Raw genomic sequence first — 132,925 nt, 5'->3', positions numbered from 1 at the left:
TTCAGTGTTGAAGCTGAGTATCACTCTATGGCCTCCGCCACCGCCGAATTGACTTGGATTTATACATTCTTAAGGACATTGGGGTCAATCTTGATCAACCCCCTACGTTATATTGTGACAATATTAGTGCTCTTTATATGTCCATTAATCTTGTTTTTCACAACAGGACTAAACATATACAAGTCGATTATCACTATGTCAAAGAGAAAGAAGTGGCGCAAGAAAACCTGACCACAAAATATGTTTCATCGAGGCATCATATAGCTGATATATTTACAAAGTGGTTGACCCGAGCACCTTTTCAAGGACTAAGAAGCAACCTTGGCCTTTGATCTTGGCTAAGTTTGACGGGTAGTAATAACAGATTACCTTATGACAAGGAAGGAGATAAGGTAACAGACCAAGATCATCGCATAAAGGAAAGTGCGATATTGGAGACTCCTTGCAAAGCAACAAAACAAATTTAGTTACCGTAAAATACTGATAGAGATTATGATAATCTTGGAAAGCTGGTTCAAAATGATAAGGAATGTAATCTTACGTTATACAAATTGAATGATGAGAGTGTTGAGTGCTCGTGTATAAGAAGTGGCGTTATTAGCCACCATGAATAATAGATGTATAGATCTCTTGATCCGTGGATGTAGGTTTTCATCAAAACCGAACCACCTAACACGCGAGCCATTATGGTAGCCTACGGTTCATCCGGTTGGGAGAGGATATTGATAAATCAGTCCAACCAGAATGCTCAGTTGAGCAACAAACATTGAGAATGTCAAAGGAATTTCATGACAGGATCAGGATCGAAATTGATAACCCAATAGAGAAGATGTGCTGATATGGACAGGCTTGAAGGAATATTCTCAATGAGGGCTGTGTGGGAGTGCACAAGAAACAAAGGGCAAGTAGACCCCATTTTCAAAAAAGTGTGGTCTAAAGGCAACTTTCCTAGGTCGGCCCTCACATTAAGGTTTGAAGTAGATGATAAGGTACTCACAAAAGACGGATCCAAGCCAATGAATACTATGTAAGAAGGAGGAGTAGGTTAGTAATCGTGGCCATGTTTCACGGAGACCTTTCACCCATTAAAGAGAGAGGAGGGCCCACTCTTCCTTTGACGGATGAAACTGTGTTATCCAGAATGATCCTCTCATTCTGAATAAGCTCCAGGTGAAACAGATATCAGTTGTTGGTATAAACAGTTACCTAAAGGGAGGTAAACTCCCAGCAACCCTTTTCTATATATAGGAGGTGAGATTACTCAACAGATATAGAAAAAGCGTTAGTAAAAACCCCCTTTGAAGCAGGCCGTTTACATAAACCGATCTCAATCTGTTGTTTTATCCTTCATAGCGATCCTTTAGTGGTATTAGAGCTAGCTTCAGTGGTGTGCCAGCTTCGGTGGTGTGCGCAAGACCGACTCTGAATCACCATCACCAGGACAATCAGATTGAAAAAAAAATCTATCATAGGTCAGTGCTATTTTTTTAAGATATTAGGCAAGTCGCCAGATTCTGTCGACCCATGTTAGCAAATCTCTTAAGGAGGTCTATGTTTGCGGCCTCTGTAACAAAGCAGGAGAGATCATATTTTTTCTTCTCTTCTGTAAAGCATAAAAAAAATAGATCCCATCTTGGATCTGCATTATTTTTTTTTTCAGAGGATCTCAGGCACAAAAAAACAACCAGAAGCTTCATCAAGAAGCTTATGCTATTTTCAAAAAAAGAAAAGAAAAGAAAGGGGTCTCCATTTTTTTTAACTAGGTCGACCTTCGAAAAAAAAAAAAAGGGGAGAACAAGTTTTTTGTTCAATTTTATCTTGGATTAAAAAATTTTAAGTAAGGTTTTGATTCCCCGGCCTCTGTATCAATGCAGAAGAGATCAGGGTCTCTATTTTTTGAAAGGTTGAAAAAAAAAACAAAAGAAAAACAATAACAAAGGGGGCAAAAGAATTTTTTTTCATCATAGGGTTGCCAGCGACCTCTATTTCATTTAAAAGGTCGCCGACATCAGGCAATGAAAAAAAAAATTTACCATTTTTTTTTCGGAGATCTATTGGTGGGTTTTCTCTCTGTCGAAGAAAAAACACAAAAAGGGGAAAAGGGTTACCATTTTTTGTTTTGTTTTTGGTGGTGACCCAACCTGATAACCACTCGGGCTCGAAACAAAAAAAAAAACTCGATCACCAGTTCCTTTTTCTCATCTCTGCCACACCGAGGACAACTCTTCGGTGATCTCTGGGTTGCTACGATGCCCCAGTATCATCATCATCTTCTTTTTTTCTTTTGTTTTCTGTAACCACACCGACTTCGACCGGTGGTTTCTCACCAACTGCAATAAATTTCAATATCGAGGACGGTCGGATGTTTTTGAAGAACAACCAGGATTTTCTTTTTCACCGACTGCCTGGATCCCTCTCTCATCGACTGAGAAATAATAACTCAAAACAACAAAATAAAAATGGGGATTACCATTATTTATCACCATTTTTTTTTGAGTTTTATGGCGACCAAATCCGATACCCACAGAGACAGTTTTTCCGAAGAAGTCCGTACAACATCTTGTCGGCTTTTTAGAAGCTTCATCGACATTTTTTTTTATGAACGAACCGCCAACAACGACATTTTTTTTCTTTCGACTGAAAAATCTCTGCATAAGCTTCATCGAGAAGCTTCTGAAATTTCGAGAAAGGTCTACTTTTTATTGCTTATCAGGCAAAAAACCAATTTTGCCCCCGATCTTTTCCAGAAAGTTCGGTCAAGTCCCTGACCGACTAAATTATATGTTTGACCTTGTATTTTAATTTAAAGATGGATATGGTCTCTTGCTATTGATTTACTTTACTGCCCCTGCTTTTAGTTTAATTTTATATTATATCCATCTGTGGTAAATTATTGTTAGACCCTTTACCTTTTCTGATTATTATCTTTGTGTCTCTCAATTATTTCAACCATCCTATTTTTTACTCGTAATTCTAGAAAAGGAGTCACCTTTGGAATTTTTTTTCTAAACAGAGTCAATTTTTCTATGTTTTTGCAGAAAACCCCCTGTTCCTTTTAATTCCTATTTTTGGGGGGATTATTCTTGCAAATTTTTCCTATAACTTTTTTGAGATTACATAAAAGTGGTCAGAGTGTGCAAATTAGCTCAATTTCAATTGAAATCAAAGAGCTTGATTACCATACACTTTTTTTTGCATGAAATAGTGATATTGATAATAAATTTTTTTTTTTATGAACATGTTCTTTTATGCATTCATGACTGATATTCTCTTATTATTTTGCTTGTTGATTGTTGAACTTAAACTTATCATGTTATGCCATATTCAAAAAACCAACAACAGAAAAATGTCAAGTAGAGTTTGTGCTATTGAATTAGCTAAAACTGATAAACTCAATTGCACAAATTTTCACATTTGGAAGAGGAGGATTCCTCTTATTTTGACTCTAGAGGGCATCGAAAATTCCCTTACTATTGAGATGAGTTACACTGGTCCTATTGCTTCTGACGAGGTTAAAACCTCATACACCAAATATAAAAGAAATAATATGTTGGCTAGAACCATCATGTTAACATATATGGATAATGATCTCATTAGGGTTTTTGAGGATTACCCTCCAGCAAAATCTATGTTTGATGCTATATCCAAGAAATATGACACAACCTTAGAAACACACATTCAACTTCTCTTGAAACAATATAATTTATGTCATATGCAAGAGAATGACAATGTTGTTGACCATGTCAACAAAATGATGGTTATGGCCAAAGACCTGACAATTATTGGGAATATGATTCCTGACCGGATGCAGATATCCACAATTCTGCATAGTTTACCATCCTCTTGGAAGATGGTACAAACTGCTCTTAAGTTGAATTCAAAAAACCTAACCCTGAAAGAACTTCCTGCTCAACTAAAAATTGAGTAACAACACATGCAACAAATTCGAAAGAGTGAATTACACTTTGCTAAAGTTGGACCTTCTTGGGGCTATAACCCTTTGAGACGCCCACAATTCAATAAAAAATACTTTAAAGGAAATGACAAATCTGATAAAAAATGGTCCAACATTCCGTAAGTCGCAGTCAGTTGCCTCACAGGTGAAGTGCTTCAAGTATGGAAAACCTGGACACTTCAAGAGGGATTGCAGGAGACAGACAAATAATCACACTGGTAGAAACAATGGAAGCAGTCAACAAAGAAAGAGGCAAGATATTATCTGTGTGATATCGTAATGCTCTTATGCGGACAAAGCTCTTTTCGGTTGGTGGGTGGACTCTAGGGCAACACAATATATTGCTATGACAAAGGAGGGGATGGTGGACATGATCGATTATAAACCTGGTGAACACTGAGTGTACATGGGAAACAACACCTACTCAGATGTTATGGGTGTTGGGACATATCAGATTGAAAACTCTAAAAATAATGTTTTATTGTCCAATGTCCTATTTGTATCATCTATGAGACGTAATCTAGTGTCTGTCTCAACCTTGGTTGCCAAGGGGTTTGAAGTTCATTTTTTACCAGAAAATGTCACTATAGGAAAACATGGTTGAGTCATGTTTGGTGGGGTCTTTGATTAGAACCAAGGATGTGACTCAAACATGAATAAAATTACTTTGACTTGTGCTTATATTGATATTCTCTTTAATGTGGAGCACCAAAGACTTGGTCATATTAACTTAAAAAAGATGAAAAAACTTACTGAATTATAATTAATACCTGGCTTTGATTAATCATCATTTCATAGATGTGAACCTTGTATTTATGAAAAAATGAAAAGAAAACCATTCTCGCAAAATGTCTCTAGAGCATCTGAATTATTAAAAATCATACACACAAACATATGTGGTCCCTTCAGGACTCCAACGTATAAAGGAATGCAGTACTTTATATCATTTATCGATGATTTTTCTATGTACAATTATGTTTATCTTATAACTTATAAATCTGAAGTATTAGATAAATTTAAAGAATATCATCAAGAAATCGAAAATCAACTTAGTAGAAATATTAGAGTTTTATGGTCTGATAAGAGCTGAGAATATACCTCAAATGAATTTGCTGAATATTGCAAAGTCAATAGAATCAGACCTCAAACTACTACTCCGGGCACACCTCAACAAAATGGTGTGGCTGAAAGATTTAATAGGACTCTTCTTGATATAGTTAGATGTATGTTATCTAACGCTTCATTACCTTAAGTATTTTGGGAAGAAGCTTTACATACAACAACATATATCCTAAATAGAGTTCCATGTAAAGCTATTGTCACAACCCCTTATGACTCATGGATAGGAAGAAAACCTAGTCTAAGTCACATTTGAAGATGGGATTTTGTAGCTCATATAAAAGTTATAGAACAATCAAGGGATAAACTGAATACCAGATCTATAAGGTATATTTTTATCAGATATCCCAAAGAATCTAAAGGCTATAGATTTTATCACCCAGATAAAGGTTTAATCGAAAGTAGAGATGTTATCTTCTTAGAAGATCAAAACATGAAAGAAGTTATTCCAAAAATAAATGAAGATGATCCTCTTGATCTGCAGTATGACTCTAATGACATACAAGAACCTATAAGTAACGGTGAACCTTCTGAAATCACTCATTATTATTCTTCTTCTCAACAGTCTTATGTTGGACACAAAAGGTCTAGAGCTCCTCTGTCTTACTTGGATGACTATTATATCTATCTATCGGAGGAACTGTGTTATGCTTTGACATGGATGACATGGAAAATAACCTATCATATGGTGAGGCAATAAACTCACGTGAGTCAACAGACTGGGTAAAAGCTATGGACAAAGAAATTGAGTTCATTGAGAAAAACCAGGTCTGGGAATTGGCTAATTTATCAGAGGAAAGAAAAGCCATTGGTTGTAAATGGGTATTAAAGAAAAATTTTAAATTTGATGACAGCATTGACAAATTTAAAGCAAGATTAATTGCTAAGGTTTTTTCTCAGAAAGAAGGATTAGATTATGTTGATATATATTTGTCGGTTGCAAAATTCATCTCGATAAGAATAATTCTTGCAATAGTAGCTTATTATGACTTAGATCTACATCAAATGAATGTTAAAACCGCTTTTCTTAATGGTGAGCTTAAGGAAACCATTTTTATGGAGCAACCTGAAGGCTATTCAATAAAAGACAAAGAAGATAAAGTATATAGGTTAAAAAATCCCTTATACGGACTCAAGCAATCACCACGTCAATGATACTTAAAGTTTCATAAGGTTATTACGTTATTAGGGTTTGTGGCAAATAAGTTTGACCACTGTGTTTATGTCTGAAAAAGTGAGAGTAAATTTGTTATTCTCTAACTATATATGGATGGCATTCTTCTGACTGAAAACGACAATGATATGATTGTCAAAACTCAGTCAATGTTAAATTCACAATTCAAAATGAAAGACATGGTAGAAGCATCCTATGTTCTTGGAATTAAAATCACTCGTGATAGAAATTCCAAACTTTTAAGCTTGAGTGAAGAAAGATATTTAAATCAGATACTCAAGAAATTTAAAATGAGTGATTGTAAGCCAGTTAGAACATCTGTGGTAAAAGGTGTTAAGTTGAATAAAAATGATAGTCCAGGTGATGGACAGAAAAGACTAAATGTCCCTTATGCTCAAGCTATCGGAAGCTTGATGTATGCTATGCTTTGCACCAGACCAGATATCAGCTTTGTTGTTGGCCTCGTTAATCGCTACTAGAGTAATGCTGGTTAGCTACACTGGCAAGCAGTAAAAAAATTATTTTGATATTTAATGGAGACAATAAACTTGAAATTATATTTTCAAGGTGATTTTTTAGAATTAACTGGTTATTCTGATGCTGACTTTGCAGGTAACAAGGATGATAGTAAATCCACCTCTGGATATATTTTTCTCATGGGAGGAAGAGCAGTTTTTTGCCTGATCTTGTAAAAAACAAAGTTGCATAGCTCAGCACACTCTTGAAGCTGAATATATTACATGCAATGCAACTGTCGTATTTGTCGTTTGGATAAGCCACCTCATTAATGATTTGAAGCAGAAAATAACCAACGAGCCAGTCCAGATTTATTGTGATAATCAAGTTGACATCTCTCTTATGAAGAGTGGAGCTGACAATTCAAAAAATAAACATATAATGGTAAAATATCATTACATTCATGATATGATTGAAAGAAATGAAATCAAAGTCAGCTACTTACTTACATCTGATATGATTGTTGATCCTTTAACAAAAGGTATATCAGAGGAAATGTTTTTAAAACCTGTATCCGCTATGTGATTAAGATATGTCTAATATAGACATATGTCTGGATGAGAAACTCAAATATATAATTCATTCCAGGATAGGCCAAATCCTGCATCTAGTTTTTTGTTTCACATGGTCAAGTGAGAGATGTTAGTAACCGTGGTCATATTTCATGGAGACCTTTCACTCGTTAAAGAGCAAGGAGGGCCCACTCTTTCTTTGACGGATGAAACTGCCTTATCCAAAATGATCCTCTCATTCTGAATAAGCTTCAGGTGAAACAAATATCAGTTGATGGGGTAAACGGCTACCCATAGAGAGGTAAACTCCCAGCAACCCTTCTCTATATATAGGAGGAGGGATTACTCCCCAGATATAGAAGAAGCGTGAGTAGAAACCCCCTTTGAAGCAGGTGGTTTACATAAACCGATCTCAATCTATTGTTCTCTCTTTCATAGCAATCCTTCAGAGGAGATTGCCTCACACTTATTCTTGAAGTGCCCAGTAGCCAGGCGATTATGGAGACGAGTGGCAGCTCTTTTTGATAGAAGATGGAGACCAGTTGAATCTGTAAAGTAGGCAATACTTCAGTGGAATCAAAACTAACAGGGGGATAAGACAGTGCGGGGGGGGGGGGGGGGTGTTGCATTTCAAACCACCATATAAAAAAATATGGGTAACAAGGAATGAATTAACCTTTGAAATATTAGATGATCCCTCTGAGCAAAATGAAAAAGTCATTCTCCAAGGGGTTAGGGAGCAGGTGGTGAAAGCGTTGATAGCGAGGAAGTGGAGATATCTTCACTCCTGGGCATAGTGACAAACATTTTTATCGACAATTTCTCATTTTTCAAAAACTCAGGAGAAATTGAAAAAAATCCATAAATCTCGTCTTTTTTGGCAATTTCTCGGCAATAAAAAAAGTAATTAAAAAATATAAAACTATTTTTTATAAGAAAATATTAATAAAAAATTTTTAAAAATAAAAAGTACATAATTTTTTTTGCGATAAATATCCGTTTAAAACGTAAATATCACGGTATTTATGTTGTTTTATAAATCTTGCGATATTTTGTAAATCCCTCAAGAAATTGCCGTCTTAAACTTTCAGGCAATTTCTCACGATATTATCGCGAGATTTTCATAAATGTCACGATATTTGTCACACTGCTCATGGGAGCCCCCACCTGTATGGTGGACCATGCAAAGTATTTTCCATAAGCGGTGGCACTTGGGTTATACGATCAGAAATGCATAGGGGAAGATCATGAGTGCGAGATGTTTCTCGTGGGAGGGCAACTCTATGTCAAAAGCAATCACTACTCGATGGGCAGCGTGGGGGTTGGCCCTCCAAGAGTTGAGCAAGGATTGCTTATGTTATGATCGCCAGATCAGATATTATCAGGGAGGGTGAAGAGACTGTTGGAAAGCAAGAACTAGGGCTGGAATATACACAATCATATTCAATATGTTTTTTTGTATAGTTTCTGTAGAATCCGGGTTATCAAAAATACCCAATCACATGAATATTTTGGCTGGTCACCAAGCGAAATTAGCTAGTCTGGAGGTGGTGAAGTCCTGGAAAGATCCCCTCCTGATTGGCATCCACAATTTAAATGTAGGCTGTTCTCCTGTCAAATCACTTTCTTAATGTGATTTGATGGATCACCTGATCTGCTCTCCACTAGGTGGGTCGGCTTAATATGTTAAAACAAAAAGGATGTAGCGAGTTCAATATATCTAGGTCAAAGTGATAGGCTCCCTGGTGGAGGGTTTTACATTGTTGGCCATGGTTAGACCAAATTATAAGTTTGCCTTCAACTGCACTGATCTCAGTTTGATGGGATCCGAGCTCCAGCAAGACTAGTTTTTAGTCTAATGCTGTCATTGGTTCCGGGCCAGTACCAGATTTGACTGATCAGGTGTTGGCTAAATAGATTCTATTTTGCTTTTTTCATGCAATTGGATTCAAATATTCATGGATATTAGTTGAGTTCAGTATAAAAAACCAAAACCATATCCGCATCTGATTATATATACTTGGATATGGTTTTGGTTTACTAATTCCAACTAAAGCGAGTTGAATATCAAACAGTTGGCATTGTTAATGGGATACTATTTTCTACACTCTCGTAGATAAGGAACCCTCGTGTTGAAACTCTTGGTATATTGTAAGCCCTTGATTTTTCAACCCTCATAAGGTCTCACGTATACTTAAGAAAAACATGATTCAAACACTAAAACCGGAAGCTAAAGCTCCTGTTTTCTTACCAAAAACGAAGAGCAAATTAATTAGTCAAAGGGACCTTGGCCTTGGACAGAAAAGTTTCCAAAGAAGCTTTGACGTACCTTGGATGCCCTACATCATAAAAAATTAACGCACCATAAAGAGCTTCTTGTTTTTTTAAACGATTCAATACCGTTAATCTCCAAAGTGAACGACATCCAAAAAAAAAATTTGTAGGACCCATATAGCTGGGGAGGCCATCTTTTTAATAACTTTTGAGTGCCGTTCATCTTGACGATGGACGGCATCTAAGGTCCCTTAGACCTGATCTGCCCTCCCAATAAAACAAGAAAGATAACAGTCAAACTTCGTGGAGCCCGCAGTTTCAATCAGGGAAAACAACCTTTCAGTCCGCATAGGTCAGCGGCCCGCTTTCTGTGAGCACTGCTGGGACAGCAGGTGACTCACCACGTTCTCGACCAAACGTGTCGAGTTGATGCGAGTCAAGTCTCATGCACTACATTGCTTCCTCGGTATCAACGCCAGAGATCAAACTTGATTGCCCACATGAAAAGGTCAGAAACATTATATTACGTGTATGCCATCAATCAAGCATTTTTTTTCTAGGCAAAATCTGGGTGGGTTTCCCTTGGGTTTTGAACTTGCAACGTTCCAACAACACATGGTGACGTGCAATAAAAGCTCATACCAAACAAGCGGAACCCTCGCAACAAGCGTCTTACAACATCGCGTTAAGATTTTAGCAAGTTTGGTCTGACGTTAATAGCAATCATTCCCACCCGAAAAGGATCAGTCAGAGTGTGCTCTGTACCGTTGATCTCAAGATGAACGGCAACCAAATCTTTATGAATGAAATGCCCTTCACCCTTTCTTTCCATACCATTTGTGTTTCGGATGGGAGGACAGCATGATTTAAAATGAACGGCTCACACTAAGCCTTATTCACCGTTTTATGGATGTCGTTCATTTTTAATATGTCTCTGACCTGATGTTTTTCTTTACGACGCCACACAGGCAAGTTTTTTTTTTTTTTTTTAACGTTTTCTTGCATAAACCCCCCTAAAGTTGTAAAAAAAACTTTGAGCGAGTCAGGTTGCCAAACACGGACTTTGGTTGATTTTAAACGTTCAGGAACGTGCAAATCACATCGGTTTGACTGAAAGTGGACTTTTATCCTCGTCTGTGTAATTTCGGGAAAGCTTGGGTCCGTGTGTTCTGATCGTTGCGAGGTTAGCGTTCCACGTGACGGCCTGCATGCTGTCACTTGGCGAGGTTTCGACCCACTTCTTCCTTTCTTCAACTTCAATATAGAATGCGAGTCATCGGGCATCGGCTATATAACCAGGAATCTCAGTGAGGAAAGAAGAGATCGCGTTTGGAGAACATCCGATTCGTGTCATCAGGTGATCGGATTCTTTAAACAACCCTTACCGTATTTCGGTTACATGCTGATTCGCGTTTTCGTGAATATCACATCTCCTCATTGCCTTCGCTCCGCACTCATTCCGATTTCGCCAGCAAAATGTGCGAAATTAGTGTGGGAATGAAAATGAAAAAAGAAAAAGAAAAAAGAATCTCATCTTCTTGTGAAGTTCTTCTCTTTCCCGCATAATCGATCCTCTGATAAACTTCTCACTGATTTCATTATTCTGTTAAATTTCTGATAAAGATCAAGGTCACTTTCGTCGTTTCCACTGAGCGATCGGGATATCGATCAAAGTAGCTTTTCCAAGGTGGACACGGCAAACGGGAGACAGCTTGGCGCCACAAGGGAAAATCATTCCCGGGTATCTCTCTCTCTCTCTCTCTCTCTCTCTCTCACACACACACACACACGTTTGGTGTGTCGAGAGGGGAACAGGCGGTGGCTAGGTTAAGCACAAGGAAACGCTACCCTTGGTTTGTGGCCGCTTCTCTCGCCCACGAAACCATTGATGGATCAACGGTATTTCACCAAACGGAGGCTTTGCCATTTATTTTTCTTGGGAGATTTTCCAAACGGCGCCTAACTTTTGGGCTCAATTAAAATTAGGAGATTTTTCAAAAAGTATGAATGCACTTTTTTTTTCCCTAGTTAATGAACAAAACTTCTTTACTGCTGTTACTGGTAAGCTATTTTAGGGGTAAGAATTAATTTAACCCTCTTGCCCTCCAACAATTAGGATATACTCTTTGGTGTTATATGTTAACAAGGTTTATGAATTAAGGGGTTTGATTTAATATATTCTTTCCTTAAATTTTTACTTTAATGTTTTTCAATTGTTCTTAAAATGTATTCATATTTAGTTTATTATCATCCCCATGCCACTACAAATTTGTTCAACTTAAAAGAAAGTTCGGAGGCTTCTTGTTAAATTCAATGGTCCCTCGATTTTTTTTATTAGTTATAACAAAGTTTAAGTGTATTGTTGCAAAATTTAAAAATGTGCGATTTTTTAAATACTTGAAAATTTAGGTGTTAGTTTTTAAATAGCTTTTTTTTTTCAGCTCTCTCTCTCTCTCATGAAAAAGTTGGGTGCCCAAGTTACCTCTCATTTTTTTCACAATCCCTTTTCTCTCTCTGTATTTTAACGTGCTGTCCTAAGATTCTTGATGATGGTATGCACGTAATATTTTTTTTGTCTTTTGAAGTTCAATATTTTTCGTATCTCGGGGAGGACCCGAAGTTTGGACTTCCAGTTCCAGATATGTCCCAACTCCCAAGATCCAGAAACTCTGACCAATATGACGAAATTAGCCTCACCTAAAAGCGCTCCTTACTGCATACACCCATGCAACAGACGTGCGTTATTTTCAAAGCTGTTTTGTTTTTCATAAACCACATTTTCCTGCAACAACCTTCCCAACCAATCCAGCGAAAAAAACGCTGTTTTTCAAAGAGGCGAAGTCCGAGCGAACCTCTCTGGATTTTGTCTCTTATACCCCGAACGACCTCAGCAGTTTCCAGTAAAGCCAGGCCCATTGGTCAAACTACAATCGGATCCACTATACACACACATTAAAAGAAAAAACGGTAGCTCTCATTGTGTTTATTGTTTAACCAAACTTGGTCCTCCGCTCCCTTCCTTTTCTTTCTTCTGCAGAAAAACAAATTAAAGTGAACGGTAAAGGAGGGGAGGCCATATCGACCATTGATCCTTTTGGTATCTTCTTGGGGATCTCCGATTGCCCTCCCCCCATACCCCAGCAATGGCGGTCACCATCCCTAACCCCGTCATTGTGAGCAAAGGCATGACAGACCATTGCAAGATGCGAAGATCCATCTCCGATCCTCAGATACACTCCTCGCTGGCTACCAACAACTGGGCATCATCGCCTTCGCCGAGCGAGACCCACTTGAAAAGCTCGTCCACCTCGCTGAGATCGCTAGGGTTCCTCCCGCTCCATATTGCCGGTTCGGTTCTCACCAACACGGTTCGGTTATTCGTGGAGAAGCCTGAGGAAGGGATCGCGGATGCGGAGGAGGTGCCGGAGGCGAGAAAGAGGCCGGAGAGGGTGAATTGGATCGAGAGGTTGCTGGAGCTGAGGAGGGATTGGAAGGGCCGGAAGGAGGAGGAGGTGGTGGAGGGGGAGACTAAGGATGGAAGGAAGGGGCGGTCTGCTGTTGAAGAAAATGTGGAGGCGCACGATGGAGGAGATTCCTGTCATGATGGATGCTGTTGCGTGGGTTCGGATGCGGAGTTGGAGGGCGGACCAGCAGATGACGAGCACGACGCGGAGTCGTTCTCGATGTTCCTCGTTCGAGCCACGTTGGAGGAAACAGAGTCTTTGGCTCAGTTGGCTTCTCTCTGTTACCAGGCTTATACCATCCTGGAAATCAAGGTAACAACTCTTCGCCTTAGTCAGCGGGTGGGAATTAAGGAGAAGAAGATGCTCTCGCAAGGGTTCTGTTACCAAAAATTTCAGTAGGTTGTCTAATTGGTTAAGATGATTATGAGTTTAATTCTCTCTGAAATCAAACGCGCGAGAAGCATGAAGATGCAATGAGGGACGCTGGGACTGGTTCAGTCTCTCAAGTTCTACCAATATAGAATGGGTCCGATTAAGGCTTGATCCTAATGGGTTTCTTGTCATGGAAAGAAGAAAAACGTAGAATGTTGCATCTCATTGATTTAGTTTGGTGTATTTCCGTAATAGAGGGCGTATTGTGATCTTTTTTTTTCTCTCTCTTTTGCAGAGAGAGGAACTGTGGAGGAGCCACAGGCTGAGCTACGTTACCTCTTCCCTGGAAAAGAAGGCCCATGCCAAAGCCAAAGCAAAGAAGGACGGAGACGCAGGAAACGGGGAGGCTCAGAACGAATCGGCGATACGCGCGCAGTGTGGGACGAAGAGGGCGACTCGGCCATCGGTGGCGTACCAGATCGCCGCGGCAGCTGCTTCGTACGTTCGGGCGAGGACGATGAGCTTGGTTCCCTTCGGGTCCGGGGCCCACCGGGACGTGGGCCAGGCTTGTGGTTGTCAAGGGGGGTTTCCGAACCCTGGGCCCTCCAACTCCAAGTCGGAGATGGCCGCTTACGTGGCAGCATCGACGGTGACGGCGGTGGTGGCAGCAGAGGAGGAGGCGAAGAAGAAGGCGGCCAAGGATCTGCGGTCTCTGCACTCGTCGCCGTGCGAGTGGTTCATCTGCGACGACCCCGCCACGCTCACTCGCTGTTTCGTCATTCAGGTGAAGCCCCCATCTTTCCAGTTACCATTGATCCAAATGGTAAATGCATCTCTAAGATCCAACCTGATCTTTTCACGATTGAACCGGAGGTGAACTGGTCCCAAGTTCCAACCCTGACGATGGCTGCAATGCTGGCTGGAGGCGAAGGAGTCGGCCTGAATCAGCCGATTCGAAGCGATGCGGTTTTTCACCATTCTTTTTTTTTTTTTTGGAAAATCAGTTGAATGGAAGGAATCAGCCCAAAATCGGCCGATTAAGATCGAATGGGGTTCTCGCCGAATTCTGCTGAATCAAATTTTTATCATAATTATAATATTTGTTGGCTATTTGATGGATTAGGCATTAAATGCATATTTTAGAATTTGATTCGAACCAAGTCATCACTTTATTTTTGTGTTTTCATAAAGTTTCTCTGGTTTTATTTTTTTTATTTTAAGTTTTTTAAAATAAACATTTTGAAAAGGCCTATTTACTTATTTAGGACGATTTGATTCGATTCGATTCGATTCTGAGATGGCTGATTCTTTGAATCATTTTTTGAAAAACGAATTCTGATATCTGACGACATTGGGTACGTGACAGGGATCGGACTCATTGTTGTCGTGGCAGGCCAACCTCCTCTTCGAGCCTACAACATTCGAGGTATGTTACTGCTGACTCAGGACTCAGGACCGAAAAACTCTGACTTGGTCCAAATAAAATCGAATCATTTTAAATCCATCTATTCGAACAAATTGATTCTTTTTAAATTGAAAAAAAACACATATAGGTAGTTCAGACCCGATTCGGTCCGTATTGGGACGATTCAACCTGCATGCAGCTGAATCGGCTCATCCAGTAGGGGGCTGAATCATCTCTGAAATCGAACAACGACAGATTCGATTCCATTTTGATAACACTATTGAGTATTGACGCTTTAGCTAGCAAGTGACTCTTTTATTAACTCCGTGTCCATGAAAAAATGAAAAGGGAATGGACGTTTTGGTTCATCGAGGGATCTATGAAGCTGCAAAGGGAATATACGACCAATTTCTGCCGGAAGTAATGGAGTACCAAAGACAGCACGGCAACAAAGCAAGATTCCGATTCACAGGCCACTCCTTGGGGGGAAGCCTCTCTTTGCTGGTCAGCCTCATGCTGCTCGAGAGGGAAGTAGTTGCCCCGTCGTCTCTGCTGCCTGTCGTCACCTTTGGCGCTCCCTTCGTCTTCTGTGGTGGGAACCGAGTGCTGCACAAGCTGGGCTTGACCGATTCTTACGTGCATTCGGTCATGATGCACAGGGACATCGTCCCGCGAGCCTTCTCTTGCCGATACCCTGACCGTGTGGCGGTACTTCTCAGACGTCTCAGCGCCAGTTTCCGGCACCACCCTTGTCTCAGTGCGAACGTAAGTAAAATCCCATCATATTATTATTATTATTATTAGTTTTTTTTTTTGACAAGGAAAACCATCCCCAAGAACCGGGTCACTTAATGGGCCCGCGCCTCTGTGAGGTAAAACTCTGGATCGAGGACACGACCACCCAGCTTTAAGCGCCCAACCAGGGATGGCAGTTGACTGAGGGGGGTGGGAAACGGGCCCCGCTTGCCCCATTTGAACCGTGGATGAAGAAGGGCATGAAACGGGGATGGACTTAGGCTTTCCCCCGCCCCATCTAAGGGATGACAATAGATCAAAGGGAAATGGGGCCCCGCCTCACCCTCATTTGGACCGGTGATGGAGGCGGTGGTGGAGGTTAAAATCCATCCCTGTACCGATGAGGCGGGGATGGAGGTTCTGATTTTGAGATGGGGTGGGGGTGGAGACCTTGTCCCCCGCCCCGGTCCACTGCCATCCCTAGCCTCAAATGTGATAAAGCCGGGCAGCCACCATGCTCCAGCGTGATTCGTTCCTGGCTCCATGATCAGGTGCCATCACATGGCACACTTTGAGTATGCCTTTGCACCTGGCTACCCTCAATCTTTGGATGACAGTCTGTACGAAAAGCAGATGGAGGACAGCCAGGTTCAGAGAGGCACATTGTGCCATGTAATGCCACCTGGCTCCCTTTATTGATAGCTTTCTTCGACTGTTATTTGTTTAACAATCTCATATCTTAATGCTGGTTGGTATAGCTTTGATTGAATGGCTTTTGTGGGGCCTTATGTATTTCTATTTGTGGGTGTGATATAATTTATCTGTGAGTAGATATGATCACACATTCACATGAACACGTGCAGTTTCGTTGAAAATCTTTCTAAATCTCTTCTCTTTTGTTCCTGTGGGTTGTGTACTGTCTTGTTAGGATCACTCATCACCTAACTTTCAATCTCCAGCAATTAATTCTTTCTACCTTTCAATATAGAAAGAATTTGGTGGTGGTGATCGGTAGTTTTTAATTTCTTAAAATAAAAGGATTCTTTCTAGCATCAATAAAGTTTTATTATTCCTCTTTTCAAAAAAATAAAGTTTTATTATTCCTCTTTTCAAAAAAATAAAGCTTTATTATTCCTCTTTTCAAAAAAATAAAGTTTTATTGTTCTGCACAAGAAAGAAAATTTTCTAAATTTATTCAATTTAACATTATGTAAGTTTTCTTTTAATTTGCTTTGTGGATTTTTTATGTGGCTTAATCCAAGATAAGTCAGTTTATCTTGATTTAGTCCATACATTATGTTTAAACTTTAATCTAACCAAGTCAGGAAAGGTATAAGTCGGACTAATGTAGGTCTACTCGACATTCTTATGGGGAATGTTCATTCGATTTGTTGTTGCTTTTCTTGTGAGACATTTACATGTGTTTGCGACTGTTTTTATGAGACATTTACATGTGTTTTGAAGATTATGAAAAGCAAGAGGATGGACTAATTGATGACACTTTTTCCTTTTTCCTCTACATGAGGTTCATGCATAGTTTGAGAGGGGCATGGTTGCATAAACTAGAGATCGATTTAAGCTGCTTCCTGTATCTTGGGGATAGGTCGCCAAGACCCCATTTGCACCACGACAAGTTGGGGACTAAATCCATCATTCCAAGTGAACTCTAATTTTCCTGACAACATATGGGCGTGATGACTATTGGATAGCTCATGTGCAAAAAACTTGAGTGGGCAAACACCCCTTAGGTAGCTTTGAGTGATTTATTATCAATCCATTCTATTGACGGTCCATTGTTTTACATGATCTAAATATGGTTTGATCCAAATCAGCATCAAATGGTCTGATTTTTTCTCTGTGGTCATTATGTTACTGACAATACCAACCATCTTGCACAAATTAGACACTGGCCATGTTCTCTGGCGACCCTATTATGCTGCTCAAATAAAGAGAATTTTCCTCTTTCTATCACTTTTATATCATTAATAATATATGACTAGCACTCATATTTTTTTCTGTGTTCATTTTTTTGGACTGCAGAAATTGTTATATACTCCAATAGGCGACTTGCTCATCCTTCAGCCAGATGAAACTCTCTCTCCACCTCACCCCTTGCTTCCATATGGAAGCGCCCTTTATAAGCTTCGGGCAGCTCTTGGGCGTAGGCAGTTTGCAAGTGCCTTGCGTGCTTTCCTCAATTCACCACACCCCCTGGAGATTCTTAGTGACCCCAAGGCTTATGGATCAGAAGGATCCATACTCAGGGATCATGAGTCTGCTAATTACTTGAAAGCAGTCAATGACATTGTACAGCAGCAGAAGCAAACGCGTAGGTTGTTGTTGAGGGAGCAAGAGAAGCATGATTTGTGGCCTCTCCTAAGACCTTGCTCGCTTAGTCTGCCATTGTCTTTGCCACAGTCCAGTGAGGTTGCCGTTGGAGTGGAGGCTCTGTAGTTATCGGGCACCTTATCGGTGCCATTCCTTTCTTACTTTCATTTGTTCATAAGGAAGGCATGATCGCTCAAAGTAACATGTTTTGGCATTAATGTAATAGGACATGTTTGATCAAGTCGATTAACATGTATGTTAAGATGCCATGTCCTTATATCACACAAAGCTGTACCTAGTTGAGAATGGATTACTGATTTGTCATTCATTGTGGATCATATGCGACTCAAGGGCTCTTAAACTGAGGCTTTTCGTCTTCCCCATAATGTCGCCTTGGGATCGCATATCTTTGGGGCACAAACATTGTTTTTTGCTAGTCCAAGGGAAGACCACTCCCCGCACATTGGCTGGCTTTCGGTTGGTAAAGCCCTTGAGATCCTTCTTGCCCATGGAGGACTGCACTCAGCTTCGACCTTGCCGCAAAGGATGCACGTTAGTGCACGTCACCGTGTGTTGGGACGTTGCAAGTTCGAACCCCAAATGGTATGGTTGTATGACTGGTAGGGGTCTGCCTAACCCCAGTTTTCTCTGTCAAAAAAAGAGGCACCATGTGGGTTTCAAACGCATGACGTCCTCTCAAGTTTCCCCTATCACGAGTGGAGTCCTTGTGGGTGATTTTTAGTGAGATCTAAAAATCAAGCTATATGTAAAACCAACCAAGGAGATCGTCATGTGGGGGCAGGTGAAAAAAAAGGGGATAAGGGAAGACGGTGAAACCGCCTTCCCTATAATCATAGGGGGGTGAGGATAAACCTCACCCCCCACGATCGATGGGTGAGGGTGAGGGTGAGGGTGAGGTTTATCCTTACCCACCATGAGGGCCCTATAAAGAGCCCTCACGGTGAGCCCTCCACTCATCGACAAACAAAGAGCGAGAGAAGGTGAGAGGAAAATCGAGAAAGTTGCAAAAAGGGGGGAGGATTATCGGAACCACTGCCTACAATAGCAGGTATGCCATTCTTTTTTTTTAGCGATTAGAGGGCCAGTAGCCATGGTTGTGGGCGAGTTGCAGGAAAAAGAAAAAGAAAAAAAAATCAATTTGTGCCACCGAGAGAGAGGGGGGCAGCCCCAGCTACTGACCCCTCTACAATAGAGAGGGAGAGGGTCAACTTTGATTACCAGCCCCTCTGCAACAGAGAGGGAGGGTGAGGGCCAATTGTGGTTGTCCCCCCCCCCTCTTTTTACCTATTATTTAAGACTGGCTTTGTCTCTGTATGACCCAAACTGAACCAGGTAAAAAGTAATAATTATTATTATTTTGGATCGAACTGGTCCGAACAGAATCAGATCGACTCAGTCAGACCAAACCCATCTGAGTGTAAATCAGACTAAGTCGGGTTTGACTGGGTCTCGATTCTCTATTTGGATCAAGTCTGATCTGGACCAGAACGAATCTGGGTTCAGTTTGATCCAGTCAGTCTGGATTGAACCAAATTGAACTAGATCAAGACAAAAATGGGTCTAGATCTAGTTTGACGGTTCTGAATTCGGATAAGAGAGGGATTCAGATCCAACTAATGGTTGGATGGATCAGTTATGGATCTAGATCGGAATTGGGTCTGGATCTAGTCTAACAGTTTAAGATCCAGATTAAAAATATATCTGGATCCAGTTTGTGATTAATTACGAATTTTGAGAATCCAATTATGTTTTTGAACTAAATCCAGATGGGTTATGACTAGATTCAATAGACTTAGCACTGTAAGCTCAAACCAAACCAATTTTGAGTTAGGTCAAATCATAAGAGTTGAAATAACCAAATTATCCTTGTGTATACCCAAGATTCAATTAAGTAAATGGGCATAACTTTGTACTCTAAACTCGAAATTGAGTGAGGTTTACTGCATCGAACTCGTATTGAAGAGGCAAATCTTTTTGTCTTCTGTCTATGGTTAAATTAGGGCCACAAAAATTGAGGTCTAACAAGTCAACTCTGGAGGAATATTTTGACAATTTTGTCAAAATATAAAAAAGTTATGTGTATTAATATGAATATGCTTATGTGATGATCAAATCCTATTATTAGAGTCTCTTGAGACTCGATTGTGACCATAACACATCATTCGTATTCGAGGTAAGGGATATTATAAGTAATCTTAGTTATGAATAAATGATTTTGTGTTGTATGTTATTATTGATGTTGTGTATTAGCATGATTAGAAACATAGCTCTTGAGTGTGAGCATGATATGCATAAAATGACCATGCATTGCAATGAGATGATTATACACACACATTGGTCATGATATATTATGCATATTAGAAAGAGATTGTTTTTGTGATAGTATATTTATGTTATAATTTGTAAATAACATGCATTGTGATGAGATTGTGATTAGACTTGAGTCTCTTTATTCTAGTCATGTCATATGAATTTTACATTAAGATTAGCATGCATAACCCCTTAAATCTCAAAAGTAGTGACTTATAGAAAGGGCTACTTGGTCCGCGGTAAGAGTACAACCACCATAGAGAGTGGGTCATCGGTGACTTAATGATGTAGAGAGTTGACATTGTTGCATGCTTAGTATGATATAAGTGTGAACCCTAATGTCATTCTGAGATTGATAGTGAAATCTATCGTGATCATTTCACGATATCACTCGTGAGAGAACGAGTGAAATATGAACTTGAGAATATGGTTCAATGTAATGAACTTAAAATATTACTTAAGGTTACATACACACAATATTTAGGACTTTAGACAATCATTATTGGTTGATAGTCATTATGGCTAGGATGTAGCATGAACCATGTCGAGATTGAGTTTGAGCTTGACCTTTCGACTAGCTACCGGTGGGGTCCTCTTGTTGTTTCACTGTAGTGCATGGTGGTCCGAGGATCACTAAGAGTGTATGGTGGTCCAGGGATCACTGTAGTGTATGGTAGTCCAGGGATCACTTTATGAAAGAAATTGAGTTATTAGAAAAAGAATGAAAAAAAATTAGCCATGTTTTTTCTATGTAAACTCTGTATGTTTTTTCTCTGGGAAGTAATACCAACCGAACTTGAACTCTCGAGGTCCAAAATCAGGGTATTACAAAATAGTATCAAAGCTAGGTTCACACGAAAAAGGTTCATCACGTTAGTGATTAGTTTGTTTTGTAATTAGAAATGGCTAGTGAGCACGATAATTACAGAGACCCTAGGGAGCAAGAACCTTCTGAGTTGTCGGTTGTAGGGAGAGAAGAGTTCATCACTACAATGGTGATGGTTACTAGAGTCATACCAAGCATGACTCAAATAGTGAGAGAGTTGACACTACGACTCCCACTGATTTATATTATAGTTGGAAAAATAGATTCATGTCGATAGGATGACCTTGACACTACTTAGAAGCGATGACCACAGTGTTATGAGCGACAGCCACAGCCCTACGGGTGAGGGACTCACCAGTCCTACTGTAAGAGAGCTTGGTCAGTGCATGGGCAGACGATAAGGGACTAGATGACGGCTCGAGGAAGAGTCACAAGGAGAGCATTCTCTAGCGTGAACTCTGCATCTCGGGGAGGGTCTAGAATGATTAGGGTATGACATATGTCTTGAACCAGCTATGTGGCTGCCATGAGCACAACCAATCTAAGAGTTTTAAAGAGTTTCTTGCTGAAAAAACTAGGTGAGTGGTAATTCAAACCTCAGGGGCAGCATGGCACGCTGCACAAGTGAATGGAAGCGACCCAAGACTAGCACAAGGATGAGCAACATCAGAAAGTTTGGGGGAAGGAGGCGAGGATAAAGATCTCACTCTTATGCCTGCCTCACCTACCTACACTCCCGCTTTACCCCCATACAATATGTATATTGTTCATATGCCTGAAGATCCTACTGTTGATCCCGCATCACCTATTTATACTTCTGCTTCGCCCCCATACAACATGAATGCTCTTCCTATGCCTCACTCATAGCAGACACAAAGGAGTTGATGGAGAGAAGCGAGTTTCAGATGGATTAAGGAGTGATATGATATCGCATTTAGGAATGCTTAGTTTTATTTGGTCTAGTTTGGTTATATATTATTTTACTTTATTTTTTCTTTATGTATACTGGGATGATTAATGAAATGAAATGATTTTAACTAAATGAGTATCATAATTGCATGCATATGATAGAATTTGTGTGTGAATACTTATTCAAATAATGATAAATCAATTATATGATAATTTCAATGCAACATATATGGCTACTCAAAGGAGAACGTCCTATCTATCTAAGAACATTGTAGCCGCCAAACAGGAGATAGGGCAACTTGATGCAGTGACTAGTGATAGAGAGCACCTTGGCGGACCATTCCGGAGGGTGCCTTCATCATCTCGCACCTCGGGAGGTATACCAGTTCAGAGAACGCCCTCATCTTTTTGTACTTCTGAGAGACATACTCCACACAGTGGTGAAGAAGAGAGTATAGAGATCTCACAAGAATCGTTGATGGGTAGTTTAGAAAGAAAAGGCACGTGGATACCTCCTAAGTATACTACAAATCGTATCTTGTACAAGCTCTTACAAACCACCCGAGCTCAACAAGGTCAACCTCAAATGATCATTTCAGGCATCACCTTTTAGGCTGAAAGGTTCAAGAATATGTAGCTTTCACTTTTCAATGGCACTCATGATGGCATCACAACAGAGAATTTGCTCATGCAAGTGAAAAAAACTTTAAATGTCATTCAGTGTTTGGAGGATCAGAGAGTATGGATTGTAGTGTCAAACTTAACGAGCGATACAAAACACTGGTGGAGGACCATCCGAGACATTTTAGAGCAGGATACCTATTTGTTATGTTCTTCCTTTATGAGAAGGTTTTACCGACAATTCTTTTTGAAGTGTTAGAGGATGGAGGAGGAGAAAAAATTCAGGAAGCTGAAGCAAGAAGATATGACTGTAGCCCAGTATACGACCCGATTTAACTCTCTTTCCTATTTTGTCAAGTCCTTAGTGGCGAATGAGAAAGAGAAGTGCAGATGCTTTGAGAGATGCTTGAGACCCAAAATTTTGAGATTGGTAGGGCTACAACAAATAAATAAATACAGTCGGCTTGTGCACTATGCTTCAAGGTATGAATTTTGAGAGTTGAGGATGAAGAAGAAGACCCAAGAAAAGGAAAAGCCCAAGACTGAAGAAAAGGCCAAACATAATGGCAGTGATGTGGCTAAGTCCTCTCGAAGGAAGTTTCAGTATAAAGAAAAGTTTCAGCGAGAGCACAAGAGGCACTAAGGAGGTCAGACCAGTGGTCAGATCCAAGGTAAGCAAGTCAAGAATGCAGGAGGCCAACAAGCTAAGAGAAATAAAACTTAGAAGTTGGCCCACTCGGACAGTTCATGCAGGACTTGTGGTCTTCAAAAGCACAAAGGCAGGTGCGACCTAAGGAATGTCAAGTGCTTCAACTGGCAGAAGATGGGTCACTATGCCAATGATTACTCACAGCTTGATCGGAGAAATAGTGTAACCCTAAAGAAGAAGTCTGCAGTACCAGGTCAAGCTTTTACAGCCGCTCTTCAAGAAGCCCTTGTCAGACCTGAGGTGGTTGAAGGTACACTCTTTATTTCTAATATTTTAGTGCATGTGTTGTTTGACTCTAGAGCTACACGTAGTTTTAACACCTCAACTTTTGAAAAATGGTTATCATTTATACCTTCACGATTGATTGCTTCTTACTTGATAGAAACACCCATAGGTGAGTCCACCATAATGGACACTGTGTACAATAATTATGTTGTAAAAATAGAGAATCGTAAGTTGCCTATGAACTTGTTGCAACTCGATTTCAAGGATATAGACGTTGTCCTAGTTATGGACTGGTTGTCGGGCTACCATGCCATAATTGATTATAGAAAGAAGTGTGTTAGTTTTTAAAACTCCCATACTCCAACTTTCATATATCAGAGTGTTAGGAAACTATCCAGGCCAATGATCATATAATGTTTGAAGGCCAATAAATACATTCAAGAATAATGCATTGGATTTCTAGCTTACATGAAGATCGACGGGAGAAAGAACCTCACCATTTCAGATATGAACATAGTTAAAAAATATGTGAATATTTTCGGAGAAACTACTAGGTCTCTCTCTTGATTAAGAAATTAAGTTTCAGATCGATCTCAAGGAGCAACTGCAAGAATTATCGAAAAAAGATTTTATACGACCATCGATATCTCCTTGGGGTGCTCTAATTCTGTTCATAAAAAAAAAGGATGGATCATTATGAATGTGTATAGATTATCGACGATTGAATGCAGTAACCATCAAGAATAAATATTCATTACCATAGATTGATGACTTATTCGATCAACTTCAAGGAGCTACATGCTTCTCAAAGTTGGATCTGTGATCGGGTTATCATCAATTAAAAATTAAGGAAGAAGATGTGGTTAAGACAACTTTTTGGTCAAGATACAACCATTACGAGCTTTTAGTCATGCCTTTTGGTTTGACTAATGCACAAGCAACTTTCATGGACATGATGAACCGAGTTTTTAGACCATATTTGGATAAGTTCATGGTAATATTTGTTGATAACATTCTTATTTATTCGACCACGAGGAAGCAACACGAGGAGCACCTGAGGATAGTTCTGCAGACACTCAGAGAACATTGGCTCTATGCCAAAATTTTAAAGTGTGCATTTTGGTTGGATGAAGTATCATTCTTTGGTCATATTGTATCTAAAGAGAAAATTATGGTAGACCCTACAAAGATTGAAGCAGTCACCAATTGGCCTAGACCCAAGAATCCTATAGAGATTCACAGTTTCTTGGGATTGGCTGAGAACTATCGGTGATTTATGAAATGATTTTCTATGTTGGCAGCTCTAATGACAAAACTCACTAAAAAAACATAAAGTTCAAGTGGAATGACAAGTGTGAGCGGAGTTTCAGGATATAAAGAAGTGTTTGACCACTGCTTCAGTTGTGGTCTTACCTTATGGATTTGGAGGCTTCATTATTTACAGTAATGCTTTTCATAAGGGATTGAGTTGCGTTCTGATGCAGTATGGTAAGGTGATTGCTTATGCATCTCGCCCACTGAAAACACATGAAGTTAACTATCTAACGCATGACTTGGAGCTAACAACGGTTATATTCGCCCTTAAGATATGGAGACACTACCTGCATGATAAACAATTTAAAATTTTTACTAACTATCAAAGCCTCAAATATTCATTTTCACAGATAAACTTGAACTTGAGACAAAGAAGATGACTTGAACTTTTAAAAGATTATGACTTCGAGCTGAAATATCACTCGAAAAAGGAAAATGTAGTCGCTAACGCTCTTAGTAGAAAGTCAGGAACATTAGCCAGACTCATAAATTGGGATTTGTTTTCTTTAATCATATATCAGAAAGCAGAAGCTCGATGCTTACCAGGTCGATTATTGTTTGTGCAAACCATGTTGAGGTCAGAATTGCGGGAGCAAATTAAAGAAAAGCAACCCTTAGATCTGGAGTTAGCCCAAGTTAGAAAGATAATTTTTTAAACTGATGAGTCAGACTTTAAGGTTGATGATCAGAGTCTCCTCATATTTCGCCATAGAGTGTGCATTCCTAAGGACGATCAACTCAGAAATCAGTTTTTGGGTGAGGAACACCACTCTAGATATGTTATTCACCCTAATAGTACCAAAATGTATAGAGACCTGAAAGATATATTTTGGTGGAGCGAAATGAAGAGAGACATTATTGAGTTTATATAAGCAAATGTCTGGTGTACCAACAAGTGAAGATTAAGCACCAACGACTCGAAGGACTACTATAACTACTTCTCATACCTGAATGAAAATGGGCAGATGCTACTTTGGACTTTGTCTCAGGACTTTCAAAGACCAAGAATGGAATGAATTCAATATGGGTGATTATAGGTAGGCTAACTAAGTCAGCTCACTTATTAGCTTGTAAGACAGACTCATACTTATGACCAGTTGACCCAACCTTTTATCAAAAAGATAGTCAGACTTAATGAAATACCCGATTCAATTGTTTCAGATAGAGACTTCAAGTTTACGTCATGATTCTGGTCAAATTTTTAAGAATTAATGGGGACACAATTAAAAATGAGCACGACCCTCAGACAGATGGAGAGTCAAAGTGAACCATTTAGACCCTGAAAGACATGCTGCAAGCATGTACTTTAGAGTAAATTGACTTATGGAATGACATCATACCTCTGATGGAGTTTGCCTAAAACAATAGCTTTCAGGCAAACATAGGCATGGCTCTATTTGAGGCATTGTACGGTCGACGGTGTCGAACACCCTTGTGTTGGGATGAGGTCAGAGAAAGAAGATTGATAGACCCTGAATTGGTGCAGTGTATGATAGATCAAGTCAAATTTATTTGAGAGCATCTTTTGGCAGTGCAAAGTCGACAAAAAAGTTATGTGAACCAAAGACATCATTAGAATTTGAGCAAGGTGATCATGTGTATTCTAAGATATATCCCTTTAAGAAAGTGATGTGCTTTGGTCGGAAGAGAAAATTGAGTACAAGATATATTGGGCCATTTGAAATACTCGTGAGAGTTGGTCAGACAGCATACTGATTGGCCTTGCAACTTTCTTTATCCATAATTCACAACGTATTTCATTTCTCTATTTTGTGGAAGTATATTTCTCATCCCTTCTATATATTGGATGCAATCGAGTCAGTATTAGAAATCCAGAATGACCTAAGCATGAGTGAAAAACCCATAGAAATCTTAGATGCGAAAGTGAAAAATATATATCACTGGTATTAGTCAGATGGAGTCATCACAACAAAATTAAGGCCACATGAAAGTGTGAATCAGGTATCCGTGCATAATTTTTATAATTATTTTCAGGTAAGATTCGAGACGAATCTTCTTTTAAGGGAATTAGAATTGTAAAACCACCCGACGAGATTGTCGTGTGGAGGCAAGCAAAAAAAAAAGGGGATAAGAGAAGATGGTTCCCCCCATTTACGGGAACCGCCTTCCCTATAATCGCAGAGGGGTGAGGATAAACCTCACCCCCCATGATCGATGGGTGGGGGTGAGGTTTATCCTCACCTACCATGAGGGAGGGCCCTATAAAGAGCCCTCATGGTGAGCCCTCCACTCATCGACAAACAAAGAGCAAGAGAAGGTGAGAGGAAAATCGAGAAAGTTGCAGAGAGAGGGGGAGGCTTATCGGAACTGCCACCGGCTATACCAGGTATACCATTCTTGCTTCTTCTTCTTGTTTTTGGGTGATTAGAGGGCCGACGGCCATGGCTGCCGGAGAATTATAGGAAAAAAGAAAAAAAATCCAACCATGCTAGAGAGAGAGAGAGAGACGACTCCGACTATCTGCCCCTCTACAACAGAGAGGGAGAGATAGAGGGTCAGCTCTAGTTGTCGACCCTTTTGTAGCAGAGAGGGAGGGTGATGGACGAACCCTCCTTTTCACCTATTATTTAAGACTAGGTTGGTGTGGGTGCAATCCAGACCGAACCAGGCAGTCTGGGTCGCACCCAGACCAAGCCAGGTAAAATAATAATTATTATTATTATTTCAAACCAAAGCGGTTCAGACTGAATCGGTCTGACTCGGTCATGCCGAATTGAATCAACTCAATCAGACCGAATTGGTCTGGGTGTGAACCAAACCGAGTCGGGTCTTACTGGGTCTCGATTCTTTGTTTGGATCCGATATGATATGGACTAGACTGAATTTGGGTCTAGTTCAATCCAATCAGTCTGGACCGAACCAAATTGAACTGGATCCAGATAAAACTAGGTCTGGATCCAGTCTAACAGTTCTAAATTCGGATCATAGCAGGATTCAGATCCAACCGATGGCTGGATGGATCCGTTTTGGATCTAAATCAAAACTGGGCTGGATTCAGTCTGACTGTTTTAGATCCAGATCAGAAATAGATTTGGATTCAGATTGTGATTAATTACGAATTTTGAGAATCCAATTGAGTTTTTGAACCAAACCCAGATGGGTTATGACTAGATTCAGTAAACCTAATACTCTAATCTCAGACCAAACCGATTTTGAGCTAGGATGAGTCAGGTCAAATCATACGAGTTGAAATGACTAAATTACCCTTGTGTGTACCCAAGATCCGATTAAGTAAAATGGGCATAACTTTGTACTCTGAACTTAGAATTGAGTGAGGTTTGGTGCGTTGGACTCTTATCATAAATGTGAATTTCTTTGTCCTCTATTTATGGTTGAATCAGAGGCACAAAAGTTGAGATCTAACGAGTCAATTTTGGAGGGGTATTTTGATAATTTTGTTAAAATATAAAGAAGTTATGTATATTATTGCAGATATGCATGTGTGATGATCAGATCCTATTATTAGAGCCTCTTAAGACTAGATTGTGACCAAAGCACATCATTCATATTCGAGGTAAGTGATATTATAGGTAATCTTAGTTGTGAATAAACCATGTTATATTGCATGTTATTATTGATATTGTGTATTAGCATGATTAGAAAGATAGCTCTTGAGTGTGAGCATGATATGTATAAAATGACCATGTATTGCAATGAGATGATTATATACACACATTAGTTATGATATGTCATGCATATTAGAAAAAGATCATTTTTCTAATAGTATATTTATATTATAATATGCAAATAACATGCATAGTGATGAGATTGTGATTAGACCTGAGTCTCTTTATTCTAGTCATGTCATGTAAATTTTATATTAAGATTAGCATACATAACTCATTAAATCTCAAAGGTGGCGATCTGTGGAAATGGCTACTTGGTTCGCAGCTAGAGTGCAACCACCATGGAGAGTGCACCGCCAGTGATTTAATGATGTAGAGACTCTACATCATTTCATGTTTAGTATGATACAAGTGCGAACCCTAATGTCATTCTAAGATTGAGAGTGAGATCGATTGTGATTATTTTACGATATCACTTGTGAGAGAACAAGTGAAACATAAACTTAAGAATAAGATTCAATATAATGAACTTAAAATATGACTTAGGGTTATATACACACAGTATTTGGTACTTTAGACAACCATTGTTATTTGAAAGTCATCATGGTTATGATGTAACATGAACCATGCCGAGATTGAATTTGAGTCTGACCTCCCGACTTGCTACTTGTGGGGTCCCCTTGTTTCACTGTAGTTTCTAGTTGTACGAAGATCACTGTGAGTTTATGGTAGAATTGGGGTATTCTACGTGGGTTGCTATGCTCATAGATGACTATGATCGGTATAGCAGACTTAGTGTTATAGTTTGGTGTGAATGAGTGTTTGATTGAGAGAGTTAAAGGGAGAAAATTAAAACATACAAACCTTGTGTGGTGTGTCAAAAACTAAACTCAGACAAGGGGCTTAATGCCCACTACTATTGTAAGTTAAAGTTATTAATTACTTATAAATATTCTTTATTGAGTTGTAGACTTAAACCTTGTATAATTACAACTATTGGTTTCAGGCATAGTAACGCAGGCAAGACGTGATTGACTACTTCGACTTGTAGCAGAGTACTTGGTAGTTTTTATTTTCTTATCATTGAACACTCATGTACTTGTTATTTTCTTATATTATGAATAATAAACTTTGTGAAAGAAATTGAGCTATTAGAAAAAGAATGAAAAAAAATTACCCATGTTTTCTTTGTGTGAACTCTGCATGCATTCCCTCTGGGAAGTAATACCAACCAGATTTAGACTCTCAAGGTCCCAGATCGGGGTGTTACACTACAGATGCATAAAGGTAGTTTATCCATATGATCATTTATTTTTATTCATATGTGTCCAAAATTGCATATCATAACATTCCCATTAGGCTCCGTTTGGAAAGTGACACTTGGAAAGAAACAAGAGGACCCAGAGATGGTTTTTGGAAATCATGGTTTCTGCCAGATCCAATTTGAGAATAAAAAGTTACTAAAAATGTGGAAACTGGATGATATTCTATCTCAGTCAAATCCTCTGCTTCCTAATCTTTGTTTCTTTCTTGAGAAAGAGTTGTTTGCTATTTCCTTCCTGGATTTGGAAAAAAACTTCTGATCATTAGTAAATAATGGTTAGAAGTCATTTCCACATCCATCTCCAATGACATACCAACATGCCCTCTTCAACTTCTTTATCTCACAAATGTCCTTGGGTCATTCCTATCCTTTTTCCTTTTTCCTTTTTTCCCACCTTTGAACCAACAGTTGGTTGAAGGTGTCTTCTTGTCGTTGGTTGCTGTTCATTTTTTTAAATAAGCATATATTTTATAAACTTACAGTTATAGTTAATAAAAAAACAATTAAGGTTGTAGTCATGCAAATGTTTGGGTATGTCACAAAGAGGGGCTCCGCTTGTCTGGTAGAAGCATCTAGTGCACGTCACAAGACATTGCAAGTTCAAAACCCAATGGTATAGTTATATAACTAGTAGGGTCTGCCTAAACCCAACTTGCCTTTCAAAAAACAAAATTGTTTGGGTATGTCATTACGTGCAAACAACTCCTTTATGGAGCAACTAGTTTGTGCTTCTAGGTAGGGTTGCAACAATTCAGATATGGTCAAATATCCAATCTCAGTCTAACATTCTATTTCCAGATATGATCTGAATGTACATTCGGGTCGGATTTGGATTTGTTCAATCATATTCAGATCAACATTTTATGTCAGATCTATTCAAAATCCATTTCAATTGCATTTTTTTACATATAAATAACTTGTTTTGGATCAAACCATCCTACATCCACTTTTGTCTCTTTCGGTTTTCAGCAAAGGTATCGTGCTTCTATTTTTCGGTCATTCCTCTGTAAGCACGAACACCACATTTGCAATTGTAAAGAAGGTGAAGATTTTGTATTGCCATCGTTTAATATTTGTGTCAACGAACTAGGAAAACTTGAGCAGCTCTTGTTTTTCAAACTTTATAATTGCCATTTGCAAAACTATCACTTTAAAATTATTGAAAAATACTTAACCGAGTGGGTAAGGCAACTGAGCTTCAACTAGGTGTGCTCGAAGGCAAGTGCTATATGTGTTAACTTTAAAGTGATAGTTGTCCCACTTAAAATTATGTCCTTGGTGCAATAAGTGTTCGTGAAAGTTCGTTCCCAATATACAACTGAGCTTTCATCTTCTTGCAAAGATCGGACCACGTCATGCACTGGTGAGATTGAGTATCTTGACACAAACCACCTTAACTAGTCTTTTGACTAGGTAGTTTAACCTAGGCTAGACCATGGGCTCAACTTGAATAGGGACCTTAGGTTGAGCTTAGAAAGAGACCCTAGATTTAGCTTAGGAAGAGCCTTGACTAAGTTGAGGTTATAAGCAAGAAAGAGAGAGAGCTTTGTTGAGTGATGGTGAGAGTGGTAAAGGGTAGGTGTTTATATAGGCCCCAGCTCAACAACTAGCAATAAAAATCTTTCAATGGGCTCAAACGGCTAGCCATAATAGGTCTGAGCTGACCAAACAACTAACCAAGGAAGGACGCCAAAACATTATAAAAGCTATGTTATAAGTAACTGCCAATCCATTCATACATGCAATCATGGTATAAAAAAGTATGTTATTTATAAAATATTTCATGTTTTCTTATGAATTAAAGTAAACAATGTATCTCAAAATGTTTAACATTTCTTTAAGAGTTGTTTCATCATAAGCCCTCAGCTCCACCTAATTAGCTATCAAAGTCACAATCATGGTTGCCTCTACTTTATTTTTGGCATTTACTTGCATTGTCATCTTCTTCTCCAGTTCTTTGTATCTGACTAACAACATTCTTACATAATTTTTGTCGTCCTAAAAAGGTTATTTGCAAACAACTAATTAGCTTATATTCAAAACACCCAACAAAATTATACATGACAGTGTACCTGCGTGAATTTGGGTTGTATCCTCCTGCCTAAGTACTTAATGTATATTAGCATAAATATACTACAGTCATACATGTAACAATTGCATTATAAAAAATATATACATATACGTATTGAGTTAACAATTATATAAAAAATTAATTACTCATTATTTTATTGAGGAATCCCTTGCACGAGATAGACTTGTCATTCAAGATAAACGTCATAGCCAAACTGTTATGCAAAATAATATACTTGAAACCCAATATTAATCCTACATAATATGATGTCAAACTAAAGACATTATTAAATAAGTTAACAATTACTACTAGATTCACAATGTCCTTGTTTGAATTCGTTGTGGTCTTAGTAGAATTGTATAGCTTGAACTCTCTTGCATTCATGTCCATCTTCTAAGAACCTAGTGTTGATTGTCTAGTTGATGAGAATTAAGATCTGAAATATAAATTGAGTTGATCACTTAAGCATGCATCGTATGTAATATAAATGAATATATAAGTATACACTATAACATATACTCAATACACTATGACATATACATTGACACTTTTTGTAAAAAGTTACCACAAGTTATAGCTCTTAAAAAAAGAATGACCCTCAAATCGCCTATAAGGTTCGCTAATCATTTATTGTGAATAATAATGTTAAGCACTTAGTTTATGTTAATGTGCAAACATTAGGACTATCGTTTTCGAGACTCACTGAGAACCATGTGCTATGGTAAATGGTCTTTGGTAATTCCTTTCTTGCTGACCAATCCCATATATGGATGCATTCAATTTTGGTTATAAATTTTTTTAGATGCTACATAATTAACATTTGTGATACATTAATATTTTATTTTAATCAATCTATATATACAAACATAAAACATTCAAACCTAACACTTATATCATTAGTCAATAATGTCTCTATAACAAAATCATACATGTGTTGCTCTTGTTATGATTGTTGATCTAGTTGGTTCTCATCCACCTATTTTTATGGTCAATTGCAAATGAATATAAACACCATATGTATTACACTTCTTCCGCTATATTTTTTTTAGATATTTTATCAATATAGTGAATGACGTAAGATATACATAAAAGACATATGAACAATAAATTCATTAGCTCTCAATAAATATGTGAAAACAGTTTATTAAAAAACTATCGATAAATACATATAAATAATTCATTCAATAATTCTTAATAAATATATATGCAAACACACACATTTAGCAACAAGTACTTAAATATATTGTTATGCATGCTTTTATATGTTATGGCCAATCTCACCCTATATACTGCACTTGTATGGCACAACATACTTTTGCATTGTTTTTTATCATTTCACCCTAGATCGACCTGGTCTACACATTACCTTTGGTGGATAGACTGAAATAAAAGTCAATTGAAGGTTGTGTGAGATATTATTTATCATTTGCCAAAATGTGAATGCATGATATGCAGTTATATATGAATCAACTTTGAAGTATTTGTCATAGTAATCTTCTATTAACTTTTCTCCATAAAGATTACATGCAATTAGATGTTCTTAGAACCTAAGCTCCCACGAAAATCGGTTATATAGATTCAAGTACACAGAACGAGGCACAACATGGGCGAGAGAGACACACCACGTAATAGAAAGGCATGCAACATTGGGGGGAGAGAGTTGTCTCTCTTGATCGATTGCATAAGGAAGCATGAGGTGGATGGGGATCGACAACAAGGGATAAAGAAAAAACATTCTCTCCAAGTCGATGACGGGCATGAAAGAGAGGCGAGAGAGAAATATGTTTCCTCAAAGAAAAAGAACACAAACCAATAACGAATCTTAGAAAAAACTCTAAATAAACTTTATTGAAAATAAACTAAGCAGAATACATCTATGTATAGATTTATAAGAAGACAAAAGGATAAAAATTTACAAAGTTTCCATCCTAGAAATGATTCTAGGGGCATCCCACCAAAGTCCCGGCTTGGGCTAGACTCTAGACTGAGTGGGTCTCTCTGAGAGACTAAGAGAAAGAGAAACTCCCTATGTGCAGTGCCAACTAGGCAGGACTCCAGATGGGCGAGTCCTGGTTGGGGCAAATCTGGTTGGTCGGACCCAGGAAAGGAAAGAGTCCGTAACAACCACCCCTTTCAAACTCACCTTGCCCTCAAGGGGAGAACTTCGGGCTTTGAGCTATTAGCCGACCATCCTCCTCTTTTTTCAATATCGTTCCGCCTTATGGGTTATGGGTCCACAATATTTTAGCCCTTCTTACATACAATCTATGGGTCCACATAATTTCGTCAAACACTTGGCATGTGACATTTTTTAGCCCTTTTTGTATAAGATCTTTACCTAGGTTTGGGTGTACATATTGATCATCATAAGCCTTGAGTGTGATGATTAACATGTCATGATTATTGGTTAAGAATTATACCTCACCGTGTTGATATCATTCTCACCAAGCAGTTATTCTTTAATTGACTCATACAACTCTTGGATTCGTTTGATTGCAAACTCAATATTCTCTAGTAAGAGGTCTGAATCTCATGTTCCCAACTGTAAAAAGAACCAAGAGAGTTGGGTTTAAATGTGGTGGAATTTGCGTATGAAGACAATGTGATTTTTCTCCATGTTTGCACTGCATGTAATACAGATTATTGTCAATCCGAAGTTCAGGTAGTGCAGAGAGGTAGGCTAGGGTTTAAGGGAGGTTTTGGTAGTCTGGTCTCGGGTATCAGGTATGTAAAAATATTTTTAGGATTTTTTCAAGGTTTTCTAAGGTTGAGATTAATTTATTTTTGGATTAGGTCAAGACATTACATGTTCAATTCAATTTTCTAGGTTTTGGCATGTTCCAATGATCAAACCAGATCTCAACAACCCGGAAGAAAAATTGAGATCTGTAAATTGAGTTTAAAAGCTAATAGACTTGTGCTCTTAGGGCAAATTTTTTAGAATTTATGGATCTAGGATCAGACCTAAAGAGTTTTTTGAAGTTAAAAAATGTTAAATCATCATGATTTAAACACTAGAACTGACATGTTTCAATAAAATGATGATAGCTACAGATCAAAAAAGGTTTTTTTTATCCATAAATTGGGTTTCTTTTAACACTGGTAGGTATCTATGGTGATCTTTGGGATTTTTTGAAACTGACGATAACCGAAATGAATTTTGAAAAATCGAGCTGGGATGCAGTCTTGTGCTAATCCCTCCTAAGAACAGGCTGAAATTTGGTTTGATTTCTAAAAGTCGTATCAAGGTCACCAGAGGTCAGATTCTAACGATTCTAAATTCAAACCTTAAGTACAAGAATCAAAGAACCTGTTGCTGACGTGATCTTCTTGAAATGATCAAAGGAGAGATCTTGGGATGCAATTCGTCATGGCTGGATCTGTTGTGCAGAGTCGTGAAGGGCTTGTGACCCTGTTCTGTTGATCAGGGCAGTCGGCTGGACGACGTGGCCCCTGAGGATGATGCTCTGATATGACTATTATAATTTAAACTCTCACATAGATTTATTCTATCGATTTGGGCACACAGAACGAGGGGCAACTCAGAAGAGTGATACACACCACATGAAGGAGGGACGTGCAACATTGGGGGGGAGAGAGTTGTCTCTCATAATTGGCTGCATAGAGAACCGTGAGGTGAATAGGGGTCGACAACAAGGGAAAGATAAAAAGCATTTTCTCTAGGTCGATAACAGGTATGGAATAAAGGCGATGGAGAAATATGTTCTTTCAAAGAACAATAACAACCAAGAATGAAGCTTAGATAAATCTATGAATAAACTTCATTGAAAATAAACTAAACAAAATACATATATAGATTTATAAGAGAGTAAAAGGATAAAAATAAACACAGTTTTCACCCTACAAAGGACTCTAGGGGACGTCTGAGCAAAATCTCAGTCTGGGCAAGACTCTAGGTTGGGCAGGTTTTTTTGGTAGACTTGGGAGAAAAAGAAACTCTAACTATGCAGTCCCAGCTAGGCGTGACTCCAGCTGGGCAAGTCCTCGAAGGGATGAACCCAAGGCAAGAAATGATCCATAATACATGTTCACATGAAATGCTCCTCGCATGTCATTCTCTCTTATCAAAATCAACGTTGTAATCATGATATCAATCGTGGGCCTCATACCAATGTCGATGGCAATGTGACAACGACATATAGTTATTATGCATTTTTTAGTGCCTCTACATTTTCTTTTACCTAGGTACAACAACAACTAACATTTTTTGCTCAATATTCTTTCTTTTCTCAAAAAGTGTAATCGACGTGATACGAAGTCTCTCAAAAAGAGGCACTAGGGGATTCACATATGGGGAGAATCCACAAATTGAATCCCTATGCTACATTAGATGTTAAACACTCATATTTTTTTTAGAAAGTGAGATGTAACCCAAAACATTGGTTTTATATCGGTAACAATATAACCATTTGTGGCTTAATATTACTTCCATATTTTTTCAAGAAAATATATGCATTGTTCTCCCATGGTTGCTCAAATTGTGCTCCACCAAAGTGCACTTAGTTGTGCTTCAAATTTTCTAACAAAGTTCTTTATCAAGTACTTCATGCAATATCCAACTTGACAATTATGCCATATGTGGGGGACAATATATATGAGCCTTGTGTGCCTATATGAGATACATGTTAATTGTATTTTCTCTATAGACTCAATAAAGTATATGAGTTCTTGCTTCAAACACTCCAAAAACCATGCTCATGATTTCTTGGACTTCTTATTTACAACTACAAATACTACAAGAAACATGTCACTAGAAATATCAATACTATGCACTGACAAAAATATACTCATGTATTTTTCTTTTAGTTATGGGGTATCTACAATAAGAACTGAACAACACTACTTTAAAAAGTCATTGATGCATAGATGAAAGAATAAAAGAATACTTAAATCAATCTCTCTTATCATTATTAATGGTGGCCAGAGATCTTGGGTTTGTCTTCATCAAATGATCCAAATAAGCAGAGAACATCTTGAAGGATTCTTCGTATGTACTATAAAATACTTCTTTCATGTGTTCTTTTTTATGCCATACTTAATTGTAACTAATCTCCACACCTTCTTCATGATTGATGTTATTGATGATTTCTCTTGGGGTTATCTTTGGATTATCATGTAGGTATTTGCGAATAACACTTGCAACCCATGCAAGAATATGAAAACTAGAAGTATGGGTATTTCCAACACTTTTTTTTGCAAATCCCACCATGTGGATGTGCTTTCCATGGTGAAATTGCTAGAAATCAACCATTGTATTATGTATTTTTTATGAAAAATGTGATTTTTAAATGCTTAAATATTTATGAAGATTATGAGCCATTGATATTAAAGTCTTAAAAAAGTTTCATATGTACATCAAAATGGGATGATTCAAGAGCGGGTTCTTATAAAACCAAGCATATAGATCACATCCTTACAGTTAGATTCAAGAGAAAGGGACAAAAAATCCATGAAAATAATAGTTCACACATTAGTTTTCGTATTTTTAGTTCCCATATTCTATTGACTCTCTCTATATATATATGTGTGCGTGTGTGGGTTAAAATTTGGTGTTATTTAAGGCACCAAATTATGTGGAGCTGTTGAACAGAAAATCATAGGTTTTAGATTTTTTTAAAATTAAATTGTATGTATTTGATCTACAATATTTGTTTAGTGGTAAACAAGTTTTGAATCATATGATTGTGACACATAATCATGTTTTTGAAGACTTCAAAAATTAATGGTCCACAATACACTAAAATTTTGTTACTTAAAAAATCATATTTTTGGATTCAAATAACACAATCCAAGATTTGATCCTTAGCAAACAAACCTTCTTGAACACATCTATGTGTCATATTGAATTGATAAAGCTTGAACCTATGATTTCCAACTAAGTAGTTTCAAATGATTATATATATGGGACATGTGTACTATCAAACATCCAAAATGTCTGACTTAAAATCAGATGAATTTGCGTCGTTGATCATGCACGCAACCAGCGACATAATTTTTTTGCGTGAAAATAAATTTTGAAGTTGTTTTGAGTGAAAAAACCATGTCCATGGGTGGAAACCCGGTCTTTAGCAGCGGTTTAGAACTGCCAATTTTTTGAATATTTAATGCACGAAAGGACACCACTTGTTCGACTCCTCATGTGTCCAATGTTACGATGTTATATATATATATATATATGGCAATTTGAAAGCGAGAAAATGGTAACTTTTCCAACACTCCAAACATGAGAAAATTTTTGAAAGGTAGAGGAATTTTTCCTATCAAAAATTCTTTTTTGATTAGGGCAACCATTCACCCACAAGACATCTCATCCCATGGTCTGCCACAAGAAGAGCTTTCCCGTCTTCATCTTTATCCTACCCACCTCTATCTCTCTCTCTAGATCTCTCACTGGTTTGGTCCGCCGTCTCTATCTATGAGAGAGGGCTAGTCGATGCCCCTCTCTCTTATGCTTGAACCACCTCTCTCTCTCTCATGGGTGTGGTTAACCACCCACCTCTCTCTCTCTCTCTCTCTAAGAGGAGGCAGATCGACTCCCTTCTCTTTCTATCATTTTTCTCACATTTTCTATTCTATTTTTTTCATACTACACAAACAAATGAAAAATTTTCATTCATAAAAGTTATCATATCAAAACTTCTCATAAGCAAAATTTTGTTTCCCTGTGATAATTTTTCTTGCTTCCAAACGTGCCCATAGTATTTTGATTGGGCTGAGTAGTTGTCACGTCGAGAAAATTAGTTTTGACAAATTGCTTGCCTAATGTTAATGTGTTAACCTTGACGCTCATTTTGATTGAAACATGAATAGGTCTTGGGCCACGTCTAAATTGCAAACAATTCACATAATTCCTGGATCGAGATTAACCTTCGAAAATTGAAAATACAAAGTGTTGTGTAGAATCTAAAACACACATGAATTTATATGTTTGATGCTGATAAATTCCCATTCTATAAAAGGGAGTTGCCTTGTGAACTCCACGCACGATTTGCATGGACAGAAGCCCAAACGTGGTTTGGTTGAATCGCCAACTGTTGCCGTTTTCCAGCAGAGGGTGGTTCAGGTGATAAGCATCATCACCACCCACTGGAGATAAGGGATCATCACCGTCCATTTGTTGTAATCCAGTGGAAAAAATTAAGGGATGGTAGGGTCATTAAGAACAGTTTGGTTGTAATCCAGTGGAAATTTAATGGATGGTAGGGTTATTAAGAACTGTTACAATGTCCCAGTGGCTGCTACAATGGACGGTGGTGATCCCTTATCACCAGCAGATAGTGATCTGGCTTATCACCAGAACCGTTCTCATTCCCATGCCTTGGCCTTCGCTCAAGGCCAAGTCAAAAGACATGCTGTTGTGTTGCCCGCGTTTATAGAATCAGTGGCATCTTTGATATTAGTGATATCATTAGAAAATTGACAAGGGTTTTTTTGGAAACAAGTTGTATTCAGGGCACGTTTTGTAGCGAGAAAGAAGTAGGAAAAGTGATGCAAAATGAAAAATCCGTATCCATTTTCTACCCCTTCCAGATGAGAGACTTTTTCGTTGAGGGAGTTTTTTTTAAAACATTCCTCTACAAGGGAGATGGGGTGGATAAATATTTTCTACCAAAAAAAAATTTATTTTTACACTCCTCACCACCCATCTCACCACCATCCACTGTCTCACCATCATCACCACCCTCCTCCTCTCTCTCTCTCTCAATTTTTCACATTTTCTCACTGTTTTCTAAATCTATACAAACAAGCAAAAAACTTTCTTTTGAAAATTTTTCATATCAAAAACTTTTAGGAAAATCTTTTTTTCCTATGAGAGTTTTTCTCTCTTCAAAACGTGCCCTCATTGAAACCAGAATCTGATTTGTTGGATTTGGTAAATCAAACAGGATTTGATTAATACTTGAATTCAGATTTCAATACGTAAATTTGCATCTGAGTTCATACGGAATATGGCAGATTTTCAACCCAATTACACATAAAATATATCAATTAGCCAATTGGATTCCGATTTTAGCTTACCTTTTCTGTCATCTAAATCTGAATCCATATTTGGATCAATATAAGCTAGATCCAATAAGAATGGACTTGGTAAATGTTTGGATCTGACCCAAGTTGGAGCAGTTTACATGTGAAACAAGTGTCAACAACAGCATATTAGGTCACATCGCACATACATTACGATGCCTGTAATGTGTGACAAATTCATCAACATAATTCATGACTTGTTGGTAGGGATGCACACGAGCCAAGCCTAAACTGTTTAAACTCAGCTGTGTTCAAAATCACTTTGTCCAAGCTCGGCTTGAGCTTAGATTTGAGCTTGTAAAGCGTTGTCCAAACTCGGCTCGGTTCCAAGCTCAAGCCGAGCTTAAACAAAATTATTAAAATATTTTTTTGTAAACGAGGGATTTGATCCTCATCCTCCTTCCCTACCATTAAGCCAAAACATGTCTTTTGATTAATATTACTGAAAAAAATTCTATGCATACTAAAAATTCTCAACAAAAAAGGTGCAAAAGACAGGATCTGAGTTTTTAAATAAAGACTAATGCCCTACCCATTAAACATTAAAGTATAAATACAGTTGTAAATGTTTTTGCAAAGATATTATACATATATATTGGATTTGCAATGAACTGTCAAGCCTTTGTTTGAGCTTCGTACACCGGTTCAAGCTCAGCTCATTTACTAAGCAGACAAGCCCGAGCCGAGCGTTAATCGAGGCAGCTACGCTCGGTGTGCATCCCTACTTGTTGGGCAAGGTTTGTGGGACTTCGTGTCATGAAGGGAAGGGGTGTCAAAATTTCGTTGAGCAACATGATTGCACCTCTATAGTGATTTCTGTTTTCTGGAAAACGATTAAACCAATCTGAATCGAGACAAATAGAATAATCTTTTATAAAAATATATCTTTTAAAAATATGTAAGCCAATCAATTTAAGGCAGAAATATCTTAATCCTGGCGAATTCTGATGATCAATAAAGGAGGCTTAATTTATCTCATATTCTAAGTGATATATATATATATATATATATATATATATATATATATATATATATATATATATATATATATATATATATATATATATATATATATATATATATATATATATTAAAGAGAGAAAGAGAGAGTAGAGTAGGGCTTCACGTATCTGGTACCTTGTCTTGAGACGTTGCACGTTCAAAACCCAATGGTATAGTTGTATAACTAGTAGGGGTCTGACTAACCCCAGCTTGTCTTTCAAAAAGAATAGTAGCTGCCAGGAGATGTGATCTGCCAAATCATTTTAAGGAAGTGGTTTGACATCCTAGTGTCCGTTGATTCATCTCAAAAGGACTTCATGGTCTTTATGCATACTGTAGACGGTGAGGATAAAAAATTACTTTACTAAAAGTGATTTGGCAGATCACCATACTACTATATATTTTTTTTTAACTTACCGCTAGCATATGCTTTTGAAGAGGCTTTTCATGTTACATTGAAATTTGATCATACACATGTTATCTAAATGCTTGATTTTATATAGCAATAGACTCTTCTTGGATCGTCAGATTCAGAGGTTTTCATAAGATTCTACAATCAATGGTTTAAAATTTTTATAAATAAGATGAGAGAGAATCTTTTACGGTGGTTTGAACATATTCGGCGAAGGTTTAATGATGCTCCAGCTAGAAGGATGGAGAAATGAAAAAATATATTAGTTAAAAGAGGTCGGGGTAGGCCTAGGAAGACTTGGATGAAGATGATTGTTGAGTCGGATGGGGGTTTCCATCGTCGGTCTTGTGCGCCGGCGTCTCAACCACCAGCCAGTATGCAGCCCCTGCAAAAAATGAAACACACAGAGCACACATACCTGATGCCGCCATTGATGGAGCTATTGTGCTCGTCGGAGATGGTTGTCGGAGTTTCTCTGCTCAGTCGGACTGCTGCCCTCCACGAGCCCAGGCTTTCGGATGCAGTCGGTGAGTAGACCCGTATTTCCTTTTCGCACACTTAGCTTGGGTCGCTCATGATACCCAATCTTTATAAAGCATACGGTGGGAACGGTTTGCGTAACCGTCCCCCCTTATCGTATGCTTATTTATCGGATGGATCATCCCTGATGTGGGGATGTATCCACATCGTGGATAACCACCACGTCAATCGTGGTGGTTAATCCAACATTCTCCCACTTGATCCGACGATAAATCTTTTAACCAGAAAATCTTATGGGAATAACTTGATAAATAAAATGGCCTTTATAATCTATTCTAAAGGTCCTTAGTTGAATCTCTAATCCTTAGGAGATTTACAACAACCATAATGAGAATAAAAAACTTAAAGTGATCACTTTATTTATATGCATATGTCAAAAAGAGTTTAACAATCCCATCCTCATTATATGTTTGGAATATAATCTCAGTGCTAGCCCTTTAGTAAGAGGATCAACGATCATCTCTTTGGTACCAATATTGACAATATGCGCTAAATGATTATTCGTCATTTCTTTAACAACAAAATACTTCAATTTTATATGCTTGCATGACGTAGTACTTTTGTTGTTGTTCGAAAAGAACACTGCAACTTCATTGTCACAGTAGACCTTCAGTGGTTTCCCAATGGAATCAACCACCTTTAACTATGATATAAAGTTCTTTAACCATATAGTCTGCGAAGTAGTCTCGTACAATGCTATGAATTTTTCCTCCATGGTGTGGGAAACAGTGGTTGTCTGCTTTCCACTCCTCCAAGAGATCGTGCCCCCAACAAGTAAGAAGACGTACCCAGTAGTAGACTTTCTACTATCAAGGCATCCTCCTAAATCTGCATCTGAGTAGCCAATGACCTCGAGATGATCAATTTTATGATACGTTAACATATAATCTTTTGTCTCTTGCAAGTACCGCAAGACTTTCTTAGCATCCTTCAAATGGGGTAAACCTGGGTTAGACTGAAATCTGCCAAGTACCCCTACTACAAAAGAAATATCTGGTCGAGAACATGTCTACGCGTACTGCAAGCTGCCAACAACTGATGCATATGGATAAGCACTCATCTGTGCTTTATCAATATCGTTCTGTGGACAATCCTTTAGGCTCAACTTATCACCTTTTGATATGGGTGTAGAACTAGGAGAATAATTCTCCATCCCATATAGCTTTAATACCTTATCTATATAGGATCTCTGGGAGAGGCCTATAACACCTTTTGCTCTGTCTCGACGAATCTCTATGCCAAGAACATAAGCAACATCACCCATATCTTTCATATCAAAATATGATGCAAGAAATTGTTTAGTCTCTGAAAGCAACTTTATATCGTTGGTTACAAGTAATATGTCATCCACATACAACATCAATATAATGAACTTACTCTCACTTTCTTTAAGGTATATACATTGATCGATAATATTTTTGTAAACCCGAAAGTCACAATAACTTAGGAAAATTTAATATACCATTGTCGGATGGCCTGTTTAAGTCCATATATTGATTTGTTAAGCTTGCAAACCAAATGATCATTTTCAGATAAACCAAGAGGTTGTTCCATGTATACATCTTCATTCAGATCTCCGTTAAGGAACGTTGTTTTCATATCCATCTGATGTAGCTCTAAGTCATAATGAGCTACGAGGGCCAAAATTGTCCTCATTGACTCCTTAGTTGAGACAGGAGAAAATGTCTTATTATAGTCAATGCCCTCCATTTGGGTGAATCCTTTAGCAACCAATCTTGCTTTATGTCTCTCTATGTTACCTTTGGAGTCCTTCTTGGTCTTAAAGACCCATTTACACCCTACGGGCTTTACTCCTTTAGGTAACGTGACAAGATTCCACACTTGATTTTTAGCCATAGAGTCTAACTCTTCTTTCATGACTTCTATCCAGTGTGAAAATTGTTTGCTTTCAACAGCTTCCATAAAAGTCAACGGGTCATCATCCATACCTATGAAATCACCAGGCTCATGAAGGTACACCACATAATCAGGATGTATGGCAGATCTCTTAATCCTTGTGGATCTCCAAACAGGTCATTCCTCAGGCTCAGATTGAACCAGATCATCCTGTTCGTGCTCTTCCGTATTGTCCACAATAGGTTCACTTTGGATTTGTGCATTAACAATCGAATGATCAACCACACCATCATTAGGAATAACAATGTGGTATCTTTCGATGTTTTCCTCAATAGGTGACGAAACTGGATCATGTACTTCCTCAAAACCAAGGCTTTGAAGTGCACTTAATCCTACTGAACCATCTTCTAAGAATTTTGCCTTATCCGTTTCAACAATCTGTGGTGAGTGAGATGAGAAATAAAACTTGTACCCTTTTGATCTTTCTGGATAACCAATGAAATATCCACTGGTTATTTTTGGATCAAAGGCTTTAATGTGGGGGTTATACATTTTGGCCTCTGCAGAACATCCTCATATGTGCATATAAGACAGTGATGGTTTCCTACCTGTCCATAACTCGTAAGGAGTTTTAGGCACAAATTTTGTAGGAACTTTATTCAAAATATGCACAACAGTCCTTAAGGCTTCACCCTATAACTTTATGGAAAGTGTTGAATAATTCAACATGTCTCTGCCCATTTCTTTAAGCGTACAATTTTTTCTTTCAGCTACATCATTCTGATAAGCACTACTAGGCATGGTATATTGAGATACAATGCCTTCCTTTTTGAGAAATCGCGCTAATGGTCCTTCCCTTTGCCCCATCTCAGTAAATCTACCATAATATTCGCCATCTCTATCAGACCTGATTATCTTAATAACTTTATCAGTTTGTTTCTCTATTTCTTTCTTAAATTTCTTAAACATCTGAAAAACATCAGATTTTTCAAAGATCAAGTAGGGATACATATACCGAGAATAGTCATCAATGAAGGTGACGAAATATTTTTCGCTTGTGTAACAGAGAGAAAACGGTCCACATACATCCGTATGGACTATTTCTAATATCTCACTACTGCGTTTGACACCCTCTTTATATGTGTTTGTATGCTTAGCCTTTATACAATCAACACATGAGTCATTGTCCGTAAAATCTAGAGATTGCAAGATCCCTTCATTTACCAGTCTTTTTATTCTCTTTTCAGATATATGACCCAATCTTCAGTGCCAAAACATGTAAGATGTATCATCGGTCATGCTATGTTTATTTCCAACCAATGCGTATTCAGAAGTCAGAGACTCCTGAGTTTGGATCTTCACATTCAATCTATATAATCTATTATAAACTGATGCAAAACCAATTTCAATTGAATTTCTGAATATGAACAATTTGGAATTTTCAAACTTAAAACAATATCCAAATTTATCCAACTTTGAAATTGAAATTAAGTTTCTACTATATGATGAAATATAAAACACATCATGAAAATCTAAAACTACGCCTGTATCCAGAATAATCCTGCAGGTTCCAACACCCTTCACATGTGAACGCATCTTGTTTTCCAAATAGATGCTTTTCCAATGCATTGTTGGTTCCCTTCTGCTCAAGAACAACTATAGACAGTTGAAAATATGAACAATAGCACCCGAATCAATCTATCAGCTATTTTCAAAAATGTGTAATAAATTACATTCACGAGAAACTAATGACAAATTACCTCTCTTTTTCAACCACTTCTTGTACTTTATGCAATCTGCCTTTATGTGTCCCTTCTTCTTGCAAAAGAAACACTTTATGGGAGCAGTATTGGATTGCTTGTCTTGGGATGACTTATCCCCCGTTGGCTTCTTCCTAACATTTCTCTTAAATGCATTCTTCCTTGGTCCTACCTTGGACGTATGAGAAGCCATATGTGCACTTTGCACCTTCTCACCTTTCATCCTCTCTTCTTCTTCAACACACTTGGACATGAGTTCATTAAATGTTCATTCATCATTATGTGTGTTATACGAGATTTTGAAAGGTCCGTATTCCAAGGGTAAGGATATTAGGACTAAATGCACTAAGAAAGAATGAGAGATAGTGAGCTTCATGTCATTTAGCTGAGATACTATGTTCTTAATCTCCAGAATGTGCTAGCGAATGTTTTCCCCTTTAGTATATTTCATAGATATGAGTTTTGACATCAGGGTACTGGCTCTGACCTTGTTTGAACTCACAAACTGTGCCTTAATGACATTCATGAATTCCCTCATTGTTCTGCATTATGGGATAACACAACGAATGTTCTTAGCTACTTTAAATTGCAAAAGCAACAAGCTAAGCCTATTCGAGCACTCTCACTTCTCAAAAGCAATCCTTTGATCAACAGTGCTCTGATCAGTGAGGACAACGAGTTCATCTATCTTTAGGGTCAAATCTAAATCCATATACCCTAATGCAAAAAGAACAGTTTCTTTTCAATCACTAAAATTAGATCCATCTAGAAAAGGTAGAGTCATCTAAAATCACAGAACTAGAAACTGCATGACAAAAGACACGTATCAGGAAGCATTCATACGAGACTTAAACTTTAATGGAAAAAGCAAAAAATAATAAAGGCCCTTGATGTGCTTCTTTCCAAGCGAGTGAAGGGGGTCATCAGAGTTTTACTTTGGTAAAAGCTCTGACACGCGAAACCACTTCGCCTACCGACCATATTCGGTAAAACTAAGGTTCTTGTGAAGATATACCATCAACACAAGGTACCTTTGGATACTCATATGTGATGTATCTCGACACATTTACCTTATTCTACCCTACTTAAATTCTAAACACGATAAAACTACCTTTGGGTCATCTACCGTTTCATAAATATAAGTACAATGTGCATATCGGCTTTAAACTATATGATAGTATAAAATTCATTGATGACTTACGTGTATCCAGTCACTTTGGTGACATGAAAACACTGAATCATCTAACTATCCTTAATGCCAATATGCAAAATAATATCTTAAAATGGTCCGTAAACTGAATGGACCAGACATATGACCCTCAAAATGATTCAAAAACTGAATAAACCTGTCATATGTTTCACAAACCGGTCTTAAAGCACTCTAAACCAGTCTGAAACGACATCAAACCGGTCATTCAAGGGTTCGAACCGGTTCTGAACCTTATGAACTGGGTCAAGTATGGACATAAGTTCATAAAAACCCTATAACCGTATGCCAAAATCTCTGTATTTTCTTATATTTAAGAAAACAGGGTCTTAGTATCTCGGAACTAGTGAGAAAATAAAAGAAACCGGTCAAAAATGGCTCTAAACCGGTATCGAAAAAGGGGCCGAATCAGTCCCTGATCCAGTTCAGGCCAAATAGCGCTTGAACCCTTCTGGATCCGGGTCAGACCCGACTGTAATCGGATCCGGATCGGACCCAGTAAGAACTGGATCTGGGTCAGACCCAGTAAGAAATGGATCCGGGTCGGACCCGGTAATAACCGAATCCGGGTCGGACCCAGTACTAACTGTATCCGGGTCGGATCCGACTTAGACTGGATCCGGGTCGGACCCGGTAATAATTGGATTTGGGTCGGACCCAGTATTTGCCTGGATCCGGATCAGACCCAGTAATAACCGGATCTGGGTCAGACTCAATATCTACTAGATCCGGGTCTGACCCGGGGTTTACCTTATCCGGGTCGGACCCGGTTCAAACCAGAGCGGGTCCCCACCCGAATCCCAGATCCTATCCTTGGAGCCTTATGGATCGGGTCGGGTGGGTAGGATCCGGATTAAGAAATCCGACCCGAAAAATAAAATCATAAGAGGCGAAATAGGGTTTTCTGAACCCTATTTCGCCTTTTTCTTTTGTTGCAGAGTGTTGCCGCCGGCTCCGACGATCGAACGATCGCCGACGACCTCGACGACGAGGAGGTGTCAGCCACCACCGTCGGTGACCCAATGGTCACCCCGCAGTCGACGGTGGGGCGACAACATCTGCAACAACAGTTGTAGAGGGAGCTGGCCTCTATCGTCGCCTGCTGGCGACCCATGCAGCCGGTTGTCGCCGAACGCCTGCCGATCGACGCCACTTGCCGACGATCAACGCCGGACCTACTGATGACGACTCTCCTCTGGCGACCGTCGAGTCACTCGGCGGTGGAAAGACGCGACCCCCCCCCCCCCCCCATCTACACTGGTAAGTTTTTTTTTTTATCTGTCTGTCGCCCAACGACGACAGTCGCCGGCTTCCGGCGACCAACAGCAGCATCACCCCACGGTGACCTGCTTTGCTGGATGACCCAGTGTACACCCTGCAGCGGATGCGGGCTGTGGGCCCATAACCCAATGTTGAGTCAGATGGGGGTTTCCATCGCCGGTCTGGTGCGCCGGCGTCTCAGCCACCAGCCAGTATGCAGCCCCTGCAAAAAATGAAACACACAGAGCACGCGTACCTGATGCCGCCATTGATGGAGCTGTTGTGCTCGTCGGAGATGGTCGTCGAAGTTTCACTGCTCAGTCGGACTGCTGCCCTCCACGAGCCCAAGCTTTCGGATGCAGTCGATGAGTAGACCCGTATTTCCCTTTCGCACACTTAGCTTGGGTCGCTCATGATACCCAGTCTTTATAAAGCATACGGTGGGAACGGTTTGCGTAACCGTTCCCCCTTATCATATGCTCATTTATCGGATGGATCATCCCTGATGTGGGGATGTATCCACATCGTTGATAACCACCACGTCAATCGTGGTGGTTGGATTTCGTGGTGGTTAATCCAATAATGATAGGAAAGAATATGAATGCTTTGAACCTCACCGAGGACATGACATTGGATAGAAATGATTGGAAGAGAAGGATTCATGTGGAAGCCTAAAATGATTTTCTTTGTTGGTTCATATCGCTGACCCCAATTGTTTTGGGATTTATGGCTTAAAAATTCATAATTTTTATTAAAAAACATGATGCAAGTTCCATTTCTTAGCAAATCTCGCAAACACATCTGCAGGGTCAGATTTGTGAAAAACGATTCGAAAATGCTTATTTGCTGATGATAAACTGGCAGTAGGCTAGTAGATGGAGCATTGCTTGGTGGAGTTTAAGAGAAGGACACACCTCACTTTGGCTTGATTAGCGCCCCCCGGGAAATTCTAGGAATTAAATCAGGTACAATCACATTTGCACAAAACCAATGCGCTGCTGTACCTGATCACCATTCATCTTCCGAGAACCTGTGGGGGCTCAACAGCTGATGGGTTGTGGTCAAGTGTGCAACGGCACGTTGGTTTTGTGCAGTGTGGATTACATATGATCCCTCACCTTTACAATCCCCTATCGCAACCTATAAATTGATCATTCCGGTGCCAAAGGAAAATAAAAGAGTAGAGTCGGACGGAAGGACACACACGACGCAACCCAAAAACCCAAAACATTTTTGTCTCCCTCCTCTTTCTGCTCGTCTCCTTCGTGGTTAAACCCTCATTCCTCTCCTCCCTTTCTCCTCTATCTCCCTCTTTATTATTGAGAAAATCTATCTCAAATATCTGAAAAATAGAGAGATCCTCGATGGTTTCTAGAACATCAGTGATCACGCGATCCTGAAACGATCTCTCAACAACTCAAAGAGGTACCTAAAAGTTTCTCACAGGTTTGTGCCTTCTTTCTCTTGCTTTAAAGATTAGGGCATCGATTGTTGACTCGTTCTTTCCGCTTAAACCTGCGGATGTTTCCCGATTCTGCTCCGCTGTAGGTTGTTGTTTTCAATCCTTCGTCTTCTGAGATGCGTTTATCTCAGAGGAGGAAGCATCAGCTTCCTCGTCCATGTGCTTGTGAATGCGATCGATCCACTCCTTCCAAGAAGCACAAGAAACTCTGCGACATCCATTCCAATTCTCCGCCTGGAAGACCTAGCGTTAGTTTTGAGCACTCTGCGAGGGGGGAAAACAGGGATGGGGGTGAGGCTTCAAACGATTATTGTCTTCGTAGGAGCTCTCGCCTTCGTAAAGCTGTTAACCGTGAACCTTCTGCTCCCCCTCCTCCTCTTCCTCCACCTCTGCAGAGTGCAAGATTCGATACGGAGAATAGGAAGAAAAGTTTGTTGGGTAAGAGACCGAACGATTCGGGCGGTGGAAGGAAAAGAAAGCGTCTGCGGTCTCCTTCTCGTGTGGTTGATGAGGATGCTTCAGTGAATTGGGATCTGAGGCTACGTTCTAGGCTTAAGCGGGTTGATGTTGAAGAAACAAGGGGGAGTCCTGCAAGTAGGAGCAGGGGAAGGCTGAGGCAGAGTAAAAGGAAGCTTTTGCGTGATATTAACGAATGTATCTCGAGACTGGATGAGAAATCAACCACCATCGTTGACAATGACAAGGTTGGTGGGGATGGAAGCGACTCTGATGAATCGAGCAGTTCTGAAGACAGCGGTAGGCAGGCATTGCAACCTGATGGAGGGGCCCCCTCGTCGATGAATAATTGTGATGTTTATAAAAGTTCCTGTTCCCGGGAATCATCTGATGATGAATCTAGACAGACTGGTATTGAACATAGTAAACATTCACCCGATGGTTTAGCAGGAAGTAAGGAAGTTGCAGGGTTGAGACAGAAGGAGAACTGTATATCTGATGCTAGTCCCTTGGTTGAGTGTGACACATTGATTAGGAGAAGTGATGACAAGGGAATCGGAGAGGAGGCACTGAGAACGATGGGTTTGCAACAAGAACAACATGATAACAATGATGGGAAAGATAAATTGAATGAATTGAGAATGCAGCAAGCTGGAGATCCTACTGTAGGAGTTGTACAAGCGCATGATGATGACAGTGGGATAGTTGATTTACAGTGTGATCATGGTCATGATGAGAGCAAGAATCAGAATACTAGTGAATTGGGAGGGGATTGCCCTTCTATACAGAACAGAGATAGTTGCCTTGATAAGGCCATGGAGATACCGAAGGGTCAGGATGTGAACAAAGGAGAGCACAATGAAACAGGGAATAGTGCAGACAGTTGGAATGTTGGGAAGAACAAATCGGACATGATACATTGCCTTCCTAATATGGAAAACCATTACCCAGACAGATTGGTTGACATTTCCCAAGCAGATATCCACTTTGATGCGTCTGATAATAATTTTGCAGCAGATCCTTCCACAGACTTGAAACAACTATTATCCTGCAATTACACTGGGATAATTGCGTCATTAGATTTAGATGACCATGCCGATGCAGCAAATGGAACAGAGCATCAGCATTATCAGTTGCACCAGGTTGATGTTTTGGTAGAAAATCAAACAAAAGCATTGCCACTGGACAATGATTCCCAAGTTGATGAGTATAATGTTGCTTTGTCTGCCACACCTGTTGCTGGTTCAAAGGCAGACATGGCTGAAAAGGCCCCAACAAACGTTCCTTTGGGTCCTAATGTTGGACCTGATTTGCTTGAGAAGGATAAAGTGGATTGCAGCATGCTGCAAAGTGATAAGCTTGAAAGACTGGGTTGGATAGAAAGCCGAAGATGCAGGCTGTGTGGTTGTGGTATTGGTGGAAAACCTCCAAAGAGGTTGTCCCAGGATTCTCCTGGGAGTGACAATGAGGCATATGGTTTATCGACTTTGGAAGAGCATAACTACAACATATGGGATGGATTTGGTGAGGAACCTGGTTGGCTTGGGAGACTTTTGGGTCCTATACATGATCGCTTTGGCATTGCTGGTGTTTGGGTCCATCAACATTGTGCTGTTTGGAGTCCTGAGGTTTGTATGGATCATGTTCTGTGGCTTTCATTGTTGAAGCTAAATAACTTGATATTGTGCAAAACAATGGATATATGAAAACATAACCACGTGGTCTCTTTCTTTGTGCAATCTGTTGTGCCTCCAGAACGTATGCATGCACTGCCTTCTTCCTTGCCTTTAGGAAAATATCTATTGGATAATTGCTACTGGTATTGCACATGTTCTTGTGCATCTTGTCTATCCTGTTATTTTTTTTTTCCTTTTGATAGAATAGACTTTCTATTTACAGTTCACCAAAGTAATTAATTAACTGGTGGATTTCCACTTGTACTGCTGATGTTCTTATTTGGAACATGTTTTTCTATTCCATATAATATTTTTTTCCTTTTCATTGAGTAGACATTCTATTTACAGCTTATTGTGATATTTCCATCTTAGAAACAAATTTTCCTTAACAAACTATGTTTTTTTTGCTTGACCTTTTTGGGCTAGTTGTGTCTGTTTATGCTCGTCTTGTACAAACAGGATGAAAAGTTTGTATGGACAAGTGGTCTCACCACTTTGGAAACAGTTAATATGCTTGAGAAATTCATATATTGATGAATCATGGCTTGTTTCTTCTTTGAGATTGAATGGATGAATGATGAAGTGCGAAGCCCTCATTCTGTCTTGGTGGAAGGTGAAAAGTACTTGTAGATGTTTTTTTTCATTGCCTTGGGTTTGATATGGCTCCTATAATGTGTTGTTTCCTTGTATTTAGCAACTAAAATTGAATATCTTTTCTTCAATGTCGTATACTTGATGTGGCTCCTATATTGTGTTAGTTCCATGCATTTAGTAACTACGTGGGTAACTATGTTACATAGATGCGGGTGTGGATGCGGCGATGCAACACTTTAAAATAACTTGGGTGAGGGGTGCGGGGAGGGTATCATATCATAAATTCATCATCCATAAATTCATGCAATAGATGAATCAAATTAACAATCTACAATTGCTATTTTTCATCAATAAAAAATAACACCACAATTAAATCAACCTAAATATATTATGACTACACTAAGTGAATTAAGTCAAGTAGAAAAGAAGTAAATTATACTAATAAAAGAAGCAAACAATGCATAATTGCATACCAAGTATATTATACACAATGTATGACGATGATGTAATAATCCTAATAATTTTCTGCTTCTTCATCAAGTTCATCATAAGAAAGAAATGTAGGCTTAGATAAGTCCATGTTTATATTGTTGTAATCATCCCTTCCAAATCACAGTCCTCTGGGTTTACATCTCAAATTTTGGATGATCCTTGTCTGCATTACAATTAAAATTTAAAAATGTAAAATATATGCATATTTAAATGAAGGAACTAAGAAATAGTCAAATAACTAAGAGAGTAATTAAAAAATAGTACCTGTATTCATTATTGGTTTGCAAAAGTAATTGAAGATTGAAATAAATAAAGACTAAATCCTCTGCACGCTTGTTGGTGAGTTTGTTTCTCTTGATGTTGTGGATTTAAGCACATGTGCTCTAATTTCTTTTACAACATGATGATATAATAGGTTGAGATAACAATCTCAATGCAAGACGCTATAGAAGAGGCGTTTTTGATTCATATGTTGACCACCATATGATATAATCTATATCATCTTCCTCTCTCGCTAGTAATATTGTCTGTATAACCTTCTAGAGAAAAAAATTTCAAACTCTTGTGTGACTTGCTTTATAATATATTGTTCTTGATAAAGTTTTGTGATACCCATATTCTTATGCCTTGATAGCTCTGGGCATATATTTGGAGGGACATGACCAACACCTCCTTCTTGCCACTTCTTTGCATAATATTTGTGATTGAGAGAATGCATCATGCAATGCAAATAAATGTTGCTCTTATCCCATCTTTTCACTAAAATTGAATTTATATAAATCATCAAGTGCAAGATCTTTTTCCTCATGTTTGAAAACCGCAGCTTGATTTTTTTTAATTATATTATCCCACATTTCATAGATTTTGTGAAGCATGAGCTCATCCTTGTCAACTTCTCTCAACATTTCTCAAGTAAGTTGCGTAAACTCCTATATAGTCAAAAGGCTCGACTAGTCTGCCTAGTCAGTCTAGGCATAAGTAAAACACCTAGGCTTTGCAATTCCTAGGTGGTACCTTAAAAAGTATCAATTTTGCTGACTAGGCACTGACTAAGGTGCCTAGTCTATGACTAAGCTGCCTCTGCCTAGGCACGAAGGTAGTTTAGTCATTTATTATTCTTATATATATATATTTTGTTATTTTTTGTATATATAATTATATATATGCCTATGTTTGTGTGATTTGTTCTGTGAAATCATAAAAACATGCTTAGTTATTATATTTAAATATTTGTGTGTGCTACTTTTCTTTTGGGATTTTTTTGTAAAACATTGAAAGCATGCATAATTAATTTTAATTGATTATGTTTTTTATATGTGTGTGTTACTCTGTTTCTGATCAATTTTTTCAATAAAATCCTAAAGCACGTTTAGTATTATGAATTATGTAATATGTTATTTATATATGTATGTGTTATTGAGATCTTGTGAAGGGTTGAAAGCATATTTTATTGATTATACTGAATATGGTATGAATAATTGATATATATATATATATGTGTGTGTGTGTGTGTGTGTGTACAATTATATATATGTATATTTTGGTTATGTATATTATTATATTTTGTGAAGGCATGTATTATTTTGTACTTGTGTAATGAAAACATGTTATTAGTAAAGAATTAAACATATTTTTATGTATATTTTGTGTACTTTTTTATATTTTAATTGGGGTACCGATTAGTTCGACTAGTCCCGCTTAGTCCTCGATTAGTCGCTTTAGGGATCTATCGACTAGGCACTGCCTAGTACTTTTGACTACATAGGTAAACTCAAAGAAGTACAAGATTCTATCCCAAAACTCATTATCGATAATGCATTTCTTAATTTCTTGGGTTTTAGCAATATCATCATCGTGATAGAATGTTCAATTATCATCAGTCACCATGTTAATCAAAGCATTCTTGACTTAATTCTTTTCACCATCACAATGATGGACAAAAAACATATTTAAACCATGGTTGCCAGTTGAGGAAGCAGAAGCGGAAAGCAATACGGGAAGTGAGAGCGGGAAGCGAGGCACTTTCAAAATTTTAGGAAGCGGGAAGCATGGGACCACTTAGGCGCGAGTCGGGAATCGTCTCGAAAGCGACCTAGGAAGAGAGGGGGAAGCGAAAAAAATAAAAATAAAAAATTCAAAAAATTGAAAAAAATTGGGGAAGCACGGGGGAAGCTTGATGGGAAGCGTGCTTCTCATTTAAAAGTGGCGCTTCCCCGCACGCTTCGGGGAAGCGCACTTCCCCTTTTACCTAGGCGCTTTCGCTAACTCTGATTTAAACAACCTTCAATAATTTTAGATCAGAATGACTATTAAATATGATATTAGTATTACGGTGGTTGACATTTTTTTCTAATTCCTCAATACATAAACATAGAGCATATGCAGACAAATCTTCTTCTTCTTTTGGGTTGCAAGTGCTCTTGAGGGACAAATTCAAGTTGTGTGCTACACTGAGAGTAAAAAAATGTGAAGATACTCACTCTCCAAACTCAATTTTGCATTTTTACAAACTCAAGCATTGTCTGTGGTGATTTGCACTACTTTTTCATCACCCACTTCTTTTATTACTTCTATAAATAACCATTTCAAATACTCAATATTTTTATATTGCTCAGATGCATGTATTGAATGATGCTTCTATGGTTTCTCTATATCTTACATCCACTTTTCTTTTTTTTTTAACATCTTTTTTGTTGCTTGAAAGGGGTACATTGATTGCACAAGAATCAATCAGTCTCTTTCTCTTCTCGTACTCATCTTGTATTTTTTTGTATTGTCTTCGCATTGCCTCGTCAACTCTTTTACTTCTTGAAATGCTATGACTTAATATCTTCAACAAATGAACCTTAACTCTTGTGTAAGACCCAACAAAAACTCTCTAATAAATCTTACACCAAAATGTCATATTTTCACCACCTCATCTAGCTTTTCCAAGTCTCTCCACGTGTGCCCATGGTGGCCCATCATCACATGATCCCACCGAAGAAAGAGAACCAACACTACTACTACCACTACCAACAACAATTAGCACTAGCACTAGCATCAAAAATTGCATGTGGATATGAGGATGACACAATTCCTTTCTTTTTGTTCGCGAGTATTTTCCTTTTATCTGCCTTTTTGCCCTTAAAACCAAAATAATAAATTTTTTATTAAAATAAAATTCATAAAAAAAGTTGGCTGAACTCAAAACCCAACCCAAGCTTGGGTTCGGTTCTGGTGAACTAGGTTCAAGTTCACCAACGAGGGGAGGAGGGATGAGAAGAAAGAAGAAGAAAGAGAGGAGAAGGAGAAAAAGAAAGAAGAAGAAAGAGTGGCCAGAGGGAGGAGGCAGAGAAGGAAGACGAAGAAAGAGAGGGGGACGGATGAGAAGAATAAGAAGAGAGGAAGAGGCGACAACGAGGAGAAGGAGGTGGAGAGAGAGATGTACCTATTTCACCGTCGTTGTCGCCACCGTCGGAGGAGTCGGGGAGGGGGAAGAAGAGTCAGGGCGGGGGGAGGGGGGCGATCATGCCATAACCCCCACCCCCCATTTCAAATTTTTTTGACAATTGGACCAAAATTTTCTTGGTCAAAGTTGATCCATTTTGGACAAATATAATCCTAAATGCAAATATTTGACCGCGTCTGCATCACGTCACGTCGACGCGGGTGTGGCAGCCTAAGTGATGAGTCCATGCGACTTAGGTGGGTAAACATACTTCCTTGTCTATATATATCATAGTCACCTATATCGTTCAAGGTATTATCTCGTCGAGGGTGTTTCTCAGAGAGATTTTCAAAACTTTTAAAATCTCGGGAGTTTAAAAAATTGGAAAAATATAAATAATAACAAAAAAGATAAAAAATAACAAGTTTTCCATTGTTTTTGTTCCAAAAGTATAAAGAAACAAGTTTTAAAAATATAAAAGAAGCAAAAATAATAGGAAATGCAAACTTAAAATATAAAAATAGAGCTTTTTCCCAATAATGTCATGATATTATCGCAATAAATATCGCTAGATATTCCCTTTCCCTTTAATACCGGCTACCTTAAAATATTGGTATTTCTCACGATATTTTCAAAATATTGCTGGTATTGGTGACAATGATGTGTGTGTATATATATATATATATATATATATATATATATATATATATATATATATATATATATAGAGAGAGAGAGAGAGAGAGAGAGAGAGAGAGAGAGAGAGAGAGAGAGAGAGAGAGAGAGAGAGAGAGGCCTTCAGCCCACAATGCCACAATGCATGTATCACTTATTTGTTATGGAGTTTGAAAAAGTCAAAGATATGCAGGTGAAGCCTGCAAGTGGTCTATGCTTGACTCCATAGGTATGTACTCCTTTTTCGGTCCTGCCCGTGAGCTGATAGCATTCCCATCCTGGAGCAGCTATATATATAAAATATGTGGAGAGAGAGAGAGTTTATCTGACATTAAACTAGTTATGTTTAACATTAACTGTGTTTAACTTATTGAAATGATCAAAATACCCTTAAATGCAATGGCATTTTTGAAAATGCATAATCACTTTTTTGGGCAAAGTTATTCTATTGATTTGGAGGAAAACACAAAGTCAGACAACTTTTTCAAAAAAGTAAAATTATGTACTTTACAAATTTAAAAAGTTCAAGTTACTTTTTTGACCTAGAAGGTGATCATGTATTTTTAAAAATACCATTGTTTTTAAGGGTATTATAGTCTTTTCAATTAGTTGAATGCCAGCTAATGTAAAATACAAGTTTAATGTTAGATAATATAGGTGGAGACTATCATGTTGAAGGAATGGTGCTGCTTTATTGATTTAGAAGAGTCTTTTCTTCCATCTGTCCCAATTTGAGTGAAACTTCATTAAAACAATTAAGGGTTTGGTCTTTGGGGGAATTCTTTGCTCAACATAATTGCTCACGTTGCACTTGCTGCTCTCAACACTTGTAGAAGCAAGTAGCAGCAAACAGTAGTCCTTGCTAACACACCCTTGAGGATGTTTGTTTATGGCTTATGAGATTATACAAATGAGAGACTGATTCTCATTGGCCCTATTCTCACGTCAGAGCAAATATGGGAGAATGAGGCTTGAAAAAATGACTCATTTGTAAATCATGGTTGATTTGCAGAACTCCATATCATATTCGATGTGGAGTTGTGCCTTGCTAGCAGCGTACAATTAGTCTTGAAGATTATTTGGATAGCTTACTCATCACATTCTCCTTCAAAAGGTGCCATAGTGCAGCTTCACTACCACTATCAGTGAGATAGAACGACACACCACTCACCTTAGAGTGAGTAAAATGATCAAAGTTTTATAGTAGAGGCAAATGGAATCATACCACCAGAGAGGCTAGTAGCAGAACTCGACTATAAGGCTTCCACATTGAACGGGGACTTTGTTCCCTAAACTCTCCTCAACCTCCCCTATCTTTATAGGCATAAAAAAAAAGAAGGGCGTGCAAAATCAAGCAGTAGGGGACGCCTGATCTCAAAAAAGGTGCGAAATCAATGATGCCATGTCAGCTCTTCGACCAAGGAGGCATTCAACCATCATGCCAGCTATTACAACTAATATGATAACAGAGATGTCTTTAGCACAGAAGGTTTCGTGGGGATGAGGATGAAGTCTTGTGGGTTGCTTTGCTCACCACTACTATATATATATATATATAGATGAGCAACACTTTTTTTGCTGGTTTGTTAATTTAGAAAACAGAGCAAACTGTCCTTAAAAAAGTACCAAAAAATTGTTAGATCTTGAGTTTTCACCGGACCTGATATGCAAAAGGAGAAAAAGGTGAGAAGAAAAAAGGTAGAAGATGAAGAAGACGCTGGGATGTTTTGGGCTGCAAAGGTTCACATTTTGTTTTTCTTAAACATACGTGACCTGATTCTTCATATTTATACATGGGTTATAAAACAATTTGATTATGGACATAACTCTTCTACAACAAACATCATATTACAAGAGTGTCCCAGTAAGCACGTCAATCACGCAAATCCCAGTTTGGGTCTGGATTAGACCCAAACTAGTCCAGCCCGTTTCACGACACTTAATAGCCTCCCTCAAGTTGTGCATGGTCTTGTACCATGGACAACTTGTTCTTTAAGAACCAGAATCTGTTTTTCGTCAAACCCTTTGTAAATAAATCTGCCACGTGGTCTTCCGCAGTGATGAAATGAGTCTCAATCTCTTTGTCTTCAACCTTCTGTCGAATGAAGTGCTGATCTATCTCAATATGTTTTGTCTTACCGTGGAAAATAGGGGCAACAGATATTTTGATGGCACTTTGATTGCCACACAATAAGATAGATTTTGAGATCTGTTCTTCCAATTCATTCAACAAATGCCTTGTCCAAGTAGCTTCAGCAGTTGCAGCAACCATTGATCGGTATTCAGCTTCAGTACTTGATCTAGCTATTGCTTTTTGTTTTCTACTGCTCCAGGATACTAAGTTTTTCCCAAGAAAGATGCAGTACCAGGAAACCGACCTCCTTTCATCAGGATCTCCTGCCCAGTTTGCATCACTGTAGACCGTGACATCATGCATGTCTTCTCTTTTCCAACTTTTCTTATATACCAGCCCATCTCCATTGGTACCTTTTAAATACCTCAACACTATCTTGACTGCATCCATGTGTCCTGTTCGCGGCTTGTGCATGAACTGCGACACTTGATTGACAGAATAAACAATGTCAGGGCGAGTAAAGGTAAGATATTGAAGCATACCAACTACGCTTTGATATCTTGTAGGATCTGGGTACAAATCTCCATCCTGTGAACTAAGCTTTTGATGTAAGACACTCGGTGTAGACAAAGACTTGCAATCTTGCATACCAAATTTCTTCAACAAATCTAATGTGTATTTATGTTGTGTCAATGTCAAGCAACCATCCTTCCTGTTTACCTCGAGTCCAAGGAAATATCGCAAATCTCTTAAGTCTTTCATCTTAAATCTTTGACTTAAGAGTTTCTTTATTTCCTCAATGTGGCTCATCGAGTTCCTTGTAACAATAATATCATTAACATATATCAACAACAGGGTGGTGATACCTTTGCCCTTGAAGATAAACAATGAGTGGTCCAAGAGAGATCGATAGAACCCATGTTTCTGTATTTCCAAGGAGAAACTTTTAAACCACGAGCGTGAGGCCTGCTTCAAGCAGTATATGGCTCTTTTTAGTTTGCATACATGTGTGCTTGGGTCTCCCTCAACATATCCAGGAGGTTGTTCCATATAAACTTCTTCCTTCAAGTCTCTATGAAGAAATGCGTTTTTGACGTCTAACTGACTCAATGTCCATTTATGTTTGACAGCTAAAGACTATAATTCTTATTGTCCCCATTTTGACCACATGACTAAAAGTTTCATGATAATCCATGCCATATTCCTGTGTAAATGCAACAAGTCTGGCTTTGTATCGTTCTAAGGTGCCATCGGGTTTCTACTTAATTTTATAAACCCACTTGGAATCAACAACATTTTTGTTAGGAGGTCTGAAAACAATTTCCCATGTCTGACATTCATGAAGCGCTTCCTCTTCTTCATTCATGGCCTCAATCCATTTGTTTGATTTCATGGCTTGATGAAATCCCACGGGTTCATCACTATGTCACAGGGATTCGGCTAGCAGGGTGCCGCACCCGCGTCGACTCGACGCGGGTGCGGGCGCGGCACCGGGTGTGGTCAACCCGATCCTGGGTGCGTTGACCACACCCAAGGTCATTTCGGTCCATTTTTGTTTGGATTTTTTTTTAAAAAAAAAAATCTGCCCTACGAAATGGGCTGCAGAATTTAAAAAAAAAAAATTTCTAGACAGCTGCTTGCTGCTGCTGCTCTTGTTTTATAAAGGGGCACTTGTGTCCACAACATCTGACGAGCTTTGTTGGCATCCCATGCTATTCCTGCCTCCAAACAATTAATTCACAGCGTTGGAAAACATACTGTTAACTTGGAAATGATAATCCATCTTCCTCAAAAATTAAAACCAAAATTCAAGAGCCTTTTGAAGTCTTTATGCTTCAACCAACCAAATCCTTTTTCGTCAAGGATTTTCTCTCTCCATAATAAATGATAATGGTGGTGGTAGAGTAGAGCCTTGGTGGCTATTAGTATTCACTTTTCCCCTGACGAGATGGGTGCTCTAACCGTAGCCTTGTGTAGACCTCTCTTTTCCACATGTCAAATCCAATAAATTTCTTTTAGCTGTCATCTGTGTGCAACTGTATATAAAATGAAATTTGAAGAACCCTAGGCAGTGGCGTGGCAGTGGCGCCGTAGGGCTCGTGAAGACTCTCTCTCCAACAAACCACGTCAAACCTTTCGCTTATATTTTTTTTCGTGAAGACCAGGGAGTTTCAGACATGATTGAATCATGACAGTCAACAGAACGCAACAGGTTGGGTCGATCAGATTGCCAATCCTTTCGGTTCATCAATTTTGTCCCGTTGAGCTAAAGTACACAACAAGCAGAACGTGGGTAACAAGTCTTCAAACAAACACACCAGCAAAAAAAACTGAACCCCAACCGCTGCCGAGGAACCCCCGACCCCCTTCTATATATATATATTTACATTTTTTCCCCTGCCGCACCCCCGCACCCGGGTTTTTTGGAAGTGCCGAATCCCCGCACCCGCACCCACACCCGCTCCCGCACCCGCACCCGCACCCATGTGACATAGGTTCATCATGCTTATCAACTTGAGATAAAAAGAGCTGAAGATCCATAGAAAAATTGTTGTATCTGACCCACCTGTCAATAGGATGTCTGATTCTGTTTGAACTCCTCAGGTTTCCAGCGGGCACATAAGTATCTGGTTCTATGTGAAGAACAGAAGGAGCGCCTTTTTCTCTTCGCACATACACATACTCTTTAAACTTATCAATAGGATGAGATTGTGGGTTTGCCCCCTCTTTAGCATATGAAGCTCCACCGGCCTGATCACCGGATTGAGGTAAGCACGCTTGGCCTGAGTCGATATCATCTTGGTCAGTCGACTGTGTTTCCTGAGTACAATAAGATGAGCAATCACCATAAACACTTGCAGATAATTCTGCATTTATCCATGGATGATAAACTTCTTCTCTGGGAATTCTTTGACAGGTATTAAACAATACAACAACAACAACAACTACGCCTTCATCCCAAAACAATTGGGGTCAGCGATATGAACCAAAAAGAAATTCATTTTGGGTCTTCCACATGAATCCTTTTCCTCCAATCATTTCTATCCAACGCCATGTCCTCGGTGAGGTTCAAAGCATTCATATCCTTTCCTATCATCTCCATCCAAGTCTTCCTAGGCCTACCCCGACCTCTTTTAACTAATATATTTTCCCATTTCTCCAACCTTCTAACTGGAGCATCATTAGGCCTTCGCCGAATATGTCCAAACCACCGTAAACGATTCTCTCGCATCTTATTTTCAATGGGTGCAACACCTACCTTCTTACGTATCTCTTCGTTCCGAATCTTATCTTTTATTGTATTTCCACACATCCATCTAAGCATCCGCATCTCAGCTACACTCATTTTTTGAATATGATGTCTCTTGGCAGCCCAACATTCCGTACCATATAGTAAAGCGGGTCTAATAGTCGTCCTATAAAACTTTCCCTTCAACCGCAATGGCATTCTACGATCGCACAACACTCCAGTAGCACTTTTCCATTTCATCCACCCAACCTTTATCCTATGATTTACATCTCCATCAATTTCTCCATACTTTTGAATGATGGATCCCAAATATTTGAAATAATCATTCACCGGTATATCTTGCTCACCAAGCTTCACTACACTCCCATCACTACTTCGTTGCTTACTAAACCGACATTCCATATATTCAGTCTTACTCTTACTCAACTTAAAACCTCTAGCTTCCAATGTCTGTCTCCATAATTCTAACTTAGCATTAACCCCAGCTCTAGACTCATCAATCAAAACAATATCATCAGCAAACAACATACACCACGGTACATTTTCTTGAATTGATCTCGTAAGTTCATCCATCACTATCGCAAATAGGAAAGGGCTTAAAGCAGATCCTTGATGTAACCCAACCGTTATCGGAAAATTGGTTGTCACCCCTCCACAAGTGCGGACATTGGTTACTACTCCTTCATACATATCTTTAATTATACTAATGTACTTGAGAGAAACACCTTTCTTCATCATTGTCCACCAGAGAACGTCCCTAGGTACTCTATCGTATGCCTTCTCTAAATCAATAAAAACCATATGCAAATCTTTGTTCATCTCTCTATATCTTTCAATAAGTTGTCTAAGAAGATGTATAGCTTCCATAGTTGATCTTCCAGGCATAAAACCAAATTGATTCTCCGATATCATGACAACCTTCCTCAACCTAGACTCAATCACCCTCTCCCAAAGTTTCATAGTATGACTCATGAGTTTTATACCACGATAGTTTGTGCAATCTTGTATATCACCCTTATTCTTATATAAAGGCACCAAAGTACTCTTCCTCCACTCATTAGGCATCTTATTTGTTCGCCAAATCAAGTTAAAAAGATTTGTCAACCATTCTAAACCTTTCTCTCCCAAGCATTTCCAAGCCTCGATAGGTATACCATCTGGGCCAATTGCCCTTCTTGATTTCATTTTCTTCAAAGCCTCTGCAATTTCTTTCTTTTGAATCTTGCGCATGAAGTCACGATTTATCTCATGAAAAGGAATGGAGAAGTCTCCAAGATCTTGAGCATGACTATCATTAAATAGCTTATCAAAATAATCTTTCCATCTCTCCTTAATCTCCTCATCTTTGACTAAAACCCTTTGCGTTTCATCTTTGATACATCTAACCATACCCAAATCCTTCGATTTCCTATCTCTCATCTTTGCAAGCCTATAAATATCCTTCTCGCCTTCTTTGGTATCCAACTTGTCATAAACCTCCTTATATACCTTAGCCCTCGCGTTTCGAACAACTTTTTTAGCTTCCTTCTTTGCTATCATATACTTCTCCAAATTCTCATTATCACGACTCTTACTTAGATTTCTATAACACTCTCTTTTAACCTTAATAGCTAATTTGACATCCTCGTTCCACCATAATGTATCCTTACCTAGTGGTGCACCGCCTTTAGACTCACCCAATACCTCCTTAGCTACTTTTCTCATACCACCCGCTATCTTATTCCACATTGATTCTGAATCCTCCTCGAGACACCAATCAACTTCCTTAACTACCTGCTCTACAAACATTCCTTGTTTAGCTCCTTTCAGTGCCCACCACTTAATTCTAGGATCTATCCTATGTCTATCCCTTTTGCGGCATTGTCTAATTCTAAGATCTAAAATTAAGACTCTATGTTGTGTAGCTACACTTTCTCCTGGTATAACCTTACAATCGATGCAACAACCCCTATCTCTCTTTCTAAGTAGGAAAAAATCTATTTGACTCGTATTAACCCCACTTTTAAATGTTACTAGGTGAGACTCCCTCTTCCTAAACCAAGTGTTTGCTAAGATCATATCATAGGACAAACAAAAATCTAAAATCCTTTCTCCACTTTCATTTCTTTCTCCTATACCATAGCCTCCATGGATATTCTCAAATCCATCCCTACTAATGCCTACATGTCCATTAAGGTCACCGCCGATGAAAAGCTTTTCTCCATAAGATGTCTCTTGTACTACTCCATCTAAATCCTCCCAAAATTGATGCTTAATGGAATCATCTAAACCTACTTGAGGTGCATAAACACTAATAATATTAATAATATCCGTACCTAATACTAATTTAATAAGTAAAATTCTATCACCCTTCCTACGGACCTCAACTACATTATCTATAAACTGACGACTCATAACAATCCCTACTCCATTCCTATTCCTATTTATTCCTGTATACCAAATCTTATATCCCCAAGGTTCTATCACTTTAGCTTTCTCACCTACCCATTTGGTCTCTTGAAGACATAAAATATCAATCTTTCTCCTACACATAACATCTACTAACTCTACCAACTTACCAGTTAAAGACCCTATGTTCCAAGTGGCTAACCTAATTTTATGGTCTTGGACTAACTTCTTTACCCCCACCCGTCCAACAAAGTGAGGGAACCCTTGCCTATTTGACACCACACCCGGGCGCCGGTGTGACGCGTCGCTTCTGGGCGACGACCTAGCAACCCTTGCACATTTATCACTGCCTCCGGGCCTAGAGAGTACAGCGCGTCGCTCAGTAGGGAACGCCCCAACGAAATTCTCATATTGGTTCATTTTCATAGGATATGACAGTTTTTATGCTGGCTGTCACAGGCCTACCGCAACCCTCCTCCTTTATCCGGGCTTGGGACCGGCAGTGTATAACTACACAGGCGGAGTTTAAACAATACTTCTCCAAAATTATTCTCATCAAACACAACATTCCTGAAAATTCTAACATGCTTAGTCATGGGATCATAGCACCAATACCCTTTGTAATCATCGGCATATCCCACAAACCTACACTTGGAAGCCTTTGGTTGGAATTTATTCCTGAGAGAATCATCAATATGAACATAGTAAGTGCATCCAAACACACGCAGAGCATCATAATCAGGCTGAATGCCGAAAAGAGAAAAATATGGTGAACTATTCTGTAAAACTGTCATGGGCAGACGATTTATAATATAAACGACTGAATGGAATGCTTCTGTCCACAAACTAATGGGAAGATTGCTATCATGCATCATGCTCATGGCCGTTTATATAATATGCCTATGCTTTCTTTCAGCAATCCCATTTTGTTGTGGCGTACGTGGACACGACACTCTACGCTTTATTCCATTACTTTGGAGAAAATCAATAAAATCCTTCGATGTATACTCGACACCTCCATTACAGTGAAAATGCAGAATATTGGTAGAGAAATGGTTTTGAACAAAGGCATGAAAGTTGCGAAATATGTAAAAAGTTTCAGACTCATGCTTCATAAAGAATATCCAAGTATAACGAGAATAACTGTCAATAAAGATGAGATAACATCTGTTGCAAGAAGAAGAACAAACTGGTGTAGGACCCCAAACATCTGAATAAACAATTTCAAAAGGTTTTGAAGCTCTTTTATTTATAGAATAAAAAAGAAGTACATGATTCTTATACATTTGACAACTGAAGTACTTTTTATAGTTTTCCTTAAGATTTAAACTTGATTTAAGAATTAATTTACTTGATACAAGTTTCTCAAGAAAGGAATAACTACATTGACCAAGACGGTCATGCCAAAGACTTGGCTTATTACTTTTAGAAAGGCTAAAAACAGACTCATGACCTAACATAGATAACTCAGACTGAAAGGACTTAGACTTCAATAAGGGCTTCAAGACGGAACTTGTATGCGCAAATGGATCTTCCTTGAAGATGTACATATTTCCTTTTCACTACCCTTCAGCGAATGTCTCCCTCGTTTGAAGATCCTTGACACACACAGAAGATGGAGTGAATTCAACTTAAGAATGTGTATCATCAACAAGTTTGGACACAAAAATAATGTTCTTTTTGATGTTAGGAGCATGAATGACATTTGACAAATTAAGAAATGATTTAGACAAAAGAATGATTGCATCACCAATGTGAGAAATATGATGGTGAGATCCATCTTCAATAACAATATTATTTTTACCAAAGTAAGGAACTGAGCTTGAGAGCTTACCAACATCTCCCGTAATATGGGTTGCTGCTCCTGAGTCAACATACCATAATCCTTGATCTTTCTGTTTCAAGTGCAACCCAGACAATGCTGCCAACAAACGATGTTTCACCTCCCCATCAGTTTTGGTAACATTCTATTCCTTGCTCTCAGTGTTTTGCAACTTTCCTTTATTTTGAGGATTAAACCAACAATTTGCCTTAATATGTCCCTTTTTATTGCACTGGTAACACGTTGGGACACCTCTTTGATTTTGGTTCCTCGCATTGGAGTTGAACGACATATTGGGTGTGGGAAGCAAACCTGGACCTGCAAATCTGCCACAACCTCTTCCTCCTTTGAAGCTATTTCCTCCACGACCACGACCAAAGGAGAACCCAGTAGCTAAAACATCTTGGTAATCAGATTGAGCACCAGAATCTTCAGCAATACCTTTCAACGACATTTCATATTGTAGAAGTTTTGCCCGGAGGTCCTCAAATGTGGAAAGCATTGGCAAACACAACAATGATGTCACCAATACATGTTAATATGGACCCAAACCATTCAATGTCCTTTGTACTTTATCTTTGTCCGACACTTGACATCCAATAATGGCAAGTTGATCTGTAATAGCCTTCACCTTATTCAAATATTCCATGATAGACAGGCAGCCTTTTCCGAGAAGCTGGAATTCACGCTTGAGAAACAGAACTCTGGCTTCAGATATCTGAGAGTATGTATGTGTCAACCTGTTCCACAATTCCATCGTTGTGCAGTCGTCGGGAATAGCAACCAATGCTTCCTGAGACAAGGTAGATGTGACGTAGGCAATTAACGCCTGATCTTTGTTCATCTAGGAGACATAATCCAAGTTTCGAACAAGCTTAGTAGATGCAGCCCCTTGTGCGTTTGTTTCCTCCTTTGTGATGAACTCTGGTGGGGCTGAAATTGATCCATCCAGATGACCAAAGAGATTTTGGCTCCTGATAAAAGGAACTATCTGTCTCTTCCAAGTCAGGAAATTTGAATTATTTAATTTCTCAGAGACAAGTTGGCTAAGGAAGTTTGATGACAAACCAGACTGGGTTGAAGAAGAATCCATGATTACGAGATACGTGAATATGAAGTGGAAAATACTCTAAGAAAGGAGAAATTGAATGGCTAATCAAACGTCGACTTAATGTGACTGTTTAGATTCAGTCCAAAAGTGAACTTGTTACAACTGAATTCGGATATGCAACTGCAATAAATCTGCTGTCCTTTTTTTTTTTTTTTGAACAGAGATCAGATCACGTGAATATTCAAATTATCACTTCAATATTCATGAATCAAGCCACTTGAACATGCCGTGTTCGATTAGCATTAATAGACTTGTAAGAAGAAATATCGTTATACCAAGATCATGATAAAATCGTGTTTTCAGATTGATCAAGGATCAGTTTCCTGATGAGAAAATAAGAAAACATATTCTAAGATGAAAGATTTTTAGATGAGAAAATAAGAAAACATATTCTAAGATGAAAGAGCACAAGTTTTTTTTGGAATATAGTAGCGATTCAAGAAAGTGGGTTCTAGGAAACACGTGTTTCAAGATGAGAATACGATAGATCTTAGAGACCCGTGAACAAACTTTTAAGAAAAAGACGTGTTTCAGACGAGAACACAACCACTTTCCAGAGAAGATGGAGACGAGAAGAAGAAATCGTATTTTGGAAGATAATACGATAACACAAATTTCGAAAGAGAAGAAAAACCAAGAAACAGTGAGGGAAAGATATTTCCTGACTGAAATCAGATATTCTCTATGGTCATACCTTTTGGAAGCAGTACCGAGCCCTAGATCCAACCTTGCTTTGATACCATGTTAGATCTTGAGTTTTCACCCGACCTGATCTGCAAAAGGAGAAAACGGTGAGAAGAAAAAAGGTAGAAGAAGAAGACGCTGGGATGTTTTGGGCTGCAAAGGTTCACGTTTTGTTTTTCTTAAACATACGGGACCTGATTCTTCATATTTATACATAGGTTATAAAACAATTTGATTATGGACATAACTGTCCTACAACAAACATCATATTACAGGAGTGTCCCAGTAAGCACGTCAATCACACAAATCCCAGTTTGGGTCTGGATCAGACCCAAACTAGTCCAGCCCGTTTCACGACACTTAATAAAAATAACAAATGACCACTCCTTGGTATCTTATATGTGGGATGTGTAGTTCTCATTCGTGGTCATTCTCCACTGGATTTTTCATCATCCCTTAATTCTAAGGAAGCAAGAAAACACAAAACATCTATTCTGAAAACAGAATACACTCCTGACCGGACAGAGAAGCGATATGGCAATACCATCATCTAAACCATCTCTCTCGTCACTTAGATAGATAGATATGCTTCAATTTTATCAACATCTCACAACCTTTAGTGTCCTTTAACAAGTTCACCTAATCTTTTGGGCCCTGGAAATTTTTAAATTCCATGGTAGTGCCACACATTAACTACACCTGAGTTGCCATCTTGTGGGATCTGCCCAAATGAAAGAAGGAATATGATTAGGCTTCTTTGAAATCTACAAATTTTGAATTTTTATTGGTTACTACATTTGTGTTGCTCGAGTGAAATTATTCAGCAATATTTCGTTTACAAGGGAAGGCCTAATGTAGATGAAAACAATTCCGGTCCTTGATATTCAAAATTTTTCTTTAGGGCACTAATCAATAATACTAGAAAGCTTCAGGATAAAATGGAGTTATATTTAAGAGGAGAATCACATGTTTCTGAATGCCTATTCAGTTGCATGCTAAGAAGAGCAATAGTAAAGGCCATTTTCTTTGTTTTTTGAAAATCGATAAAAAAGTTATATTAAAAAGAAAGAGGTGATATTTAGTATCGATTCTGTTATAACCAATCCAAACTAAATGTTTTCCAAGCCATTTTACTTTTGCACACATGATACTATCCACTTCAATTAATAGGTGTAAACTGGTTGTCCTTTGGGGGAGTTCTTTAAGTGTTTCTCTGTTATAACCACATGATTGGCCAGGCTGATATTAGCTACCATTTCCATGCTCCTCTTTGTCTTTAGAATCTATCGAGGTTGATAGGTCCTAAAAGGTCTCTTATAGAAGATCCTGCTCTTACTATAATTGCTAGATCTGGCCAAGCAAATTTAAAAGAGTTCTTGGAAGGTGCAGAATACCATAGCAAATGATTTCTTGGTCCTTCCTTGCTGTAACACAATGCAAATGACCTGCAAGGAACAAGCCCTTCTTTTAAATATTAGGTAAAGTATTATCTTATCAAGAGAGGTTAATCAAGCAAACTCCTCATCCTGAGGTGAGAGGTCCCTACTCCAAGTTGTTTCTTTTCCTTCTCTCATTGTATTTTCCTCTTTTTTCTTTTTGTCTTTGAGGAGGCAAAATGAGGACAGCACTCTCATGGATATTGATCACAGGCCGCCTTGGCTATATCAATTTGGTTTTATCAATCCTGCCATTGTTTTTTGTGATAATCTTTTCTCTTTTTTCCTGTTACTTTATTCCTATCTTCTTTTGCATATACTTGATTGGTTTCTATGACTTGCCTGAATTCCTCATTAAGTTTCTGCATACAATTGCAAGCATTTCTCTGGGGAAAATTTGTTAATGGCAAGGCATTATTTGATAAATATATGATCATAATTTCATGATAATCTTAACACTATCTGATCTTAAATGCTCCCATATTATTGTTAAGTTGTACATGTATATATATATGTATTTTCATACACATATATATTTGGTTCATATTGTACATATATACACATATATATATATATATATTCATATATGTATATATATTTTATTTATAAATGATGTAATAGGTAAATACCCATTAGGGGTATTTTGATTATTTTAGTTCTTGTAAAAGGCTGTGCCCATTAGGGGCAAACTAGTACTTTATTTTATTCTTTTCTTTTTGTCTTTTTCTATTTTTATAGGGCTTATTTGGTCAAATACCAAATATAGTTAGGTTTTTTTTTGACTAGTCAACATAGAGTTGACTAGTCAATAGAGCTATTGGAACAGTCCAATAGCTCTATTGAGGTCTCCCTCTCTCTTGTATATGTATAAATAGGAGCTTTTATCCCCTTTCAATTTCCAATGCTTCTCTTAACCCTTTATTCTTAATAAAGATAAATATTTTTACGTTTTGTGTTTCTCTATTTAGTTCTCTAATGTTTTATACACACTTAGTTCTTTTGTTGTTGTCCTTTGTTGGTTATTGTATTGTCCCATAGTGGACTTGTGCTTGTGCACATTGTGCTTGTGATCTTTTAAGCCCTTAGTGACATTGGTTTGTGCTTGTGCACTTTTTTTATTGTGATCTTGTAAGCCCTTAGTGGCATTTTTTTTGCATTTTTCGCTATTTCATTACATGGTATTAGAGCTAATAAATTCTTTTTGGCATTTTGCCTCTTTTGGGTCTTGGGATTCTTTGGTTTGGGAAGGATTTATGATCGTCGTGTGGCTTGGATTCAAGAGAAATCTTGACTCAGTATCTATCTTATATCTTTAACATATATATATATATTTGTTATTTTTATTGAAAAAACTTTAAATGTTTTTTAATTATCGTTGGACTTGTTTTTTTTAAATATCTTATAAGGCTTATTTGTTTAATCTTGTGAAATTATATATATGTATGTTTTTTAAATCATGTTTGAATATTAATTTTTTTTTCAAAACTTGTTTTATTTGATATATATGTATATAATCTTGTATGCTTGAGCATGTATTGTTGGCATTTAGATGTTTTATTTGAACAAGTCATGATTATAAATGTCAAATCATATTTGTATTTATTATTGAACTTTGTTTTGTTCTCTTTTGAAAAATTACCACATATTTTAAAATAATTTGAGATGTTTTAAAATAATGATGTGTGTATTTCACAAGTATGATCTTATGAAATTTTGCTTAAACTTGTATTTAATTTTTCTCTTTACACTTGGTGTATTAAAAATAACATATGAAGTGTTAAAAATTATGATCTAACTTATGAATAAATAATTTTTATATTAATATTTGATCCTTGTGCACTTATGTTTGCCTTACATGATGAATAAGATTGTTTATTCGTACTTAAGGTATTGAGCATAATTTCTTATGGGAGGCCATTCACTTTAATAAATGCCTTTTATGATCCTTTTGTGGGACAACAGTTATGATATTAGGTGTTTCTCTTATTTATCTTTTTTGTGGTATTTATGATTATGTTATTTTCTTAGTCTCATGGCATTATTTTACATGTTTTGCATGAGATTATGTTGCATACTTAGTTTTTAATAAAATATGAAGTTGAGAATCATGAGAAACTTTTTTGTTTTTGCTCTTTATGTGTGTTACAAGTGTTTCCTTCGTGGTTCACTTTAGTACTTGCCCATTATTGATGGACGTGCTTGTCCACCTAGATCTTTGATGGATGTGTATTCTTGATTAAAAGATTCTTGATTCATTGCATACTTATTCTTTATAAAATATAAAATTTTATATTGTGCCCTTAGTGCCTTAATCTATCACTTGCATATACATGAGTTTTTTGATCTCTTTATGAGTATTCATGATTAGTTGTATTTGTGTATGTACTTGGTTTTCTATATGGTACTTTGATAATCTCTATATATGTTTTGACTCTCTTTAATGACATATGGCATTGAATATCTCATAGTAGACTTGTAATCTAAATTGAGTTATCTCTATGTAGCTTGCTTATATTGATATGATTGCATTGCATTTGATTGCATCAATTGACACTTGTTGTGCAATGCGCATGTGATTGCACTATATTCATTCGAAGTTTTCATCTATCGTTATTAGGATTTGATTTTAAACTTTAGTTTTTAAAATTGGTTCTTATATATGAACTTATTTATTTGAAAATTGATTTTCGTGAGTATTTATTGCCTTCTTATGACATTTGTGTTGTCCATAAAATTTTTTTATTTGGTGCATCATTTTTCTTGGCCTTGTTATTGTTGAATCAAAGATGTTTGTTGGGGTGAGTTGTGTGCACCTCGTTTTATGTCAGTTTAGATTGTCAACTTGTAGTTTGGTTCTAACTGACAGTTATGTGATCTCTGATTGTGTGAGCGTGTTGAATTACTAATTTGTTTTTTACCATTGTCTTTATTATGGATGATTATAATTATGTGTATCTGTGATGGCTATTTGTTTTTGAAACCATGTTGTTTTGAATGATTGTTAAAGATTGATATTCTTATTAGTGATATTAGCTTGTTTTCATTACAAGATCTTTTACCTCCTATTATATCTCTTATCTAAGTGTCATTCGATGTAGATAAGAGATGTTTATTCATACTTTTGTGTGTATTTTTAGCTCATTAGTGGTGGTTTTGTTATACTCTTGTTCTAGTCACTGATACACTTGTTTTAAGTGTTATTATATGTAGACAAGAGATGTGTTTCAATATGGTGAGTTATGCGCACCCATTGGTCATACTTTTAATCTAGTCACTGATACATTTGTTTTAAGTGTCATTATATATAGATAAGAGATGTTTATTTACACCTTTGTGTGTGTGTTTTTGGCCCTTAGTAGTATCTTGTTATACTCTTGTTCTAGTTGTTGATACATTTGTTTTGAGTGTGTGTATATATATATATATTTTTTAAAGATAAGGAAAATGAGTGCTTCCTCATGCATAATGCATGAAATAGATAACACGAGAAACACTTAAAGATATAAGATACATACCGGGTCAAGATTTTCCTTGAATCCAAGCCACACAATGATCATGAATCCTTCACGAAACACGAACTCGAACCAAAGAATCCCAAGACCTAAAAGAAGCAAAGTGCCAAGAAGAAATTCTTGGCTCTGATAGCATGTAATGAAATGAGCGAAAGAGAAATACATGCCAACTAAGGTCATACAAAAGCACAATGCAATGCGCTCAACCATAAGTCTACTAAAGACAACATAAGAACACAAAGGCACAACACAAGCACTAGGTGCATATAAGACATCAAAGAACTAAAAAACACAAAACATAAAAAATATTCATCTTTATTGAGCATAAATACTTAAGAGAAGTATTAGAGAATGAAGGGGGACAAAGCTCCTATTTATAAGTCTCAATAGAGCTGGTGGACTATTCCAACAGCTATAAATATCGCTGTTGGACTGTTTCAACAACTATAAATATAGTTGTTGGACTGTTCCAATAGCTATAATGACTAGTCAACTCTATGTTGACTAGTAAAAAAGAACCCAACAACTCTATTTGGTATTTGACCAAATAGCCTTTATAAAAAACAAAAAAGGACAAAAAAAAGAATAAAGTAAAAGTACTAATGTGCCCCTAATGGGCACTTCCTATTACAATACTTGTGAAATGACGAAAAACCTATTACATCATTGTAAATAGAATATATATACATATAAATATATGAATATATATATATATATATGTACAATATGAAACAATATATATATATACACACACACACAACTTAACGGTTTATTACTGGAGATTCTTGGGTGATGGTTGAGAATGGAATTGTTGGTTTGGCTAGTGATGTTACTAAAGCTATGCTAAGTAAGTCACGCAGTTAACCGTATAAATGCTAATTTTGCTGAATGGTGCTTGAATTCATTTGCAACAGGAGGCATTTTTTGATGTCATATTGGTGAAAGCAGCCATTGAAGCTGCACAAATTAAACCATTGACTTCATTTTAACATTGTGGAGAACATCCTCCCCATGCAAAGTTATTCTCCCATTTTGTCTTTGAAGCATTTATTTGGGACTGTCAAATGTTTTGAGATATTTCTTGCTATATGCGAGCCATGTTATGCTTTTGACCTTTTACCCATCATGGCTACTTTCTTACAGGTATATTTTTCTGATGTGGGATGTCTGAAAAATGTCAGAGCAGCACTTTGCAGAGGAAGAGCATTGAAATGCAGTCGATGTGGAAGGCCAGGAGCAACTATTGGTTGTCGAGTTGATCGTTGCCCTAGAACCTACCACCTGGTTTGTATAATTTTTTCTGTTTTAGGTGTCAGTTTCCATCATGCGTTGTTCGGAATGTAGTATGCTGAGGATGTACACACATCTTCCTGGCCTTCTTGCAGCCTTGTGGACGAGCTGATGGGTGTGTCTTTGACCATCGAAAATTCCTTATAGCTTGTACAGATCACCGTCACCTCTTCCAGCCTCAAGGAAATCAGTACTTGGAAAGGATCAAGAAAATGAAATCAAGAAAAATGCGGCAAGATATGAGGAAGATGTCGACAGATGCTCGGCGTAAGGATTTTGAGGCAGAGGAAAAGTGGCTTGAGAACTGTGGTGAAGATGAGGAGTTTCTGAAGCGTGAAGGCAAGAGGCTCCATCGAGATCTCTTAAGGATTTTACCCACATATATTGGAGGCTCTGGTGGTGAAAGCCTGTATCAAGGGTGGGAATCTGTTGCAGGTCTTGAAGATGTTGTGCAGTGCATGAAAGAAGTTGTCATATTGCCTCTTCTGTATCCTGAATATTTTAGTAACCTTGGGCTTACACCTCCTAGGGGAGTTCTTTTGCATGGATATCCTGGAACAGGTAAAACACTTGTTGTACGTGCATTGGTTGGGGCATGCTCCCGTGGGGATAGAAGGATAGCCTACTTTGCTCGGAAGGGTGCAGATTGTTTAGGAAAATATGTAGGTGATGCTGAGCGACAACTGAGACTGTTATTTCATGTTGCAGAGAAATGTCAACCATCTATAATTTTTTTTGATGAAATTGATGGTTTAACACCTGTACGCTCCAGGCAGCAAGATCAAACTCATAGTTCTGTTGTATCAACGCTACTTGCACTACTTGATGGCCTAAAATCTCGAGGCTCAGTTATAGTAATTGGTGCAACCAATCGTCCTGATTCCATAGATCCTGCATTGAGACGGCCAGGGAGATTTGATAGGGAAATCTATTTCCCTCTGCCTTCATTAAAAGATCGTTCTGCTATTCTTTCTCTTCATACTCAGAAGTGGCCCAAAACTGTGTCTGACTCTTTGCTATGGAAGATTGCTGGAGAAACTGCTGGGTTTGCTGGGGCTGATTTGCAGGCCCTTTGTACTCAAGCAGCAATGATTGCTTTGAAGAGAAACTGTCCCTTGCAGGAAATTTTAACTGCTGCTGAGAAGTACCCATATAATGGTACTCGCTTTTCTCTTCCATCATTTGTAGTGGAAGAAAAGGATTGGTTGGCTGCTCTTGCATGTGCTCCTCCTCCATGTTCTCGTAGAGAAGCAGGCATAGCTGCAAATCATGTGATTACCTCCCCTCTTCACATTGATCTTATTCCATGTTTAATGAAGCCTTTAGTGCTGTTGCTTATATCCTTGTATCTTGATGAGTGCATTGTCTTGCCTCCTCTGCTCTGTAAGGCTGGAAAGAAGCTGAAGCATATACTTGTTTCTGCTACGGGAAAGAAAAATGTTCCATCTAGTTCATGGTGGTCCAATCTTTGTTATCTGATACAGGAACCAAGTACTGCATCAGAAATTGAGAGGAATCTTTCTAAAATGGGCTTGCTTGGTGGCAATATCTTATTTAGTGCCTCTGAAAAATTAAAATTGGATGATGATGATGACCTTGATACATCTGATATTTGTAAACTAAATCATGTTGATCCTCATGTATCTGGTATTTCTTCACATACCACACACCTTTTTGGAAAGAAGAAAACAGGATTTCATGTGTTAATTGCAGGAAGTCCTAGGTCCGGTCAGAAGCATTTGGCTTCTTGTGTTCTCCATGGCTTTGAGGGAAATGTTGAAATCCACAAAGTTAATTTGGCAACAATGTCACAGGAAGGGAGAGGAGATATAGTTCAAGGGATAACAAACATTCTGTGTAAGTACTGAATCACTTTTCTTCTTGCTTACCTTCACGGATCCAGTTGCAGTAGCTTGAAATAATGCAAATCATGGTTCCCATGTGCTTCCTGAAAACCTTCCAATTTTGAAGAAGCATTTAACATTTAAGCATCCTGCATTTGAAACAAGTTTCTGCTATGTCACACGGACTCTTCTAACAGGGCACCGCACCCAGGCGGGTGCGACACTTGGACACAACTTCCTTTGTGTTAGGTGAAGTCAACCACACATGTCCATTTCTATCCAAAAGTAGATTCAGTTAACCCTAATCAAGTCCATTTTTATCTATATTATATATAAATACATAAATGCACACAAATACACATAGTGTTAACTTAAATATATATATATATATATATATATATATATATATATATATATATATATATATATATATATATATATATCCTCCCCGCACTCCCACACCCAAGTTTTTTTAAAGTGCCGCACCCGCACCCGCACCCGCACCCGCACCTGTGACATAGAGTTTCTGCTAATGATCTTTTGATTTTGAGTAGGTAAGCATTTTTTTTGGTGAGACAATCAAAAGATAGTCACATTCCCTAAAATGCATGAAAGGAGATGTCCTTGTAACATTTCCACTTTCTCATTATTCTCATTTTTTTTTACTTTAGTACCATCATTTCCATTGTAGCATTAGGAAGCTTGTGCATTGGTGATCTGCTAGTGTCTTGATAGCAAAAAAAAAAGAAAAAAAGAAAAAAAGAAAAGAAAAAACGAAACAAAAAATTGCTTTGCTACATTTGCTTGATGAAGTAAGCTTTCTTACCGCATGTTACATTTTGATGACAGTGAAATGTCAGAGGAATGACCCATGCATACTTTACATGCCTAGAATTGATCTATGGGCAATTGACAACCACAATCCTGAAGCTGTTGAAAGAGAAATAGATTTCTGTTTGACTCATACAGCATCAGGAGAAACAGAAGGAATCAATGTGGAAAACAATGCCTTGATTACATCAGAGGCATGGAATTCATTGGTGGGGCAAGTTGACTCAATGTGTTCTACTTCATTAATTATTCTGGTATGCTTTTGCCTTTGTTTATTTACTCATGTTAGGAATTATATAATTGTTCTTCATTAGTGTTGTTTTTGTGTTTCTGATGAATATCTAAATTAGAGACAAATACATATGCAAATAGTACATACATGTGTGCGTGAACATGGGCATACATATACAAATAAAGCACCTTTGTTGATTAATGCTTTCACATTGAATTTCATTAGGTATTCAAGTTTTATATCACAAGAAATTATATGTTGGAAAATACTGATTTTGTGATGCGTTTAGCTATTCTTCTTCTTGTGTTTCCATATAGGATAAGCTTATAAGGCACTAAACTACTTAAATTCAGCATAATGATATGATTTTGAAGTCATTGGTGCAGTTAATGTAGTAGCAGAGGTTTCAAGTGATGGGGTTGTCAATGGTAGATCTATATCAATAAAAAACTAACTGTTCTGCTTATTGGTGAATGTAATTTTTTGATACTTTTTCAACCAGGGAAAGTGAGCATGTTTCTCCATTCTTTCCTATCTACAGCTATAGCCTCAGCCATTCTCCATTTTTTCATATGTTCTCTTGTGACCTCCTCTAGGTCTTCATTGGTTTTCCTCTTTTTCAAGTTCTTTCTACTTGCACCATCTCAAGCTTTCTCATTAGTGCTGTGATAGTTCTTCATGCAATATGTTTAAAGTTTAAACAATCTGAGACCACATTCTTTAATTGTTCTTTCATCAGAATTTCTGATGTTCTTAAAAAAAAAACAGAAAGGAATTTATAATATTCATTTCTAATCTTATCTTTTGTTATTTCATATATATGTGTATGTGTCGTGATTTATATATATATATATATATATATATATATATATATATATATATATATAATCATATTTTAACACCCCCCCTCAAACACACGGGGAGATCACCGAGAGTTTGCTGAGAAGAAAGTAAAAACGAGGCGATGACAAAGCTTTGGTGAAGAAGTCTGCCAATTGGTATTCGGTAGGAACATATGGCAAGTGAATAGTGCTGCGTAGGAACTCATCACGAACATAATGGCAATCCATCTCAATGTGCTTGGTTCGTTCATGGAAGGTGTGATTGCAGGCAATGTAGATAGAACTCTTGTTGTCGCAACACAACTTCGAAGGAGTTGAGAATGAAACACCCATATCTTTAAGCAAACTTTTTAACCATACAATCTCAGTGATGGTAGTAGCCACCGCACAATATTTTGCATCCGTAGAAGAGGGATACTTTCTGCTGCTTCTTACACCTCCATGAAATAAGTGACTTTCCAAGAAATACACAATAACCTGTGGTGGAAATACGATCATCGGGGTTACCACCCCAATCAGAATCAATATAAGCAAGTAAAGTAAGAGGTGAAGAAGAGGGTAAGAATAATCCTTTAGTTATGGTGTTCTTTAAATATCTGATAATTCTCATGACTGCAACCATGTGAATGGTAGAATGAGCAGTTTGAAATTGACTTGCACTATGAACCGCATGGGAGATGTCCGGCCTGATGATAGATAAATATGTTAGTGACCCAATCAACTGACGATAATGCGTGGGATCTTCTAAAGGAGTGTCATCACTGGCTCTCATCTTGGCGTTGATCATTTTTGGAGTCTCCACTTTTTTGTCATCTGTAAGCCTAGACCGGGCAATGATATCAGAGGCAAGCTTTATTTGGGAGAGGATATACCCTTTAGGGGAATATGCAACTTCAATACCTAAAAAATACCTTAGAAAACCAAGGTCAGACGTATCAAAACTTTCTTTCAAAATATTCTTAATAAGATCAATACCTTTTTTGTCATTACCTGTGATAATCATGTCATCAACATAAAGCAACAAAATTGTTATCTTTTCATTAGAAGTTTTAACAAGCAAAGCAATATCGATATAACAAGAAGAAAAACCATTATCAAGAACTACTTTGCTAAAAAGATCATACCAAACTTTTGGTGCTTATTTGAGGCCATAGAGAGCTTTGTTTAACTTTAGAATATTTTCTTTACCAATTTCAAGACCTGGCGGTAGATCCATAAGAACTTCTTTACTTAAAGTTTCATTTAAAAAAGCATTTTTAACATCAAGTTGATAAATTGACCATTATTTAATAGAGGCTAAGGCAATTAATGTTCGTACACTAGTCTTTCTAGCAACTGGAGCAAAGGTCTCTTTATAATCTATCTCATATTCTTGGATGTAGCCTTTTGTAACCAAACGAGCTTTGTATCTTTCAAGGGATCCGTCACATTTGGTTTTGACTTTATATACCCATCTACACCCAATAGCCTTTTTTCCTAATGGTTGACGAATAATGCTCCAAGTTTGGGCTTTGTTAAGAGTCTCTAATTCAATTCTCATTGCTTCAATCAATGAGGATGATCCTTAGCTTCTTTATAAGAGGTAGGCTCATCATGAGGCAAGTTCTATAATTGGGTGAAAAAGATTCATAAGATACAAATTTTTGTGGTGACCTACTATTACGAGAAGACCTTATAGGTTGGTTGTCATCAATAGATCCTTCTAAGTTTTGAGAATATCTTTCAAGAGCCGATTGATGTTCATTTCCAAACCGCCGGGTATATACATTTAAATCATTAGGGTTTTCATTTTGAAAATCCTCATTATGTTGAGGTATGTCATTGTGATGTAAGATCCCATCACAAGTATTATCACAAATATTTGTATCTAGGGATTCAATTCGAGGAGCTAAATAAAAAAGGAAGGAATAATCAATGTCTTCTTTATCAAAACCATTTTGATCCTCAAGAAAGTTTATATTCCTTGATACATAGAGTTTATTGTTTTGAAGATCATAGCATCTATAACCTTTTTGATTTTCACCATAGCTAATGAATATACATTCAAGGGCCTTTGGTGATAATTTGTCTTGTCCTTGAATAAGCATAAAGCATTTACATCCAAAGATCCTTAGTTTATTAAAATCGGGAGTAATTTTGAACAATTTTTCAAAAGGTGATACATTCTTTAATGAAGAGGAGGGCATACGATTAATAAGGTATGTTGCGGTAAGAAGTGCTTCGGCTCAAAATTTTTTAGTAACATTTTTAGAAACAAGAAGGGTTTTTGTGGTTTCAATTAAGTGTCTATGTTTCCTTTTCACAAGACCATTTTGTTGCGGAGTTTTAGGACAAGAACGTTGATGTAAAATTCCATTTGATTTAAAATAATTTTGAAAATCTCTAGACATGTACTCCCCTCCATTATCGGATATAAATATAACTATATTGTGTTGAAATTGATTTTGAATAAGAACATAGAATTCTTTAAAAATATTGAAGACATCATATTTGTTTTTAATAATGTATACCCATGTATATCTAGAAAAGTCATCAATGAAGGTAACATAGTAGGAATATCCCCCTTTGGACATAACGGGTGCCGACCCCCATACATCGGAATGCACAAGTTCAAAAGATCTTTTTGACACAAAATTACTATGCGAATACGGAAGCGAATGAATCTTTCCAAGAATACAATCATTGCATGTAAATGTATTTGTATTGCAAAGTTTTTTCAAAAAAGGAAAAAGATACAACTTGAAAAATACTACGATGTCCAAACCTCTTATGCCAAGTCTCAATATCTTTAGATTGAACATGATTACAAAATGATTTAGATGGCAAAGACAAAAAATCCATATAGTAAAGATCCCCTCTTCTATGGCCTTGCCCAATCCGTTTCCCGGACCGGAGATCCTGCACATAGCAATGGGTTGGTGAAAAGGAGACATTACATTCAAAATCGATAATTTGAGAAACGGAAAAAAGATTTAAATTAAGTTTTGGAATAATTCGGATTTTAGGAACAAAAAATTCTTTGTTTTGGTCAAAAGTTTTCTCAAGGTTTCCAATGCCTTCAACATCCAAGGATGTTCCATCGGCGGTTGAAACAAATGATTTAAATTTGTTTAGACTTGGTTTTGATAAAAGTGATGCATTTGGTGTCATATGAAAGGAGGCACCCAAGTCAAGGATCCAAGAAGTCATACCTCGAAAAGAGGAAATGGTGGCACCGGAAGTAGAAGGCAAAGAAGATGATGTAGAGGAGTTCATCTTTATGAATTGTTGAAGAGTTTCGGTAAGATGCGCAATGGACTCCTTTATGTCTCCATCCTTCTTTGGATCTTTATTTGTATTTGGAGGAATTTCACCAACGGAAGCAACCTTCCTTTTGAATTTAGGGCAATCCGGGCAAATATGACCCGGTTCATTACAATTATGACATATAATCTTTCTTCCTCCACCACCATTATTCTTCCAAAAATGGGGTGGTTTATATGACCTAACTTTATTGCCGAGTCTAGATACGACATAAACTTCATCAACATCTCTTTTCAAGGCCAAACGTGTTTCTTCTTTGACATAAGTCAGCCAAAATATCACTTAGAGGAGTAGAAGCCCTATGAAGTAGGGATCCTCTAAGTTGCTCAAATTCGGGACGAAGCCCATGAATGAATTGAAAGAATCTTTCTTTCTCCGTTTGCTCTTGCCTCATGGCAATAGCACTACCTTCCCATTGAGGTTCAAGGAGAACAAGTTCATCTCACAAAGAAGATAGAGCACTAATAGTCCCTAATACTCATATCACCTTGCTTGGTTTTTCTCACATTTTCTTGTAAAAAGAAATGCCTAGCAAGATCTCTTTGCGTGTACATTCATTTCATAAAGAACTAAGCTTCATCGGCCTTCTTAAAATTTGCAAGATTTGCACAAATCTTTAAATCCACATTATTCATAAATCATGCTAGAATTTTAGCATGTTCATTTTTCCAATCCTCCATTTTTGAAGAGAAGTCAAGAATAGCCTTCTCTTTTTCTTGTTCATTCAAAGTTTTTTCCTCATCGCCTTCAAACTTAATTTCAATTGAGGTTCCAGAATGGTCCCACACACATACCCCCAAAGTTTTTTACTTTTGAGGTTATTCTCCATAGCGGCTGCCCACATTCGGTAATTAGTCCCATTCAATTTGAATGCGAGATCGATTTTTGCATCCTTGTTGGCCATATTAAAAAAAAGGTTTAAAGGCAAGAGAGAGGATATATATTACTTGTCAAGTGAGATCCCGATGAAGCTTCCTTAACCTTGCTCTGATTACCATGTAATGAAGTGCCAAATGAGAGAAACGATATCTCCAAGAGCAAAACACACACATACATGAGTAGCCACTAATGGGCAAAATACAACACACCGCAAAAGTGGTAAAAACACACAAAATGAAGTGAGAAAATATATTCCACTCAAGAGGGCTTCAAAGAAGCATACTTACAATGGGGGAGAACCCCTTTATTTATAGGCACAAAAGAGAACCCTTGGAAGGGATCCTAAGGGACGTTGGAGCCCTTCCAATGGTCACAAATGTGACCGTTGGAGGCTCCAACGTCCCTTAAGGGGGGCTTTTCCAAGGTAAAAAGAAAAAGGAAAAAGGAAAAAGGAAAAAAGAAAAAGAAAAAGAAATAGGGAAAAATGTACATGGTGTGAATGAGAGTAAAAAGACTATTTTACCCCTAGTAGGCATTACAAAGGAAATATATAAATATATATTTATACATGTAGATAGACACATAGACATATATATATATATGTAATTATATATATATGTGTGTGTGTATGTGTCGTGATCTATATATTTATATATATATGTACAATCATATTTTAACACTATTGACATTGATCATAATTATGGCAATGAAGAGCATATCAATAGGGATGTTTGATTACAATATTCAAGATGAAGTGAGTCAAACCTTCCATGTGCACTTGAAAAGTATTCTGAAGTACCAACCAAAAGATCATCCCGAGTCTTAAGGCCTCCTGGAAAGTTTGTGTCATACGAATCCTTTTTACCCACATACAGGGCAATTATTGCATTAATACACTCATACGAGGAACTGTCATCATTCTCACAAGCCAAAAATCATGTAGAATGGGTAGAAGCTATGAAAACTGAGTTAAATGCACTTGAAAAGGCTTCTACTTGGACAATTCAAGATCTTCTTTTAGGTAAGAAACCTATAGGTTGCCGATGGGTTTACAACTATGTCACATGGACTCGGCTAGGGAGGCGCCGCACCCGAGTCGACACGCCCTGACACGGGTGCGGCTTTGGACACAGTCTAGACTCGGTCAACGAGTCGAGGCCGAGTCCGTCATTGTTTTGGACTCGGTCAACGTTGACTGAGTCCAAAAATGCCCATTTTTAGGGCAAAAAACAAAAACAATGATCTTTTTATATATGTTTTTAAAATATATATATAGCATGAGTCTCAAACATAAGCCCCAGAAAAAAAAATTCGGGGAGGGCTGCCCCTCGCCAGGCCCCCACCCCCCCCCCCCCACCCCCGACCCTTGCCAGGGGAGCCCCCGGACCCCCATTTCTGCAAGGGCAAAAGTACAATTTGCAAAGTTTATAAAAACACTCATGCTGGTGCCAAACTTTAGAGGACAATATCCACATATATACACACACTGGATATATTATTATATATATATTTTAAAAAATATCTATATATATATAGCCGAGTCCTCGTGTCCAAAATTTTTGAAATTGCGCCGCACCCGTGTCACACCCGCACTCATGTGACATTGGTTTACAAAGTTAAAACCAAGAGTGATGGAACTCTTGAGAGATACAAAGCCTGATTAGTGGCCAAAGGATATGCATAAGAATATGACATTGATTATGAACAAACCTTTGCCTTAGTTGCTCATATGACCACAGTTAGAACCTTAATTGCCTTGGCTTCTATTAGAAAATGACCCATATATCAGATGGATGTTAAAAATGCATTTCTAAATGAAAACCTAATTGAATAAGTGTACATGGAAGCCCCACCTGGTATTAGTATTCCCAAGGGTAAGACTTTTCGTTTAGAAAAAGCTCTTTATGGTCTTAAACAAACACCAAAAGCTTGGTATGATAGGTTTAGTCATGTTATGCTTGATATTGGTTTTCAACCCTGTTTGACTGACACTGCTTTATTTATTAAGAATTCTGATGCAGAGATTATAGTTCTTCTTTTCTATGGATGACATGATCATCACTGGAGGCGATAAACAAAGAGTTACAAATATCAAAACTCTTAAAACTCATTTTAAAATGATTGACTTAGGTTTATTAAGATATTTTTTAGGAATTAAAGTTGCCTATTCCTCTCGTGGGTATTTGTTATCTCAATCTAAATTTTCCTTTGATATTGTTTCCATGTTTGACATTACGGATGATAAGAAAGTGAACACTCTAAAAGTTGTCAATGTTAAAATGAGAATTGATGATGTAGAACCTCCTGATGATCTCACTCCTTACAGACAGCTTATCAGAGCGCTTTCCTATCTTTCTATTACTGGGCCAGATATAACACACGCTGGACACACAGCTAGTCAATTTCAGCATGCTCTCACTTTTGTACACATGAGAGCAGTTTTGCGTATTATTAGATACTTAAAGACCTCTATCTCACAAAGCCTCTTCTTGTCTTCTTCATCATCATTAAATTTAATTGCCTATACTGATGCTGACTTGGGAGGTGATCCTAATAATAGGCACTCAACCATTGGCTTTTGTGTTTTCTTACGTGAGTCCTTAATTTCATGGAGGTACAAAAAGCAGCAGAAAGTCTCTCTTTCCTTCACCGAAGCTGAATATAGAGTCATGACGACCACTACAATGAAAGTTGTTTGGCTCAAGCGACTGCTAGCTGACGTGGGAGCTGAAGCAACACAAGCTTCAAGAATATGTTGTGACAACAAGAGTGCGATCTACATTGCAAGCAACAGAACATTTCATGAGCATACCAAACATATTGAGATGGATTGTCACTATGTCAGAGAGGAATTTTTGCATAAAACTATTGATCTGCCCTATGTTACATCAGAGTATCAATTAACAAATTTCTTCACCAAGCCTCTTGCTGCTCCCTGATTTCACTTCCTATTAAATAAACTTTTGCTTATTGTACCGTAAGTTTGAGGGGGAGTATTAAAATATAAAATATAAAGTGTAAAATATATAATAATAATAATAATAATATTACATTATATTATTATATATATATTTCTTTATTTTCTTTATTTTGTTTTTTGCTTTTTATATATATCTAGTTCCATTTGAACTATATATATATATTCTAGTCAAGTTCTTGTTAGAACTTGACTAGGTTATAGCCGTTGGACTAGAGTCCAACGACTCTTTTTGGGAGAGCTCAAAATGAGCTCTCCCCTCTTCATTCCTCTTGTATAAATAGGGGTGAACCCTTCTACTAATTGCATTCAATGCTTTTTCAGCATTTTGGTTATTAATGAAGATTTTTCTTTTATTGTTGTGTTTTTCCTTTTATGCCCTTTTACAGGTTGTGTTTGAAGTGTTTTTTAGACACTCTTTTTGGTGGATTCAAGTGCTTTCTTAGAAGACCACCATTTCATTACACTGACCATACCTGAATACGTGTTGTATATGGTGCTTACCAGACCAAAAAATATAGCTATTTCGGGTGATTGGTCATACCCAAATACTTGCTGTATCGGGTGCTGACCATACCCAGAAATAAATTGGTGATTTTGGGTGGCTGGTTAGATTCAGATACTAGTTGTATCGAGTGCTGACCAGACCCTATAAATTGGTGATTTCGAGTGACTGGTTAGACCCATATACTAGCCGTATTGGGTGCTGACCAAACTCGATAAATTGGTGATTTTGGGTGGCTGGTCAGACCCAAATACGAGTTGTATCGAGTGATGACCAGACCCAATAAATTGGTAATTTTGGGTGGTTGGTCAGACCCAAATACTAGTTGTATCGGGTGTTGACCAGACTAGATAACATGGTGAATGCGGGTGGCTGGTCAGACCTTGCTACGAGCTGTATCGAGTGCTGACCAGACCCGATAAATTATTGTTTTTGAGTGGCTGGTCAGACCCGAATACTTGCTATATTGGGTGCGAACCAAACCCAAATATATGTTGATTGGATTGTTCACACAATGATGTTGACTTTAGTAACTATGCATACATATTATTTCCTTGCTTAAATATGCCTCAATAGAGTAATTCTAGCATGTTATGTTTTTGTATATGTAGATGTATTAAACACGTTACCAGTTCGGCTCTTGGTGGGTTGTTATAGGGTAGAACAAGGTTGCACATTTATGTGAAAAATTGTTTGATGTCCATTGCTTTGGCAACATGTTTATGCATGAGAAACATGTTGCCAATAGCACACTGGTGATGTCCCGTGTGTGGGGCAGCATAGCTTTGGGCTCGATAGTTATGTTTGTATCCAGAACATGCCCGAATTGGCAAAAATGTTTATTGTTTAGATATGCTCATGAAATTGAATGTTATTTTGGTATAAATATGCATATCATAAAGCAGTAATTTCTGAAGTTATATTAATGTTGCATTAACATGATCATGTGCATGTTTGCATGTTATGTATGAGATGAATCATGAAAGAAAAATGTAGGTTGCAAATAAGTGTTCATGTGCATATACTATTTGTTTTATATGTACATTCTTGTTGTGTATGAATGAATGTGCATTTTGGAAAGAAAAATGTAGGTTGCAAATAAGTTTTCATGTGCATATACTATTTGTTTTATATGTACATTCTTGTTGTGTATGAATGAATGTGCATTTTTGACATGTTTGAGTAATTGTGTATTACATGTTCACTGAGGATGTTTGCATAATATGCATCAGTGGTCAGATGTGAACCACTGTAGGCCATGCGGGTCACGAACATGTGTTGCTCTAAAATTTGTTTATATGCATTGCAAAATCCATTTTGAAATTATTGTCTTTCTGAATTAATTGCACTGTTAAATTTTGTAACGGGCCAAGGGCCCGTGTTGTGTTTTGCATGTTGATTTGCAAAACGAATCTTGTGGAAAGAAACTGTCTTTTGATAAAAAGATAAAAGAGATAAAATAGTGTAATTAATGTTCTCTTCCTAGATGTTCCTTCCATACTGTGGGAATCTTGGATGACGGTTTTGGGGAACCGTGAGGATACTAAAACTCTGTGTACGATTGTGCCTCTGAACCCGATATGGTGGTTCACCTTCTGGCAACGGTTTTAGGGAATTCTCAACCACTTTTCTTGGAGGTGGTGTTGTAGATACAACTGTGTTATTGGTATACTAAGAAAGTGACATCAGTGAATGTTGATTTTTCTGGTATCCTGACATTAGATGTTGATTTCTAATGTTTTGATGGATGGTGTTGATTCCTGATATCGATCCAGGGCTAAGTGTGAAACCCAGTAATAAAATACAAATTGTGTGATAAGCTACAACTGAGAACCTGTCTTGAACTTCGAGAATTATTGTGTCCGTTTTGAGTATCCACGAGTTTTAATGAAAAGTGAAACTAAATTTGTGTGCATTTAATAGTGACATGCATACAAAAGAAAACTCTGATAATAACTTAATAAGTTATTCATGCGTGTGCTATGTCATACGGACTCGGCTCCAAGGTCGTCGCACCCGCGTCGGCACGCACCGACACGGGTGCGGACATGGGTGCGGCTCGGACTCGGTCAACCCGACCCTGGGTGTGGTCAACGCACCCAGGGTCATTTTGGTCCATTTTTTGGATTTTTTTTTTTATTTTTTTTTTAAATTTTCTGGGCTACAACTGTAAGGAAAAAAACCCATCACAACTAAAAAACCTGTACACTTTCAAGTTTTAAGTACAGAATGGGCACAACTCAAGTTTTTGTGGTTTTTTCCTGTATGAAGAAAGTGAATTATTACAGTGTATGAAGAAAGTGCCCAAAAGTGAATTATTCCTGTATGAAGAAAGTGTACAGAATGCCTTCACAACTCATCACCTGTCCCCTAATGGGCACAACTTTGACCGAGTCTTATATATATATATATATATATATATATATATATATATATATATATATATATATATATATAGTCGAGTCCCCGTGTCCAAAATTTTTGAAATTGCGCCGCACCCGCACCCGCACCCGCACCCATGTGACATAGTGCGTGTGCATTAATATCATGCATATTTAATGTTCTGCATTAGTTAATGCATTTTTACTTGCTTTATTCCCTGCTAGCTGTTGTTAATGCATGATATTTGATTCTAAATGCTTGAATGATAAGTAAATTATGAAGTTGTTGTAGTTATGTTCCTCTAAAGATATTACATGAATTTGATTTATACTTTTCTTGCCTATTTGGATCTTTAGATAAATTCGTACGCAGGATCTTTGATTCTGACCTTGTGCTCTTTATGTTTTATACAGGACCTGAAGCCCAGTGATGACGACGTCTGCTTTTATGGGGCTTATGAGGTTGCGTGACTAGTTTCTGATATTTCCTTTGGGACAGTGTGGCTCCATAATTTTGGACATTTATTTGATTATGTTTTTAAACTTTAATTATTGATGAATAAAGTTAATTAATTGATTGTTGGGTTAATGTAAGATCCTTTGTGGTTTGGATTGTATTATGTTTGTAAGGCCCTTGGGTTTGGTTTCCGCAATTGTTTTAATTTTTTTTTTACTTTTCAACGGAGATTAGTAGGGGTCGTTACATAGAGATTGTTCTTTCTTTATATATATGTGTGTGTGTGTGTGTGTGTGTGTGTGTGTGTGTGTGTGTGTGTGTGTGTACGGCAAGATTGTTAGGAAACAAAATCATGAAAACAATAAAGTATAGAAAGAATGTCCAAACACACAGATCATGTTTGATGTGTGCTAACCCTCGACATGTGGCTCAAAAGTCGAAACCGCGTTCCAGGACATATGCTTGCAATTATAAATGTAACGAGAAAGATGATGGTGCACAAAATTCATCTAGTGAACACACACATATACACATATGTCACCACCAATATTTGTGCTGGCAATATTTCAATGAGGCAAGTCCTCTTAGCTTAGTGGATATTTTTGGAATCTTGGCAAAATCTTGGTATTTAAAAGAAGAAAAACTAAAATTAGTACAAAAGAATTGGAAACCATGGATTCTAGTAAAATCTTCACAGCATTGTAAAAATTTTGTAACTTTTATTGAAATATAGGTGTCACAGTTAGAGGATATTAAGGATGGAAATAATTACAGGGTATAAGAAATGAAATTATACTGATCATAAAAACAATTTATAAAGTTCCATAAAATTATCGTTTTGTTTTCAAGCCATTATCAATTTTGTCTAGAGAATGATGTTTTGATAGAATTATGATATTTTATCTTTTAAACCCCTTTTAGTGAATCATGAAAATCTCAAAATATAGTCTCTATTTGACCACCCACACACATGGTGTAACTGGAAATGGTTAGTGTTCAACGATGAGGGTTGCTTGTAGTCTTTGAAAGGATTTATTTATACTTGTGAAGTTGTTAATATTCACGAGTTTTGTGTGTAGATGTGCTTTTCTACCTAGTAAAGTTTCATCTTGTTATTGGCATTATATTTGGAATTATGATGTGGTTTAGAAAGCCAATGGTGTTTTAACTCCTCTTTGCATTGCTAACAATTCATATCTGATGTTATATTTAATTCTTCAGTTTGGATGTAAATAATACTGGAGACTTATGTTGGAATCCCTTTATTGATAGGCTACTTGCGAGATGCCAAGTCATGTTCTCCCTATCAGGGTAAGGAACTTTTTCAAAACTGACATGCTTACTGTTGCATCCCTGATGACTTCAGCAAGGAGACTGCCACATTGTTTGGTTAACCTTGATGGAAATTTTGACTGGGATATGATATGTGATGCATCTGCTGAAAAATTATCTAGGGATTTAGTTTGTATGTATGTTCAGAAAATCCATAACAAACAACATCCCAATGTTGCGTCCATGGGATCAGAACATCTTGACACTTCAGGGGCTAGTATTGCAGATCACAGATGTTTGTCAGAAAATCGAAGTGTTAATGGAATTGTTCCTGCAACACATCCAGAAAGACTAGCTTCAAAGAGTAGCGAACATGATCTTGCTAAACAATGTGGGGATTGTGACAATAGGTCATCTCAATTGGTGGGATCCTCTGTCGAATCCTGTATACAGCCCCATGAAGAATCTGATTTAAGAGTTTTTCGAAGGCCAACTGTCAAAATGAAGTCTGCTTTGCAACTGGCAATTTCTACATTTGGTTTTCAGATCCTAAGATACCCACATTTTGCGGAACTTTGTTGGGTTACTTCAAAACTTAAAGAAGGTCCATGTACAGACACCAATGGGACATGGAAGGGTTGGCCATTCAATTCTTGCATAGCACGTCCTTGTGGATCACAAAAATCTGTTGCTCTGGAGGATAAATCTGGCAAGCATAGAAGTGTAGAATCTAATTCTGTCGTGAGAGGCTTAGTAGCTGTTGGTTTGTTGGCTTACAGAGGCACATACAAGACTGCGTGGGAAGTTGCTTTCGATGTTAGGAAGGTTCTTGAACTTTTAGTTGGACAGGTTAAAGCCAAGATTCTTGATGGGAAAGATAGATATCGTTTCATTCGTCTTTTGTCTCAAGTGGCTTATCTGGAAGATATGGTCAACACCTGGGCATATTCTACACCGAGGTTCTCCTTTTTCGTACTTGTTTTTGTTCTTCATTTCATTGTGTGTGTGTGTGTGTGGGTGTGCGTCCCTGCATGCATGCGTGGGTGTGGGTCTAGGTGTGTGTGTGTGTGTGTGTGTGTGTGTGTGTGTGTGTGTGTGTGTGTGCGCGCCCGCACGCGGTCATGGTGTATCTGCGTGCACAGGAGTGGGTGCGAGTAATTGCATGCATGCTTGGGTGTGTGTGTTTTGGTTCATCTCTGTAACGAGCTTCTTGTTATTTTATAGGTTAGAGCTTGATGGTCAAATCTTGGACACGGATTCTCAACCATTTTCAAAAGGAAGTACTTATGCTGATACTCATGTACAAAGTAGAAGCTTGGCTAATGAAGCATGTGTTTCTAAAGTTGTTTCTGCCAACTGCCAAGAAAGTCACCTGAACATAAACGAACATAGTCCCATGGAGGACGTAAAGGAATTTAGTCCTGCAAAGAACACCACTGAGGATAGTGTAAGTGCAGGGCTCAACAAAGGAGCTAATGTCAATGACGCTTCCAGATCTAATGTTGGAGAGTTGGCCTCAGACAAAAGGGAGATGCCTAAGGAGATGAATTGTAGAGATCCTTGTGATTCTGTTTTACCTGTTCAGAGTTCTGGCAGCAAGAATGCTTTGCAAGTCATTGTGACCACTTCAAATGAGCTATCTGAGATTGATAATGTGAAACTTGGGGAAGATAATGCCGCTTCTTGTGAGATGGTTACCAGCAATCTTGAATTCGCCAAACAATCAACTGTGTTAACAACCAGTAGTTGCAGATCTGAGAATCGTATTGCTAGTTGTGCTGATTTATCAATTGGGCGTGCAGAATTTACCTTGAAAAACTTCAGCCCTTCCTCTGCCAGTTCCAACAAATTGTGCGTATATGAATGTTGTCCTGAGTGCTTGCATGCAGTCCATGTTTTTGTTCATGAGTTCCTAATGACTTGCTGGAAATCTGCAGTCCACTCGACTTTAGAAGATGCTCATGATGTTGTTGCATCATGTTCTGCAAGTCTTCTAGCAGCGGTAACAAAACTTTATGCTAATGAAACTAATGATGACATGGAAGATGTCTGTGGTGCAGAGATAATGGACCGAATCCACAGTGAATACTGTGTGTGTCAAATAGGGAGTGACATCAATTCCAAGGGGACATCAAGTTGGCCCAAAAAATTGGAAAGAGAACTTGTGCCAACTGAATGCAGTTGCCACTTGAAAGATAAGAACAGTTTTGTACGTACAAATGCTCATAAAGTTACTCAATGCTGGTCAGGATTTAAAGTTTTCTTTAGAGATTATGCTGTTCTACTTTCAGACTCAGGACAGGATGTTGGCTTCCACTGCAAATTTGAGCATATTTGTCTCTGCTCTTTGATTAGGTGGCTTTTAGAGATCAATAATCCATTGTGATTGTCTATGTTAGTATCAGCTGCTTAGTCATGCAAGAGAAGATGCACTCTCGCTTAATCCAGTATGTGCTTTCTTGTCGAGCTTGAGGTTTCATACTCTTTAACATAATGACTTATGTTTCTCATTGCATGGATTATCTTCTGCACTAACTATTTCTTTGACTGTACAGATTCCTCATGAAAAGTTCAAAGGACTGCTGGAATAGAATTATTCTTTGCTTTGTGTCACCTTAGATTTGGAGCCCTCTCTATATATACACCTTATTGCCTGTATGGGCATGTGTTTGGATGCAAAGACGTTCCTAGGTATGTGAATGTCGAGCACATTGGTGTCTAAGGCAAGCTTCTAGAAAGTCAATAAAGAAAAATTCAGGAGTCAACAACAGACATATTTGTTCTTGATACTTAGATAGTTAGATGTCCTTGAATTTAGGACAATGCTAAACTTCATGGATAAACATCACTGACGTCCCAGCAAACTAATGTGCAGCCATCCCGACATGCCCTTAATATCTTATTGGATTTCTACTGGATGTCATATTTTACTTATCAGGTCACTTCCATTTTTTGTTTTTGTTTGAAAGAATCTAATCATGTCACAATTGAACTGTGTACTTACTGAGTATGATAGCTGATCAGTTTGTCGGGGTCTTGGTATAAAATCAGACCAGTTTGATTTTCTTGTTCTTTACCATATTTAATTGAACGTTGTTGTTATACTCTTATAAAGTTGGATCTCTGATTATCCTTTGGACTTCAATTTGCAGGAAAAGTCAGGATGGTGGCTGTGTAGAAAACCAGGCAAATGACTGGCTGGATAATGAGGGTGCTTCTGTATGACTTGAGGCATGGATCTATACTATATTAGGAATCAAAAGGAAGCTCAGTGCTTTTACAGATATAGCACACTAACAAATGCAGATTTTGTTATAATTTTTGGCACAGAGCCTATATTGGTCGCTGAGCAGGCAGAGGATTGACCCGCTGACCACTGGAAATTGATAAAGCAGAAGGCAGGAGCATTGCTAGCTATGTTGCCACATTAATTTCTGGTCTAATAATAAAAGAAATTCCAATTTGAAAGGAAAAGATGAAAATTAGACTAGAAAATTCATTTTGGATTTTACAATTATCGATTTTGTTTATTTCATACGTGGACAGCATACACTGTAAATATAGAAAATAAAACAAGTTGCTGCTTTGGAGAAGGAAAATCAGATATATCTTGCATTTGGTTGAAAAGGAGCTCCTGTTTTCATTTTTGGGAAGAGCTAATGTAGAGGACTACAGAAGAATGTAATGTTTATAAGCTTGTCCAAAAGCATCAACCATGTTTTGGCTTCTCTGGTCATTTAACTTGAAAGGTAAATTGGCAAATTGTGATGTTCGTCTGCTCCCTTTTCGCTAGTAAGACCTTATTTTGCAGGTGTACCCACTTGATTATGTAAATGATATAATGTCAAGGACAAGATTGCCTGTGATCAAACATCTGTTTCGCTATGTAGTCTGGCTTTCCAAAGTTACCCACAGGAGATTCTTACTCGGTTTTATATAAACCAAAGTTGGTCAGTTTTACATTGTGAAAGCTACCAAACCGTTGAATTTTGATCTGCTTCGTTTGGTTGCCATGGTTGATCCTGTTATGTTCCGATTCTTCGTTTGATATATTTGATCTAAAAGTATGCTTTTCTTTCACAAATAAAATGCTTTCTTACTCTCATGGATGGACACATTCTACTTGTTGGTTGAGAAGCAGTATCCATTGCAGAACGGTATCACTGACCGGCTGTCATAAAGATACAGTTATGACGATCTTGGTTTGAGTCGCAAGTTCAAAAGGTTTATGAGGACACCATGACACGTTTTTTTTTAGTGAATAAACTTGTTTTTTGATATTTGAAAATGTGTTTTACTTGGAATATTAATAGAAATTTAAAAGCTACTAAAATAATATCTACATTTGTCAGTGTCCGTGTCTCTATGTCCAGTAACAGCAATTAGGACACTGTCAAAATGGCGTGTCACTGTGACATAGATTGGCAGAATTACATATTTACAGTTGGCATGGATTTCCATTTCCTTCAGAACTGTAAATCTCTCGGCTGCCCCTTTTTGGGGGAAGACAGGAATGTGCCATCAAACTGACTTGTAATAGTTTTTTACCGACTTTGCATAAATTGATTTACCACTTTGATGGGTGCTGCTTGGTTTGTCATATAGATCAGCTAGAAACCAATCCGACTTGTGTTTAGCTCGATATCATTGATTTGTTTTACTGCCTACCAAGCTCCAAATGAATTTCCAAGCTTTCTATATATAACTCCATCAGACTATCCATTTGTGAATTGGTATTAGCTATTAGAGGCATTTTCACAACTATTTTCTTCCGCAACGTGCTTCAAAAGATGTTTATAAGTTTTTAATCTACATTTTTGGTTTAGGAATATTGTGTGATTTTACTTTGTCTGCGTTAAACATCAATAATATGTTAATGTTTAACTTCTCTTCTGTTCTAGCAAACCTAAACAGAAAATTCTTTGCTTACATCATCCCATAACGCCATCCACAAATGATACATGTAATTCTACATTCCTAGTGCCGTCCCTCAACACTTGACAAATGTATCAATAGACTTTTAATAGCAGCTTCTTTCAACAATCAGGGTATTTGGAGTTTCATGACCTCCAAAAGTCATGACCATCTACTTCAATGCCTATTGTCAGCCAAATAAATGGAGCTTCTCTATTGAAAAACAAAATCAGAAAAAGGTTAAACTTCTTGAAATTATATATAACCTCAATCAATAGATTTTTTTTGACAACCTCAGTAGAAATTTCAAACAAATCGAATTTATTATTTTTTCAAACTAAAATTTTCAACGTGTCACATGATCTGGAGATTGCTTGTCTATTAATGATGAACTTATGTTATGATGATCTTCTGTTAAAGGCTATAACATGCCCTGACCAAAGGAATGCCAGAACATGAAAAGAATTGGTTCTTTATAAAAAAAGAAAAAACTGAACATAATATATTTGATATTTATTATGGCATAAGAGAAGAATGAGATACAAACATGGGATTCTAAGCATGCTTGGTAATTTACTGTAGTTCTTCGGGAAAATGGCCTCATTGCCAAATGTCTGTTGTCGAGATCTTCATATAGAAAGATGTGTGTGTGTGTGTGTGTGCGTGTGTGTGTGTGTGTGTGTGTGTGTGTGTGTGTGTGTGTGCATGCGTAGTTAAACTTAATTTAGGTTTTATATCTGCCCACAACAAGTCCAAATAAAAAACATACAATAGCTGCAATAATTTGATATGTACTGAAAGGAGGGTTTAATACTATAATCTACAACAGTTGTCACTAAAAAAATAAGAAACTTAAAAAATATAAAATATAGAAAATTGAAAATCAGGTTTTAGGACTACTTTGCTTTCAGCTTGAATGTATCTTTTAGATACATATAGCTTCCTCATGTCAGTGTGAGAGATTGTCTTTTTCTAATTAAAGACAAGATCCACTACTAGTGGTTTGAGTAAAAACATGTTTCGTAGTTTAATCAAAGTTATAATACTTTATCTATTTTAGTAAAAATATATATCAATTTTCCTTTTAGATAGACTCCAAACTCTACTTAGATGAGATGATGTGTGTGTAGTAGTTCAACTTTACTGTTTACGGCAAATTTAACTTTCACTAACCTTAAAAAACCATTATGCAGCAACTTGAAGATGGTATTTGATAAACTTAATTAATTGTTCGGTTAAGCATAACCATTGAAATAAGCTTTCGCACCTGCAAGTGTGTGTGTGGAAGAGGGGGAGGGTGGGGGGTTGGCAGTTCAAGTTTACTATTTACAGCAAATTTCACTGTGACTAACCTTTAAATGCCACTACGCAACAACTCGAAGATGGGGGTTGATGAACTTTATCAATAATCGTTCAAATAAGCATTCGCGTGAGGGGGGTAGTTCAACTTTACTGTTTACAGTACAATTAACTTGACTAACTATTAAAACCACTAAGCAACAACTTGAATATGGTAGTTGATGGACTTCATTATTTGGTTAAGCATAACCATTCAAATAAGCTTTAGCGTGTGTGTGTGTAGTGGGGGAAGGTAGTTTTACTTTTCACAGTAAATTTACCTTTGACTCACCTTAAAGTACCACTAAGCAACAACTTGAAGATAGTTGAAGATTCATTATTTGGTTAAGCATAACCGTTCAAATAAGCTTTCTGTGTGCCTCTAATTACTAGATAAGAAGTCCTATTGTGCCAGTCATGTATGTCAATTTGCTTCTCGACCTGACAAAAAACTGACCTAGATGGTTTTGATTATGTATGATACTGATAGATCATAAATAAATAAACTGCCAAGCTAGATTCCAGTTTAAATGGCATAAAGCCTCTTAATTAACAATTTGGCCTTTATTTGGATGCCATTTTTAAAGTATGTTATTCCATGATAATGTTAAATGATAATTTGTAATTGAGTTCAAAGTCCCAAGAGTTTATTCTTATTTTAGAGAAGTCATAGAAGCTCTCTCTCTCTCTCTCTTGAATTTTCTAGATAGGGCTGTTGAGTTCCCAATGGAGGCGCTTGGGATGATGTGCCTCACTCCAAAAATAGGGTGGAACGTCCCTATCTTCTTGCTCCCTCGAGTCTTATATAAACCCCCTTGTACCATGGGTTGGGCATTCCAATTCTTCCCATCCTTCTCAATAAAGTGTTTCTCTTTTGCATATGCAAGTTAGTTCAAGTGAGTGTTTCTACCTCACATAGCTTTCTTGTTTTTCGGGTTCAACACCTTGCGTTCATTTGTTTTATAGCCAACAAATAGTATTAGAGCCACTATTGAAGAGACCATACTCATACCAAAACTATGGCGGCCAGCTCAAACAAACTCATCACCAACCTCTCCCAACTTCAAGTGATCGTATTTGATGGTGAAGGTAATGATTTTTATAGTCTTAAAATAAAGATTCTATTCGCCTCACAAGAGCTTTGGGAGCCTATCCAAGTCAGTTACTAAGAACCAGCTGATGATGCAACTCTTGCATCATGGACTCCAGCAAAATAAAAGAAATTTAAGGAAAACAAGAAGGACACAATGGCGCTTTTATGCATTCAATTTGGGATGAGTAATTTAATCTTTTCCTAAATTATGAATGCATCTATATCAAAATAATCCTGAAATATTCTAAGGGTTGAATTCCAAAGCTCCGAAAAAATCATCTCCATCAAGCTTCAAGCATTATGGAGAGTTTTTTATACACCTTCAATGAAAGATAGTGAATCCATTCAAAATTTCTTTTCAAGAGTTGCTAGAATCATAAATCAAATTAAAAGCTATGGCAACAAATTTGAGAAAAAAAATCATTAAAGAAATTCTAAGAAGCTTGTCGATGAAATATGACTATGTTATAGTTGCCATAGAATAGTCGAAAGACATAGCAACCTTGTTATTACAGGAGTTGATGGGTTGTCTTAAGGCACATGAGAAATGAATCTCTAGCTTTGAATATCAAAATATTGAGCATGCACTCCAATCAAAGCTCAATATCGATGAAAAAAAAAAGCTTTAATAAAAAACCTCATTTTGCAAGAGGGAGCAAAGGTTTAAGATTTAGAGACCATGGTTGAGAAAAAGGCTATTTTAACAAGCCTAGAAACCACAAAAAATATGAAAAGAATTGCTATGTGTATAAAAAGCCCGATCATGAATCAATGGATTATTGATTCAAGTGCACATGATGCTAAGTGCCAAACCACTCCTAGAAAGACTGCTAGTTTCATGACATATAGAGTGTGGATAGCGGGTGTAGTAATCACATGACCGAAAATCGAAAGTATTTTGTCAACCTTAATGAAACTGCTGCCTCTAAAGTAAGGATGAAAGATGAAAAATCTCAAAATATTGAAGGCAAAGAAGTTATAGATGTAAAAACTAAATCAGGTCAGACTAAACTCATTCATGATGTCTCTTATGTCCTTGGTTTAACTCAAAATTTGTTGTGTTGGTCAACTTATGCAAAAATGTTAATAAATTTTAATAATGATCAATGCACTATAGTTGATAAGAAGAATCAACAAGTGATAGTCAAAGTGAAAATGGCTAAAAACAAAGTTTTTTCTTTGACTATGACCTTATGTAAAGGACAAGCTTTGAAATTTTAAAATTTAGATGAATCAAATATTTGGCACTTGAGATTTGATCATTTAAACTATCAAAGTTTGAAATTGCTAAAGCAAAAAACATGGTGATTGGGTTGCCCCATATCAATGGAGAAAAGAAAATATATGAAGGATGCACATATAGCAAATTTCATAGACTTTCATACTCATCCTATAAGGCAAAGCATCCACTCGAATTGGTCCATGCGGACATCTGTGGGCCAATGCAAACCGAGCCTTATAGTGAATAGAGATATTTTTAGGATGATATGGGTCTATTTCCTTCAACAAAAGTTAGGAGCATTTTTTGTCTTCAAAGAATTCAAAGCTTATATAGAAAAAGAAAGCAATTACAATATGAAGAAATTGAGGATGGATCACAAAGGAGAGTTTACATCCAATGAGTTTTAAGACTTCTGCAAAAAGCATGGCATCAAGAGACATCTAACTGTGACAAAAACACTGAAGCAAAATGGTGTGGTCGAGCACCAAAATAGAACTATTGTGGAAATCACAAGAAGCATGCTCAAAGGAACGATTCTCCCTCATTAATCTTTTGGCTGAAGCTGTAAACACTACAGTGCATATCCTGAATAGAGCTCACACAAAATCCATTCACAACAAGACTCCACATGAAGCTTGGTATAAGCACAAACCAAAAGTGAGTTATTTCAAAGTCTTTCTCAAAATAGAGAAAAATTTAACGAAAAAGAAGAAAAGTTCATATTTATTGGCTATAGTGATACTTTCAAAGCTTATTGTCTCTTTATTAACTCAAATACAAAGAAGTTGGTGATCTTGAGAGATGTGATCTTTCATGAAGAAAGTGAATGAAACTAAGAAATAAGCTTAGTGCAGTCATCAAAGCATGAGAAAAATCCAACTATAATAAAAGAAGATGTTGACTCAAGCGATTCATAATTTGAGTCATCTTTACGAAAGGTCATATCTCTTGCTGACATCTATGATTCATGTGATTTTGCATTATTTTCTTGTAAGCAACAAAATTATAAAGAAGTAGTCCAAGATGAGATTTGGAAAACTGTCATGAATGAGAAAATCTCTGCAGTAGAGAAGAATCATACATGGGAGTTGGTGGATAGGCAAAAAAGAAAAGATGTCATTGGCCTAAAATGAATTTTCAAAACAAAATATAATAAAGATGGTACAATTCAAAAGCATAAAGCTCGGCTTGTAGCAAAGGAAAACTCTCAAAAATTTAGAGTAGACTTCAATGAAACCTTCGCTCCAGTTGTGAGAATGGGGACAATTCGAGTTCGGCTCGCCATTGCCGTTGAAATAAAAATTCTAATGTACCAACTAGATGTGAAATATGATTTATTGAATAGAGAGCTCAAATAAGAGGTTTATGTTTAACATCCTCTTGGATTTGAGAAGAAAGGAAGTGAAGAAAAAGTTTATAGGCTAAAAAGGCATTATATGGCCTAAAAGAAGCACCACGAGCTCAAAATATGTAAATAGATCAATAATTTTAAAAGAATAGTTTTCAAAGAAGTCCAAGCGAACCCTTTCTCTATGTGAAAGAGATGGAGAAGATTTTTTGATAGTGTGCTTATATGTAAATGATTTGATCTATGCTTGATCTAATGTGAAAATGGTTGTTAAATTCAAAGAAGCTATGATGAAAGAATATGAGATGACATATCTGGGGATTATGAAATATTTTCTTGGAATCCAAGTAAAGCAAAAAGAAAGCGAAGTTTTTATTTCTCAAGAAAAAAATCTTGAAGATCTGTTGAAGAGATTCAATATGATGAATTATAAACTAATGAGCACACCAATGGCTGAAAATGATAAGCTATCAAAAAATGATGAGGCTAAAAAGGTGGATGCTTCGATGTATCGAAGTTTAGTTGAGTCTTTAATTTATCTCATCAATACAAGACCTGACATCGTAAATGCAGGACGCCGTGTTTTTAGATTCATGAGTGAACCAAGCTAACTCCACCTTGTAGCAACAAAAAGAATTTTGAAGTATTTGCGGGGCACAAAAAGTTTTGAAATCAAGTATGTTGCTGAAAACAATTTAAAGTTATTTGGCTATACCGATAGTGACTGTGCAGGATCGATCAATGATCAAAAAAGCACCTTAGGCTATGTTTTTTGCCTGAGGATGAAATCGATCAATTGCTTATCAAAGAAGTAGAATATTGTTGTATTGTCTTCTGCCAAAGCAAAGTATATCGTAGCTACTACCACAAGTAAAGCAGTTTAGCTAAGGAGACTTATTTTAGACTTACAACAGGAGCTCAAAGGGCCTACCATCATCAATTGTGACAGCAAGTCTGCCATTGCAATGACAAAGAATTTAGTCTTCCATAGTCGATCCAAACATATTGATATTTGGCATCATTTCATCAAAGAATTGTTCGAGAAAGAAGAAATTTTGCCGGAATTCGTGCCAAGCAATAGTCAAGTTGACAAAATTGAGAACTTTAGGCCCATTTTAGGAATTACAAATTAAGGAGAAATGATAAATCATAATTTGTAATTGGGTTCAAAGTCCCAAGAGTTTATTCCTATTTTAGATAAGTTATAGAAGCTCTCTCTCTCTCTCTCTCTTGAATTTTCTAGAAAGAGGCCATTGAGTTCCCAATTGCGGCTCTTGGAATGATGTACTTCACTCCAAAAATAAGGTGGAACGTCCCTATCTTCTTGCACCTTTGAGTCCTATATAAACCCCCTTTACCATGGGTTGGGCATTCTAATTCTTTCAATCATTATCAATAAAGTGTTTCTCTTTTGCATATGTGAGTGTAAGTTCAAGCTTTTTTTTCTTACTTTTCCGCTATGCATTTTGAGTTCAACACCTTGCGTGCATTTGTCTTGTACACAACAAATAACTCATTTCTACAAATTCATTTTTTTGGATGATGCATCATGAAACCAGTGGAGCCTCAAGAACCACAAACAGTCCTTCCCTCTTCTTCACAAATGGTTGAATGACATAGTTGCCACCTATCTTCAATTTTTTATTTTTTGTTCTTTTTTTATATTTATTAAGAGAAAACCCTAGTGCAAGTGACAAGCTCGGAGAGATTGACATTATGCTATATGGCCCAAACCCAAGAAGTTAAAACCTCATTGTTCGTCATAAGGCCAGGGATGCACACTTTGGCTATCAAACTAGTGACATCCTTCAACTTGAATGCCTTAAGCTCCTAGGCAGATGTGTAGAGCCCTTACGGGCATAACTTGCTTCAACTTGTAATTCAAGTTAGCCATGTTTGCAAATTTTTTATGTGAATGCAGAATTTTCATGATAATCTCATTGTTATGGAGATATTATGAACTTATGGCATACATATCTATCATGCCAACATCAACCGGTTTGCTTGTGCGAAGGGTAAAATTGTTCTAAAAAAATCAAGAATCAAAATTTTGGACATGGAGAGGATTTTAGCAAATTGATAAGCAGTTTTTAAAAGACACTATTTTAGGACACAATACGATCATTTTTCATTTTCTTTATTGTTCATCCCCTTAATATAGGGCTGTGAATTCTCCTATAGCACTCCAAATTGGGTCACACTGCCAATTCAAGCCAGTCAAAGGCTGTCTGGGCCCTGTTACTTCACTAACTCTTGAATATTTGAGATCATCCTTGGACTACCTTGTTCACTTTTTAGTGTTAGCTTTCTAATTCTTTTATTGGCCTACTTTTAGGGAGTGCAAATGGATGGTGTGTTTGCTCAGACCTTAGATCGGATTGCGGATGGATTTGGTTCAGTGTTGTATTGGATCTATGTTTGGATTCAGATCTAATATGGTCTGTTTGTACATTTTGCATGTAAAAGCCTTTCACCGGTTTTTGGATCTTGATTCAGTCTTACATCACCAGATCCTATTTGGATTTGGATCAAGTGCACAAAATTAGGATTCAAATCAGGCAGGATGTGGCCCATATATATCCCGATCTGTTTTCAGCCCTACTCAGGATAGAGGTCAAGCCTTGGAATGGGAATTGCCTCACTTAACCCTGGCCTTCGAGGATATTCAAGTCCTAGACAGGGCCTAGTTACTACCCTTCCAGACCTTGATCACAGGTATCCGATTAATTTATCCATTTGCTCTTTACCTAGAATGGGCCCAAGTAGGGGTGTCAACGGGTAGGGTTTGGTTCAGACCCAAGTAGAACCAGACCTGGCCACTATTTTCGAGTATGGTATCTGGTCCAGACCCGAGTTTAATCGGACCTGCCATAAGAGAAACCATGCCCGGACCCGATAAGAACTACATGAACCAGACCCGGTAAAATAATATTTTTTATCACTTTTATATTGAAAATTTGTGGGTCTTAATCGGAACTCGGGTCGGCCCGGGTTTGGTATAAAATTTCACAAACTATACCCAGCGGCTCCATATATTAATTGGACCATTGGGTCCACACCCGGATCTTAATCGAGTCTTCTTATTTATTACCATACCCAGACCCTATAGGATTTGGTACGGGTCGGGTCTGGGTAAACCCGACCTGTTGACACCCCTAGGCCCAAGCCAGTAAATGACCCATTGACACCCTGCATGGAAGAATGCAGACCGGGATTCTAAGTCCAAGTTATGTGTTACACTCACCTAGGTCTCCTAAGTGGCAACGGGCCTGGTGAGAAAATGCTGAGCCTTTTGTCCCAAGTTCGACTCCCACCGGGTGTGTGGGTGCGGGCTTGGGTGTTGGTGACCCATCTGGAGGGGGGTTGGGCTCATTAAGTAACTTGGTTCTTGGTGAGGATTTGTGGTAATAAAAAAAATGGTCTAAGTTATGCTTTACCACATCTTACTTTATGGTTTAAGATACGAAGACATATATATTTGAAAACCTACCCAATAAGACACATTTATCAAATTTTCTATATTTTTTCAAAATTCTGACCTTACATATGTGATCTATGCGCTTGTTTTTATAGGAATCAGTTCTTAGAGCATTTAATTCATGCATGGATATATTTTTATAAGGTTTCAAAAAATTAACAGCATATAATTTCATAAAATTTTGAGTCTCCAAATATCATTTTTTTCATCCAAAATGCATGATCCAAGTGTCAATTTCTAGTAAATCAATCATGTTGAACACATTTGTAAGGTCAGAATTTCAAAAAATGATAAATGTTTATAGGTTTGGGAGGTTTTCTATTGAGTATATATATATATATATATATATATATATATATATAGAGAGAGAGAGAGAGAGAGAGAGAGAGAGAGAGAGAGAGAGACTTGTTCAAACTTTACTAACGTTGGCAATCGATTGGATTGCATTTGTTTAACAAAGCATTTAGTAGAGAAGGGTGATAAATGTTTATGGAGCAAGGAAACGTAGGATGTCTTCTATGCCGTTCCATTTGTGGCCTATTGCTACTGTTTGCTACCTACTTTCTTGCTCCAAATGGAGCTGGCTTCTCCCTTATTTCAAGTTGCCATATTTGCATCACAAGCGTGCCCATTTTGTAGCTTCTTACCCTCCCCGGAAACTGCCACATCTGTCAAGTACACATCTCCCTTCAGGTTCCTTTCCTCCAACATCCTCTTGGTAGACTTGTAGAACGTTGTATACAGGACCAGCTGCATCAGACCCAATATGGCGCCTATCCCATTGGGAATCTGCACTCAACCACAACAAATTTTCAGTGCTTCCTCAACCTGAATCTACAAATGCATTCATGTCCTGTGCACTTTTTTTATTTTTATTTTAAAATGATGAGGAACCCAACCAGAACCTATGTCACAAAGATCCTGGTTGAACTTGAACCTGACTGATGAATTTTGACGTACGAGTTCTAAAGTTTCTGCAAAATAATTAAGATACGAAGACAGATATTTAAAAAAAAAAATAATTAATATTTTTTTGAATATTATGATGTTAATTTTTTTTCCATTGAGACGTTATTAAAAGATTTTAAAAATTATTAAATAATTTTGAAATAATATCCGCATGTACTGTCAGTGTTGGTATCAATGTGTCATGTCAAAGGGACAGCCAAAATGGTGTGATCGTTTGGCATAGTCCACAATCGAGCCCCATGGAGCCCACCCAGCTGGATGGTATATTCAGGGAGTGAAATTGGGTCCACAATTACGCTCTTGGTAAAGTCGTGGGCACAACTTCTGGTGGTTCGATCTCAAGACATCGGGAGCCTTTGGACTTTCCACCCTGTCCCCCAGCCAAGGTGATCCAACCCAGAGCAGATCCAATGATCAGGCCCGAATAATTTACAGTAATTGGGTCCACATAAAACACAAAAAATGTAGTGATTTTCTATGTTTTGTTTCTTTCAGAGAAACTTGCTGCCAGCATAGCGATTTTCTGTTGTGTTCTGTACAAAAAATCTCTGCACGCATTAGCGATTTTCTGTGGCTGCTCGGCCGATCACCTAATCTTGTATTGCACGTCTATGGGTATATATGTTACGTACATACAGTGATAAAAAGGTCGAAGCGGATAAGTGCGTAAGTAGTCCAGCATATTCCGTTGGCGAAGGAAGCAAGGGAGAGGAAGAAGGGCATGTACTCCACACTCTTGCTACTGATCACCATTTTCTGTGCAACACCACAATCTCATGTCAGCAAGAAATTCATGATGGTCAGTCATAATATGCAACGAGGGGTGCCCGCCTGGCCAGTAGGGTTGTTGAGAGGGCGCTGAGATGAAGGCACAGGATCTAACCCCTCTGGCGCATGGGTGTGTCCGCAGCTTTCAGAGGTGGAAGCAGATCAGGTCATGCTGAACATGAGCTTTTTTTGCTCATGCCAACATCGTGGCCGTCCGTTTTGTATTTTGAAAAGTTAAAATGGATGTTGGCATGAGCAAAAAGCTCATGTTCAGTATCACCTGATCTGCTTCCTTCAGAGGTGGGCCACGTAAGGCAGAGTGGTTGTGAGGCTCACCCGGAGTTTTCCTCGTTATTAAAAAAACATATATGCTCTCTCTCAAAAAATTTTATTCATGATAGTGAACCATAATAAATACTCTCTCCCCCGAAGTACCTACTCTCACCTAATAGAAGCTTCTGATTTTCCATTAAATATTTTTTTTAATAAGACCCTATAGATATAAAACAAGTTTTGGATCATGTGATTATAGCATATAGCATAAATGTATACTTTTTATGACCTTTAAAAAATCAACGGCTCACAATATATTAAAATTTTGTGACTTAAAAACTCTTATTTTTATGTCAAAAAGCATGATCCAAAACATGATTCTTATCAAATAAACTTGTTGAGTACATCCATAAGGTTCAATTGAGAAGATACAACTTACAACCATGATTTCTAGTATAGGAGCAGTTTCTCCTGGAGCACCGTAGCTTATATATATATATATTAAAAAAAAAACTTACCATGACAGTCAGGGGAGCTGCATACATCATGGAGCCAAAGAAGACGCAGAGGCTACCAACGATCAGCGAGCGTCTCTCGTAGGTGTGAGCCAGCATGATCACCACGAGGGAGACCACCCCGACGAAGGCGAACTCCAGCACCAAGTAGATGGTGATCTTGGTCCTCTGCTTCCTGTCCGAGTACACAAGGAAGAGCAGGACGTAGGCGAGCTCGATCAAGAAGCCTGAAACGTTTATGGTGATGACGAGGAGGCTGTGCGGGTGAACCATAGGAAGCCCATACACGATCCAAAGCATGCAGTTGAGGAGGGTCGCCAAGTATGGCAGTGAGGAGAACTGCTCCACTGCACCTTTCTTGCATATCTTTACAAAGGTTGGCCTATTATGTTTTTAAGCAAAAAGGAAAAAAAGAAAGATGAGAGAGAGAGATCGATCCTATTAGTAATTTAGTATATTTTTTAAAGCAATAAAAATTATTTTTAACAGAAACAAGAAAAGAAAAATCTTACATTGGTGAGAAGAATAATCCAAATGATATGATATTCCCTGCGCCAACAAAAAAAAGAAAAAAAATACATGAAAATTGCTGAAGGGAAGATACACAAACATGATCCCATTGGGAAACTTGCACATCAAAAGAAAAAAAAACAGACTGTTGCATGGTGATGAACTTTTTTTTTTCATCTGTTACACCTAAGATGGTTTTAGCCTACCGTACCAACCGTCGCTGGGGACTAAACTTTTGACAGCTTTTGAGTGCCGTTCATCTTGATGATGGACGGCATCCAAGACACCTTGGACAGTTTTCTGTCCAAGGTCCCATGGACCTGATCCGCTCACACCCTTTAAATATTTGCGAGTCACCATTTCTCACCTAAGATGCCAACAAACGTGCGAGCAGTATCAGGGGACATCATGTTGACTGTTGAGCTAAAACTTGGGGAGGGGAGGGGAGGTGGTATATGCATGAGTACCTGGTTTATGGCTCTATATATAGTGAAGGGGGACTGGGGAAAGGTTCGTAAAAGCTGGAGGAACAGTATATCCATAGCGGTAAAATACAATTGGTTTAGGCTCTCTTTCTCTTTTTCTGTTGTTTTTTTGACATCGATCTAAGTGCGTGGATATATGTGTTGATGTAAATGCAACAGATATGAAGCGAGATAAAGGTGAATTAAATGGAGGGTCGTGGCACTAGTTTCAAGAGCGTCAAAGCCCTAGCCAACTTAGGCTCAGACTTTCTTTTACTTACTTTTAAAAGAACCAACTTAAGGCTCATATTTTGATTTACACTTATCCGTTACTCTATACGAACCAATTTAGGATGAGGGTCAATAGCCACGACTCTTGAACGTCGACAAAAAAAAGTTGCCAATATTGACTTAGCAATAATGGTGATTTTAGATATCCTTGTGAATGCCTTGGCTCCACACAAATATGACCGCTAAAGGCTTGTCTACAACGACACCTTTAGATATCGTTGTTATAGGTGTGTTTATAACAATGACATTATATGGCCGTTACATATGTTGCTCTTATAAACATACCTATAATGATGACTTTAGATATCACCATTATAGGTATGTTTATAATGACGATATTATATGATTGTTAATTATTGTCATTAAATAACTTTTACGATAATATTTAATAGGCATATAATACCACTGCTATTGATATATAAGGGCGAGATATAAATTTCATCGTTATAGCCTTTCTCTATAATGATGATATTATATAGTCGTTAAAATTTTTTTTAGGCAATATTTAATGGGTATATAATATCACCACTATTGATATATAATGGCGATATAAAAATCTCGCCATTATAGCCTTTTTCTATAACGATAATATTGTCGTTGTTATAGTTTTCTCTATAACAATGATATTTTTGTTGCTGTTATAGCCTAGTATTTTAAAAGGACCTGATAGACCTTTTTTTCTTTCTCTCTTCTTCCCTCTCTTTTTGTGATCTTTCTACACTCTCACTGAACCACCACCAGAGTGCTTGTTCCCTCTTCTCTTTCTGCGATCTCTCTGCACTCTCGCCAGACCGCCTCCTCCCTGCAAGGTATCTCTCTCTCAAACACACACACAACTTCTCCTCTTTCTTTTTCTTCTTCCTTCTCCTCCCCTAGTTGCCGTTGAACCCAGCCTTACTAGCTGGATTGGGCTCTGCCAAACCCTGTCTTGATTGGTGGAGAAGAACATTTTTGCTGATGATTGTAACGTTTTCTCTTATATTTTCATTCTTCCTGTTTAAGTATTAAACTTTTTTTTAGTTTCTTTGACAATTGCAACATGAAGTTTATCTTTATCCGAATGATTGGGAAGCTTCTTATATTTTTCAAATATCTCTTTGTGCAAGGAAAAAATTAAGTATGATGGTCTCTCTTTTCTGAACTGGATTAGGGATCGTGTTGTGGAATTTTATAGAAGGGCAAACCTTGAATGTTCTTCTTATGATTGTTTAACTGTATGTCATTTTACTAGTTTTTATTATGAAGTATTCTTTGATGTGTGCTTTGTCATGTGCAACAGCATGATAGTAATACTAGCACCACGCATTATCCTTTGCAAATTAGTATATTAGTTTTTTACATATACAAGATGCTGACTGATCCTTAGCATTCACACTTGATTCGTGTATCTTATAATGACCACTGTGACCACTCAGTGGAGGTTTCATGTTGAGAAGTTGCACTGTGTGTTTGTGATGTGCATCTTTCTTAGGGTTTATTGGTATATTAGCAGCATTGTTGTGTTGTCTTCCATCTCGGTTTATTTTGTCACTGTTAATTTATAGCTTAATAAAAAATTGATTGTCAATGTTTATCAAGACTAAAAAAATTATGTATACTGCTTCATTAGGTTTCTTTACTGCCTGCATTAAGATAGAGCTTAAATACTTCTCTTGTTGGTTCTGATTCTAGAAGCAAGAAAATCATTGTTATTGGACCACAAGGGAGGTCTGAGCATCTTATGATAAAAGAAATTAAGTAATTCATCATGAAGCCAAGTGATAACTTGAATAAATGACTATATCTCTTTTTTGCATTTATTTATTTTTATTATTTTCTTTTCAAGGTGCTCTTCACTGATTTTTTCTTTTATGGTGCTAATGCGGTATTCTGTTATTTCTTTACAATCCAGTTTCTCCCTTGGATGCTACATATGTATTTAGTGTATCTATATATTATTATAGTGTAGTTGATAAAGTGCTTGAGATCTAGTTTTTTCGATAATCTCATCGTTCATAATGATAAATAAGAGAGAAAATTTACAAAAATGCCAGCATTCTGCCAAATGGACAAATTGACGGTGCTTGACAGAAGCATACAAGTTTGAAACCTATGCTTCACATGTAGTATATAGGCTAAAATGTGTGGGGGTTCAGTTGCTTTCATCCTATTTAGCAATTCATTGATTTTCAAAATAATCAGTGATATTTTTAGAAGTTGTTATAAGCAAGTATTCTGATTCCTTGAAAATATTTAGAAGCAGTTGCCTCTAGCTAGGAATGCAAAGCCCTTTTGGGCAAACAAAAGTATCTTCTTACACATGCTACAATTTCTTTCTCCTTGTGATTCATCAAATTTGTGATGGCTTGCATTATATTCATCAATACATGCCCCAATATGATTTGGCAAATTTAAGTGTTCTTGAAATTGATATCCTCTTGAATTCTGCTATCTTGAATTAGGTTCATGATATGATTTGATAGAATAAGAGGCTTGTAGCCTATTTGGAAGACATGCATGAGGGGTATAAGGGGTTCATATTTGAAGTGTATTTGTCGGAGGCTTGGAGAAGATTTAGGGGGTTTGTATTTGAAGTGTCTTTATTGCAGATTTGAAGAGGATGTAAAGAGGGATTGGAGAGAATGTAAGTTTTTTTTTTGAAGTTTATGCTTATATTTGAATGTATGTTTCATGATGTATGTGAAGTATATTTATTGTAGGTTTGGAGATGATGTAGAGGAGGATTAGAGATGATGTATGTTTATTTTTTGAAGTGTATGTTTATATTTGAATATATGTTTCAGGATATATGAAGTTGAATATTTGAAGTGTATGTTTATATTTGAATGGATGTTTGAAGTGTATGTTTAAGGGTGTATATTTGAGGATATTTTAAATGTATATTTCAATTGTATTTGCCATTATGTTCAATATAATATATATTTTTTTAAAACTAATATAAAAAAATTATAAGTGTATTATAAGTGCATGTGTTATTTATTATAATAAGATATTGTACTTAGTGTGAAACAATATATATATATATATATATATATATATATATATATATATATATATATATATATATATATATTGAATTGAAATTGATATCCTCTTGAATGTGAAGATGTTTTGTTAATGTTATCTTTATACTTTTTCATATTCTCATGGAAGTGTAATAAAAGGCGAAAGCATTACAGAGTTTTCAATCATAATGTGATTAAAATATCTGTAAGTTATCAAACTGAATTCTCATACTGCTATCATCAGCATTAACATTATCATAATTATTATTTTTTTTTACAATTTTTCTTTTTGAATTGTCAGATTATACTCATTCTTGAAGTATGTTTCTTGCAGTTTTGTAGAGGATGTAAGGGAAGAGATTGAAGCAAATGTATATTTATTTTTTGAAATGTATGTTTATATTTGAATGTATGTTTAAAGCTGAATGCTTGAGGGGGATTGAAGAGAATACATGTTTGAGGAGGTTGGAGAAGTGTATACTTATATTTGAATGCATGTTTCAAAATGTATAAACACTACTGTATCTTTATATTTGAATTGTTGTTTGAAGTGCATGTTTATATTTCAATAGATGTATGTTTGAGGAGGTTGAAGATGATGAATGTTTGAGGAGGTTGGAGAAATGTGTTTATATTTGAATGTATGTTTCAAGATGTATAAACACTAGTGTATGCTTATATTTGAATTGATGTTTGAAGTGCATGCTTATATTTGAATGGATGTATGTTTAAAGATGTTTGAAGTGTATATTTGAAATATATTTATTGTTTTGTTTAATATAATATAAAAAAAATTAAAACTAATATAAAATTTTATTTTTGCAGTTTTAAAGCCTACAACGATGACATTCTTGTGTCATCGTTATTGACCTTAAGCCTATGTTGTCGTTGCAACCTATAATGGCGGATTAATTGTCGTTGTTATAGCCTATAACAATGGCTTACTTCTCACCGTTATCGACTATAACGACGAGTTAATTCTCTTTGTTAGAGGTTATAATGCTGACACAAAAATATCATTGCTTTAGGATGGGTCGTTGCTATTGTTGTTTCCAGCTCCGGTAATATTCTTTGCTGATGTTGGGTTACACATTAACGATGACCTACAAATGTCATTGTTATTACTTAACTAAAGAAAAAAATTGGCAACCATTTTTTATCGTTGTTATAGACCTATATTTGTGAAAAATAGGACAATAGTGGCAAGAAAAATCAGAGATAGTGACTCTCATCCTTGTCTACTCGAAGGTGGTAGAAAAGCCATGGTGTTAAGAATGATTTGTTAGCTTGGATTATAAGGTATTTATTTTTATATCATAAACAACCATATTTATTCACATGCCACAGATAAGTTGATTATGGTAATTTACATATAAGCACCTAATGTATGAAAAAATTAAGTGACTCTCGTCCTTGTCTACTGGAAGGTGGCAGAAAAGACACGGTGTTAAGAATGATTTGTTAGCTTGGATTATAAAGGTATTTATTTTTATATCATAAACAACCATGTTTCTTTACACACGTGCTAAGGATACATTGATTATGGTAATTTACATATAAGCACCTAATGTATGAAAAATTATGTTCAACTGTTTCACCTTCTAAATATTTAATATAAGCACCTTCTTCTTTTTTAGGAAAATTTTCGTTCAGCCACTTTTAATACTTCTCTAACCCATCAACATTGCTTATTTGCCTTCAAACTGTAGTTAGAGAAAGAGGAAGCTACAAAGTAGACATTCAACTATTGAAAGAAAGGAGAAGGTTAAAAGTGTTATTTTAAATAGATAAATATCTTTAGGTTATATAAATAGTGAGCATTGTTGACTTGACTAATTTCTTACTTTTATTTGCTAGCATTGCCTTGGTTTCTTTGTCCAACACGTAGAGGTCGTTGACTTTCGTTCCTCTACCAATCGTTCTCGTCGTCTTGATGTCCTGAAAAATCACTTCTTTAGCCGAAAATATCACATTGCATCCATGGGATTTGGTGATTTTACTGACGGATATGAGGTTGGCCGGGAACTTGGGGATATAAAGAACGTCGAAGGTTGTTGCGTTTTGCAAGAAGGTCTGGGTTCCCTTGCCTTGAACGGGTACAAGTGTACCGTCGGCTATGCACACCAGACTGAGGGGCATTTCGCTGACTGATTCAATCCAGTCATGGCCGATCATATGGTCCATGGAGCCGAAATCCATGAGCCATCTGTCTTGAAGAGAACTAACGACAAGGGCAATGGGAGTCATACCTGAGGATTCGGCTTTACTGTCCATCGTAGTTCTTATAGCTAGGTTGGCCTTGTTGAGTTGTTTGATGAGTTTGGCGAGGTCGTCCATGCAAGTCTCGGGTGTTGGAGGCTTTTTGTAGATCTGGTTGTTCGGGCGGTCTGGTCTTTCGATGATTTCCTAACATCGGTCTTTGAAGTGCCCAAGTTTGTTGCAGTGGTTGCATTTAAGCTTGGTGCGTTCTCTGCTACGGTTTTTGTCGTAGGGGTTTTTTCCTGGTTTGTGGATGGGTTCCATGGCGCTTTGTGTGGTGAATGCAGATTTCTCATGAGCGCTATTGTCGTTGGCTTTATTTTGTGTCCCCATTATCTGCCGCCTGGTCTCCTCGCGTTGTATGATGGTACATATGTTGTTGAACGACACCGGTGTGTTCGACATTAGTACTTGGCTTCGTAGACTGTCATAGCTTTCGTGCAGGCCTACGAGGAGCTTAAAGACCTTGTCTTCATCTGCTTGGCATTTGAGCACAGTTATGTCTGTTGTGATGGGTCAGTACTGGCTCAACTCGTCAATCATTCCACGCAGCCTGCCAACGTATTCGTGGAAGGGCTTATCGTCCATTTAGAGTTTTGAAATCTGCTGTTGTAGCTGGTATACTCGCGCCATGTTATTCTGCTGTTCGTAGACCTCAGCTAGAGATTCCCACAGTTCCTGGGCCGTGTCATGAAATAAGAAACCTTCGGCCAGTCTTGGCTCCATGGAGTTTAGGAGCCACGACATGATGAGGTGGTTTCCTGACTCCCATTCATCATATGTGGCGTGCTCTCTTGTGGGGGCAGGGTTTTTCCCGTTGACGAATCCGAGCTTACCTTTCCCACTTAGGTAGAGCATGGCGGCCTTCGACCAGGCTAGGTAGTTGGTGCCGTTGAGCAGCGCCGTGGTAATCCTGAGGGTGGGGTTCTGCTCTTGCGCAATAGTCTTGGTTGTGGTGCTGCCATGCTGTTCTTCGATGTTGCCGGCGTCACTCATGGTCGGAAACGGGTGAGAGGGGCGATCAGGTCGCAGCCTGCTCTGATACCATGATAAGCAGCAAAGATAGGGCACAGACGAAAAGGGGTTACGTGGTTCGGCTGTGTCAGCCTACGTCCACGGTGCAAAGCTAAAGGTTTTTCATTTATCAAAGGAATAATGTAGTTACAGCATCACACAGGTATATATGCAAGAGGCACAGATGGAGAGTATAAGATAAGATCCAGCGCCTCTGCTAGGAAGGGATAATAACGAAACGGGAAATTACCGGATGGAGAGGATAAGGCCAGTGCCTCTGCCAGGGTATCATCCGGATCTTGCACCAACGGTTCCCCGTATGCCAGGGTGAAGCGTAACGCTCCTCCTGGGGCGGTAATTCAAATACTTTTCAGCCTCTGTCCAAGAAATAGGACCAGACCCTGTTATGTAATCACAGACCCTGGTCTGGACTTTGGGACGTTAGTTCTCTAAAACTAACGTGTTTTGGAACAAGCAACATGCTGCTGGTTCGTTTCTTATTCAATCTGTGTGTTGCCGAGTGCGTCATACCTCTTGGACGCTGTTACAACTCTTTGCGAGCTGAATGTACAAGGCCGTGTATGTTGGAGTGCATGTTGTACACATAAATCATCCTGTTATTGCACGTAATCGTTGAATTCAATATTTTCGTTAAATATCGCTGTTTTGTTTGCTGAAAGTGTGTGACGATAACGAGTTGAAACACTTGTGACACAGTTATCGTTAGTACACAATTTTCGCTGAAGTTAGTAAACTGTTCTGGAACTAATATCCTTAGTTCGCAACCTGTTTGGAGCATCGAACTGACGTCAAAATAAAATTCACAAATTTCAATCTGGAAAAAACGTCAGTCCTAATCATTTTGAGTGTGAAAATTTCCTGTGCCATATACAGTTGAACGTGTTGCTGTCAAACAGAAAATTTATTACTACTGGATTGTCATTATCTAGAGCCAAAATTATATTGAAAAAGAGGTTTATAAACTGAAAAAAAAATTATGTATATATATACCCGTGGGATAAAGTTCTATCATGACATATATATACCTATATACTTATAGGTATATAGTCTTTAATCTACTGGCAGAGCCGGGGGTGGGCATGGGTGGGCGAACCAGATTTTTTTTTTCTTCTGACGATGTTAAAGAAAGAATATGCATCCTTGTATGTTTTCTTCTGAGATGGTAGTGTTAGTCTTTTCCCTAGGTTATTAGTTCTTGGGAGTTGGAGTTCTCTCTCCCCAGCTTCTTCTTTTGTCATTTGTTCTTTGTGAAACCGTGTAACCTACATTTATGGGGAACCCGGCTTCACTCATCCCTATATCTGTGGTCATAACTCCCTCTGGGATCTCATTGGTACTAAGTTGTTTTGATTAATCTGGCCCTATCGATGGGTGCATCACGGTTGATTTAATAGAATTCAATCTTTTGATAGTGTTCTTTAACAACAAAAAAATATGATTTTCAATTTATTTTGACTGTGTTATTTAACAAAAAAAAAACATGTTTGTATTAATGGTTATTGATTTTTGAATCAGCAAAAAGTCCTCCACATAAGTCGGATTCTGTCTATTCAAATGTCGATCTTCACTAAATGATATAGATCACATACACAAGGTCCAATTTTGATGAAAACAACTTGCATTGGTGAGGTCCTAATGACAAGAATGACGATATGGATGATTGAAACCTAAATGTAGTTATGGGTGCCATGCAAAACACTATGCTTGCTTCACTAAATGAAGGAAAAAAGGGATTGAAAGTGTGTTGTTATAGCCTAGCCACAGGCAGGCCGTGCCATGAAGGCCCTCAGAATGATGAAACCAGATGGTACCATCAACTTGATGGCCATCGCCTTCTCTGGCCAAGGAGGCCGCTTCTAGAAGAGCATGTCAGATTTACCATGCACAACCAAAATTTCTTCTGACGATGGGTGGGTGAAATTTTTTTGGCTCCACCACTGGTCCAAATAAATTGATTGTCCGTCGAGACCGTAACATTGTCCCCGAGACCCGAAGTCTGCCCACCCAACAAAAAACTTCTGGCTCCGCCACTGCTTTAATCTAGTTTAGCATCAGTTGTCTTTTATTTTTGAAAATAATAATCATATTAGTTTAAAACTTGTTTTTTTGTTTAGAATTTAACTCCTTTTGCATCGTACCCTTAGTGTATTGTATCCTTTGTGTACTTGTGAGATTCAGTATTCACCGGTTAGAGTTAAGGAGGGTAAGAAGCGATATAATAGTGTGCGTATAAATGTTGAATGATTTGATGAATGGATAAATAAATGTATAACGAATGAATGAATATATGAACATTAAATATATGTATGAGCTTGTTATCAATTAATGTATAAACAAATTTTTTTATTTAGTAAATATATACAACAAACAACAACAACTACGCCTTCATCCCAAAACAATTGGGGTCAGCGATATGAACCAAAAAAGAAATTCATTTTGGGTCTTCCACATGAATCCTTTTCCTCTAATCATTTCTATCCAACGCCATGTCCTCGGTGAGGTTCAAAGCATTCATATCCTTTCCTATCATCTCCATCCAAGTCTTCCTAGGTCTACCCCGACCTCTTTTAACTAATATATTTTCCCATTTCTCCAACCTTCTAACTGGAGCATCATTAGGCCTTCGCCGAATATGTCCAAACCACCGTAAACGATTCTCTCGCATCTTATTTTCAATGGGTGCAACACCTACCTTCTTACGTATCTCTTCGTTCTGAATCTTATCTTTTATTGTATTTCCACACATCCATCTAAGCATCCGCATCTCAGCTACACTCATTTTTTGAATATGATGTCTCTTGGCAGCCCGACATTCCGTACCATATAGTAAAGCGGGTCTAATAGTCGTCCTATAAAACTTTCCCTTCAACCGCAATGGCATTCTACGATCGCACAACACTCCAGTAGCACTTTTCCATTTCATCCACCCAACCTTTATCCTATGATTTACATCTCCATCAATTTCTCCATACTTTTGAATGATGGATCCCAAATATTTGAAATAATCATTCACCGGTATATCTTGCTCACCAAGCTTCACTACACTCCCATCACTACTTTGTTGCTTACTAAACCGACATTCCATATATTCAGTCTTACTCTTACTCAACTTAAAACCTCTAGCTTCCAATGTCTGTCTCCACAATTCTAACTTAGCATTAACCCCAGCTCTAGACTCATCAATCAAAACAATATCATCAGCAAACAACATACACCACGGTACATTTTCTTGAATTTATCTCGTAAGCTCATCCATCACTATCGCAAATAGGAAAGGGCTTAAAGCAGATCCTTGATGTAACCCAACCGTTATCGGAAAATTGGTTGTCACCCCTCCACAAGTGCGGACATTGGTTACTACTCCTTCATACATATCTTTAATTATACTAATGTACTTGAGAGAAACACCTTTCTTCATCATTGTCCACCAGAGAACGTCCCTAGGTACTCTATCGTATGCCTTCTCTAAATCAATAAAAACCATATGCAAATCTTTGTTCCTCTCTCTATATCTTTCAATAAGTTGTCTAAGAAGATGTATAGCTTCCATAGTTGATCTTCCAGGCATAAAACCAAATTGATTCTCCGATATCATGACAACCTTCCTCAACCTAGACTCAATCACCCTCTCCCAAAGTTTCATAGTATGACTCATGAGTTTTATACCACGATAGTTTGTGCAATCTTGTATATCACCCTTATTCTTATATAAAGGCACCAAAGTACTCTTTCTCCACTCATTAGGCATCTTATTTGTTCGTCAAATCAAGTTAAAAAGATTTGTCAACCATTCTAAACCTTTCTCTCCCAAGCATTTCCAAGCCTCGATAGGTATACCATCTGGGCCAACTGCCCTTCTTGATTTCATTTTCTTCAAAGCCTCTGCAATTTCTTTCTTTTGAATCTTGCGCATGAAGTCACGATTTATCTCATGAAAAGGAATGGAGAAGTCTCCAAGATCTTGAGCATGACTATCATTAAATAGCTTATCAAAATAATCTTTCCATCTCTCCTTAATCTCCTCATCTTTGACTAAAACCCTTTGCGTTTCATCTTTGATACATCTAACCATACCCAAATCCTTCAATTTCCTATCTCTCATCTTTGCAAGCCTATAAATATCCTTCTCGCCTTCTTTGGTATCCAACTTGTCATAAACCTCCTTATATACCTTAGCCCTCGCGTTTCGAACAACTTTTTTAGCTTCCTTCTTTGCTATCATATACTTCTCCAAATTCTCATTATCACGACTCTTACTTAGATTTCTATAACACTCTCTTTTAACCTTAATAGCTAATTTGACATCCTCGTTCCACCATGATGTATCCTTACCTAGTGGTGCACCGCCTTTAGACTCACCCAATACCTCCTTAGCTACTTTTCTCATACCACCCGCTATCTTATTCCACATTGATTCTGAATCCTCCTCGAGACACCAATCAACTTCCTTAACTACCTGCTCTACAAACATTCCTTGTTTAGCTCCTTTCAGTGCCCACCACTTAATTCTAGGATGTATCCTATGTCTATCCCTTTTGCGGCATTGTCTAATTCTAAGATCTAAAATTAAGACTCTATGTTGTGTAGCTACACTTTCTCCTGGTATAACCTTACAATCGATGCAACAACCCCTATCTCTCTTTCTAAGTAGGAAAAAATCTATCTGACTCGTATTAACTCCACTTTTAAATGTTACTAGGTGAGACTCCCTCTTCCTAAACCAAGTGTTTGCTAAGATCATATCATAGGACAAACAAAAATCTAAAATCCTTTCTCCACTTTCATTTCTTTCTCTTATACCATAGCCTCCATGGATATTCTCAAATCCATCCCTACTAATGCCTACATGTCCATTAAGGTCACCGCCGATGAAAAGCTTTTCTCCATAAGATGTCTCTTGTACTACTCCATCTAAATCTTCCCAAAATTGATGCTTAATGGAATCATCTAAACCTACTTGAGGTGCATAAACACTAATAATATTAATAATATCCATACCTAATACTAATTTAATAAGTAAAATTCTATCACCCTTCCCACGGACCTCAACTACATTATCTATAAACTGACGACTCATAACAATCCCTACTCCATTCCTATTCCTATTTATTCCTGTATACCAAATCTTATATCCCCAAGGTTCTATCACTTTAGCTTTCTCACCTACCCATTTGGTCTCTTGAAGACATAAAATATCAATCTTTCTCCTACACATAACATCTACTAACTCTACCAACTTACCAGTTAAAGACCCTATGTTCCAAGTGGCTAACCTAATTTTATGGTCTTGGACTAACTTCTTTACCCCCACCCGTCCAACAAAGTGAGGGAACCCTTGCCTATTTGACACCACACCCGGGCGCCGGTGTGACGCGTCGTATGGTCTTGTTTGTTGTAGTAAATATATAAGCAAGTTCATTTCAATAAAAACATACTCATAACAAGAAAATTATATACATATTAGAATTATTGGTACTAATTTTGTGCCACTAGTTCTAATTTTACTAGTGAAAAATTTGTAAAAAAAAAAAAACTTTTTTTGGTTCATTTTTTGTGCCAAAAACCATCGCTTTTTTATGCAAAAAATATGCCAGACATAACATTGGCATAAAAATTGCGTTAAAAATAAATTTTTTTTGGCAAAAATTAAAATGTAAAAAAGCTCTTTATTTTTCACAATATTAGCGCCAGTAAAAGATTTACCGGCAATACCTATGGCAGATAAGACATGCTATAAACACTATCGGGTTAAATGTACGGTGTTAATGAAACATAAGCAATAATGGTGACACCTATTACTTACATGACTGTGACTGCTTTGGTTATTTCTTTTGTTGTTAGGACACTTCCATTAAGTGAGATGTACGATGACCATGGAATTAATATGATGTACCAAAGTTTTTACTTTATTATTTTGGGCGCGTGAAGACGTATAATGTCAAGCAAATGTGCCTTCAGAGCAATAAATAAGACATGCTATAAAGACATAGAGCATATGAACACTTCCATCAACTCAGATGTGCTGTGTGCTGTGTTGATGAAATATAGTCGGTAATTTGGTCACCCACCACAAGATTGTGACAGATTTGGTTCTTCCTTTTACTGTTTAGGACACCTCCATTAAGTGAGATGTACGATGACCAAGGAATTACTACAAACAGTATGGTGTAACATATTTTCTACTTTATTGTTTTGGGGGCGTGAAGACACATAATGCCATAAAACCAAATGTACCTTTAGAGAGTGTTTGACTGTTTGTATAAGCTTGGAAAGAACACACTGTCCAGTACAGATAGAACAACATTCTTGTTCAGGAGACACTGTCCCGATACCCTCGATTTTTTTTTTTATAATACCATCTCCCCTGGTTTCTGTGCATGAATGGCAAAACTTTTTGAATATAAAATAAAGCAGTCAGGAAACACAAAAAATTTAGAGAGTATCAATGACTTAAACAACGCCGATAGTACAACTTAGCCACAAACAATAGCATCTCTTTACAAGAATCAACGCCCCCAAAAACTACAACACAAGTAGCAGGAGCGGAAGTTACTTCCTAAGGAAGAACAGCAAGTCTAGCAAAACGAAACAAAGACGTCGAAGAAAACGAAAAAAAAAAAAAAGGAAGGAAAAATTACAACACTCCAAACAGGAACTGCAAAACAGTAGACCCGTTTTTTGACCAGATTTAAGAAGATAATTAGATGACTTAATCACTGTCTTCTGTAGCAATTAACCAAGTTCAATTCCCCATGTCTCATTATCCAGAACCTCTCTATTTCCTCTGCTTTGCGTCCCGGAATTCGGCCGGCAATCAGCCCCCACCTGCAACAACCACAGCTCAGTGAGCTCTAGCTGCATCAGCAATACACATTATGCACTTATGTACAATATGACGGAGTGGAGCCCACGTAAATCCCCTCTAGGGTCGGTAAACGAGCTTTACGAGACCAGCTTGAAGTGTTCAAACTTGGCTCATTCTTGTGGTGAGCCAAGCTGAGTCCGAGGTCATAATCAGCCCAGGTTGAACAAGCTGAGTTCGAGCCAGTTTATAGAAAAAAATACTTTTGTTTTTTAGCTGAAAGAAATAGGTTTACAAAAAAAAATACATGTAAAATTTATCTCTTACGCTTAACATTAACCGAGCGACGAGCGGCTCAGCTTGTTTCCCAGCCCGAAACTCCTCAAGTGAGACGTGCTGTGGGGACTGATTATAACCCAAGAATTAGTTATATACAATATGATATAATTTGCTCTTAGGACTATTGGTCACGTTCATATTTCAACATCAAGCTTCAAATGGTTGGGTTTGTCTAAAGTACCTGAACCAACTTGAAGCTAAATACACTTGGGTATGACCAACGGGGGCACAGCTTGACTGGTAGGAGGAGCTAGTGCACGCCACCTGTGTGGAGACGTTGCAAGTTCAAATCCCAATGGTGTCGTTGTATAACTGGGAGGGGTCTGCCTAATCCTAGCTGGACTTTAAAAAAAACCCGGGTATGAGCATAAAATATGTCAAGTCAAAAATTTATTTGAGTAGGTTTCCCTAATCAAACTTTTGCAACAATATGGGCTACAGACACTACCACCACCAATGCCGTTTTGACCCACACAACATGATTTCCAGGTTGGTTTGGTACTGCCGAAGTAAAGTTAGTGAGTGATGCACAAATATGACAAATATCGCGATATTTATAAAAATATCGCGATATTTATAAAAATATGGCGAGAAATTGCCCGAAAGTTTATAACGGTAATTTCTCAGAAGATTTTCAAATCGTGACAAATATAGCGATATTTATATTTTTAAAAGATATTTATGGTGAAAATTCTCGAGTTTTTTTTTTATTTTTTATTATTAGGAGGGCTTGAAAAATAAATAATTGATCAAGGTCATGAACTCCAAAGCCCAAATCCACCACTAGTAGGACTGTTGAAAAAGAGACTCTGAAGATAAGACATGAACACACCCACAGAGAGCCAGCTGTAAACGCGTTGGAGTTTACAATCTTGGTAAACGTTGCCAAACATAAACTCAACTTCAGCTAATACAACTACCCAAAAGGTGAACCTCTCAGATTGATATAAGATTTTATAGCATCATATCTCATAGGATAAGATTTTTATTTATTTTTACTTGTGTGCCCTTCACAGATTTTTTTATTATTATTATTATTAACTAGAAGCAGATGGTCTTCTGCCAGTTTGGAGTTAGAGATCAAAGGAAGGAGCGGTTAAGTGACATGGCTAAGTGTCATAGCCACAGTATTGCATGGGGCCCACAGTTTCAGAGTGCAGGCCCCACATAAAAATGCTGTCACGTGATTGGCTAAATAGTAAGAGTTTGACTATTTGAAGAAGGATAAAAAACAGTAAAAAAGACTTCAGGGAGAAACGCATTAGAAATCTCGATATATTTCTACTCCAACTCTCCAAGGGCATGTTTGGCAGCACCTGAAGACTGTGACCAAGTTCATGAAAATCCAACGCGCCAACCTGAATGAGTGTTTTGATTTCATGAACTTGGTCTCTTTTCACATGCATCCAAAAGATTAATATCCAACACTGAGAGAGACGGAAGAAAGAAAAGAAGAGAGAGAGTTTTTTTTTTTCCGGAGAGTCACCTGTTTCCGACAAGCCTGTACATCCTGTAAATAAGATCCTCTTCTTGCTCTATCATCTTGATGCATTCCCACTCAATACTACTCACCTCTGTCAATCAAAACCCAGGAAATATTTTCAAACCCCGAAAGAAAGTAACAAACAACACAAGCACAACCCCCCCCCCCCCCCCCAAAGTAAGAAAATGAGAACACCGTGAAGGGAAAAACTCACCCTGGGAATCATAACTCGAGATTTTTGTCTGCCTTCGACGACGCTTATCCATACCAAAAGAAAGAGAGATTGATTGAGAACAACAATGTGCAGCAGAAAGGAGGAAAGAGTTTGTGGAGGTGAAAATGAGAGAATGGAGAGGGGGTTTAAATAGATACCTGTGTGTGTTTGGGAAAATCCCGAAATATTAAGCAAGAAAAAAAGAACGGGGAGAGGAGTTGGAAAGTATGAACGACAGGTGACAACCCAACCAACGGAAGAAAGGGTTGACGAGTAGTTGCGCCCCGCTCTCCAACGGTGCCCGTGAACGGGCAGAACAGAACAGAGTCATCAGCTGCTTTTTGGGAAAAGGGAATTTCCTAGAGATGATCAACCAAGTCCAGGCCACACTGAGTCACGCCCAATTAGGTGTGAACGGGTAGGGTTTGGTTCAGACCCAGGTGAAACCACACTTGGACTGGATTTTCTGATATGGTATTGGGTCCGAACCCGGGTCTACTATAAGAAAAACCATGCACAGGCCCGACAACAATTACATGAACCAGACTTGGACCATACCCCGTAAAATAATATTTTATTAAAAAATTGCGGGTCTTAATCAGAACTCGGGTCGGACCCGGTTCTGGTATAAAGTTTTACAAACTATACCCGGGTCCATGTATTAATCGTATATTTGGGTCTAGACCCAGGTCTTCTTATTTGTCACCATACCCGAATCCTATAGGGTTTGGTCTGGGTCTGGGTCTGGGTTTGGGTAAACCTGACCCGTTGACACCCCTACGCCCAAGGGCATAGCGGGTAAACTAGCCGAACCGGTTGTTTGGATTCGACTGGTTAAGTGGTAAACCTTGCCCTCGTGAGCCCGTCACCAGCCTAACTGAGTGGGAACTCATTACAAGCTGATCACAAGCCGACTCATTTTCTAAAAATAGCTTTGTTTCTTATTCTTTTTTTCAAAATGTAATAATATGTAACATATAGTATATGCGTAATGTATATTATACATGTATAAAACATACATACTATATATAATGTATAAAACAAAAGGTTAATATTTGATGCTAACGAAGGCACATAACCATCGAGTAGAAATCGCCTTATTTTCATGTTTTTTAGATTTTTTTTTTATACTAGACCCTATGGATAGAGATGGTAAACAAACTCAGCAGCTAGTACTGCCTGGGCTCGGTTCAGATCACCTAAAGCTTGTTCATGATTGTAAAGTTGGCTCGGCGAGACGAGGCATGAGCTGCTCGTATAGTGTAACCGAGCCAAGTATATTAACAATAGGTGTTTGTCTTGGCTATGCTCGTTTAGATGAAATTATATAGGATTTATGTGTGATACAAGTTAAAATACGTATGGAAACTCAATTTGTTTAGTTAGGTATGTAGGCAGCCAAAAGTTAGGGTTTCTATTTTAACTGTGGACCCTATAAAACTGGTTTTTTTATTTAACGAGTCAGTTTGTGACTCAGCTCATTTGGCCCAACCATGTACAAGCTCAAGCTCAAGCTCGGTTGAGCTCGCATGGGCCAAGCTGAGTACTGGCTTGCAATAAGCGAGTCGATCCCTCCGAAAAACCCTTGTTGGGTTTGTTTACCAGCCCTACTTGTGGATGTGATCTACAAGGTTACAAGGTTTTGTTTAGTAAAAGATGAGATTTCAGTGATGTATTGTGACATATAAGCAGCTTTTTAAGAGCTTCAAAAATTAACAGCATACTTACCAAAATTTCATTACTCAAAAACTCATATTTTTAGAGCAAATAATCATGACATGTGGTTTGATCTTTAGCAAACAAATCATGTTGAACATATCTACTGCAGCCAGATTGAGCCCACACAACATACAACTTATGATTTTCAGCTCAATAGTTTCAAACCATTATTAGTACCAAATATAAACCTTAAAATAAATAACGTATAAAATACAATATATATTAAGGAAATTAAAGGAGCCCAGTAATAGCTCGTCTAGTCTCTCAGGCCTATCAACGCCAGACCCAGTAGGTAGCTGCTACAGATTAACCAAGACTAGGCTCGAGTTTGACTCTGTGAATCAAGCTACTGATTTATCAAGTTGAAGCTCAAATCGTCCGTGCTTCGAGATCGGTCGGTGGGCTGCATCCTGTGGTATATAGTACGCTGCCTGCTATCATTTTTGTCATTAATAGCACTTCTTTTCACTCAGTGGAAAGAGACGGGCCAACCAGTAACACTGTCAGAGGTGCCTTGGATGCCCTTCATCTTGAAAATGAATGACATTTATCAAACAGTGAATAAGGCTCATCTCGTGAGCCGTTCAGTTCAAACCAAACCATTCAGATATATATGGTCCATTCCAAACACGAACAATATGGAGAAAAAAAAAAATGAGGCCCATCCAAGTGATGGACATCTCATTCATACATGGTTGGATGCCGTTCATCTTGAGATTCAATGGCATCCAAAGGAGTTATGATAGGATTACCTTTAGGGCACACTCTGACATGATACTCTCTCCTTATTAATGACCAAGCAGTTAGTGCACGTCACCGCCTTGGGACGTTGCAAGTTCAAAACCCAATGGTACGGTTGTATAACTGGTGGATGCCGAACCTAGTTTGCCTTTAAAAAGAAGCTCTCTTTATTAATGCCCTCTGCTATGATCATGATTTCCAGTAGGACTCATGAATCATTCTTTTGAAAAGGGGATCAGGTCAAATGGACCTTGGTTGTCCTTCATCTTTAAATCAAACGACACCCATCAAACTATGAATAAGGCTCATTGTGAGCCATTCATTTTAAACCATTCAAATGTCGCTCATTCAAAATTCAAATGTCGTTCATTTTATTACACTTAAATCTTATGTGTTATATATTCACGAGCTTATACGAGCCAAGTCGAACCAACCGCCTTGTAGAGTTTTTATGATAAAATATCTTTTAAAAATACTAATATTTATCGCAGTTTGAAAATCTCACGAGAAATTGTCATTTTAAACTTTCAGGCAATTTCTCACGATATATTGGCGATATGATATTTTTTTATAAATCTCCTGATATTTGTCACAAAGCTACTGACACACCTGTGTGCCAATGAGGTTTAATCTGGTGCCTTCACCTCAACACCCTAGTAACTACCCCGATGGCCATGCCAGCACACTCGGCGGTGGTAACTGCATGGGCCTATTGATTCATGTTTGTTTGTTTTTTTTTACCAATGAGCATTGACATGTTGTTGTCCACAACCAACTTAACCAAGTTATCTAGCTAGAAGGGTCTGCTGACCGGTGCATGAAACAAAGAGGAGCCAACAACCTCCATGATTTTAACATTAGTGGCTGTCTACTAGAAAAGAGAGGAACGCCGGGACAGGTTGTCAATGCACGCCTCCCTTTGGTGAGACGTTGCAGGTTCAAAACCCCAGTGGTACGTTGAATAATAACTGGTGGGGGTCTGCCTAATCTCATCTTGCTTTAAAAAAAAACAAAAACAAAAACAATGCTTGCAACCAAGCTTTTCTATGTTGCAGAATGGGGGATAAAATACTCTAAATCCAATCTCCTTAAAGAAGAGAAAAATGTAACCAAGAAAAGAAAAAGTGATAGGGGTGGTTATTCATCGTGGGAGGGAGGAGAGGAGAGGAGAGTGGAGCCTGGATCGGGTGCAATATGATTGCACAAACAAAAAATTGTGCATTAAAGCACCCTACCGCCCTCCATCAAGTCTTGGTTTCAGGCCTTATCACCAAGATGGAGGGTGATCATGTGCTTAATGCACAAATATTTGTTCAATCATATTGCACCTGATCTTTTCACGAGGGGGTATGGAAAGCCTTTACCTTTTTAGTTTATTTATATTAGAAAGAGCATATATTCCTAACAAAAGCATGAAAGGGGAAGCTCGCCACAAGTTCCTAAAAGCCTTGGAAGCTCCATTTTAAAAAATGCGACACCGCACGCTTTCTAAAGCATAGAGGACCTCGCTTTTCCTCATGTCTATGAAATCTACAGTCAACCACATTGGTAATGCGGTCTAATTGTTTTTTTCTTTTTAAAAATGTAATTTCATTATAAAAGTAGATACGATAGGCTTTGCTAAGGACTTCAAGTTTTTTGTTTCATAATAATAATAAAAAAAAACTAAGTTACTCTTTGAAGTATTTATTTTTTTATTTTTAAATATTTAGACGGAAAAATCACCCTCATCAGGATCAAAAACCTAACAGCACTTGCTTTGCCCGCCGTAGTTACGATCACTATTTTTGCTGAGTAAAACTACTTGAGCTTACCCTTTGCCCCAAGGGAGTCACTCTCTGATTTTTATTAGTATATAACACTAGATCTTCCTTGACTACTAGGGAGTAGCCTTAACTTTACTTGAGTCAAAGGACATGCACCCTCTGGGCATATTCTGTCAACTTGATGTTTACATTAATAGATGAGCGAGACCCCTACACACAAAAGTCCAAAGGACACAAAAAGTCCTTTGCAGAGAACGAGGTCACTTAATAAGCCTGAACCCCCTGCCCACAAAAGGCAGAAAGGACTTAAAGTGAGATCAGGTCCAAAGTGCCTTGGCGAGTTTCTTGGAATTCAATACCGAATTACGCTGATCAACTATGAAAATAAAAGAACAACAAAGAAAATATAAGAAAAAAATTGTAAACAAGAAAATAATGAATTTCATATTTTAGATGAGATTTTTCCTAGATCATATATAATTTTTGCAACTATTTTATAATATCTCCAACCCAATGAAACATGTCTTCATTAGATTAATTGCAAATAAATACCATTGTCAATCTTCAATATGTTCCCCTCATAATGAAAACTACATAGGTGTATATAATGACAAAACAAAAACTACCGAGGTGGTATCCCATGTGATAACAGGGGTCCTGTGTCAACTTGAAGGCCCAGGATCGAATCCCTCTGCCATATGGGGCAGCTACTGTTCTGATAGAGGGTCCTCCTAACCCCAGCTTGCCTTTAAAAAAAATGGCAAACAACAAAATAAAAGTAACTATTGTTGCCAGATAAAGAAAACTCCATACTGAAAATACAAAGGTCCTTTACGATGTGAGGTGAGAAGTTGCTTATTTACTTTGCTAGCAGTGCAGACCAATGATCAAGATAAAGGAAACGATTGCTGCCAGTAGACGGTGGACAAGACAAGTAATGCTTTGGACTGTATAAAATTACTGAATTTGTGCTTGAAGGGCTTTTCTCTTTACTCCTATCACTCGACAAACCAACCTTCATTACGTGAAAGACCAGCGCAGGCACTTACTAGAGGGACTGCTCCATCTGATATTGTTCTTCGGGGAATGAAATTAATCAAATGTCTTCTGGTCAATCAAACAGTTCCTAGGCTCCACCTCGAGGTTCATTTAGTTGTCTTACATGAGACTCGGGATATTCCCCACTCCACTCGACTCTTTCATCTATTAAGAAAGATGTAGAAGCTCGGCCCCTTTCATTACGTCGGAAGCCCATGCAAACACGCAGCATGGTGTTGCCTGCCGTCAAAGGGTCGGTCAAGTTTCCGGGGCTAGGCCCGGAAGAACTCTGACTAACAGTCAGGCAAGCCAAAAGAGCAATCATAGATTTCGCACGATAGGCCCGCCCATTCATTTACAGAGAGAGTTTAGGACAAACTCTTTTTCCTCTTTTTAGAGCTAACACCGAGGTTTTGACGCTCTTACCCGACTGACCTTTCTTTGGGATGCTCTCTCCGGTTGCTCAGATGCTACTAGGTGAGGTGGTGGATCAACAGAAAGGGCTAGGTCTCGATTTGGATCCGCTACTGCGGAAAATAGTAGTTAAGCTTCTGCTAAAGTGGATCAATCTCAACAATATTGATCTGTTCATCCTGGCCAAATTTTTTATAATAGCCTTTGATGAATAACTAAAGGTGGAGAAAGCGGGTGATTGATCTAGTAATGCTACATCAAATCTTTGCATTAGAAAAAAAAACACATATATGGAAAATTATATTATAAAATGTGTAAAAAGATAATGTTAGTGTAACTGAAACAAATGACCAAAGGAATTGCATCTATGCAACTAATTAACTAGAAAAATAAAGACTAGACAAAACACAACAAAAATCCTAATAGTGCAGTTAAGAATAGGAAAATCATTAAAAGCATAAGAACATACCTCTATTGTTTGTAGTTCACTAAGAAGAGGTTCAGTCAAATACATTAAAAGAATATATGAATTTCAAGAGTGAACACATATAAATAATAAGAATGAGTCAAAATATACTTAAATGCAAAATAACTCTGAAAATGTATACACCCATTATAAGAGAATCAAAACAATTAGATCATAAACAAGTAAACAAAGAGTTTAGTAATTATAGAAAGGTAAAAAATCATAGTTAAACAAAGATAGTTTAAAAAATTAAGATCTAAGATGGGGTCTTGTCTATACGCATTCATAAAGGCTTGCATCTTCTCTCTAAACTTCTTATATGCTTCTCTCTAGCTTCATTTTCTATCTTTCTCGCTCTCTACTAACGTCTTTGGAAGAATCAAGCTAGATATTGGAGTTCACAAAGAGGACAATACAAAAAACCTAAAATATTCGTTGGACATTTAAAGAAGTTCAACCATCCACCGCACGAATGACTATCTTAGTTCAACTGTCCGGCCCTAGATGACTATCTCAGTTTAACTGTCCACCGGATCCAACATTTACCTTGTACCATTTGAATGGATAACTCAGTTTAGCCATCCATCCCTGGGCGACTATCTCAGTTCAGCCGTCCAATCTATCCGATATTTAGTTTATCACATTTTCAGAGGATGATCAAACTTGTTTAGCCATCCATCTCAGGACGAACAAACCAGTTTAGTCATCCAATCAATTTGAGTAAATGAGGCTCATTCACCTCATTTTCAACCACTTTTGCAAGTTTTTAAGGAAATATTCTTCTCCAAAATAACTTTCTCCTTGAGAGGACTCCTCTCAATTAACCTCATCTCTTATTTGAGATGAGTACGAATCTATTTAGATTACATCTAAACTTGAAAAGTCTCATAATACACTATTTTAAATGTTTATAAATAGGGAGTCGCCCCTATGATCAGGGTATGAAGAAAGATGTTTGAGCGCTGGTATTGAGAAGAGTGAACGCAAAATCACCTAAACTCGTCTCTTTGATCTTCCTCACTTGCGCGAAGGTTTTGCAGAAACAACTGAAAAAACCCTTAATTTTCTGTAAAAGTGTTGTTGAACGGACAAAAAGGATGAAAAAAACTCTAAAGCCTAAAACCAACCTTTGGGTTTGAAAAAAAGTGTGTTTGTTTATCTATTTCCTATTTTTTTTTCTTTTATTCATTTAGTTTATTTTATTAGTTTGGAGCAAATTCTTACACATTTTTTTTGTTCATTTGCATTATCCACTATGTAAGTTGTGCTACAGAATCAAAAGACGTGCACCGACTTTATCTTCCCTTTGGCGAAGGATGGTCAAAGTTTGAACGACATCTCCAAATCATTTAAAAAAAATTTATTTAAAAAGTAAGCTTCCAAATTTATTTATCAACAGTTTTTGGCGATCACGATGGGACCTCATTTTCCTTTAAAATTCTATAGCTAGACCTGCATTTCAGTCTTTCTTTTTTTTTATACTTTTCGTTCTGTTGGATGGCTAAACCACCACCTTGTTCTTTTCGGAGACATGGAAGTCTGAGGGTTGTCAACATTCTTATATTTTCTTGCTTTCCATAATATTGTTGTCTTGTTTGGACGACTAAATTAAGTTTAGCCACCCATCTTGCTTTTTTCGCAGACTTGTTCATCTGAGGCCCTGTATGTGTATTGTCTGCTTGTCATCTACTCTGATGTCTCTAACAAGTTTGGTCATTTAGCTAGACTCTGTTTTTGATAGGTTTGACCGTCTAGCCAAACTTTGTTCTTGTTAGGTTTAGCCATGTAACCAAACTTTACTTCTGACAGATTTGATCGTCTAGCCGAAATCTGCCTTTATCTCCTTTTCTGTCTTTGCAGATTGGTCATCTAAGTCCTACATATCTTTTTCGTAGACTTGATCATCTTGGCTCTGCGACCTCATTACAGACTTTGTCGTTTAGGCCCTACAATTTTTTTGCAGAGTTGGTCATCCAGACCCTGCAACCCTTCACTCTTTGCACATATAAAACCTTTTTCTTTTTTAGTCGGTCGACTCAGTTTGGCTGTTTGGCATAGTTTGGCCATCTGAGACCTGTTATCTCGAGCCTTGATTTTATTTAAAAATTTTTATTTTGAATGTAGATATTTTTGTATTAGGATCATGCATAAATATTAGGTTTATATTTTTATCATATTTTTATAAACCATTACTAGAGAAGTTGCATGGCATTTAAAAATTAGAAAAACATAACCACTAGCAATTTTAGAATATTATGTGAAAACCTTATTTTTTTAATTGTGTGCTTCTTGCTTTTTCCTATTCTCTTTCTTTTAGGATTAAAGTCCTCTTTTTGTTTTAGATTTTCAATTCTCTCATATCCTACAATTTGGATCTTTAAATTCTTTCACTTGTACCTATAAGTTGTTAGTTTGGGCATATTGGTGGCGATGCCATTCAGAGCTAAAACATCCATACCAGTGCTCTTAAATTGTTGGCTTCAATACATTGGGTATTGGATCCAGAAGGTAACCCTATTCTAGAACCTGAAGAAACCTCGCAGATTCGTAGAGTACTTTTTGAGGAGACTTAAGATACCCATCTGGTTGCAAAAATCCATCTTTACTTGTTTGTGTTTCTTTAATCTACTTTTTTGAGATATCATGAATACCTGATCTCAGATCAAGAAGACCAATCCCCTATCTATTCTAGGGGAACCACCTCAGAAAAATCTCACTTATAGGATGTCTTCCCATCTATTTAGACTCATGCACGAGATATCACATCAAATGTTGTCAAATGCCGCTTACGATATAGATCCAAATGAAGAGACCTATGTTGATGTTTCTAGAAAGCTCGTAGATGCTTAAAAAAATAAAAAATAGTCCAGTACAGCTAGAGTCCAGCTCTTGTTGGTACTTCTGAGTTCCTCGTAACATTCCTCCAATGGATTATAGAATAGATGACTCCAACACAGACGAGTCAGTTAGGAGATGAGTCCAAAAACTTCTCATGTCAGACTCTTAACCAAGGAGAACGATGAGCTGGCACATATAAGACATCACATGAGGAAAATTAAGAAAATGATAAGGGAATTGCATGAAGGAGAAGAATACCATTAGGTCCAAGCGGAGTTGGAAGAGAGAAGAGATATACATGCACGAGAACAAGAGTGGTTCGAGACATACTAAATCCTCTGAGTCAGACAGGAAAATCAAGTTCTTAGAAGACATAGTCCAGAATCTCAGCACAAGAATAAGATACATGGATATGGATTGAAGGAAATATTCCATGAAGGACTTCTTACCCGAGGGATGTGATGAATAAGACAATGATACTCTTCTAAAATTTGTTAAGTTTGGTGGCAAAGGTGATCCAAAAACCCAACTAATATTCTTTATGGAGATCATGGTCAAATATCGAAACAACGATAGGAGGCTAATCAACTAGTTCCTCAAAAGCTTAAAAGAGGATGCATTAGACTGGTTCACCGCTCTCAATCTATAGGGTATTAGAGGATTCAAACAGGTTATCAACCTATTTATAGAAAAAGTTCAAGTTCAATGTTGAAGCTTTGCCTACCATTAGTCAATGGTATGACCTAAAACAGAAAAAAGATGAAGGTACCTATAAGTTAATTTTCAGATAGAGGCTCATGTCCAACAAGATAAAAGAGTCGATTTGAAACTCTCATATCTTAGTCATCATAATTGACAACTTCTCTCAACTCCTGAGAATCCTGATCAACATGACTCAAGTAGAAATGTATGTTGAGCTCATTAAGAAAGTTATCGCCTTCCATGTAGGCATTAAGAGAGGGGTATATGATGAATTTTATGAAAAATGATAAAAACAATACATCTAACAAGATGTTAGAATCGTCTAAAGACCAAGTCAATGTCGTCCACACCTCTGGACAAAGTCAGAAACATGGCCATTAGAGCTAGAAGGAGGGTCACCAAGATCAGAGGAGAAACACGCTTTTCATGATGTATATGAAATCGACTGTCAGCAACATTCGGAATGCGATCAAATTATTTTTTATTTTTAAAATGTATTTTTATTTTGAAAGTACAACGTAAGCTTTCTATTATCAAAGGGCTTTAAGTTTTTCTTTTCTTTTTTCATAATCAAAGAAAAGCAATCACTCATTGATTTTTTTATATATTTATATTGAAACCACCCCCACGACCAGAAACCTAACCGTGGACTCTGATTGTTGTACTTACCATGACTGTTCTGACGGCATAAAAATTTCTTGGGCTTACCCTTTGCTGCCAGAGACTCTCTTCATTTTTATTAGTGTCAAACCCTAGATTTTCCTTGCCTACTAAGGATTACACTTATTAAAGCAAAGGACATGCACCCTTGGGCTTCAAACTCGCCACATTTTTGTCAACATGATGATGTTTACGTTACTAGATGAGCGAGGCCCGTGCACACAAAAGGCATAAAGGGTTATTTTTTCTTTCTTTATAATGACAAGGATCCTTTGCTGAGAACCAGGTCACTTAATAAGCCTGCCCCCTGAACACAAAAGGCACAAAGGACTTAAAGTGAGATCAGGTCCAAGGCACCTTGGACACTTTTCTGTCCAAGGCCCCTTGGATGCCGTCCATTTTAAAGATGAACAACCAAAATAACCCATCAAAAAGAGTGTTCCCCATCTAGACGGTGCCGCAAAAATGTGTGATGTGATCAATTGCTTAGAAACGGACAGCTGAAGTTTGCCCAAAACTTGAAGTACTTGG

At 37.6% G+C, this 132,925-nt stretch overlaps 3 protein-coding genes across 8 annotated transcripts; 1 reads left to right on the top strand and 2 right to left on the bottom strand.

The window, feature by feature from the left end:
- The first annotated feature begins 12,587 nt into the window (after positions 1–12,587).
- On the top strand, positions 12,588–93,204 carry LOC149836793 (P-loop containing nucleoside triphosphate hydrolases superfamily protein). Of its 6 annotated transcripts, XM_090005585.1 has the most exons (11): positions 12,588–13,326; positions 13,682–14,170; positions 14,753–14,812; positions 15,140–15,556; positions 74,061–74,201; positions 74,303–76,064; positions 76,901–77,136; positions 89,731–90,689; positions 90,955–92,177; positions 92,286–92,421; positions 92,883–93,204. In XM_090005585.1, the coding sequence occupies exons 1-9, from the start codon at positions 12,694–12,696 to the stop codon at positions 92,114–92,116; spliced, it is 5,859 nt and encodes a 1,952-aa protein (XP_089861711.1). In that variant the 5' UTR covers positions 12,588–12,693; the 3' UTR covers positions 92,117–92,177; positions 92,286–92,421; positions 92,883–93,204. The 6 variants fall into 6 exon arrangements, with proteins under 6 accessions (XP_089861711.1, XP_089861707.1, XP_089861706.1 ...); XM_090005581.1 differs by lacking the exons at positions 12,588–13,326; positions 13,682–14,170; positions 14,753–14,812; positions 15,140–15,556 and adding exons at positions 49,024–49,280; positions 49,404–51,401; XM_090005580.1 differs by lacking the exons at positions 12,588–13,326; positions 13,682–14,170; positions 14,753–14,812; positions 15,140–15,556 and adding exons at positions 49,024–49,301; positions 49,404–51,401.
- A 10,516-nt stretch (positions 93,205–103,720) lies between these two features.
- Positions 103,721–106,568, bottom strand: LOC149836792 (bidirectional sugar transporter SWEET4-like). Its single transcript, XM_090007911.1, has 5 exons — positions 106,526–106,568; positions 106,161–106,197; positions 105,652–106,030; positions 104,729–104,848; positions 103,721–103,912 (listed from the first exon to the last, which is right to left on the bottom strand). Exons 1-5 carry the CDS (start codon positions 106,566–106,568, stop codon positions 103,721–103,723), a joined length of 771 nt encoding a protein of 256 aa, XP_089864037.1.
- Positions 106,569–119,658: 13,090 nt separating this feature from the next.
- Positions 119,659–122,151, bottom strand: LOC149836791 (transcription factor CPC-like). Its single transcript, XM_090007120.1, has 3 exons — positions 122,051–122,151; positions 121,840–121,927; positions 119,659–120,037 (listed from the first exon to the last, which is right to left on the bottom strand). The coding sequence occupies exons 1-3, from the start codon at positions 122,100–122,102 to the stop codon at positions 119,926–119,928; spliced, it is 252 nt and encodes an 83-aa protein (XP_089863246.1). The 5' UTR covers positions 122,103–122,151; the 3' UTR covers positions 119,659–119,925.
- Positions 122,152–132,925: the final 10,774 nt, after the last annotated feature.

The sequence above is a fragment of the Nuphar pumila genome, chromosome 5 (genome assembly GCF_984573655.1).
Source record: "Nuphar pumila chromosome 5, dmNupPumi1.hap1.1, whole genome shotgun sequence".
Lineage (NCBI taxonomy): Eukaryota > Viridiplantae > Streptophyta > Magnoliopsida > Nymphaeales > Nymphaeaceae > Nuphar > Nuphar pumila.
The sequence above is the reverse complement of the archived record's forward strand: the minus strand, read 5'-3'. Positions and strand labels throughout refer to the sequence as shown.

Bases quoted from the DNA above. Each gene is read 5' to 3' on its own strand.
- LOC149836793 (XM_090005581.1), top strand. From the start codon at position 49,434: ATGCGTTTATCTCAGAGGAGGAAGCATCAGCTTCCTCGTCCATGTGCT. The intron at 77,137-89,730 runs GTATGCTTTTGC...CTTTATTGATAG, and splicing joins CTACTTCATTAATTATTCTG to GCTACTTGCGAGATGCCAAG. The intron at 90,690-90,954 runs GTTCTCCTTTTT...GTTATTTTATAG, and splicing joins TGGGCATATTCTACACCGAG to GTTAGAGCTTGATGGTCAAA.
- LOC149836792 (XM_090007911.1), bottom strand. From the start codon at position 106,568: ATGATGTCCCCTGATACTGCTCGCACGTTTGTTGGCATCTTAG. The intron at 106,198-106,525 runs GTGAGAAATGGT...TTGTTGGCGCAG, and splicing joins CACGTTTGTTGGCATCTTAG to GGAATATCATATCATTTGGA. The intron at 103,913-104,728 runs GTATGTACGTAA...GGTTGAGTGCAG, and splicing joins GCTTCGACCTTTTTATCACT to ATTCCCAATGGGATAGGCGC.
- LOC149836791 (XM_090007120.1), bottom strand. From the start codon at position 122,102: ATGGATAAGCGTCGTCGAAGGCAGACAAAAATCTCGAGTTATGATTCC. The intron at 121,928-122,050 runs GTGAGTTTTTCC...TTTGATTGACAG, and splicing joins CTCGAGTTATGATTCCCAGG to AGGTGAGTAGTATTGAGTGG. The intron at 120,038-121,839 runs GTGACTCTCCGG...TGGTTGTTGCAG, and splicing joins TACAGGCTTGTCGGAAACAG to GTGGGGGCTGATTGCCGGCC.